We start from the raw sequence: 144,179 nt of genomic DNA, 5'->3' as shown, positions 1-144,179 counted from the left end.
TCATCTAGTTTATACTCCTTTGCGGGAGAATGATTTTTCTACTGCTTCACCAGGAGATGAACTTTATAGGTGCTGCTTGAAAATCTGTGCTGGGAATGCAGTGTTTTCCCAAATGACTCTTCATGATTAGGCAATGTTTGTTTCCAGAATGTTTTTCCTTGGACAGGTGTTAGATTCTTCCTTGAGAATAGGTTTGGATGGGTATAAGGAACTGAGTGCTGATTACAAAGGAGAGGTGAGAGGAGTTTTGAAAATATATGAAAGATATTTTGTCAAAATGACACTTCTGCCCAGGGCAAGTTTGGCCTGGACACCTGTGCCATTTAACAGTGTGAAACTTGTTACTGAGATAGACAGAAAGGTTCAGATTAAAGGCAGAGTTCATGTACTTTCAGGCTACAAGTTTATCTTTTAATTCTGCCAGTATATTTCATAACACACCATTGTTGATCTGGTGAAAACATTTTCCTGATCTCTTTTTCTACCTTTTAAAAATCCTATGGATACTATCAAAGCCCATATCTAATTGTATTCTCATCATATCTGTTATGCTTCTTTGTTTTTTGTTGTTATTATGTATATGCTTCTGTTCTACCACCTTATGACCCTGTATCTCAGTCTTACATGTATGAAGTTTAATTGTTAAGCAAACTATTGAACGTTGACTATGTGCCAAGCTCTGAATAAACAAAACATTTTGTCTTCTCATTTAATCCTCCCAAAGACCCTAGAAGGCAGATATTTCTAGCAGATAATTAACGGTCTGACACATGATAGATTGGAAATGAATTATTTGTGAGATTGAACTGATCGCTATGGTCCAAAGTCAATGTTTCAGTAGTGCATTTTGGGGCTGGAAGAGAGTCCTTGTCTCCCTGTCTCTATCTTTCCCAGTTTCTCAATCTATTCAAAGTGTTTTGAGCTGGACCAGCTTTACACAGGGCCTGGCTTTGTACACTGATTTCAAAATTGGTATGAAGAGGTCCTGTTCCTCATAACCTCTTCCACCTCTTAATTCTTACCAGAAATTCCACTTAGTGAGGTTTTTCTCCATAGCGTCAGCCTTCATCTTTGTTAAAATGGAAGTAGGGCTGGAAATGGTAACAGAGTAGCAGTTTCTAAATTAATATGAATAGATATATCTATCTATTGCCTGTGAGTGAATACCAATCACAGGCAAATGGGAATTCGGTTATATTCCAGTGGCAACATATGAAGGGCTCACATAAAATGGGATGCAAAATGACAGGAAGGAGAAATTGGGGCTTCCGAAAACGTAATTCAGAGTTTTCTTCAGGCTTATCTAGGACTGGCACTAATTTAAAAAGCTAAATAATATTAACAATATTAACATTTGCATTTGAGAGGTATGTAGTGTCAAAAGGAAACCTAACTAAAGGGAGAAATGTCCAAAAGAATGCAATGGTTGTTTCTGTCATTTATGCAGTGCCTTATTTTAGACTGAATCCAATTTCTGTATGTGTGTGCAGGTAATAAATATAAACTGTCTGCTTTTCTCTGGAATATAAGTGCTGAAGAATGGAAAAAGTATTGTTGAAAATAAAAAACAGTAGTTGTTGAAAATAAAAAGCAGTAGGTAAATGTTTATCATTTGTTTGCATTAGGGATTTCATATGTATATATTTGGATTGTAGGCTAATTATGACTTGGCTAATATAAAAATTTTTCCATAGAGACAGAGTGTCTGAAATATGCTGGTTTGTGTGATAAACCAGACTGGAAGAAACTACAAAAACTGGTAATAAGTGTTGATTACATGTTAAGAGGTTCACCAACGATAAAGGAAAATTATTCCACCACCTAATTTAACAAATCTGAGGCCAGATTTGACAAACTGCTTGCTGGCCATGCTATTTAGTACTGGTTCTCTTTTGTGCATTCAGCCTTTATTTGATTGCAGCAGCTGCCTGGGATAGAAATCACTTTGTTTGGAGGACATTCTCTTGGTTTCTTTGTGGTCTTACGGCATGATCGTCATTTTGCTCTTCCAGTAGTGCCTGACACACAAACATGAGGAATTATTCTTCCGTGACTGAGTTCGTCCTGTTGGGAATTCCTAATACTGAAGGACTAGAGAACATGCTCTTTGTCCTGTTTCTGACCTTCTACCTCTTCACCTTGCTGGGGAACCTGCTCATCTTCTTCACCATTCTAACTTTCTCTCATCTCCACACCCCCATGTATTTCTTCCTGGGAAACCTCTCAGTGTTTGACATATTTTTTCCTTCTGTGAGCTCCCCCAAAATGATATTCTACCTTGGGGGGCAAAGCCGCACCATCTCTTATGGGGGCTGTGCATCCCAGCTCTTCTTCTACCACACCCTGGGTGGCACCGAGTGCTTCCTGTACACGGTGATGGCCTATGACCACTTTGTGGCTATTCACCACCCTTTGCGATATACCGTTATCATGAGCCACAGGGTGTGTGCCGGCCTGACTTTGGGCACTTGGCTGGCGGGCTGTCTACACGGAAGCATCCTCGTGTTTCTTGTCTTTAAGTTGCCCTACTGTGGCCCCAGTGAGGTGGACAGTTTCTTCTGTGACATCCCGGTGGTGCTGCCCTTGGCTTGTGCAGACACTTCTCTGGCACAGACGGTGAGTTTCACGAATGTGGATGTTGTGACGCTGGCATGTTTCTTCCTCATCCTTTCTTCCTATAGTCACATCGTCTTTTCCATATTGAAAATCAGCTCATCAGAAGGCAGGCGTCGAGCCTTCGCCACCTGCAGCGCCCACCTGACTTCAATTCTCTTGTTCTACGGGCCAGTGATGCTCATCTATCTCCGGCCTGCCTCCAGCCCCTGGCTAGACTCTGTTATTCAGGTGTTAAATGACATCGTCACTCCTTCCCTTAATCCTTTGATTTACACCCTGAGAAACAAGGATGTGAAATTGGCTCTGAGGAAAGTGTTAGCACAAACGGTCCACTTCTCTGGAACCTAAGGTATAGGGACGGTGCCTCGCTCTCAGGTTCTTTGGGGAGTTGTTTCAGGTTTACAACAGGATCGTTGCCAAATAGAAAGCTGGGCAAAGTTACTAATGGGCATTTGTTGGGCATACTAACAGATGCACAAAGGATAATGAAATGGGTGCATGGAGCCATTGAAGGGGTGAATCCATTGCAGGGATAAATCCACCTGATTTACCCCTTCAAGAAAGCCTTTTCAGATTAACCTAGTCTTTTTTTTTTTTTCTTTTGGCACGGGCAGGTACCGGGAATTGAACCCAGGTCTCTAGGATGGCAGGTGAGAATTCTGCCTTCTGAGCCACCATGGCCTGCCCGCCCCCCTTTTTTTTCAATTTACCAAAATAATGTATCTTCTCTGCCTCACAAAGTCTGTGCTTGTTGGAACTCTTTTTTGATTGATTACCATTAAGCTGCAAGTTTTTAGAAACTGTGGACTATCCTCCTTCTTTCCTCCCTCCTTCTCTTCCTTCCTTCTCGTTTTGCTTCCCTCTCCCCTTCTTCCCCCTTTCCTTTATTCTTTCTTCCTCTCTATCTCTTTTCTTTTTTTCTCTTTCTTTAAAATTTTATGCCTTACTATCTCCTACTATAGTCTTTCTCTTGCCATTCAGACTAAGTTTTATAATTAACAGGGTCTAAAATCTAAAAGGATTGCACAGTTTGGCAAATTAAAAAATTTAAACTTATTTTCTAACATGTTTGGCTTTAACGTTATCTTCCCATTACAAAATAAAATCTTGAAACTTTTTTGCTTTGTACATCAAAGAAGTTTAATGTTGGACTTTACTCACGTTTCAAATGAAAAGCTGGCCATTCATCTATTAATGTGAAATGGGAGAGTTGATTTCTGAAAATTTGCAAAGGAAAGCCTTTTGAGCTAGAGCTCTGTATTCATTGCAGTTACAGCCTGTTGTAGAAAAACCTAGTATGTCTGTGATTAATTGAAATTAAAACACAAAAATAACTACTATTTGTTTTTGGAATTTTTTTTAATGCTTACATTCCATGTTTAACAGAATTTCAGGCTTATGAGCCATCTTTTTTTTATTCACTCAAAAAATAATAACTAATATTCCAGATCTGTTTACTGTAAGTATCATGGTGTCCTAAGCACTTTTCATGCACTGACAAGTTAATTCCCCCCCAACTAGGAGGTATTTATTATGAGATCCTCCCTCTTCTAGATGAAGAAAATAAGGATAGAGCAGTACTTATATCTAGGCAGTCTCACTCTAGAACCTTAGCCCACTCTATGGTATATTGCTTTATAAGAACTGAAGAATCATAAGTCTGTATAGTAAGAACTATACTTATCTTGCTTGCGATGTAGCACTCACTGTTCTTACTATTTTGCATATATTAACCAATGTAATCTGTGTAGCATCCCTGTGAAAGAGATATACTTATTAGCCTCAATTATGGATGAGGAAACAGAGGCACAGGGAGGTTAAGTACCTGCATATTAGAAACACAGTAGTGACACTGGGAATTGCCAGGTAAGTAATATGGGTCACATTTGTAGAAACAAGCACAGACAGGAAAATATTATCAGTTCTTTTCCACTCTGTAGCAATCACCATTCATTCATTCCATCAGTCATTGATTGATTGATTGATTAATTGATTCAGCCAATCAAAGCCCTTTATCTGACTTGTATTTAGGGGACAACATCTATGTGCCTAGTATGTAAATTAAAAATTTATGTACAATCACCTGTTTTAGTACCATAGTTACTAATATCACTACTTTGTTATTCAAGGGCAGCCTTATTTCCCTTATTTTAAAGTTCTTGCATCCTCTGAACTGTCTATGGTACTATATTAGCTGTCTATTATGGTATAGCAAATTACCCTAATATTTAGCAGTTAGAGCAAAATCATTTATTGTCTCACACAGTTTCTCACGGAGGGTCAGGAATCCGAGAGTTGTATAGTGGGGTGTTCCTAGCTCAAGATCTCTCAGGAGAGTTCAGTCAAGCTCTTGGCCAGGACTGTAGTCACTGAAGGCTTGACCGGGCCTGGAGAATCTACTTCCAAGATGGCGCCCTCCCATGAATATTATGGTTGGCTGTCGATGGAAGGTCTCATTTCCTTGTTACACAGGACCTCTCCACATAGCTACTTAAGTGTCCCCACAACCTGACAGCATGGCTTCTCCTAGATCTGATCCAAGAGAGACACTAAGCAGTAATCCACAGAGTCTTCTATTCACTTAATCTCCAAGGTTATTCTCATCCTCAGTTTCCCTTCAATTTCTGTCTGTTAGAAGTGCATCACTAAATCTAGCCCATACTCAATGGCAGAGGAATTAAGCACCATCTTTTGAAGATGAATTTGTTGATGTATTTCAAATTGCCACAAATATATGTTCACCTTGTTTTAAATTTTTTTCCCTTTTGGAACCCTCCTATTTAGGCTTATTTCATATGCTAAAGACATATCCTACTTTATATATGTCTTCCCATGGCTTTCTTGATTTAGACTGCCCACTATGATCTTCTCTGCCTTTAGGAGAACCACATATGTTTTGGTGTTTTGCTCATCCTTGACCATTTTTGTAATACCTTCTCTGAACATTGCATTCCACACTGAGCCATTTTTTTCTATCAGCAGATAGTTTTTACTTAAATGATTCAATTTTTCATTGTCATGGTGACAATTCTAATATTATTTTGGGTAGTTACATGATTAATAAGTTATTCAACATTTTTACATGTTCAACATTATTTGGTATTATTCAATAACTACACTAGTGCACAATTAAGTCAGAAAGACAGCTGTTAGGGTTAAAATATTTATTGGAAGTTTATGTTTGTAAGCCATAGTGTTAGCTGCAGGTGACATGGTTGTAAACAAGATAGATATGGTTCCTTTATGGAGTGTAAAACCTGTTGGAGATGACAGACACGAAACAAACATCCAACTCATGATTGGGATAAGGGCTTTGAATAAATATAGAGGGGACTGTGAAAATACAGGTTTAGATGAAAGCACTAATGCCAAGGAAAGAAGGAAGCTAGAAAATTGTGCAAAAGGGGAAACTCAAAGGACTTAGAAAAGGGATACCTGTGCCTGGAGACAAGAAGCCTCAAGAATATTATCCTATTTATCCTTTTATAACTCATATTTGGCTAATTTGAGCACTCTTACTCCTCCCAGCTGACACTGTGAAATGGAGGACTTTAAGAAATGAATTTTGATGAATATGTTCTAAATTTCTTAAGAATTCTTTATACATCAAGGTGACAAGTTGGTATTCCTATCTTCTAGATAGAAGTGGACTTTCTAGGGATAGAGACCTTTATTGCAATAAACACATTTATTTTAAAATACATCTAATTAAAGGAGTAAAATAACAAAAAAATTTAATGAATGGCCTGCTTTCTCATCTGGTCTGCAATCATTTTAAGTTAAAAAAATTATACGTAATATCTCTTCATAGCTCTAATGTACCTCTTGCAATGCTCTTTGCATTGTAGAAACCTGCCTCAACCTGCTCTAAACTTGAAAATTTCTATCCCTTTTCAAACCAGTGAAAGAACTAGTGACAATTGTCTCCAGGTCAAGTCTGGTAAAAGCATTTCTTTTATCCTAGGGCAAACTTTGCTCTACTAAACTATGAAGGCATGAATAAGTCATAGCTGCCTCTATAACTGTTGGACTCGAGACTTCCTTCAACTTTAGCCATCTTGACCCCATTCCTTGAAAGGGATCCACACATCTTCAGGCTCATTAAGTCAAATCTCTCCCACCCCAAAGCAATTACAAAATCTTTTTATAAATTATTTTATACTCTCATTGATATCTCCCTGACCTGTCCAGAATTTGACCCATTTCTTATACAATCACCAACTTGTGGCATTATCTCCTACATGTTAATGTTCAAGGGGACCAATAAACTGCACTCTTCTTTGTTTCTCTGAGTTCAGAAATAGTTGAGATAAAATATCAAGTTGCTGGTCTAGATCAAAATATCAACTTAATTACTGGTAATTTTTATTTAATTACTGAATTGAAGGATATGATTCAAATCTGTGGCCAAGTGTGCTTCTTAGTCATTTTTCCAGTGAATACATTTGATTTTCCTTCTTCCACCTCTGTAATTCTCCTCAAAATTTTTAGTTTAGATTTCCATTTTTGTTATAGAGTAATAGGTATAATATATTCCACTATAGCTGTAGCTGGCTTATCAGGTTCTAAACCTCACGATAGCATGGTAGTCCTACTGTTACCAAGCAAGTTAGACATTCAGGCTCCCCTATATATCTGCTGCTGTGATGTGGGGGAATAAGGAACTGAGTGGAGGGGACCCCAAATTTCAAAACAATGATACCTACAATTTTAAGGTGTGGTATTTCTGTTTCCAAAGAACTGTTGTGGCTTCATACTATTTTGAAATAATTTATCTCTGAAAGATATTATGAAAAGTCCACATAGGGGCAGTGTGTATATAAACTGTTAAACTAAGATGACCCAAAGGATTAGGGAAAGAGCACCCTTTGAAGCAGTAAGTAGTAAGAATAAATACTTAAGTGGTGAGATTAGACATCTACAGAAGTCATTCTATAATCATTCTACAATTTAGCTTGATTTTATGTGGCTTATTTCTGATATGAAGAGGAGATATCATCTTATCAAGGTTTTAAAGAAGAATTTAGTCTTTGATGATGGATGAAAAAGGAAATGGTTGCACACAAAGATTTGTATGCAAATGTCCACAGAAGCATTTTCCTTGAACTGGAAACATCTCAAATGTTCATTATCTGGTGAAAAGATAAACAAATGTGGTATATTCATGCAATAGAATGTTATTTGGCAATAAAAAGAAACTATTTTAAAATACTACAATATGGATGGACCCCAAAGATATTATGATAAGTGAAAGATTCAAAAGCTGCATATTGAGCTATTCCATTTTTTATGAAATGGGCAGAAAAGACAAATGTATAGAAACAGGAGGCAGACTAGAGGTTGTCTGGGCTGGAAGTAGGAGTGGAACTGATTGCAAATGAACTCTAGGGAAGTTTGGGGGTTGATGAATTTTGGCAAAGTTTGCGCAACTCTTAATTTTTAAAAATCATTAAATTGTACACTTACAGTTGGTGAATTTTATGATATGTAAATGAAATAAAGCTGTTGAAAAATAAAAAGGAAGTGGAGGCTGAACAAATGGATAATGTGCTTCAAGCATTCGGAGGAGAGGGAAAACTTGCTGACAGGACATTTTCAGCCTATTTGACAGGTATACTGATATGGTAAAGAAAAGTGTGCCAAATAATTGGCAGGAGCACACTTGATTATGATAATCCAGTTCTCTACATTAACTTTACACTAACTAAGGCGCCTCCACAGAGGGTATTTTGCTTTGAACATAAAAGTTTCCTATTTGCAAAAGAATATATTGACTCAGTAATACATGTACTCTAGTGGATTTGATCTCTTATTCCTCCTTGTAAATTTGTATATTGGTATTCATATATACCTCATGTGAGTCTTTTGAGAGTAAATATCTTGTGAAGCTGAAGTTATCTGGCTGGATGACAAATTCAAAATTTCTGCGAAAGATACATGTTAAATGAATGAAACAGAAAATTTAGAGATAATACTATGAAGAGGGTACAATTTTGGGCTCATTTTTAGAGATAATACTTACTCTGACGAGTATGTGGGAGTTAGTGTTTGCAAATTAAAAAATGCAATTTCCTGTATGTCATCCTCCAGAGATTCTCACTTATGAACCCTGAAAAGAGGACCAGAAATCCATACTTTTAACAAGCACACTCAGGAGATTAATTTGGATTTTCAAGTTTATTAGAATACGTAAATTAATTTTTTTTTCTTTTTATCTGCTATGTAGTCCCATTTTCACGGTACTTTTTTGGTGCATATTCCCCCTTTTTGCACAGGTTTTCCAAAAGTTTGCCTTTTATTTAGGTCTTGTCTGAAGGAAAAAAAGAACCTTTTGAATTTAATTATTAATTTTATTGGTGTATATTTGGTTGTATTTTTGCTATTCATTCCTTCCAATGTCTTTGATATCTACTTCCTTTTTCTCGGGACTTTTCTCTTGTTTTGTATCAAATAGAAAATACATTTATAATCTTTCCATCCAAATGGGAAATTATAATGAGTTTCAGACTGCAGTAATAACTTTGTTTTTAAATTATTATTTCATTCATTAGTTGTTAGAAAATGTAGAGAATATGTGTTACATTGTGGAATTTATTAAAAAATTTTGAGTCCTAATATGTGATCAAGTTGTGTCATTGTCCATTTATGCCTGAACTGAAAACATACTTGTTATATTCCAAAATTTTAAAATCAATTTAATCCTCTTAGTTGTATTTTTTAAAGTGTTACAACTTCTTTCTTGGCCATTGTTTTATCATTTATTTTAACTTCTTAAATTTTGATAAAATACAATTTGGAGCATAGAAATTATGAATGCATAATTTCACTGAAGAGGAAAAAACCTTTACTTCTTACTATTGAATTTCTGGATGTCCATTCTTTTATATCTTAACTACCTCCTTTTTGCTCCAAACCTATTTTTTCTACGACTCCTTTTGCCTGTTATTTGAAGATCCTTTCTTACTTTTATCACCTATTGTGTATCATTTGCAGGTATTTTCTTTTTATTTGTCCAATATGCCTAAGGAATCAACTTTCTCTCTCTTCTACGGCTATTCAGCTATATTTTGTCTCCAAAGAGCTGCAAAAATGAGCATTGCTGAAGAAATGTGTTTAGAGGAGGATGCATAGTCTAGGGGGGAAACTAGGTGTAGACAATGATGGAAAGAGATGGACTTTCTCTTCTTTACTCTTCCTTTCTCCTTAAACTTCATTCTTGAGCAGGGGCCAATTTGTGCTTAGATGACGATTCTCCCCATTCTCTCTCTCTCTTCCTTTCTCTGCTTTGTACTTATATTTGCAATATCTCCAATTGCATTCCTTTACTTGAAATTTTCCCCACATTTTGAGATATCTTTTGGAAATTTATTTTTATGTTATTGGTTCTGATGTGATCACAAGTTTTGGACATCCATTTTAATTAGGAGAGATTATACAATTGTGGCTAGTATGTCAACAGATCAACTGAACTTTCATATAAACTCAAAATATAAATATGTTATTAGAAAATATACTTCTTCTTCATAGAGTACCAATTTTTGACTTATACAATCTTGGCTTTGATGGGGAACTTGCCAGTTTTTTATACCACAGTGTAGAACACTTGTTATTGCTAATATATAAAGGGTAGCCTTTCTGAACTCACCAGCATATCCCCTATATATATACATTCCATGTACACTATTCACATAAAGAAAGTGAAAAAACTCTGTCTGGTTAATAGCATTTTTGTGTTATTCATGTTTAAGTTACACTTCAACATATCAGTGAATTAAATGCAATAAATGAAATTCAACTAAATGTAAATGGTCTGTCAATTTTGATTAAAATGACACTGGAGGAGCTATGATATAAGCTAGACTAGCTACTCGTTGGCAATGTATGAACATTAATTTGTGAGATAGATAAGAATCTAAGCCATTTGTCACTCTTTTTTTTTTAATTTTGGCACGGGCAGCCTCTGGGGCTTGAACCTGGGTCTCTGGCAATGGCAGGCGAGAATTCTGCCACTGAGCCACCATTACATTACCCTGTCACTCTCTTTTAACGGTATAAAAAGTTTCCTCTTATTTCTTCCTTTTTTATAATCATAAACCAAAAGGTTACGGACTATAAAAACAAATGTTTCCTTAAGCCACTAACATTCAAAAGGTCAAGACTGTGCTCTTTCCATAAATAATATTAAAGATAACTGATACTTTTAGCAATCTGAATAAAAGTTATTCTGCATGATCTTTATGCATGAAAGGGAGATTTCTGCCCTTCAGAATCACCTGGTCTTTGGCTCTCAGAGGCTTTAGCTTCTGTTAACTTCAGTAATTCAGAAACTTGACTATTTTCTCTTAGTTTTACCAAGTCTCCAATACCACTTGTTTGCACCTGCCTAAGGCCTTAGGTTACTTACTTGTATCATGCTTCTCATCTTGGAAAATTTCAATCACCACCATAAATGCAGATCCTCTTATAACTCCATACCTAAATTCTGTACTTTCTCCAACACTCACATGTTCTAACCACTCGATGCTTCCTCCAAGTGATTCCCCATGCTCTATTGGCCTCCCACCCACTCTTTCTATTGTCTTCTGCAAAACTCTTGGAGCTAATTATAAAACCGGTCAGAAAAATATGAATTCAATAAGAAGCTAAGTAGAGACAAGAAAGTGCTGGACAGAAGGAGAAAAATTGACGTGGTTAATGAGTTAGAGTTTCAATGAAGTCATTTAGTTCATTCTACAACACTTTAGCAGCAGCTACTGTGCAGTGCTAAGTCTGTGCCCCCAAAGAGGTTACAACTTGGTATGGGAAGAGAGACATTATTTTTTAAAAGTGTATATGTAAATTATAATGATAACTGTCTTTCAGTCACTTAAAAGATTAAGTGGTAAGTGCTAGGTAGAAAAATTCTGTGGATTCAAAATGCATAATGGGAGAATACTGGTATCCTAAATATTTCACTCATGTTTCCCCCTCCTGTCAGTAAATATGTATTTACATCATAATTTGTGTGGCTGGGCAATATTCCAAGGATGTCAAGCAGGGCTTCCTTGGAAATGGAATGTGAGCTGACAACTGAAGAGTAAGAGTGTACGCAAGGGAAGGTGAGAAACCTTCCAAGCAGGGCAGTCACATGTGCAAGGGGTTTATGGAATTGGGCACAGCATGTATGAAGCTCGAGGAAAGAGACAAAAAGAACTTTGATTTCAAAATGAGAGGCCCAACAGCAAAAGATAACTCAGAGCCCAGTTGCTGTGTGGAAGAGTATGGTCTCTGTATTAGGAATAATGGAACTTGAAAGGGGTTTTAAGCAGCATGATCTTTGAACATATGTGTGTGTGAGAAAGAGACTTTGAAGAGACCATTCTAGGTGCAGTGGGAAGAGAGGATGGAGGAACACAGCAGTATCAGGGAGCCCTAAGGAAGGTCAATGGACCACAGAATTTTATGATAATTAGTCATAAAAAAGGATAAATGGTAGCTACTAGGGCAGAGAAAAAAAGTATGAAAATAAATGTACATTAAGTTATTGTTTTAGCCAAATCTGATGATATCAGAGTAGATCTTCATTTTGTGCTTCTTAAGATTCTCTACCTGAACATACACTCAGCACCAGATTTTGATTCAAACACCTGGACAACTACAGCCCACACTATAGTAACCAGGTGAGAACGGGAGTAAGGGCCCTTAACACCATAGGATTAGAGCATTTTATTGCCACTTAGTTTAAGCATAATTTATACAGAGAAAAAACAAAAACTTCATATTTTAGGGTTTAAAAATGACTGTGCAGTTTATCCTACTAAGAAATTCCCCTGGATTTTTTTCCTTAAAACTTCCTAGTTCAGTTAATCTGCCTCATTTCATCCCATACAGAAATATCCTTCCTTTTTATTGAAAATGTCTTTGAAAAAACGGATGCTACAAGATCATTGTAAAATACGAATGTAATACAGAAAAACTTAATTAAGAATATGAAAAAATTACCTCAAATTTCATTACTCATTTTTTAACCTTTGGCAGAACATTTTTTTCAGTTGTTTCTAAATGAACACAGATGAACTTACAAGGTAACAAAAAACAAGATGTCAGTTTTCACAATCAGTTTCCTGTTTCCACCTGCTGTAGGATTCTGTCTTTGATTGCTGGGTTCTCAGGGCCTTTATTTTGTGGAGTCCGTGTTTTGGGTAAGGATACAACTGGAAAATCTGTGGAGGAAAGATTAATGTAAAGTAGAAAAGGCAGAGAGTGATTTGTGGTAAATAAACAGAAAAGTTACAAAAAGAAAGCTGATGAGGAAAAATTAGAATCAGTGTTGACTAAGAGGAGAGATTTTTGGAAGACTTGAAGACAGGAACAAGAAATAATATGGGATATTGAAAGGGAAAGAGCTGGGGTATATTTCTAAACATTTTTAAATTATTTTTAAAAAATATTTTCATTGATAAATCTTTACATACAAACAACCAAGCATTCTTAACATAAAAACATTCATACATGGTGTACAATCAGTGGCTCACAATATCATCACATAGTTGTGTATTCATCACCATGATCATTTTTTAGAACATCTACATCACTCCAGAAAACAGAAAGGGAAAAAAACTCATATGTACCATACCCTTTTCCCCTCCCTCTCATTGACCACTAGTATTTCCATCTATCCAATTTATTTTAACCTTTGTTCCCCTTATTATTTGCTTTTTTAATCTATATTTTTTACTCATCTGTCCATACCCTAGATAAAAGGAGCATTAAACACAAGGTTTTCAGAGCTGGGGTATATTTTAAGAAGTGGTATATGAGTGTGTATGTGAATGTTTTTAAGTAAAATCTTCTATCTTATTTTGGGTGCTTAACAAAATTTTTATGTATAGGAAAGATTCAGGTTTTAAAAACTATTTTATATGGCAATTAGTCAATTCAACAGTAATTTAGAAGAGCCAAAAGAGGCTTGGATTCATTCAAATTTTGGGTTTCATGTGTCTTCAAATTTACTGAAATGCAGAAACATATTTACATTAGGGTATGCTGTTGTTCTATACACTAAACACTTCACTCCTGTTCTCCTTTCAATGTCAATAAATGGGTATTTATATCATAATTTGCATGGATAGGTGGCATTCCATTCATTTAATCAGTCATTCATTCCACAAACATATCCTGGGCACTACCATGTCATTTAATACAACAGTGAGTTTGACTAACACGATCCCTGTTCTTATGGAACTTTCATATGCTAGCAAAAAAAATCAAACAATTATAAGTGTAGGAAATGTCTGTCTATAAATACTTTCTGGCTATTCCAAATATCATGACAAGTGTGTTCTGACAATATCTAGCATTAATGGGGCAGGAAACTAATACTGGAATTGTCTAGAACTTATATATCATCTAGGATAGGATTCCCAAAGTGTGGGAATAAGATTGTGTGGTCTGGATTCTGTCAGCCAGCTTTAGAGGGTTGTAGAACCCTCATGTTGTGCCTCATACCACTTATCTATGCTTGAAAGGGCTCCATTCTCTTCATTTTTATCTCATGTCTTTTGTTAGGTTACCGTTGTAGTTGGCTAGCTGCCAGAATGGAACACACCACAGACGGACTAGCTTTCAATAAAAGGGGATTTATTTGGTTGACGTATAGTTCTTTAGAGGAAAGGCAGCTAACTTTCAACTGAGGTTCTTTCTTACGTAGGATGGCACAGGGCGATCTCTGCTGGCCTTCTCTCCAGGTCTCTGGGTTCCAACAACTTTCCCCAGGGTGATTCCTTTATGGATCTCCAAAGGCCTGGGCTGAGCTGTGAGTGCTGAGATGAGGTATGCTGAGCTGCTTGGGCTGTGCTACATTGAGCTCTCTCATTTAAGCACCAGACAATTAAATTAAACATCATTCATTGTAGCAGGCATGCCTCCTAACTGACTGCAGATGTAATCAGGAACAGATGAGGTTTGCATGCCATAGGCTCATGTCCACAGCAATATAACTAGGCATCTTCACCTGGCCAAGTTGACAACTGAGTCTAACTACCACAGTTACTAATGGATTTTATTTGAGATTTTCCTTTTTATTTTTTTCATCTTTATGGTTTGGTTTCAAATGGAGTGGAAACCTTTGGGGGTAGTTTGGAATAAAATCAAATAAAGACTAAAATGTCTTGAAATCCAAGGGCTGGTATGCCTGTAAAATACCCAATACATAGTACCCTTATCTCACACTGGATTCTGGAGAAAATTTTAAAAATTAGTTATCATTTTTATTGTTTTTGAAGGCCAATTGGGAAACGAATTTGATGGAAGAACCAAATGGGCTTTTCAACTGAACCCTATAAAGAGCTGTCTTCTCTCCAAACCATAAGAGATGGTTTATAATTTGGGCTTTTGGCAACTTGGTATAGTAAGAAAACCATGACAGGAGGAGTTAAGAGGCTTTAGGTTCTAGCCAAGACTCGATCATAACTAGATGGTATTCCTTAATGCTATATCTCAGGACCTCTATCTGTGCAATGGGTAATGAAACAGAATAAATGCACATAATAGTAAGATCAATATACAAACATAACCTACACTGATGCTTCTTCTGCCAGTTATTTATGGAGTACCTTCTAAGTATCATGAATTATGCTAGGTATTGGAGAAAGGTAATGTGTTCTGGGGCCTTAAGCCCTGGCATACAGCTTAATGTAATCCATGTCCTGGGTACATTACTGAACATCCCTAATATTCAAACTCTAATCTGCAAAAATGGGCACCAATTTATGGGGAATGGTGAGAAGATGAAATAGAATAATGTATGTGAAAGGTTCATCATAGTTTCTGGAAGAAAGCTCATGCCATGTAAATGTTAGTTGATTCTATTCATAGCAACATACAGGAACTGAATCTTTATGGCAGAAAAGGGCAACAACTGCCTTTTAAGTGGAGCCAAAAAACGAATAGAAAGATGATTTAGCCTATGGAAGGCCTAGAGAAGGTTGCTTCTTAGACTGCCACAAAACCTCACCATCTGCACGTAGGCATCACTGGCTGCCCATTACTGGGATAAGAAATCTGTCTCGTGATTTTTGTTCTGCTGCTTGCGTACCTTACTCAGAAGACAGGAACCAAGAGTAATATTAGTTACAGACGTCTTTATGTATAAGGATACAGAAACATAGAATTTATTATTAGTAAAATGAAATATAACCATAAGAGAAAGAATTATCCTTTTTTTTTTTGCTTATTTGCTTTAAAGAGGAAACATTGGAGTATGATGATAAGATGTGATATTTCAAAATATCAATTTTAAATCCATAATTTATTCCAGGACAGAACTTACAACATTGTGGAACACCCTTTTCAGGGATCTTTTCACTTCCTTGTTCCTTAAGGAATAGATTAATGAGTTCAGCATGGGTGAGACCAGATTATTTAGTATTTGCACCACGGCACCAAGCAAAGGATTGGGTGTGGGCTGCAAGTAGATGATGATTACAGGTCCGTAGGCACAGAGAATTGCCGTGAGGTGGGCACTGCAGGTGGAGAAAGCTTTCTGCCGACCTTCTGCTGAACGGATTCTCAAAATGGCAATCCCAATGCCAGTGTAGAAGACACAAATACTGAGCAAAAGTGTTAAAGCCAGAAGGCTAACGTTGGTGGAACCCACCTTCTGGGCCAGTGAGCTGTCAGTACAAGCCAGGGGCAAGATAGCAGGGATGTCACAGAAGTAGTAGTTCACGTGATTGGGACCACAGTAGGCTAACTGAAAGGTAAAGGTGGTCAGCGTGGTGGCTTGAAGACAACCCACCAACCAGGTCCCTATGACTAAACCCACACAGACCCTGGGCTTCATGATGAGCACGTACCTCAGTGGGTGACAGATGGCAACAAAGCGATCACAGGCCATCACAGAATAGAGGCAGCCTTCAGTGGAACCAAGCAAATGATAGAAGAAGAGCTGTGCAGCGCATCCCTTATAAGAGATGGCTCGGCTCTGGCCAGAAAGGTAGAGTAGCATCTTGGGACAGGTTACAGAGGGGAACAGTATGTCAAAAATGGATAGGAGTCCCAGGAAGAAATACATGGGGGTGTGGAGAGTAGAGGAGGAATAAATGGCCAGGAGGATGAGGAAGTTGCCAAACAGGGTGAAGAAGTAGATGAGTGAGAAGATGACAAAGAGCACAGTCTCCAGTCCCTCCATCTGAGGTATTCCCAGCAGGCGGAACTCATTCAGCTCCGTCTGATTCCTCATGTTCTCCCATGGGTGGTCTGGGTGGAGAGAGAAGTCTTGAAAATGTGAACATTGAGGGAAGCGGGGGTAATAATAGTGGACACAACAGGAATACTAAAACTAAAGCTGATGACAACATTCTTCCAAAGGTACTTATGGGCTGGTAGAGGAAACGGGCCCTCTTGTATCTGGAGGTAATCCCTTAGGAAAAGTTACTGGATACGAAGTAAAACGAAACATTTACACGGTGAAACACTAGATTGGCTAAGAGAGCAAAGATCTCAATACTAAACAGGTGAACATAATCTTATTAACGTCAAAAAACCAATTACACAGCAAGGAATGCCCTGAAATAGACCAACCTGGCAGCCTGATCCACTGAATCCCTTTTCAGAGTATTTGTACATTATACAAGTGCGGTGGAACTAGACTATTGTTATTTTTCAACTTTCTCCGTGTTTTCATGATGGTGATATGCCACGTGAAACACAAGTCACGTTTTTGTTGGTTCCAAAGCAATAAAAGGATTATTTTATTTCAGAAAAGCTGTAAGAAATATGTCTTGAATACACCATTTAAGAATGTGATTTTCTTCAGTGTGATTGTTTTTTTCTTTTGAATTTTAGTTCTTGTAACCACATGATTAGTTTGTTTGTTTTAAATCTTATACCTCCAACCTCCTCACTACTTCCAGAACTCTTAACTATGCCAGTTCTTAGGTATGAAAGACACATGTAAAATTGAGAATAATAATTAAGATAGTAAATTGGGGTTGTACCCAGAACAGGAATGGAGAAAGCTTTACTTAAAGATTCAAATACACAAATAATTCAAACATTTGTCAACATGGCGTATTAGAAACAACTTGGATTAAAGGTTTAAAGCCCCAAATCAAGTTCTGATTTTTGGGGGTGTGATTTTTGGCAAATACTTCTCATTTTCTGAACCTCATTTTTTCATCTATGAAGTAGCAGAAAGCATTTCCTGCATCAGGAGCCTTGACCCTAATTAATCATTCCAACTAGGATGCTTTTGAGAGTGGTCATGGGGCATTATTAACAATCAAGGCAGGACAACAGGCATAAAACTAGAAAGTTCTTAGGTATATGCCCCTCATTTGTATCCCACAATCTATATTTTGACATCCACCACTATAATTATAGTATTTGAAAATGTGGGATGTTCTCATAATAGTGGTACATATATACTGAATAACCAATAAATGTTTGGTTTATATCAAGTAAGATAACATTTACCTCTCAGAATTGCTGTAAAGATGAAAAATTGAAATATGGTGACATTTATGAAACATGTTGAGACATAATAGGATTCTTTATAATGGTTCATTAATTTAATATTTGCTATAGGGAGTGCCATGCTCAATAACTAGGCAAGTTAAAGGTATGCATATTATGGTTGATGTTTTAAGCGTGAATAAGATAACTAGGAGAAATAGGGCAAAGGACTGAAGGAATATCTTTAGAAATGCATTTTAGAAAATGATGAAGAAGTATAAGAAGAGAACCAGGAAAATGACTTTAATATGTCTTCTCCTTACAGACCATATCTTTCTTCATGTCATAAGAATATATTTTTTCCAGATCGGAGAACATATACAACTAATTTTTGAATCCTAACAATTGTGTGGTTATTTGAAAAAGATGCTGAATTAATGGTTAATGAACAATTTAAAATACATAAATGAGTGACTCTTGCATGGTCTTTTACAGAATGAGTGCAAGAAATGAATCTGGAATTGTATAGATGAGAATAAAGCTCATGAGTGGGATATCTTCCGACAGTACCTGCAACCCAGGTCTGTAGAATGAGTGTAAAAGGTAAAAATTGAGAAAAAGGGGATAGATTCTGAGTAAGTATGTGGTCAAAGTGTTGGGACTGACTCCAGGAAAGCCACAAAACAAAAAACAAAAAACCATGTTTGTTCTACCTCCCTCCACACCTTTTGTCTTCAGTTTCTTCTATGGAGCTGTGGGCTCTCCATTCCAAATATTTCTCTTCCTTAGGTGCCTGAAATTGGGCTTAGGTTCTCTAAGCAAAGGACTATTTCTTTTTCACTCATAATCACACAAGGAAAATGCTGTATATCAGATGGTTGCCTTATGCCCTAGACTAACTTCTGCAGAGATAGCACAAGTAAACAGTTTTCTGCCCTTGTAGTTTTATAAATGGTCTCATATCCCTTTGGAGTCCCATCTATGATGAATCCCTGGAGTCAGAGAGGAAGAGCCCTTGAGCTTAGGGAGCAATTAAATGTTGACTATTGAGGGAATTTAAGACTTAGGAAAGAGGACTTGGTAGGAAAGGTAATTTTTAAAGGCATTGGGAATTAAAGAGCTCATGACTCCCGCTTGGACACCGCATTTTATTTACTGTATGGGGGAATTATGCCCTCAACTCCTTTTCTCTGTAGACCTCAGGGATTTGTCTTGGTTATCTTTCTTTTTTTTTATTTTTTATTTTCTGCTATCTCACTTATCTCTTATGATTGTGGAATATATTACAACATAATAAAAAGAGTACCCACCTGAGAACCAGAAGGTTCTGAGTATGAAGAAAAAGTCTGCTTCTTCTTAACATATGTCCTCAAGCTGGTAAATGATTCTCTCTGAGACTCAATGTTTTAAGTCGCAAAATAGAGTAACTATTTATTTCATGGAGTGATTTTGAGAATTAAATGAGATAATGCTTATAAACCTGGCACATATTATGTGCTTCTATGATTTTTATGATTTCTTGAAATTGGATGGAACATAAATTTTTCATCTTAACTTTGATGTTAGAATCTTTCCCTCTTTTTAAAAATTTTCCTTTTCACCTTCCCCTCCCAATTTAAGATTTTTATTTGTGGGGTTGGTTTTTTTCAGTGGCTGGTTTAGAATCATTTGTTTAAACAAATAAAATATTTGTCAGTAATTACAGAGAAGGAAATAGTAACACATCCGAATGAAAACTCATAGTTTATATTGCCTTTGATATTTCCTTGTATAGCAAAACATTAGGGATGTGAGCTGACATATTGCAAGGCAGGTTAATTGTTGATAATGGCTCTGATTTTTCAAATAAGTCAGAAATGCTGATGTTTATATAAAGACTCCAAAATTTAAATGTTTCAGATAAATTAATAGAACAATTAAATCTGTTATTCAAATCCTATTGGTCGAGTATCATGTTTGAAACTCCCTAGTTCATTTCTCCTTTTCCTCTCCATTAGAAGTCCATTCAGCTGTTCCATACTCATCCCTTATCATTAACTATTCTTTTAGTCATACCTTGACATTCGCTGAAGTCTTTGGTGGCAAAAGAACATTCTTCCTCCAACCCAAGCCCTCCTCTAATTTGGGGTGATGTTGAAATCTTCAGTGATGAGACATTCACCACCCTAGCCTCATCTCTCCCTTGAGTAATCTTACCTCTACTTTACTTTAATATCCCAACCTAAGGCTACTCTTTGGATCCTGTCATCACTCCTACCTGCTCTACTTCTGAAATATCAAACATGACGCGAGTCACTCCATTTCTGCCAGAGGCTTTTTCTTCTACCTCATTGAAATCTGTCTATAAGTTTTTCTTTTGCATTTTGTTTTCTTTTGATTTTACTTTCTTCTCTATTCCGCTTTGAATATTTAATTCCTCTGGTTCTTCTTCCTTTTATATTTGACATAAGCCTATTGGTACCTATTCCCATTTACTTTAAAGCCCTCAGCTTATTTTCTTTCTAAAGCATTTTCTCTAGTAAAACTACTCATAAACTAACCTTAAAGAAATCTCTGACTTAAGGAGAACTGCTTAAACTCTTTAGTAGATCAGACTCCTATCTTTTTGTCTGGACTCAGGTATGCTCACTTCTTCCTCACACTTCAGCCATCTCAAAATAGAAAATGTCTAAAAGAGCTATAGTGTGATTTGTATCTCTACGATTTTCCATAAGCAACTTTTCACTTCCCCTTTCAGGCTCCCACGTCATAAATAAGGTAGAATCGTCAGGACTTTGGGGACCAGCGATTGCCGCTTCAGTTTCTAGCCTATCACTCTCAGAATCTAAATTTCATCATCTGTTTTTTGTAAGAATTTAATATAATAAATATACAAAGTGTTTTATACACTATCAGGCCCATGTAAACTCTCAAAATGAGGTCAGTTTTTATCATTCCTATTCTTACTCCTACAACCCAACTATTTTCAATTCAGGGAAACTTTCCCCAACCGAACCTAACTGTATTAATTTCTCTTTGCTTTGGTCTAGCACTATTTCTAGTACATAATTATTATTGAATTTAAAATAGTAGTTTAAAATTTGTTGTTGTAACCTTCCCCAGCCTGCATTCACAGAAACACTATTACAACCTTCTTGTGGTGAGAAACCTTACAGTATTGACTCTACATCAGCCATCTACCATAGTACTTGGAACACAGAAGGAGCTAAGTACATATTTCAGCTAAATGGGTTTGCTTGTGTCAGTGAAAATGATACAACTGTGTTTCATTTTATCATTTCACGTTTTTCAGGTCTTGTAATCAGTATTAATGTTATCCTTAATAATGCAATTTGCTAATGAGCAGAAGCTACACAACACACACATTCACATATTTCTTTCACTGTACAGACCAACCTTTAGATCTTACACCCAACTATGGGAGCAGCCAATGCTTTTTCTGGCTACCCTCTCACAATTCCAGGGTTGTGTTTCCAGTGCTACAACACATTGGTCCCCACTCAAACATTTAGCTCTGTTCTTTGGCTGACATCTTGTTCCTTGTCCCAAGTTCAGCTCTTCTGGGTGGTGATGCTAAAGGAACCAGGTAAATTACAGGGAATCTACCTCACTATGGAGGTAAAGTAGAAGGGAATCATCCAATCTTCTGCAAGAAGGGACAGGGAATGTGGTTATGGATCATGGCACAAGGAATGAGCTATGGATCCCTAGCATGTGGGAGAGAAATAAGTAGTTAGCATGAAATAAGGGAAAAGATAAGAAACAGAAGGGAAGGAGGTATAAACAACTCAGCCTAGGTGTCTAATTTTCTGACATTCTTCCCAGGATAAACAAATTAGTTTTTAAGACTCTGCAAGACTCCTTCCCTTTCTAACCCATTTAGCTTTGGAAGAAAGAGACTCTTACCTAAGAGTGAAGAAATATGAAACGGAAGAGTGGGTAGATAAAAAAATAAAAAGTTGAATGACAGGATATTTTATTAAGCCACATAAAAAAGAGATTAAACTGGTCTTTGAGATTCTAACAGATTCATGTATCAAAACTCTTGAAAGACACTTGAAAAGTAGAAGAAAGACAAAAACATGGGAGCAGCAGGTCTAGGGCAAACCTAAAACACAGCTGAGTTTCAGAACCTGTTTTTTACAAGTCATTTGCACCAGAGTGCATTGAAAGTGGGTGCAGACTTTCTAGGTCAAGTTTTAATGGGCTAAATGTAGATTGGACAAACTCAATTTATGTTTAGTATCAGTTCATGTGGGCAAAGAAGAGATGTCTTTCACACCTTCCAAAATCCACCAGGCGTTGATTATATTCAGAAATTCCTTCAAGACCAAAGGTTTTCCTTTTGAAATTAGATTGCAAAATGCAACTTTCTAGGATTAGTAAGTAGTATATAACCCCATAATTCCCCAATTGGAGAAAATACATGATGGTTTTACTTAGAGTTTATTCCAACAGTTTTTAGCTGTGAGACATGAATAAGAAATATAATATCCAGGTCCCTGTTTTAGCATGGTATGAGTACCATCCCTAGAAGATTTCATTTGTCAGACACATTTATCATATTGAAATTCTCAATTTAGCTCCATAGCTTTTAGAATTAGGGCTTATACTCCTAAATATCATAATAATTTGGAATACCATTAGCATAATTTTAGTGATCCTATGCATATTCTGCTTTCCCATTTTTCACAGATATTTTAGGAAAAATCAGAAAAGGCTACTTTGGAAACTGCTCTCCAGAGATCATTTTAAATCCAAAGTCATTGTGACAATCAATATTAATACAAAGAAGAAGAATCTATTGGACATGTTTTCTAGTCAGGTATGAAGTATCTGCAGAGGAGGTAAGAGGCACAGAATATTTCCACATTGGGGCAGGGTGAATATACCTTCTTCATTTTTAATAACAAGAAAGAAGAAATGGATTATTATGTTGATGAACATCTTGCAGAAATGTCATCACATATTTCGGGGCATAGAAACCATTTTGGTACTATTTCATTCTACCTATTGTAACTTTGTTCCCATATAGCACTCTTTCCTCAGCCTCCCTACTTAATAAACTGATTTAAGTTATACCCATAGAAGATTATGCACCATGCAGGACAACTGAATTAAGACACTTAGAGTCACAAGGTCATTAAAGATTGTCTAGTTCATTGTCTGAATGCACCCTACTTCATCTCTGACGTCTACCAACCTGCTTTCAGTCAAGTAGGCAAGTAGACTCCTGATCTAGTTTGTGCCATGGTCAGCATGTTCATACACACATGCACAACTTTCCTTTTGTTTTTGAAAAAAAATGAAATCATAAATAAATTTAATTATACGAAAAATAGAGATTCTTTTCTTTTCTTTTTTTTTTTTTACTATTTAGTTGTTGAGATGCCTGTTTGCTGAAGGTTTTAGAGTGCCTTGTCAGAATGGAAAATGTTCAAAGCAAGGACATGAATTACATTTTCTTTTTTCATGGACAGGCACCGGGAATTGAACCCAGGTCTCTGGCATGGCAGTTGAAAACTCTGCCACTGAGCCACTATTGCCTGCTTGACATGAATTATTTTTAATAATTTTTATGTGCATAAGCTTTTTTATTTTCAGAATATTTAATTCTTTTTTTTTCTAGAGGATTTCTGATTATATGGTGAACACCCTTTCTTGGTGATGTGTGTCTGTGTATGCTGATATACCATTATAATTCTTACAGTGGAGGAGTGTCATAGGAATAGACTTCTTTCATATGGTCTGAGAAGAGGAAGTGAGCAGAAAAAGAAGTGTATTTTCCCCTATGGTATAATGCAAAGGGTGTAACATTGGGAATCCATGATAACACTTTGTGGGGCTCTGGAAAGTTATTTTGCCTATCTGCCTTGAATACAAACATTTATAAAATGAAGAGGTTGGACACTATCATCTTTAAGATTCTTTAAAGATTCTTTCATATCTAAAAATTGGGCACCATTCTAGGGTCTCTTATTTAGAAGGAGCTGGTCATGGCTTGGGAAGACAGAAAAAGCATTCAGGGATCTCCTAATTTCTGATTTGGGTGAGGCAATGACTTCCATTTCAAGTACTGCTGGATTTTGAATCTTGCTCTGGAAATCAGCATCTGTATCAAAATCAAATGTCCCATAATGGCCAGAAGATGGCACTGTTAAGGCAATGACAATCTAGATTCTCTTTACACTAAGTCGTGTGATAAAGACCATGCAATGGATAAGATAAAATGATTAGAACTGTGTGAGACAGGTCTGTGATGTCCATAGTTTTGGGTGGCACCACTGTGCCTGAATCTCTTTTAAGAGGAAAGGTATCAAATAGCTTGTCAATTACTGTCATTATTACACGTTGGCACTACTATATGCACTCCTGAGTATACCACAGCAGAGACAGGACATGAGAGATAATTTAGGAAAAGAGAAAGTGTCAAGGGGGTATGCTTGCATTACATTTTCAGCACACACCCTCTTATTATCCTCACAGCTACTAGAGAAGGGAATTTGACATTTTCTTCATCCCACTAAGGGACTTGATCAAGAACTCCCAGGCATTAACTTTAACCCCAGAAATTTTGTGCTGATAATTTGATACAAATTTTAGTTTCATTTGAAGGATATAAAATAAAGAGAATTTCCTAGGTACAAGATATTGTGACTGCTCTTTGAAGTAAGTGTGGAGAAAATTTACGCTAAATCTGACTGAAAGTTGTTTGATGGGGAAAGAAATAGAGAAGCATCTGCCTTTTTTTCTTATTTAGTTCGAGAACTGGAAACTAAATTGCTTCTAGCTTTTTCACTCCCTTTTCTTTTTTCTCCTTCTGGTTTCCCTTAACCTGGATTTGCGGTTTTCTTTTTAAACTTTTTATTTTCCCAAAGCATCTCTAGTATATATCTTTCCCTGCATTCTCCAAAGCCCCAAATGCTGAATGAACATAGAATTGATAGAGATAAGAAAGAACATAATATCGTTCTCCCCCATTTTAATCACTGGTTACAAATAAAAACAGACTGTTACATTCCCCATAATCCATTTGTTAAAGATGTTTTGCCCTTGTTGTTTCACATACTGAAAGTTTTAAGATTTTCTTTATCTTAACTTGTTAAATTCCACAGCTTAGCCTTGGAAAATTTGCCTCTACTGTTAGCTAGCACTAGTAAATGGCATCTCAAAAAATGAAAGTTTCCTTGTCCCTTGTAGCTGCAGAAAGAGATATCAGCCGGTATTATCAAGTCCCCTTTGATTAAATGAGAAATGGAAACATTCACGAAACTGAGTCTTGACAAAATGTACCATACTTCTGATTCTGAATTTTATAAATTGTTACTTAATATAATACAAAGAAGAACAATTTATTGGATATGTTTTGCTGTCAGATATGAAAGATTTGGAGAAGAGGTAAGGAATATTTCCTCATTGGGGCAGGATGAACATACCTCATGCTTTTATATAATCCTAGGGGCCCTATGTATTTCTTGTTTAAAGAAAGATTTCGCAAGTCTCGTCTCTTTTATTTCACTTGTACATCGTAATGGGTGGCTATTGGGACTTTCTCTTTTCTTTTTTGCTCTTAGGAGAACATTAAGAGTCTAAACCAAGAGACAGTGGTGACACTCTTTCCCTTCCTTTCCACGTTCTCTTCTTATGCGCATACCCCAAATATTGTGGAATTTTTTTAAAGTAATAATTTAGAGGTTTTTCTTTTATAATAATGAAGAGATATACTGGGAAAAGATGCCAGAGAATAGCCATATTAAAAGGAGAATACAGGAAAATTAAAAACATAAGACAAGAGTTGGTTTGATAAGGCGATGTGCAGCTTCTGTTGTTGTCCTGCTACCCAGGCAAACGGACACACAGATTCTGATTATACATGACAAGAGACAGATAGTAAAAGAGCCTCTGTCAGACATTGTCAGTCGCACAGCTGTTCAATAATCTGATGCATGTTTTAAAGAGATAAGAGAAAACTGACTCACATTTCAATCCAATGTCCAAGACCTGACAAGAGATCTCATTTCCCATCTTATTATTACTTATCTCTGAGGACATGTAGTGCCCCTCATGTCACTTATGATCAGATAAATTTCATTTCTGACCATCTCTGTAACTGTGGTGTAGTACTTTTATTTTGTCCCTATATAGATTTTGCTACTGTAGACCCAATAACTGTCATTAAGGATATCTGATTTCTTTATCCTCCCTTCAGTGGAGACAACTTTTTCCATTAAGAAACGACCGACAGTTTTGTTTTGTTTTTCCCCCTAGTTGGGCTGTAGTAAGAGAAAGAAAATAAAGGGTGCTGTAAGTCTGACGTGAAGTTCTTTCACTCTGCTGCAGCTGTGTTCCTCAGGGTACAGCCCAGCTAAAGCATCAAGCTTCCCTTTTGCCTTGGTGGGTTGTCTTCCTCAGGTTTATGTTGGGAAAAGGAAGGATGTATCTATTTTCTACTTGGTTAACCCTTCCGTATTGTACATACTTCCTGCTGCTACTGAACTCTGCACTGGCTGGCTGATCATTTCAACACCTGAAAATGGGGGTATGTGAGGATTCCTCAGCACCGAGGAACCGGCATCCTTTGCTAATCACATCGATCCTTCCTGGGTATGTGACCTGCCCCCATTTTCAGTGCAGCTGGATCGTGTTAAATATGTATCGTCCAATAAACAATCTCAACAACCAGATATGTGTAGATGGGGCACTCCAAAATCTGGGTTCGTCACTGGGTGCAGCTCAAATACACAGGCACAAGGACTAGGCTGAGGAGAGAAAAAACGTATATTTATGCCAGCAGGACAGGAGGAATTTCCTTCCTAAATCAGCCTCCTCGAAGGGATTTTTCAATTGACTTTTATATACGTCACTGACAACGAGAGATAATTATCATAGTTAAAAGGTAATAGAGGTCTGGAGAACGTCAGTGGTTTATCTTAGCTATTTATTACTTCCTTCAGGATTTATATCCTCTGTGACACCAGAAAAGGTGCCTCTCAACATAGGGAGATAGATGAAAAGCTTATTCAAATCTGGGTGCAAACTTTACATTTACAAATTACTCCTTTGTGAGACTAAGCACTCTCATTTACACCTTCCAGATTTAAAGTTACATTTAAAGGCCATTTTAAAGGTTAGATTTAAAGGCTACTATTGTATTTCCAGCTTGCTTACAGTTTTAAGAGTACATTTAAAAATTACGTGTAGTTGTTCTGAAAATCCTTGCAACATTGAACAGAATTTAGCATCCTTAGAAATAGGTCTTGTTTATCATCAATTCAATGAATTATTTGGGTAGCAAGTGTGATTCTTTTGGACAACTGGTAAACTCCCACCTTGCAGTGAGGCAGGGTACACTTCCCTTTCCTGTTTCTGAGGCAGTTTACAAGTTTAACCTCAGTATTTTTGTATAGCTTTATGAATTCATGTGCATCACCTCAGTATTATTGTTGTATAACTTTATGAATTTATGTGTATCCTGTGCGTATCACCTTATGAATTTATGTACGAAATTATGTACTCCTAAAGTATGTAAAAAGTAGGGAGAAAAACAAAACGTCTGCAGTGTCCCTCTGCCCCTGGTCATGTCAACAGAACAGGGGTCCATGTCCCATCTCACACAATGTTCACTGCGCGTTCCCATAGTGACTCCGGCCTTGCTTACTAGCCTTTATAATCTGGAAACCAAGAAGATTTGGAGCTCAGACTTTGGACAATGAGTCCTTTGGGTCTGCCGGCAATAGATTTGAAGTCACTTCTCTGTGGCTCAGGTGCTTTCTTGGGAAAACAGAGTTTTCACTACTTCATTTCTTTTCCTTTATTCTTTACAATATCACCCCTTAGACTGTGAAGGCGTATCAGATGCTGTAATAGTGGGATAAGGAGTCCATAACATGAGAAAGGTATTGTTCATAAAAGGTGTGCTTCCATGTTTTTGTTATGGGATAAAGGCAGTAGATTCTTTGCCCACTATGCTCAATGACCAATTCTTGAGACACCAGGGTTTCAAGGAGAGAAAGAATTTATTGTTCTTTAACCTATATATCAGTTTTTGGCTGACTTACGGGTTAAAGTCTAAGCTACTGCACATGTCAGGTAGGCCCATCTTGGTTAGGTCCAGCTTCATATATCAAGATAACTTTGGAATTGTGGTGCGTTAGTTCTGGGCTGACCCAAGGCCCTTCATTAATAAACATTAAGGACTGTCTTTAGTGATCACAAGACTCTAAAGTAGAAGAACCAGATAAAGTAGGTATAAGTGTGGGCCAGTCACATGGTTTTTACAACTACAAGAGCACAAAATGAAGGCTATACAATCATTATCAGAGATCAAGGTAGTTGGATTACAGTTCAAAGATTTTAGGTATTCCTCTGCCTACTCCAGTATACCAGAAATCAAAAAGAATTATTTATATAGTGATTCAGCAACCATAATCATCCCTAAATCCTAACTTCTTGGTAACATTTCTTCACAGTATAAGGAAAATTTATCCAGCAGGTTAAATCCTTTGCAGGAGAGTTTTTCTCCTTTTGGTTGTTTCCAGTTCTTAAACTTGCTTCACTCTCTACAGACTCATATAATTTTTCTGAAAATAATTCCTTTTTGTCATATGACTAATGATCAAATTTCCAGAAAGCACAGTTCCTGGAAGCTGTTAAGAATATCCATGTTTCTCCTAGAAGTACTAAACCTTCTCACTTTTTTTAATGAATAAAGTTGTTTCTTTAAATACTTTATTTGTAACTAGTTTCACATCTATGTTTCTCAGGCTATAGATTCAGAAGCTCAACAACAGGTCTGTGTGATTTTTCAGTATCCCAATCACAGAATCAAGGAAGGGTTTGAGTTGGAACTTCTGTCCTTGGTCACAAAGAATTGTATTCTGGGGGCAAGGCAGGTAGAGAAAGCTCCATGCATTCTCTCTGCTGTTGAGAAATTTGGGGGTGTTAATTCCATTGAAAATATAATAAATGGAAATAATGGAAAACTAAGAGAGAGAGAGAAGCCAATGTTTGGGCAAACTACCCACTGGTCTTAGGGTGTATTTGTACAGTTTATCTTCAGGGATGTGAGCACCATGATAGCCAACTCTGTCAGGTGAGAAGTCAGGAGACAGCAAGGCACCAGTCATCTATGCAGGTCCCTGTGGTTAACAATAAATGCAGCTGTGGAGTGCGGTGACAAGATAGGGCAGCAGGTAACCAATGGCAACAAGCTGATGACACAGCATCACTGCCTACAGCGAAATTTCAGTACAGTCCAAGCAATAAGAAAGGAAAACATGGGCAACAGAAACTTGAACATAGGTGGCCCTTCCCCATCTGCTTTGAAAGATGTTCTAGTTTGCTAGCTGCCAGAATACAACACACCAGAGATGGATTGGCTTTTAATAACAGGGGATTTATTTCATTAGTTCTTCAGAGGAAAGACAGCTAACTTTCAACTGAAGTTCTTTCTTACTTGGGAAAGCACAAGATGGTCTCTGCTGGCCTTCTCTCCAGGCCTCTGAATTCCAACAAGTTTCCTCGGGGTGATTTCTTTCTGCATCTCTAAAGGCCTGGGCTGAGCTGCTAGTGCTGAGATGAGGAATGCTGAGCTGCTTGGGCTGTGCTATGTTGAGCTCTCTCATTTAAGCAACAGCCAGTTAAGTCAAACATCATTCATTGCAGCAGCCACGCCTCCTAGCTGAGTGCAGATGGCATCAGCAACAGATGAGGTCCACACGCCATTGGCTCATGCCCCCAGCAATAGATCTAGGCACCTTCACCTGGCCAAGTTGACAACTGAATCTAAGTACCACAAAAGGCAAAGCAATCATGAAAGAGAAACTGATGTCAAACAGAGAAGTTTTTCAAGAATAAAAAATAATGCATGGGATGTGAAGTTCAAAGGAACAGGCAATAATCCCCAAAATAACATTTCCCAAGAGAGTACATAATTACAAAGGTAAGAACAAAAAATAAAATAGCATCTCCAAACCTTAATAATTTACAGCAAGGTAAATTCAGACATCATTGCGTGATTTCTCATTACAGAGGGAAGTCAAGAATGGAGTCAGTATCAGTAAAGGAACATAACAACAGTTTGACATAAACCCCTTGTAGGGCCAAGAGGTAGAAAAGCCATACAGAGTTCTACTAACTGATATTTTGCATCAACAGTTCATTCATCTTTACAGTATCTTTTTCTAAACTGAGGATTCCAATTTCAGGTAATCCTCATTAGCACTTTCCCTAAGGGAAAACTCTTTGAGTACAGTCTTAGTTCTTTTTTTTTCTTTTTGCCACTTGATTTAACCTTATAAACCTTCATAAAACCAACAAATGGCATTCTCCCTCACTTTACCGCCCTGAACAAGCATAACCCATATTCATTAGCTTCTGCCTTGACTCCCAGAATCACACTGGTCCCTGTGTTTATACCTGTTTTCATGTGATCTATAGACCCTTCTCTGAGACAAAAACTCATACTCACAGGAGGACAAAATGCTCATTTCTTCCTACTTCTAAATTCACCTCATTGCAAAGGAGCAGCAGGGATATTGGAGGACAAAAGTGTTGTGTCAGATAAAACATGTTAGGGCTAGTAAGTGTCATTATTTGGATCCACAAAATGGAAAAAGTCCCTCACAAAACACCTTGTGCAGGCTTTGATAGATATCCCAGCTTCTGATTATTTCTGCCTTAAAAAAAAAAAGAAATCTGTCCCCATAAAATAGAGCTTAAGTAAATTTGGTCTTCCCTTGGAGATTTTTTCTCTGTAGTCAGTCTCGTTATGGAAAGATTGATTATTTATTTTAGGAGTTTGGTAGTAATAAAACATTTAATTTTGGATGAAGCCTGATAATAATTTCCCAGAATATAAATTTTAATTGGAAACAGAGACTGTTGCTGTTAGAACGATTCAATTGGCATGTGTCATAATATGATAGCTATGATCGTTTTATTTGATTCCCATCTTGTTTCTCCAGTCAAATTTTTAAATGCAATTTTATTGAGATACATTCACAAACCATATAATCATCCAAAGTGTACAATCACTGGCTCTCAGTATATATTTGCGTATTCATTAACACAATAAATTTTGGAACAGTTTTATTACTCCAAAAAAAAAGAACAAAAATAAAAATAAAAAGAACACCCAAAACATCCCATACCCCCTTATCCTTCCCTTTTAATTACTCATTTATTGTCCTTAATTTTTTTTTTTACTTATCTGTCCATATTCTGGATAAAGGGAGTATCAGCCACAAGGTCTTCACAATCACATGGTCACACTATAAAAGCTAGATTGGTATACAACCATCTTCAGGAATCAGAGCTACTAGACTGCAGTTCAGCAGTTTCAGGCAGTTCCTTCTAGCCATTCTAAAACACTAGAAACAAAAAGGGAATATCTACATAATCCATAAGAATAACTTCCAGAATGACCTCTCAACTCTGTATGAAATCTCTTAGCTACCGAAACTTGATTCTGCTTCATTTCTCTTCCCCCTTCTGTTCAAGAAGGCTTCCTCAAACCCGCAATGCCAGGTCCAGGTTCTCCCTAGGAGTCATGTCCCATGTAGAGGGGAGGGCAGTGAGCTTACCTGTGGAGCTCTCTCCAGACACATTTTAAGTTTCTGTGTATTCTGAAAGCACATAGATTTCTGAATGCATTATTTATTGAATGTCCATTATGTGTAGGCATTGTGCTAGATACTGAAGATGTACAATCCCATCGAGGTTCTCCCAACCTAGCTGGGAAGGAGAGGAAAGGGAACAAATGATTAAATTCACTGGGCTAGTTTTGTGCTAGCATATAATAGGTACTTACTAAGTATTATCAAATTCTACTGACATTCACATGAGGGAGGTTATTATTTAGAATGAGTTCCAGGAAGTAATAGGCCCAATGTAACACTGAGGGGAAAGTAGTGCTTCTGAGAATTCACCTTGTATCTGTTTTTCTTACTCTCTAACATCTGCTGCTGAAGGAAGTCCACTGTTGAGAATATAAATAAGCTGCAGAGACACAGACAAGAAATCAGTGTCTCGAGGTTTGGAATTACGGAGGAGAAGCTGTATGGAAAGAGTTCTAGATTGAAGAATTTAGTAGTGCATGATCAAACATTCTTGCATCCACAGCACAGTGTGTTTGAGAGAACAGAACTCAGTTTCATGTATCTGGAGCTCAGAGCATGAGAGAAGGGCCTGCAGAGAGCAGACCATGAAGGCCTTCTAGGATATGCTATGAAGTTTGTGCTCGTACTGGAGGCAGCATAATTACATGGCGTTTTAAAAAATAAATAGGAATAAGTGTGGACAGAGAGCTAGAATCAGGAGAGAGCAGTTGCAAGGATTCCATTTAGGGGTTCATAAAATTGTGTTTAGGGTATGAAATGAAGAAGTGGTAATTTGGAGGGACAATGAATGATGCTGAAAAAAATTGTTAAGAAATAGAGTAGGTGATACTCAATGGCAGACTTGCTAAATGGGAGTGTGAGAAGATATAGATGTGGCCTTAGTTTCTGACTTGAGTATCCTGGTGTGGTGTGAATCTGGGAGTGGAGTGGAGGTGCTAATTTCTCTTGGGTAGTACCTTCTGTCCTTTAAGGTGACTCTGATGACTGAGGAGAATCACTTTCTCTGTTGTGTGTTCACTATCAAACTTAGCTTGACATGCACTTGGGGAGTATTTATGGTGTTTCTTTATATATATTAGGCTGGGGTTAGGAAGCATTTTTGATGAAGTGATTGATCTATATTTCATAAGTCCTTCCATTCACCCATAAGTAAATTTTCCTATGTGAAGTATCATAACCTTGAGGATAGTATAATGGAATAATGCATACTGAAGGAGCCTAATCAATCACCATTCTACCTGTTTCCTCATTTTAGAGTACTAACAATTGATGAATAAACATAAGTAATCAATGGATGATCAAATTATATGGATTTTATTACTGATAAAGCTGGATTAAGACTACGAGACAATATCCTGCTTCTCTCCCTTTAAAACATTGAAACCAGAAACTCCTAGAATTGCCTCCCTTTCTGCTGGGGGGAGAGGGCAAGACTGGCTTCACTCAGCTCATTGCCAGGCTACTGGAGGTGGCTGCCTGGACCACCAGGCAAGCAGTTCTGCTCATTTTTCTTTAGACCAGGACGTAAATGGATTTAATATCCAGGTCACAAAGCACTCAGCCAAAAATGCATTCTGTAGCCTATTTCTCTTCATGAATTATGTGGAGCCCTGGTATTCATTATAGCTCAGCAGAAGAAGCTGTAAAAGGAGCACCCCCAGTGCTGTTAAAATATGTCAAATAATATAATGTCAACAAAATGAAATTGTGTATGAATATCAACTCTGAATATGAATCTTTCTTATTATTACATTTTTGGAAGGATATTAAAATGAAAATTTAATATGCCCTCTTGTACATATATATATATGCATATATATATATGAATTACAGTTACAAGAAATTCTGGGGGGTAGAATTTCCCCCAGAATTTCATATCTCTCTTATTCTAAAGCTGAAGCATTATTCAGAGACATGTTTCCTTCTTTTGTGCCTAAATTCTGGGCTCTTTCCTGATGGAAGGGGGTGAGACTCCTCTGTTTCCTGTGAACTTGAATTACTCCTACAGGAAGGGTCTCAATGTCTACATTCCCAAGTGGAAGTATGTGATTTTCACAATACCAGCCTGTTATGTAAAAAAAAAAAATTAATAGCAAAAGCAAATCCCTAGCCATCTAACAATATTCCCAGCAGAAGAGTCTTCCTAAGACTCAATACATGTACAATTTCACCCCAACTGCTGACGCAGTCAGACACTATATGAAAGACTGAGTGGTTTCTGGAGGTAGTAGGATAGACAGAAAACATGAGAGAAGGGAGAAATCTTGACATCAACCCTGTCCGGATACCAGTCATTCAGGCTGTCAAGTCCACAAAACATGAATTTGAATGAAAAATTCAACAGTGAGAAATACTGCCGGAAGAGTTTTATTATGGTATCAGGCTGCCATATCCTGGAGAAGAATCCACAATTGATTCTTCTTCTCTTTGGTTGAGGAATTTCAGATATTTCTGTCTTTTGCAATATTCATATATTTGCAGTGTGACAATCCTAGTTTCCGGGTTTTACTTAAGGTTCCCCTCCTCCCTCTAAAATACATTTCTTAAAGGTAGGACCATGCTCATTTTATTGAATTCTGTACCCCTAGCATCTAGCCATTGTGCATGAGATTAATTAATGTGTTGAATAAAATACACAGTGTAAGTTTAATCTATTGATTTCGATTTCTTTTGAGCCTTGTGTTTCTGTCACACCAATTGTGAATGAAATATTATCTTTCTAACTTCCCTTCTAATCAGGGTATTCTACATATGTAACTCTCTAAATGCTTATGTCCTTGTATCACCCTCAGTCAAAATCTATACAGAAGTGATTTGCTCTATGGTTGCTTGTATAACACTGTTTCACACACTATTTGCTTTCCACCCCCTGCGACTGTTGCCAACCACTTAAGTGAGTTTTAGAAAGTTATTTCATATCATGTGCTCAAAGGTGATGACATAAGGAAAACTGTGAAGATTTAATATGAAGATGTTCATGGGAAAGCCACTAGGTTTAAGTCTCCCATAAATAGTCTGTGTTTTATTGTACCAGATCATTTGACTTCAGGACTTCTGGCTCATACAGAGTACAGGACAATTTTGTGTTGTAGAAAATGTAAAATTCTAAAACAGCACTGAGTAGTATAACAGTGTAGCTTGACACCAAGTGTTAAGCGATATTAATAAGGAATTCCTGTTGTGACTCCCCAAGAATTCTGAGGAACTAATTCCTTTGCTAATTCTATAGCAGCTAGTCCAGGAATGTACTCAGACCAGAAGCCATGGGCTGCAGAGTCTGAGAGCAATAGTTGAAGAGTTGTGTATGTAAGAGTTCAGTGTGTACTCTATCCTTGAATCATGCTGTGCATTTGTAAAATGCTGAGATGGACGAGGTAAATCTGGCCCAGGTTGAGGCATCAGTAGCACATTTATGCAGGAATAGCCTATGGGCTGCAGTAGTCTGAGTCTGAATGGAATTGATGAGGTTCTCAGAGGCTCTGATGCATAGTTACTCATTCCTATAGGATAAGAAAATCTCCATGTCCAATGGTGAAATTTAGGTCTGGGAACCTTATGCTTTCTATCTTTAAAAAAGTTTGCGGAACTATCTGGAACATATCCTGATTATGCTACTTTATTTCTTTCTTTCTTTTTTTTTTTTTTGGCATGGGCGGGCACTGGGAATCGAAACCGGGTCTCCAGCATGGCAGGCGAGAACTCTGCTTGCTGAGCCAACATGGCCCATGCTGTGCCACTTAATTTCTACATCCTTAAAATAAATACATCCTATAATTTGCTTTAATGGTGTCCTGCCCATCTTTTCTATCTAATATTGGCAACTGGCCAGCACCAAGCAAGTGGAAGGAAGAATTGTGTTTTTTAGTTTTTGGCTAATTCAAGCAATGGTTTCATGCCAAGAAAAAAAAGTGTTTCTCTCTGTCCCATTATTATCTCCCATTTGCCATTTCTTCCTGGGTTTGATAATTGCACCATTATTGTTGGACTGGGATTTCCTTGTTTTTAGGAAACACAGTGCAACACCCACTAAGTAAAGTTTCCAAGGAAAAGAGACATTATGTCTGAAGCTCATCATGACTAAAACTTAGTTTCAGAAAAAACATATATATATAAATGTTAGGTCAGGGGTATAAGGGAGGGCTCTATGTCTGGAATCATGAAGTCACTCCAGGACAAGAGGTGAACCCTTACAATCAAGGCCCTTTCATGTCATCACCTGACCCCTGCCCTTAAAAACTGCACTCGCCAAAGCCCGTGCTCAAACTCACCCCATCCCCTTTTGGGTTCAGTGAGCTCTGCCCTGGAAGCAGCCAATAAAGCGAGCTCATTTGCAATCCTTTCATCTACTTTCCTTTCTCTCCATTACCTCAAATCTTAAAACCTTTCAATAAATATACACACACTTACATGTGTACATAGAGAGTGAGAGGGAGAGAGAGGTAGAGGAAGGGAAGGGAAGGTAAAGCAAACATGATATGTCAACATTTTGGTAATCTGAGAAAGCTTATTCTTTATAATTACTTTTTGCAATGTTTCTGTAAGTCTGAAATTATGTCTAAACTGTTTTTTAAGTCAATTTCATGGGATAGAAGTAGGAAGGTGAAGACTCTGAGAAAGAGAAGGAAAATAGTATTAGGTGGATTTACATGTTAATACACATTAGGAAAAAGTGTTAGGGTAAAATTTGGAGAGGTTTTCTAAACCATAGGAGCTCTACAAGTGTTAATTATATTTTAGTGTGTTTAGTACGGCCATCAGTATCTTCTTAATGACGAGAGGTAAAATCTTCAAAACAAAAAGTGTGTGTGTGAGTGTGTGTGTGTGTTCAAAGAATAGAAGAAAGGAGGTTGTGAATATATGTCTATTCAGCAATAGCCTGTCTAGAAGGAGAGTATAGGGAAGAAAACATGGCTGTTTATATTTGGGCAGATGGGAGAGAAATTCGCACAGATCCTTTCAGTTCATTGGAAGGAAGAAAGAGGAGAATCTCGCCAAGTCAGGTGATAGTGAAATGACAGGACTTGAAAACGGGAGAGGATGTAGTGTTTCCTGGATAAAAGAACATTTATAATAACAATAACCTTGTTTCAATGGACACTTAATTTGATGAGTACATTAGAGAGAGAAGGGACAATGGAACCCTGATGTATTTTATCTTTAATATTTGACATGTTTAAATTTTCAGTCCAATTGTAGCTTATCAAGGAGGGCCATAAGGGCTTGAATTGGATTAGTATCCTTTGATTTCTAGCGAAAAATGACCACTTAGCTGCTCGTGTGAAGGTATCTCACATCAGAGATTCTCATATAGCAAGCCACACAGCACAGATGATTGGCATTTCTACTACTATTTAGTAGTTTCTAATACTACTTAGTGTGATGACTTATAGTTTCCACGGGCAGACTGGCTTTCAGTTACCTGCATTGTTAGATGGGAATTGAAGGTAAGAAGAGGAAGATAATAAGTCCTCCATTAAAAAGAATGTTTTTTTTTAACTTCTTTTGTTTTTATTTTTTTATTATTATTATTATTTTTACATGGGCAGGCATCGGAAATCGAACCCGGGTCCTCAAGCATTCTTGCCTGCTGAGCCACCGTGGCCCGCCCCTTTGTTTGTATTTGACCTTAGTGCATTATTTACTCTCTACTTCATTCCCTAATCGACTCAAGATTTATTAGCCTAACTAAACAACAGATTAGTAAAATATGAAACCAAAGTGCAAATGTTCAGAAGAATGAGAATGTTTGTATAAAATCACGTAATTTCTATAAATGCAAATGACCATTTTTTTCTCAGTATCCTGCAACATTGAATAGATAGGAAGCAAAATATAGATCTTATTATGAGAAAGGGAGAAATATATTCTTCCCTATGGGGACACAAATTTATTATTTCTACCTGAATTTAAATGATAATTCTGTTTTCCATGAGAGACACAGAGATTCATCAGTGTTCTCATCTGGTAAAAAAATGCAGTAATATATTTAAACTTGATTTCTTTGAACACCTTTTACAAAAATTGAGGCCATCACACTAAATGGAAGCTAATAATTTTAGGAGCTAATGAGAATTGATCCACATTCACATCCATCTATGATATAATCATGCAAGGTGAGATAACAGAGTGTCTCTGCAATTCATTCCCAATAGATGAAAAGGTCATATGCACACTAGAGAAACTTAACTTGAACATTAAGTCAGTTTGAATTTTATTATTTGTTGGCAGAAAACTGGAGGTATTCTCTCCAAAAAGAATCTGGGATTTCTATATTCTCTATTAAGCTAAGCTTAAATGAATTTTTTCTTTCCATTCACTCTTCCTTCCAGATATACATGAATACACTTTAACTGAGACTCTGAGAAAGCAAATGCACTCTCCTAATTTTTCAAGTATTTAAAAATCTAAGGAATATGTTTGGAGGATATGGTGCTGGGAGAGAATCCATACGCAAGAATCAATTCAATGCTTCCAAAACTGCTTTATGAATTTATTTGTTTATAAAATATAGGGAAATATAAAAACAGGAATGTATTTTAAAACTTAGCAAGTTTAAGCGGTAGTCTGATTCAGAGTACATTTCATTTCAGCATGCCTTGAAATCTGCAGATGAGATTTGTCCTAAGAGCTAGAGAAACAACTTTTGCCCATCAAAGCTTAAACTTTTTCATTTATTCTCCAGGGAGACCCCTCTCTTGGAAAACACATTCTTCAAGGCTGATTTTACATCCCTGTTCCTCAGGCTATAGATTAGGGAGTTCAACAGGGGGGTGACAAGCTTATTCAATATCTGAATTATAGCACCAAGCAAGGCACTGGGGTTAGGCTGTAGATAGATGACGATTATTGGTCCATAAGCACAAAGGATGGCAGTGATGTGGGCACTGCAGGTAGAGAATGCCCGTTGCCTGCCCGCTGCTGATTGAATTTTTGATATAGCGATCCCAATGCGAGTGTAGGAAACAAGGATGAGGGAAAAGCAAATGAGAGACAAAAGGCCAACGTTTGTAAAACCTACTCTCTGGGCTAGAGCTGTGTCTTCACAAGCTAGAGGTAAGACTGCAGGTATGTCACAGAAGTAATAGCCCACCTTGTTAGAGCCACAGTAGGGTAACTGGAAGGTGAGGGAGGCAAGGATAATAGCGTGGATGCAGCCACCCATCCAGGACCCAGTGGCCAGGGTGGAGCAGACTCTGTGATTCATGATGACCACGTATCGCAAAGGATAACATATGGCCACAAAGCGGTCATAGGCCATCACTGTGTACAGGAAACACTCTGTGCAGCCCAGGAAATGGTAGAAGACGAGCTGGGCCACACATCCCTGAAAAGAGATAACTCGACTCTGTCCTGAAAGGTATAAGAGCATCTTGGGAGCAGTTGTTGTAGAGAAACCCAGGTCAAACACGGAGAGGTTTCCCAAGAAAAAATACATAGGCGTATGAAGGCGAGAGGAAGAGATGATAGCTGTAAGGATGAGTGCATTTCCCAAGAGCGTACACAAATAAAATGAGGAAAACAGGGAAAAAAGGGCTGTCTCTAGTCCCTCTGTCTCAGGGATTCCCAGCAGGATGAATTCAGTCACCATTGTGCGGCTCCTCATTTTTTGTGGAAGCACCAACTCTCGGTTGTCTGTGAAAAGAAATGTGTGATTAAATTTAGCACGTATTTAAATTGTCTGTGTTTACATCAGTGAAACAGAATAGCAGCACATGATCTAGATATTCAAATATAAATACAAAAATCTGAGTCAGAGTAGTGCTTACTGATGGAAATGTCTTAGCTTCAGGTCTCCCATCCTGGACTTCCCTCTGCAGTGTGTTCTCTAATTGCAGCTGTCACTCATTAACATTCTCTCCAAGAAGGCTTACGTTGCCGAAGTATTTCAAATGTATGAATATTCGTTCTTGATCTCTTACCTTCCATTCTTCATATGTGCTATTAAATGGCATTATTCCAAACGCCACTTTGTGGTTCCAAATGGACAAATGTAATTACTTATGTATACAGTGAGGTCTCATTCCAAATTCTTAAGACAGTTTGGTTACATTAACACTCAAAAATACATTTATGATCATGTAAGTCACAAATACAAATTATACAATTCCTTTCCTGCATCTCTTCTTAGATGTTAACAATGAGAAACCAGCCAAAAGAGGCATCTTAGATAGCTCTGAATGAAAAAAAAAATTGCATTAACAGGGTGGTATGTTCCCAAGTCATTCGAATCTGGTGCACATGAGTAACTCATAGCCTCCATTTAAGTCAAACAGTGCCCTAATTTTATGGAAGCAGAATATACGAGTGTAGGGATTGAAGAGACTCCTCTCAATTCCTATATTTTGAAATGGCCTGCTATCTTTTTAAAAATTGTTTTAACTTTTCCAACATGAGATCCTTAAATTACAGGTAAACCTGGAATCCTACTGCCTAATGACTTATCTATATCTAATCTATATCAATGTTGTTCCTTCTTGCTATTGTCAGGGAAAGGAGAGAATTAAGAGCAAAATTGAAAATTAAAGGACAAAAGTTAGACACTTACATGTCACACAGGAAACATAATTGGCTAGTGCTGTTAAATGTTGCTTTGCTTTTCTTCCCTGACAGAAGGAAGGAACTCTTCTCCACCTAGATCCCCAACAATCTGCAGACTGCACGGAAGTGTCCTGAATTCTTCTTTTTCAATAACTTTTGAATAGAGTGTAACTAATCTAAATGTGCTTCAGCTCCCTTACAGTAATTTCCTCTCTGACTCCAGAATCACCACAATCCCTAAATAGGAGATTATAAATAACCTTGGTCTTCCTTTGGGTATTATTCCCCCTATTTGGGAATCTCATTGAGCAGGGGAACAATTAACTTGGTATAATTGGACCTTAGGTAAGTGTGTGTGTGTGTGTGTGTGTGTGTGTGTGTGTGTGTGTGTGTGTGTGTGTGTGTGTGAGAGAGAGAGAGAGAAAGAGACAGAGAGATAACCTGATTAAAGGTGAAATCTTTTATAATTTCCCTTATGAAAATATACTTCAATGGAATAGTCATTTGCAAAAAAATTCATTTTACACACATATCATACATATTTCTTGTGCGTTTTTATATGTATCAATTTTTCATGTGAATGTGTTGCCTTAATAAACAAATAAATTGTGTTATTTTACTATACTGTACCAGTTAGGGTTGATCTATCACGAACAATAGTAATTGGGGAGCTCAATGAATAAGAGAAACCGATGAAACACTGAGCCCAGGAAGGATGGGAGCTGACAGCTCCAGGGACCTCAGCCCTAAGGTATGGGGCAGCCCCAGAGCAGGGCGCTCAAATGACTCAGCCTCAACTGCCTTCTGTGTCTGTGCTCTCCCCTCCCCCAATCAAGATTCAAATCTCACTTCCTTGACTGAGTCACATGCCTACCCTTAGGACCAGAACACAGGGTACAGTAGACTGGAGATAGGCAGTTCCACAAAGAAGAAGGGAAAGGAATATTGCTGAAAGAGTGGGGGACATAATAGGGAAAGAGGCCATCATCTGAAATGTCTGTCTGTCTTATAAGACTTGGTATCTGTTAGAGCCCACAAGTTAAACATCCAGGTGCCCAGTGAATATTTTTTTCCTGGGGGAAGGATGACCAACTTCTTCAGTGAAGGCATTAATTCACCTGTTTTTTTTATGCATACATGCATTCATTTATTCAGCAAATAATGGAACACTTTTTTTAAATTACTCATTGCCACGACCAGCACAGCTCAGTGTCAGGACTGAAGGGAGGTGACAGGGAATTAAGAAAGAAAGAGAGAGACAAAGATAAAGCTGGGACCAGGTGGGCTCTGAGCTCTGATGGAGCCTCAAAGACCCCAAGAGGTTCAGCACTGTTTATTTTATAGGGCTGCTGAGGCAAAGACAGTAACAAACGTATAACTAAAGATTAGGGAAGGAGGAAGCAGGCTTAACCATCTACTTGGTTCCCAGATGAGTCAAAAGTTACACAAGTTTCCTAAGGCCTCCTTCTGCCCCAGACTCAAGCAGCTTTGCAACACTTTAGTCTTTTCAGGACAACAGGTGCCTATTCCCACAGAGACAGCTTTGCTTTATCTCTGCCATGAGCATGTGACCTCTGTCTCATCCCTGCCCGACAATTCACTATTGCTTATGCTCTAGGAACTACTGATTTGCCAGGAGAGAATAAAGAATGTGGGAGGCATTAGACATACTCCTTCTGCTCAGTCTTATTTTAATCTCATGAAACTCTGATGGAGTCTTCCACAAACGAAGAAAGTAGGGATCAAAGAAGTTCAACAACTTGCCTGAAGTCATGGAGTTCGCCCTGGAGGGAGCTAGGATTTGGCCTCATCCACAGAACTCTGAAGTCCTTGCTTTTGCAATACCACGTGACCTGGATAAAAGCATCTGGCTGTACAAGGCATAGTTGTATCAAAGAGGAGGGACTGATCAACCTTGCCTGCTCTAGGGGCATCATGGATAATTTTATAGACAGGCTATGTCACAACAGAGTCTTAAGAGTTTATAGAATATTCTCAATAGAAAAAAGAGACGAGCACAAGAGACTTATCAGATTCAGGAAGGGCAGGTTAAGATGTGGTAGGGCTGAATGGACACTGCTGTTTGGGCTGGGAGAGGCAGTGTGGTGGGAGCTGAGAGTTGAGAGAGTGGACTGGAATGCCAGCTTTTTTTATTCTTGGAGCATTGATAAGCTGGTGTGTGTGTGTGTGTGTGTGTGTGTGTGGTGATGGGGTTGGGGGATTATAGTTTCATTTAATCAAATCACACTATAAGTGGCATTGAGTTTATATTTGAGAACAAAGAAACTGAAAGCAGTTAGGAAACTAAGAAGTTCGGTTGTGACACTGAAAACAACGAAGCAGTAGGAAAGAGAGCAGAGAAGGAATTGCAAAGGGATGTTGGAAAACAAAATGTACTTGTCAGATGATTCCCAGATTTCTTCCTAGGATAACAGGCACCTGTTGTCCTGAAAAGGCTAAAGAGATAAAGAATAAAAGGTGGTGTGGGTTTACCAAGAAACTATTAAAGATTAAGCTTTAGAATCTTCACTGGAAGGCCTTGTGCAACATCCTGGGGTAGGCTTCTAGCCAATTTGTTCACATGACTGCATGACTCTGTCAAGTTTGGAAAATTAAGATGTCTTTATACTCTTTTTCTTCAAAAGACCCTCTCTTAAATTGAGTAAGCTTTCATGTTCCACAAAACTGGGGTCCATTATTGAGTTGCAGAAAAAAGAGAAGATTCAGTCTGGCTTCTCCCTGCATAAAAAGTCTCTCAAAAACAAATGCAAAACAAGCAATATCAGAGGTATCTTTTGTTCATACAGAATTTCAGGGCTTACGGTGTATTTAGGTAGTTTCATTACTCCAAATTTGCCTGGAATTTTGATTAAAAAAGAAACAGTGCTTGTGTTATCCATCTAACTAATGATGAAAGGTTGTGAAAAGTTTATAATCCCACTATCCTATTTATCCTTGATTGTCTTTAATGTTTTGAAAACCAATGACTGGCTTGAAAAAACGTTGTGTACAAATAAAAAGATGCTAAAGGCACTTTTGATTGGCAAAGACGATCTCATTAAATTTATCTTGGTTTGGTAAAAATTTACTCAGGGAAGGCAAATATCATGAACAATTTTATATGTACCAACCAGAACTTTTTAGATTCAAAGCAGCATGTTCACATTTAATCTGATGGTCACTGTGAAAACACTTGTGTTCTCCATTTCCAGTGGTCAAATGTTGTCAGTGATGACACCCTTTACAAAACAAATTAGTGATCAAATCACCTTGTACAGTTTAATACAAAAGTAGTTTCATATTTTCTGTTTATAGTTACTTCTCTGCAGAAAGAATGGGTTAAAATGTATGGTTTCTAGAATTATTATAAGCAACAAAAATAGAGTTACAGGTTACATATTTTTTTAACATGGACAGGCACCTGGAAACGAACCCAGGTCTCCAGCATGGCAGGCAAGAATTCTGCCACTGAGCCACCGTCACACTGCCCTACAAGTTACATTTTAACTGCATCTTTTTAGGCAAAGGTTTAACATGTGATTAGTTATTTGTGTTAAATGTAGATTCCATAGGTGTTGTGAATATATTAAATATTGATATTTAATAAAATTTGATTTTTTTAGGTAGCATCTTATTAACATTTTACTCAGAAAAACTGCATACCTAGGATTTTTATTCCCTTCAACAGAAGGAGGATGCATTAAAGAAATGCTCATGCTACAAAGCATTTTACCATTCAGAATATTTACTTTCCTAAAGATTAGTATTTATTTAAAAAGGTGGGGAAAAGTAAAAAAAGAATGGTACATTTGATCCAGGTTCTCAGTATGGGGCAGGAAAGAGTATGGAATAATGGACATAGTGAAGGGGGGACGCCTTTCTTTCTTTCTCTTCTTGTCTCGGGTTTTCCTCCTGTGACTGGGTGGATAAATCAGTGAAATTCTTTACTGTAAGTCCTGCCATCTCTAATGCATCCAGTAGAGGGAAATAGTCACCACTTGGTCTCGAGTTTACATTTTTCAATCAATGAGCAGAGAATCCCTGATGGGGAATATCGAGACCTTGCTGATCGTTTAGTCCTCAGTTTGCTGATGATTCCTGTGTTTGTTCTTCATGAGTCAGAGCCCAGGAGGTGAAAAGTCTTAGGGAGAGTCATGGAGATTTGACAGGATGCATAAGTAATCTGAAACTAACTATAATAATGGTCAGAGAATCTAAGCCAGATAAGAAGTAAGAAGGTAAGTAAAGACAAGAAAGTGCTGACTGAAGGAGAGAATGATGTGCTTACTGAGTTAGAGGTTTCAAAGTGGTCATTTATTCATTCTACAAAAATGTATCAGCAGGTACTAAAAAGAACCAAAATTGTGCCTAGTTCGGATGAACATGAATTAGCCATGGTTTGTACCTTCAAAGAGCTTACAGCTTGGTATGAGAAGAGGGCCCTTAGTTATATATATTTATATGAAAATTATATATACATATAATTGAGTGTGTTAAGTGCTGGAAAGAAAAGTACCATGGTTTAATAAGATATAATGGGAAGGTATGAAAGTATTTGTGTTCTAAATAGTCCACTTATGCTGCTCTTCCATGCCAATAAATAAGGATTTACATCATAATTTGTATAGCTGGGTGGTATTCCTTAGCAGTCTAGGAAGGCTTCTCTGAGAAAATAGCTAAAGATATCTTCAGCTCTCCCCTGAGATCTGAAGAGTGAGAAAGAGTGGAGGGAAAGGGCAGGTGAAAAACGTTCTAGACAGGAGCCTTCTATGTGCAAAGTCCCCATGGAAATGCATACAGAATGTTTGAAGAACTTGGGGAAAGAGAGAAATAGAGTTTTAATATCAATATTGAGAAGCAGAAAACCAAAAGACAAGTCAGAACCCAGTTACCCATTTTAAAAAGTATGGTCCGTATATTAGGAACAAAGGGAACTCAAGCAGCATTGTTTAAATGTGTGTGTGTGTGTGTGTGTGTGTTTGTGAGAGAGAGAGAGAGAGAGAGAGAGAGAGAGAGAGAATATGAAGCAACGACTCTAGCCCCAGTGGGAAGAGGGACCACGGAACACAACCACATCAGGGAGACATAGGAAGGTTGCTGGATATAGAATGTTGAGATAATTGATCAGAAAAAGGAGAAATGGTAGCCACTAGGTCAGAGAAAAGCTACGGGATGATACGTGAATGAAGGTTCTGCTTTAGCCTAATCTGATTACATTGGAATAGATCTTCATCTTATGCTTTCTAAGTTTCTCTGCCTGATGGTGCCCCCAGAAGCAGACTTTGAACCTCATACCCAGGTGAGGGTCTCCACATAGGTATGTTCCTGGAACACGCAGGGGATTAGAAACCACAGAGGAGAGCAACACGATGAGAATGAAAATAAGAACGTGTCACTCTGTGGTATTAGAATATTTTACTATGAATTAGTTTAGGTATAATTTATATTTATATATATATAAATGCATACTACTCCCTTGGGTTTAGCAAGGACTGTCATTTTTCCTCCTGAAGAATTGCCCTGGATTTTTTTTTCTTAAAATTCCTAGTTCAGATAATCAACTTCATTTGATGCCATATTAAATGCCATTTTTCTCTCTTAAAATGGCTTAAAAAATAAATATCACAAACTCATTGTAAAATGATGAAAACAACACAGAAAAATGAAAAAAAGTGAAAATTGCCCCAAATTATATCACTCATTTTTAACACTTAGCATAATCATTCATCTTTTTTACAAAAACACATTTGCACTGTAAGAAAAAAAGAAGTGAAAAAAAGGAAGGATTCACAATCTTTGTCCTGCCCTGTTCCCAGCCCTTTATTTTGTAGGATCACTGTGTGAGGTAAAGAGAGAAGTGGAGAAGCTAGGAAGGAAACAGAAAATGGAAAAGTCAGAGAAAAATAAAATAATGTGGAAACTAAAGTGAGGAAAATAAAAAGAAGAGATACAGAAAGAGTTCTGACAAGGAAAAACTAGGGTCCACATTAAGAGGAGGGCTTTTGGGGGGCTTAAAGAACATAATAAGAAATTACATGGGATTGCTGTCATGCATTGGAGGTATTGAAAGGAAAAAAGGTGTATTTTAAGAAGTGGCATGTGAGTGTGCATGTTGTACACATGTGTTTTAAGTAAAATCTAATTTATTTGGGGCACTTTACTAAAGTGTTAGTTATAGGAAAGACACAGAATCTTTGGAGAGTTTTTTAAAAAATATTTTTGCATATGAAACAGTCTATACAACATTGATTTAGAAGGTTCACTCCGGTTTTAGGCTTCATTTGTCTTTGATTTTACTCAAATTTGAGAATATACGTTTATACAGACATGTGGTTATTCTGTACTCTAATATTTCACTCATATTCCTTTTTCCATGCCAATAAATGTGCATTTACATTGTAACTTGTGTTCCTAGGTAGTATCCCATTCATTCATTCAGCACGTATATACTGGGTAGTACTGTGTTATTGGACACAGCAGTGAATCAGACACGCCTTAGCCCTTGGTTTATGGAACTTTGTTCTGCTAGGAAAGAAAACCACTGAAAAAATAATTATCGGTCTGACGAACGTGGATAAATAAACATGATCCAGGCTTTTCCAGACATCATGGCATGTGGGCTTTTTCTGCCAATATCTAGCTTTAATGGAAATCAAACTAATTTTGGAATTGCCTGGATCCTGCCTATCATCTAAGATAGAATTCTCAAAGTATGGGAATAGGATTATGTGATCAGCTTAAGGGGTGAATAGAACCCTTGTGTTGTACTTCACACTATATATCTGTGCTTAAAGGGCTCCATTCTCTTGTTTTTGTCTCCTGTCTTTTGTTAGGTTACCAATGATTTTAGTGGAGATTTTTGCTTTTATTTGTCGTTTTCATGGTTTCAAGTGGAATGGAAACTTTTGGGAGTAGATTGGAATAAAAAACTACTAATGACTAAAATGTCTTGAAATCTAAAGGCTGGTGGGTTGTGAGATCCCCAATAAATAGTACCCCTACTCTCCCACTGGGTTCTGGAGACCATTCAGAATTAGTTGTCAATTCCATTGATTTTGGAGACTTATTGGTAATTTGGTTGGAGGACAAAATGGGCCTTTTAACTGAACCACATAATGAAGCATCCTTTCTTCAAAACCTCTGAGAAGGGTGGGCTTTCCTACTCCTTTAGCTGTAAGGGGTAATTTGGTATATTGACAGCGTGGTGCAGGAGGTAAACCATGACAATAGAAATTAAGAAGCCCTGAGTCCAACCCTGGTTTGGCCATAATTAGATGTAATGCACAGGGCCAGACACTTAATGCCACTATCTGTATAATAGGTAGTGGAACTGAATAAATTCACATCATACTAAAGTCAATATAGAAACTTAAGTCAGTGCTTCTTTCACCAGTTATTTATGGACTACCTTCTATGTATCATGAAATGTCTGAGGTTCTGAGAGAGGTAACACACCTTGGGACATTTTGGGCCTGATGTGCTGCTTAATGTAATGTGTGATCTTGCATCCATTACTGAAATTATTTAACCCTAAAAACTCTCCTCTACAAAATGAGATCACTATCTTATAAGGGATATTGTTCAGGTGGAATAAGATGACTCATGTCAATGACTCATCAAGATGCCTGGAAGATATCAAGCTCTATAAATGTAAGTTATTACCATTAGTGTGGTAGATTCAATCAAGCCACCCACAAAGACATGTTCAAGTCCTAAACCCTGGTCCTTTGGATATGGACTCATTTGTAAATATGATCATCAAAGATCCTATTTAGATGACTCCTATTTGAATCATGGTGGCTCTAATTCCAACATGACTATAATCTATATAAACAAAGGCTATCTGGACAAGGAAGAAGAATGCAATTTGACCGATTACTGCTGACAAGCCATCAGCACGATACTATACACTTTGGAGAAGGCATCACTCGACAATACCTTGATTTTGGATTTCTGGCCTCCCAAATTTTACAAATAATTTCTTGTTTTTATGCCAACCAGTCTTTAATGTTTGTCTTAGCAGCCCTAGAAAACTAAGACATATAGCAACATGGAGGAAGTCAAATTTTTGTGGCAGAAAAGGGAAATAATTGCATCCTAAGTGAAGCTGAAAAATGAAGGGTGATTTGGTACACATTGGAAGAAATTAAGTCTGGTTCTTGGACCACCACAGAATTTTACAACCCAGACCAGACATCACGGACTTCCCATTACATGGATAAGAAATCTGTCTCCAGTTGGGCGCTCTGCTGCTTGGATACCTTACTCAGTAGAGAAACACCAAGAATAATATTAGTTACAAAGATCTTTTGAAATAACAAGTTACAGGGAACAGAAACATAGAATTTTTTATTAGGAATATAAAATATAACAATTTAAGAGAAATAATCATCATTTTTTTGCTTATTTGTTTTAAAGAGGAAACATTGGAGTATGATGATAAGATGTGATATTTCAAAATATCAATTTTAAATCCATAATTTATTCCAGGACAGAACTTACAACATTGTGGAACAACCTTTTCAGGGATCTTTTCACTTCCTTGTTCCTTAAGGAATAGATTAATGAGTTCAGCATGGGTGAGACCAGATTATTTAGTATTTGCACCATGGCATCAACCAAGGGTTTGGGTGTGGGCTGCAGGTAGATGATGATTACAGGTCCATAGGCACAGAGTACTGCCATGAGGTGGGCACTGCAGGTGGAGAAAGCTTTCTGCCGACTTTCTGCTGAACGGATTCTCAAAATGGCAATCCCAATGCCAGTGTAGAAGACACAAATACTGAGCAAAAGTGTTAAAGCCAGAAGGCTAACGTTGGTGGAACCCACCCTCTGGGCCAGTGAGCTGTCAGTACAAGCCAGGGGCAAGATAGCAGGGATGTCACAGAAGTAGTAGTTCACGTGATTAGGGCCACAGTAGGCTAACTGAAAGGTAAAAGTGATCAGCGTGGTGGCATGAAGACAACCCACCAACCAGGTCCCTATGACTAAACCCACACAGACCCTGGGCTTCATGATGAGCACATACCTCAGTGGGTGACAGATGGCAACAAAGCGATCACAGGCCATCACAGAATAGAGGCAGCCTTCAGTGGAACCAAGCAAATGATAGAAGAAGAGCTGTGCAGCGCATCCCTTATAAGAGATGGCTCGGCTCTGGCCAGAGAGGTAGAGTAGCATCTTGGGACAGGTTACAGAGGGGAACAGTATGTCAAAAATGGATAGGAGTCCCAGGAAGAAATACATCGGGGTGTGGAGAGTAGAGGAGGAATAAATGGCCAGGAGGATGAGGAAGTTGCCAAACAAGGTGAAGAAGTAGATGAGTGAGAAGATGACAAAGAGCACAGTCTCCAGTCCCTCCGTCTGAGGTATTCCCAGCAGGAGGAACTCATTCAGCTCCGTCTGATTCCTCATGTTCTCCCATGGGTGGTCTGGGTGGAGAGAGAAGTTATGAAAATGTGAATGTTTCAGGGTAGGGGGGCAATCATTACAGCCCTAAGAGGAATATATCAACCTAAGCATGATGATGAAATTAGGAATTAGAAACTTCTGTGAAAAACATTTACAGGTTGGTAAAGGAAATTTGTCCCTTTGTATCTGGAGATATTTGTTCCTTCAGGAATGTTCTTGGAGATGAAGCAAAATAAAATATTCACATGATGAACCACTGGTTTGGCTACAAAGACAAAGATCTCAATACTAAACAGATGAACATTATCTAATTAATGTCCAAAACCATTTATACAAAAAGGATTGCCCTAAAAATAGACCAGCCTGACAGCCTGATTCATGGGACTCCTTTTCATAGAATTTCACCAGTTATTGAAGAACATGGTCAAATACTCAAAACACTCATGAAAGGGCAATTCGGGCACCTAACTATGATCAGGTCCATGGATTATTACACAGTGCAATGAGCACCAGGATTAGGGTTGTAGTAATATCATTTGAATGGATATTTTCCTCAGTTGGTGCATTTTTTTTTTGTTTAGAGACATTCCTTTAAATGAAAAGAAACTATCAGTGAAAAATTTGGTTAGCATCCTGGGATTTTACGTTTTTTAAAGGTCAGAACCTAAGTTGTATTATGTAAGTTATAGGTTTTAGTAATAAAACCCCATGTACAAAGCTTAAAATACAAATAAAGGACGTTTAATCCTTAAGGCAATGGAATTAAAATAATGTTATTATGCTATTTGGTTGACATGTTCTCTCCTTTTGTTTTATTTTAAAACTTTTAAAGTTATTTATTTATTTTACAACTTTTAAAGAAAAGAAAATGACTGAAATTCTATGGAGTGCATATGCTGAGAATATATATGAAACTGCCACTAGGATACGTTGTGGAGCTTTTTGTTACAATGCTTGAGTTTAAAGACTTGTAAATGTTCCATCCAGAAGAGATGATGTTTTCACTTTTTCCTCATGATGTGTTTTTTTTTTTGAGATTCAAAGTATATGAAAATTGTCTAATTATAATTGCCCTGCTTTAATTATAATTCATGTTGAATTTCTGTGACTCTTTCTTTGATTTATATAGTTATTGATTGCTAATTTTACCTACTAAAAATTGGAAGTGGTGAAATAGGTTAAACTGTATCAATAAACATAAGAAATTCTGATGGAATTGAGCCAAGGTTCTATTAGACTATAAGTTCCCTGAGAGCAAATACTCTACAATTTTATCATTGAATCTGCAGCATTTATCAGAGTGCCTTTGAAGAGATGACAATTAAATATTTGCTGAATGAATGAATGAATGATATATGAAAACTTGGAGATTAAGTTGTGAATACACTTGGACTGGAAATTCCATGAGGAGAACATGTCTGGTTTTGTTCGCCAGCCTATCTGTAGAATTTAGGAAATAATGGTCCCTGACAAACGTATTTATTTGAATTGAATTTTGAATGCTGAAATGATTCCTTTTGCCCTTAAATTGTTTTAACTTATTTGATTTTTATACAGAAGTAATATCTGTAGTAAGGCTACTTTTAGCTAGCGATTCCATGCCTAATGAAAAAAATTTATATATTCACGGAAAGGTTAAGTAATTTTTGAAGTAGCAAAGACAGGATGAGCCTTAAACATCTTCATAACGGCTGATATCTGGAAATGCCTCTTGCTGGTGGGGAAGAAGTGAAATGGGAAGTGGGAGTAGAGGGCTATGGGAGAGGAATGTCGTAGGACATCACTGAGAAGGAAAGTTCCATAACAGTAACAAAAGGATGAGAAATGGGATTAGTGTAAATATGCTGGGCTAGCACAAACATTATTCTCTCAGTGATAGGTACTAGATTATATCACACATCTTTCGAAGATCATTGTCACAAAATTGTTTTCGGGTATCAAGTCTACAGAGATTCCATTTATTACATTGAGTTCTTTGAGTCTTTCTATCCTTTTGGGTAACTTTCTGGAGGAAAGTTAGTATTTTTCACTTTTTTCCCCCAAATTTCAGGGAGGAACACAGGGTCCTGGAGTCTCTAGAACCAGTTTATGATTGTGCTGAATTGTTGAAAATAGTGCATGGCCACCGGGTGGATAATCTACATTGGAAGAGAAAGATTCATATTTTACTGTTTTGATTAGTTTGGAAGGATGTTTGCATGAAGGGATAAAGTAAACACTTGTGCCATGGCTTTCAATCTTTTCCACGTGTTTTATTTGTATACCTCAGCATCATTCTGAGGAAACCTTCATAGGTATCCAGACATAGGCTCTAAACAATTTCCCCAAGTTTTGAATTATTTAGCATTAGCTATGTTCGTGCTGAATTAAGTCAGTATTTTTCTCTTGCCTAAAGTAATAAATAGTAGTTGCTGGCTACCTGCTATTTATGAGGCACCCATATTAGATGCCAAATATTACACCTTCTCATTTAATTCAACCCTTAGGAGATAATCATATAGTCTTTACTTTGCAGGTATGGCAACTGAAGCATAGCAAGGTAAAGCCTATGTCACGAAATTAGTAAGTAATAGAAACTGGATTTAAAGCCAAATCTGTCTGGTATAAAAATCTTGCCTTTCCTTTGTCCCTATCCCTCCATAGTCTTACTATTTCCTCCAGAGAGATAGCAGGAGAGCTCTCTAACTTTTCCAATGTTTCATTGCAGTAATATCTTCCATTCATTTGTTCATGATTTTCAATATCCAGTCCCTTTTCTACTTAACCCCTGCACTTTCATAGTTTAAAAGTCAAATGTTACATCCTATTTTTTCTTAGCTACTATGTTATTAACATTTTTTCCTAAGAATATGTTAAAATACCTTCATAGAGTTTACTGTATTAGCTTTCTCTGATCTTTGAGTCTAACTGCAATTGTTGAGAAAACTACAGGGATCCTATAAAAAACAATGTTGAGAAATACTGCAATTTAAGAAAAGAAGAAGTAAAAGGAGCTATTTAAGAAGATACATTTGTATCTATATGTATATTCTTCAGAAAATTAAAAAGAGAACCAGAAGAATGTATTTTACGTATCTTTCCCTTGTAGAGGTTATTATTTTCCCCATGCCATAGGACTATACGTCCTCCGTGTCAGGGAATATAACCTAGTTTTTTGTTTTTTGTTTTTTTTTGTATGGGCAGGCACCAGGATTCAAACCTGGGTCTCTGGCATGGCAGATGAGAACTCTGCCACTGTATCATCATCACCCGCCCTAACCAACTAGTTTTTAATCCTAAGCAACTATACGGTGCTTGGCACATGGTAGAATGCAGGAATGGACTGTGGTCATTACATAAGTGAGAAGGATGCTCTTAATTATGATGTTTCCCAACAATTATTGCTACCTTGGTCTCTAGAGTGAGTGTAAAAAGTAAAAATTGAGAAAGATGGGGATTAACTCTGAGCACTTACGTGTTCAAAAGGGTGATAACAGGCTCTGCTAAGGAAAGCAAATGTTGGCTTCCTCCTTTTTACCTTCACTTTGTCCTGTGGAGTTGTAGGCTCCTTATCTCAAACGTATGCCTTCCTCAGGGTCCATGCGATTGGGCTGGGCTTCTCTAGCCAAGTACCATGAATGGTTTTTTTCATGCAGATTCACACATGGAGAGGATGCTACTTATCAGATGGCTGCCTTATTACCCAAGGTGATTTCTGCAGAGTTAGCAGAAGTGAAAATATTTCCTACCCCTGTAGGATTTATAGTCTCTTAGTCCCTCTAGAGTCCTATCCATGAGGTATCCTGAGACTCGGCAGGAGACCTCTGAGCGGGGAGAGCAATTACGTGAAGATATTGAGGGAATTTAGCAGTTCGTAAATAGTACATAGTCGCAAAGATAATCTTCAATGGTTTTAAGAGTCAAAGAGCTTGGGACTCCCTCCTGGTCACCCAGTTTTTCTGTTTTGTATGGACGTGCCATCAACACCTTTTGTTAGACATCCTAAAGATCTTCATCTCGCTTCTTCTCTATTGACCTCAGAGATTTGGCCCGCTCATCTTTCATTTTTCTTGTTTCCACCTATTTCCTTTCCTGTTATGGTTATGGGATAAATTATAACATAAAGAAAAGAATACCTATCTTGAAAGCAGAAGGATCCGGGTCTGAAGAACAAGTCTATTTCTTGTTAGTCCATGTCCTTAAGCAGTTAAACAATCTGCTATAGAGATATTTAATATTGTAATTTATAAAATGGGGTAATAATAGTATTTCATAGGGTGCTTGTGAAGATTCAAGGAGAAAATGCTCATAAATGTCTAGTCACATACTGTGTGACCCTATAATTTGTGTATTTCTTGAGATTTTTTGAAATACAGATGTCTTATCTTCTTAAGTTTATTACTAGAATCTTTTCCTTTAGTTTTGTTTACTATAACGACTAGCAGTCACAGGGACATAGATAGTGATTAACAAAAATAACTAATATTATTAGAGTTAGAAAAATACATGAGATCGCAGGATCCCTTTAACAGCAGTAGCCTGTTCTATATAGAACTCTAAATAGCACATGGTGTTCTGGATTCTTGGGAGTCATCCAGGGGAACCCAACAAAGGGGAAAGGCACTAGCAAGTAGAGAGTGCCAAAATGCCACAGATACCTTGAACAATCTTATTTTATTGAGTTTGCATAAATGCATGTGAGGCAGTTTTTACCAGTCCCACAAATGATGACATGGACTCAGAAAATTAAATTGCTTTCCGTAAATTACGCAATTAGTACACAGTAGGGGTAGGAATCAAGCCCTAGCCTATCTGAATCTAAAGTTCTGAGACTTAAGTCTGAAGCAGAACCAAGTTGCTTCTAACACATTAAGACCTGCTTCCTGATTGCATCTCCAGATTTTTGATCGTCTGTTTGGACAAGGTGTGCCCTACACACAACATACTTGGAGCTTGTCTTTACCTTTCACCCTACGTATCCTCTGGACAATTCTTTATGCCTTTGAATTGCTCAAAGCATATTTGACTGTAAACTATGGACAAATGTTACTCTTAAGCAATGGTTAACATCTTCTACGGAATTTCCTACTAATAAATAAATGACCTTGTAATGACAGTCTTTATTCCTGTCTGAAATTAAAGTTGCTTGTAACTTTAAAATAACTTAACACTGGCTTATAATAGGGAGTCAAAAAGTAGTAGCCTGATATGTATGTTGTTTTTTTTCCATGCACCCATAGGATGAACCATCTACAATAAATTTCTGCTGGACTCAGTTTTCACGTGGTTTCCAACTACTAAATTTGCAGGTTTCCAGTAGTAAATGAAGACAATAACTATTGATTAGAACTATTATCACTAATTGATCAGGCTTTGGATACTTATAAGACTTGTGTAAACTTCTGAACATTTGTTCAATTTATGGAATCTGTCTTACGGTGGGTAGCATTCACTTAAAAAAAAATCTAACACAGGGTCTAAGCATGTTTATACAACCATCAGCATTCCTATGTATTCTTACATTATCAAAGAATCGAAGGCATTTCAGATATGTATCTACTTAAAGGTTTACAAATTGTGTGAATGCATAAATGATTCCAGTACCGATAAGAACAATAGGAAATCATTGATGAATTTCTAATAAAACATCAGTAAGGAGAGAGTAACAGAACAGGGAAATGAAATTAAGCTCCATGTTGATAAAGATAGAGGACATTGAAGAAACAGAACAAGAAGTGAGAGGATAAGCAAAATAGCTTATTGAGGCCTAAATCCTCTACACAGTAAGACATTTCTTAATTCTGATAGGGATAATGACTCTCTCAGAAGAACTGGATGAAAATAAGTAACACGCTATGATCAATACACACCAGCATAATTTAGGATGTGTTATGTTGCTGGGTGCTGGAATGAATCGGATACTGTTTTCGTAATTCACAGATACCTCTTTCATTTTGTGCAAATATCCTTTCTATATTCAAAAGGAGACAGCTTCCTTAAAAGTTAACACTTTGCACTAGTTATAAGCAAATATATTTCTAAGTTAGGATAGGGGTTCTCTGGCACGGAACCCCAGTAACTGTCCTAAACCATAGAGAAATTCATTACCCTTTCATGTAAAAGTCTGAGGTGATGTAGTTGTTCTGCTCTATAAATGCATCATGGATTTAAGACCCTTTTCTTCTGTTGATTCTCCATTCCTGTGAGTTTTCCCCTAGTCCTCATGGTTCAAGATGGCTCAGAATATATGTGCATCCCTACTAGAGAGCAAGAAGAGGAGAGAGCAAAGGGGCGGGCATACCCTTTCTTTCAAGAACCTGATCCTAATGTGGTACACAGCATTTCTTTTATCCATCAACCAGAATTTAAATATAAGGTCACACAGAGCTTTCAGGGAGGCTGGAGAATATCTATATTATGAATGGCCATAAACCTGGTTAATCTCAGGGTTCCTTTTACTCTGAAAAAGGTGAAAGTGGATATTGGGTGGACACTAGCAATAGTAATTTACAAAGGCAGACTTTCGGCAGGAAACTGCTAGTCTAAAATAGTCTCTATTCATCCCTTATCATACTACATATTTTGTTTTATTTACACACTTTCACCACTGCATAGTTTCTTGTTTACTTATTTGGTTGTTTGTTTATCAAATATTTCCTCCCCTTACAATGTAAGCTCCGTGGGGATAAGATTTTTTTCTGTCTTGTTTATTGCCATAATGTCAATGTCTAGAATAGTGCCTTTCACAGAGTAGAAACACAATAAGTATATGTTGAATAAAATAACGAATTACATATTTTTCTCTCAAAAGTTTCATCATTGGACTCATTAAATATTTTATACAAAAATAGTGAAGTTTTTAGTTGTGTTTAAGCAAAATGTAAACATAAAATATAGTCATATTTTTAAATGGTTATAAAGATCTGTTTAATTATGTATGTTGTATTGGGTTTGGGGAATTTTCATATAATTATCTTTTTCCAATAGCCATCACCATACATGTGTTTCCTGATTCATTTCCTTCCAACCAAGCTGCCACACCTGGCCCGGGGAAGACTTCTAGTTCTAAGCTCTTTAGACCAGCCTGGATCAAATGATGAACACTGCTCACTTTTCCAGCTTCTCCCTGTGGTTGCTCAAATACTAAGTCAATAGAAAGAAGATGCATCCAAGAGAAACAAAAATAGTCATGATTTCTGCCCAGAGTAAAGGATCATTCCTTCTCACAATTTCACATTTAGGCCAATGTATATAAAAGACATGGCCCTGATAGAATATAATTTGTGTTTTTTTATATAGTAGAAAGTTCTTTCACATCCACGATGATCCACGGGATTTTTACAGCGACCCAGGGAGGTAAGTATGTCATCATTCCCATCCTCTTATCTGTAGATAAGAGAAGAAACTCAGGGAGAGTAAATGTGTCATAGCAAACATGTCACAGCGACCAAGATCAAGCCTGAGCCTTTGATACCACGTTACGTATGCACTCTACACAGACACGCAACGGTGATATGCCTTTTTCTTTAAGCCTCAGATTTAATAGGTTCCTTTTGAAATAGAGAAAGCATAGGAATCTTGCCACTTCCACCTCTCTAAGCTAGGAACATGAGCCAGATATTCTTAGTTGATTAGACTGTCATGCCGTAGTTTTGATTTTATGACCGTAATGAAATGCCCACTAGTGACACCTGACTGGGAGATTTGGCCCTCAGTGACTTGATATTCTCTCATTAATGCAGACGTGTGCGCACTGCCTGGGTTGGATTCTTCATCTCTCCCATTTCCCCACCCACCACCCACCCTCCACCCTCCAACCCTATGCTGTGGGGAGGATAAAATCTTGGTACAAATGACTTGAATTGGAAAGTAAAATTCAGTGGTATAATGCCTATAAAGTTTATATTAGCAATGCTTGGTGAACAGCTTAGTAAGCTCTGTTTACAGAAATATGCAGTTTTGATGTCATTGTTGATTTGTTACTGTTACTGGTGCATCACTTCATTTGAGAACAAAACAAACAAAATTCTCTTCCCTTTGTCCATCCTTTCATTGCTCCTTAGCAGAAACCTCGCAAAGGGAGAAAGCAAATGTTCCAAGTTTTAAGAGATTTCCCTTGATATATAGAAAAGTGAATGGCTAAGAATTTTCCGTCGATCCCTTAGTCATGTGGTTCTTTATTTATTGTCGGTGCCTAAAAGGGGGCGTGCCTTCCTGGAAATTTTGTCTGCGGTTGTTTTCTTTCTTCCCTGACTCCAAGCGAATCCCGGCTGCTGGAGAAGGTAAGGGACCAGGCTGCCTGCACCAGGGCTGGATCCCACCTCCTGCCACGGAGATTCGCCCTTCTGCCTCCCCTTTCCCCTGGCCCCAAATCTCTTGGGGCTTGTTTTAGCTGTAAGCCAAGGGATGGGGAATTTATTCCTACTGTATGATCCCTGGAGAGTTTCTGCAGATTTGGCACTTTAGGGAAATCTTGTGGGGTTTGGAGGGGGTATTTAACCATTTTCTCCTTTCCTTCTTTTCCTCCCCCCCTCTTTCTTTTCTTTCTTTCTTTCTTTTTTTTTTTGATGTGGACAATTGGCTTTTTCTTAATTTTATATAATTTTGTCTTGTGGAAATGCAGCTTCAAATCCCACTCCCCCAACTCCCCCGGTTGGATCACAGTCCCTAAGCCCTTCTATATAGCGTGCCTGAAAAGTGAAATCTTAGATTGGGAATATTAACGATGAAATCACTCTCCGTTTCTGTGTAGTCCCTCTCCGCATCCAATCTCCAGCGTCTCCTTGGCTGGATCCGGGTTCCCTGCTCTCGGGCTGCCCTGGGCGGGAGGGTGTGGCCGCTGCCGCCCCGCTGGGCCAGCTTTCTCTCCAATTTATTGTCCTCTGCAGGGTCTGGCTCTGCGAGATGGCGTCTTTTCTCTCCAGCTGCCTCAGATTCAGGTCTATGACCCTGGTCAGCTCATGTGGCTCCTCTTTGCATTCCTGTCGTAGGTGCATTTCTGAAATGCCATCCTGAGAAAACCAATTCTGGCAGAGCAGTTTTTAGAGGGAAGGGTGGAAGCAGAGGAGTGCACTATAGCAAATTTCTCTCAATAAGAGAATTGATTTGGGGGATCCCAGAATATGAATAAGAATCAGGAAATAAGATAGTTTCTTTGTAGGAGACGCCTGCTTGCTTCTTTCTATTCCTCTGGCACCCACTTTGGTGCGTCAGGCAAAGCCTGAGGGCTTTGGCTGCCTAACACAACTCTCCCAGCTGTTTTGCCTTGTGTGAGTCTCTGCCTTACTCCACTTCCTTCTGGTGTTATGAGAAAACAGGCCCAGCTTAATTTCCCAGAGGACTTACCCCAGTCAAGGAATCTGCATGGAAGCCCTTCTCCTAACCATCCTCTCCTCCCTCCACAACCGCATCTGCCCTCTGTTTCTGTCAAATTATGAGCCAATTTACCACACTCAATTCATATCGAACTGCTCAACATAAAAGCAGATGGGTGAAAAGTCTGATTTTATGGTACTGATTTGTGGGAGTGGGGCATAGTGTATAGGAAATACTGTTATCAGTTGAGTAATGGAGGTGGAAATTTCCAGGAATGGGGTAAAAGTGATGTATTACATAGTGGATGAGTACTGAGGGCTTAGAAATAGTGCATGTGTAAGCCTTCAGAATCCTTGAGGTGAGGATCTTTCCAGGCAATTGCCTTTCCCAAGATCCCTAAGGGAGCACTGGCCCCTAAATTCCGTCCTGTGGGTTGGGATTCTCCTTGTTTCTGCGCATATGAACAAGCAACTTGGCTTAATTTGTCTTCAGCCTTCTCTACACACAAAGCAGTTCCATTTTGGCTCTTAAGGCATATTTTCACTGGTTGGTGCTGGAGATGGCAGCTTAGGTCACACTTTGACAGGGCAGGAAGGGACCAGCGTCAAAGGATCTGGTTCAGAATGGCCAGAGACCGGATTCCAGGAGTCCGTAAGGCCCTAAGGCCAAAGACTCAGCCCAGATTCACCTGTTGACTCTCTGGGTAAAAGAATCAATGTAATACATAAGCTAGATGTGGAGACTTTATCTCTTTGTTTATTACCAGATCCCATAAAATGGTGTCTAGCCTATAATAATATTTGTAAGCTGTGTTTAGAAGGGTCTACTTTAAAATACAGCACCTGTTGCATATATGATATTTGTATATATCAGAATATCTTGGGCAAAGAAATCAAGCAGTGGTTTCAATTATGAACCCCACATGAAAAACCACAACAATCTAAAGTTGCAGGGGTTCATTGTAGATCATGCAGATCCACAGATTTCTGAATAACCTGATCCAAAGTGAATAGCAGCAGAGTTTTATTTAACATTAATGACAATAACGAGAACCATACTCAGGGTTGTCATCACTGATTAATTGCCTTCTAAGGGCCGGGCACTGTTGTAGGGACTACATATATTTTAAATCAGTGGGAAGCATAGATCTTGTGGCTATCATGTTGGAAAGAGAATCCCATGTTTCAGCGAGGTGTAGTATGCAATACACTTAAGGAGTAGTATATTAAATTTCCCTTTGCAAAAAGTTGATCCAGTATTTCAACCAGCTTTAGGGTGTCTCAGAGTTGTCTTGCTTAGTGAGTACTTCAGAATATTGCAGCTTCCCTATGTGAGCTGGCGTTTAGAGGAAACCTTACCCCTACTATCAGAATCTTTGTCTTCTTCTTTCCAGATTTCCATCTCCTTCCTAGCTCCAACATTAACTCCCTGAATCTATTCTTAATGCCAGAGAGAAACGCAGAAGAAAAGGGTGTTTGAGTAGTTATCACCCAAAACGTCACTGTGTTCTTGATGTGTCTTTTCACAGAAACCCTGTGCCGCCATGGTGCATCCTTGTGGCCTGCTTACCGGCCTACAGGAACCAGGTAAGCCTGGTTATGGGGTTACACCTGCCAGTGTAGCTCTGGCACCTAGCACAATGCATGGCATGCAGGAAGCATTCTGTTAAGATTTGTTGGACTCTTGAACTCTGGTCTATCCCTAGTGCCACTGAAGAGCATCTCTGTGAACTTGTCCATCTGTGAGTTTGTGGCCGGTGTGTCTGCAACTTTAAACTACGAGAATGAGGGTAAAGTTCCTGTGGAGGCCTTCTTTGTGTTTCCGATGGATGAGGACTCAGCTGTCTATAACTTTGAAGCCTTGGTGGATGGGAAGAAAATTGTGGCTGAATTACAGGATAAGATGAAGGTACCTCCTCCTGGCTTGTTTCCTTACCGCATACTCATCAGGACCACTGTCAAAGGAAACTTCACTGAAAATGCTGATGTTAAAAGTTCTTCCATTCCTTTCTAGCTGCTAGTTTCCTAAAACAATTTCAGGAAGGAACTCATTCAGAGGTACTCAGAGTATAGCTGTGACCTTGCCAAGAACAATTCCAGTCCCTCCCACCAGTCTTTCTTTCCTGCACTGCTCATCTCTTCATCACCCATTAGCTTTGATGTCACCTTTCCTTCTTGTCCCTTTCTCTGTTCTCTTTAGGCTCATACTGACTATGAGGATGCCATTTCCCAGGGCCACCAGGCCTTCCTACTGGAGGAGGACATCAGCTCCAGGGATGTCTTCTGTTGCAATGTGGGAAACCTCTACCCAGGGTCCAAGGTGGCACTCACCCTGCACTACGTGCAGGAGCTGCCCCTGCAAGCAGACGGGGCCCTGCGCTACATACTCCCTGCTATCCTGAATCCTCGGTATAGCCTCTTTGGTGAGGAATCTCCCCCTTGGAATACTAATAATGGGTGAATTATAATTGGGGCAATCTGCTTGAGCTTGTGGGGGTGCTATAAATTTGGGAAGGGAAACTAGAACTAAGGTGACTTCTTTCAGGACGATCTCGGAGAAGTTGCCTTCACATGAAGACTCCTGTAGTTCCTTTGAAAGACTTGCCCTACACACTAAGCATGGTTGCCACCATCAGTTCCCAGCACGGCATCGAGAAGGTGCAATCCAACTGCTCCTTGAGTCCTCTTGAGTACCTTGGAGATAAGAAGACTGATGCTAAGGTGATTAAAAAAGAGAACACTGTTACTGCTGGTGCCACCTTCCCATCCTTTCCCAATTGTTCTTTAATTTTTCCTTTTGACTCAGAAGAAGTCATACTGCACCCTGTTTATCCCCGCTTAATGTCCAGAGCCTTCTCTCCATTTTAACTCCTGCTTCTGACCACGCTTACTCATGGAAGAGGCCTGTTGCCCTCTGTTCTGACTTCAGTTAAGGCAGCAAACAGGGAAGGTTCTAACCTGTGTCCTTTGCTCAGGTTTCCCTGGCTGATGGGCACAAGTTTGATTGTGATGTGGAGCTCCTGATCTACTATTGTGAAGTGCACATGCCCAGTGTGGCCGTGGAGATGGGGAAACCAAAAACGAGACCAGGTACTCAACTTCCCCTCTGGTAGTCATCTGGGAGGTAATTCCAAGGTTTCTCTTCAAATTACTTTTCTTTCCCCCATGTAGAAGTAGAGAAAGCATATCAGTGTGAAACATTGAAATCACTTACACTAGGGCTTGCAGAAATGGTTAGGTTTAATGAACAACATGTGGTTATAAAGTAGAAGCAAATTTAAGTGCATCAGTGGATAACTGGGAAAAGGATATAAGCAAAGAAGTCATGAGAGGATACACAATTTACAAGTATATGCAACAATGATTAGTCTTGACAGAAATGGGAAAATCAAATTGTCAACGATTTTCAATGTGATTTTGCTCATATTTTAAATGGTGAGTTTGGCACTATAATAGATTGCTTGAGGAAAAATAATTTGATATCCTTCTGAGAAGAAATGTGGCTCTGTATGTCAAGTAGAAATGTTTGTGTTGGTAATTCCAATTTTGGGAATCTTACCTAAGGAAAGAAACCTAAATATATAGAAAAATATCTATGAAGATGTTCCGTACCACATACCATTTCTTGTTATCAAGGATTAGAAAATAATCAAAATGCCTTACAGTGGCAAAATTCACTATGTTAGCTATACTTATGCATAAGTTATTAAATAATGTATGTTCAAAAATAATATGGAAGAAAGCCTTCGAGAGAGTGTTAAGTAAAAGAAAACTAAATTACACAAACTGGTTACTACTATAAAATAACCTAGCCATTGGGAGAAAAGAAAGACTTCAAAACACAGGAAGTGTGCAAGCAGTAATTGTTATTAGATCAAAACTAAGTTTAATTTTTTTAAAAGTATTTCCTTTATTTTCTGAGTCTTCCTTAATACATATATACTTTTTCTTGTCACTATAACTCGTATGACCCATGTCAGCCTATTGCTATCTTCTGGCCTTGCTGGGCTTTGATGTGACCGGATTGCAGAGCCTGTGATACATGCTTGAGGAATACTGCCACTTCCAGAGTATTGTCTGCATTGGTGAAATGGAAGCACCTTTGTGTCAGTCATGTTCAAAGTTACATGGCTTGGGTTAGGCTTGTCTATAACTACAACTGCTGCAAAGACAGTTCCCTATAGTTGGTCTTTGATAGGAGGCCAGCTCGCTCCCTCTTAATATTTGGTCAAATTATCTTCATATTTCAGCTCCCAAATTGGAACTCTTAGGTTTGCCCTCACATGTTCAATGCTCTTTCCTCAGGGCAAGGGACCCATGCTCAGGTTGTTAGAGGGACTTCCAGTTTCTACCACAGGTTTGCCATAACCAACTCTGCTTCCATGAAGGGCCCCATGCAGATTTTTCTCTTTTATTCTTCATGACCAAAGAGGATCAGCAGGGGCAGCCTTTACAGCATCTTGTGAATCCCTTCTGGCATTGCCTCTAAGAGAGGCCACACAGGTCTAGTTTCCTAGAAGATCTGTTCAGTTGCAATGACTTGCCATACCCATTTGCACAGAGAAGCAACTGATGGCTCTAAGCAACAGCTTCGCACACTAAAACCATATATGCTTCTGCCAAATGAAGTCTACCACTCCATGATGAAAGGCAAAATATTATTTTTTTAAAAACTTGGAAAGTACTTATTGTATTAAGAACCTGATGTTTAATTTTTAAAAATTAAAATTATATTTTAATATAATAATGTTATACAAATTAAATTTTATTAATCATTTTAAAAAATTATTATTGAGACTTTCACCTCCTTCAAGCCCTAGACTGAGTTCTTTATGTGCATGAGATCGCTTGATCTGTTAAACCCTTGATTTAACAGATGAGAAAACTGAAGCTGTGAAGCAGAACTGCTTGGATTTGAAATACTTTCTGTTACAAACGAGGAAGCTGAGACTCATGGAGGTGAAAATAATTTGAGTCAGGTCTAAAGAATAATAGTGGATATTATATATAGTATATAGTATATATACTATAGTATATACTTACAGATTTGGTGTAAGGATTAAACAGTGTTTTAGATTTGAGCTCTTTCTTAGCTCCCCATTCAACTCTATCAATACTATTGATTCTATCAATCAATACTATTGATTCTTGAGGGCCTTTAGGATTTTTGAATTATTTTTGTCTTATAATGTCATTATCATTTCTGAGTAGAGTCCTTGATGGGAGATCCATCTGCGATGGTGAGTTTCTATCCCAATATCCCGGAAGCCCAGCCACCAATTACCAATGGAGAATTTATCTTCCTCATGGACCGGTCAGGAAGTATGCAGTGTGCCATGAGTAAACGGGAAAAAGGCCGGTCACGCATGGATGTTGCCAAGGTACAACTAACTTCCTTCTTCCGGGTAACATACTCAAGTTATGAATGGATCTCAGGGGTTAAGTTAGTGTCTATCAGAAGCTGTGGGCTGTGCCCCATCTGAGCTACACTTAACGTAGTCAGTCTCAGGTTGGCCTTGGAATATGCGGGCCCCAAGGCACAAAGGAGGAAGGTCAAGGTCTGTACCATCAAAAGTTTGATTTGATAGTGTCTGTATGTGCAAGAGAATCTTCTCTCATTCTGTCTCCTCATAATCTCTCAACTTTAGGAAACGCTGGTCTTGCTGCTGAAGAGTTTGCCTTTAGGCTGTTATTTCAACGTCTTTGGATTTGGATCTACCTATGAAGCATTCTTTCAGTGAGTTTCTAGAAAGGCCATAGAGAGTCCAAGAAAATAATTTTAAGACAGGGACTAGATTGTTCAAGGGTTGACTGCAGACTTGACTTTGGCATTGGGGAATTCAGATAAGGTTGTTTACAATAAAAATATTTGCAGAAATGCAGCTTACTACTCGGAATGGTAGAATTGAGGAGCCATCATGTAATTGGATGTGTGTGCTTTTCTCAGGGACAGTGTGAGATACACGCAACATACGATGGAGGAAGCCTTGAGAAAAGTGAAGGTTATGCAGGCAAACCTAGGGGGCACTGAAATCTTGACCCCGCTCCATACCATTTTCAATGGACCCTCCATCTCAGGCCACCCTCTGCAGGTAAGAACTGGAACAGAAATATAGAAGGAGACAGATCTCTGCATAAGAATCTGTGGCCCTGGACTTCAATGCAAGAATATTAAGACATGGTATTTACTTCAGAGAATCTTCTGTCAGATAGTAAAGAAAAAGGATGAGAGGTATTTAATGGAATTCTACTTCCTGGTGCCATAGGAGACTCAGAGTAAGTTTAAAGGAAGGATGGTTCCGGACAGAACATGTAGAACACGGTCCAAGTGACAGTGGCACATTAGGGGCATTGCTGCCTGTCGGGAGAGGCATCAAAGCCCCTGGAACGAGTTAGTTGGGTGTCTTTTGAGAGCAAACCCTGGCTTCTTAAAAACGAACTTGACAAACTCTTGATGAACGTCTTCTTTCTTCCCGTAGCTCTTTGTCTTCACAGATGGCGAAGTTACTGATACATTTACAGTCATTAAAGAAGTGAGGAACAACAGAGACAGGCACAGGTATGAAGAGAATCTTTTCCGGGTGACTGGACCCAAGAGAGAGATCTGATGCCACTTGCATTCTTTATTCCAGTGTTGACATTCTTTGCAGAGGATACAATGATTCAAGAATTTTTATTTTTTACTAGCTGACAAATTTTTATACCATTTTTTTCTCACTACTAAAATATAAAAGCAATTTTCTAGATAACATCAACAACACAATGCAAAATCATTGTTCTTTTATACTCTCTAAACCACAAGGGAAACAAAAATTGAATAGTAAGTACTTAAATATATTTATTTTTTTACTACAAATATTTTAATCAAAGTAAAACAAATCAGAACTAAGCAAACCATAAGTATACAGTTCAAGGAATTATCACGCAATGAACACACATTTGAAACCACCATACACTTCAAGAAATAGAGTATTACTAACATCCCTCCATCTCTGACTCTTTCCAGCATGCCCCTTTCCAATCATCACCCACTTCTTTCTCTTCCCTGCTTTGACTTCCTGTATATTTTTGCTTATTTTTGAACTTAAATAAATGAATTATAGAGTACTTTTTTCTGCATATTTTCTTTCCTTTGATAATATCTTCAGAATCATACATATTTGCATGTGGGCATTGTCAGTCTTCATTGTTGTATAGTATTCCATTACAGGGCTGTATGATAATTTATCCACTCTGTTGTACATTTGGTTTGGCTGTTAAGAATAATGCTCCTATGAACAGTCTTATACATGTATTTTTGGCATATATATAAATTTATTTTATGTTGAAATAATTGGTAGTTGTGGAATTTGGGGGGATGTTAGTTTTCCAAGTTATTGCACTAATTTAATTCATATCAGCATTTCTGAGGGTTCCAGTTGCCTCATTTCTTATGCAAAACTTGGTATTATTTGTCTTTTAAAATTGTAATCAATCTCGTGGTTATGTAGTAGTATCTCATGGTTTTAATCTGTATTTTCCTGAATCCTAATGAAGTTGATCATCTTTTGATATTTACTGGCAATTTGGAGGTCCTCTTTTGTAATACACCTTTCAGTCTCTTTCCTATATATTTTTTTTCTGTTAGACTGATTTTTTTTCTTACTGATCTGTAATTCATTCTATGGTCTGGATATAAGCACTTTGTTGACTATATGTGTTAGAAATATATTTTCCTACTCTATGAATGCCTTGTTACCTTCAAAAATGGTACCTTTTGTACCATTAAAATGCTTAATTTTAATTTAGTCGGAAAATCTTTTCCTTTATTGTCAGTGTTTTTTTTATATTTTGCAAACAAACCTTTCCCTACACAAGGTCATGAAGATAGCTTCTTTTGTTATGTTCTAAAAGTTTTGTTATTTTTTTCTTTTACATTGTGATATACAGTGTATTTCAAATTGATTTTTGTGCATCATTTGTGGTAAGGGTCAGGTTTCAGTTATTTTTTTCCTTGTGAATATCAAATTGATCCAGTGCCAGTTATTGATAACTTTGTTCTTTCTTCAGTAATGTGCAGCATCACCTTTGTCACAAATAAGCATCTGTACTTGTGTAGATTGTTTCTGGGTCTTCTGTCCATTTCATTGGTTTCTTTATCTAGACTTCTGCCAGTACAATACCATCTAAATTAGTGTAGCTTGATGATAAATCTTGATTTCCAATAGCGTAAGTCTTCAACTTTATTCTTTTGCAAGATTGCCTTAGTTGTTCTTGGTTCTTGGTATTTGTATTTCAGAAATAACTTGTCAGTTTTTATCAACAAAATCCTGTTGAGATTTTGATTAGAATTGCATTGACTTTATAGATTAATTTTGGGAGAATTCAGTATTTACTGTATTGAAGAATCCGATCTATTTATGTGGTATACTTTCCATTTATTTAGGTCTTTATTAGTTTCCTTAAATAATGTTTGTTCCAAGGATTTTATTTTAAAATTTTAAACCTATAGAGAAGTTTCAAGAATATAACAATTAATACTCAAGTAGTCTTCACCCAGGTCTACCAGTTGATTTTATAACTATTACTTCATCTCTTTTTGTTTTGTCTGAAACTTTTGAGAGCAAGCCACAGCTATCATAACCCTTCATATAACGATACATACGCATTTATTTTCTAAGACAAAGACCTTCTGCTAAATAACCACAACAAAACCACTAAATTTAAGAATTTTCCATATTCAGTCATCTGTTTTGTACTTGGCACTTGCTTCAAGGGGAAAAGGGACACCAAATGCCAGCCTTACCTCTCTTAGCTTCCCTCCTTTTCCAGGTCTTAAGCCACAGATTCTTATTATCTTGGTAGCCCCTTGCTAATTTTAAACAGACTATTAGAAGATTGTGTACAGCTTTTCTAGTTCTCAACTGATTTGGAATAATTTACTCTACCGCTGCTGTGAACAAAAATCCCCTAGGGTTTTCTGTTTTAAGTAAGAAGGCATACATTTAAGTCCCAGTTCTTATGCTTGCTGACTATTTCAGTAAACCACCTGAACTCTCTAAACCTCGAGTTCTCATTTGAAAATGGATGTCATAGTAGTACTTACCTTATGGATTTACTGTGAGGTTGAAAGAGCATATCTACATAAAGCATTAGGAAATATGCTTGATGCAACATAAATGCTATATAAATTTTTGTTGTTATTGTCTTTCTTATCTTTATTATCAGCATCCACAGGAAGTATTTAAGTGAGTGCAAAGCATATAGTTAGTTAATTAATAAATATTGTTTCATTTTGTCTTTATACATAAAACATTTATAAATGTGCAAAAAAATGCCCTTTGTAAGCTATAAAGAACATAGGCTATAATTCTGGGATATTGTTGGAAATTTAAAGATAGTGGTATCAAGTTGCTGGCAGACTGGGGTCTTTAGTAAGCATTAATGGCAGTTCAGTTACTGTAGTTGAAAGTCTGGTCTTTAGCCCTACAAGTTTAAAGCGTCAATCCTAATGCAGATATCACTAGACTTGGGTAGGTGACTCAAACCCACCAAATCTAAAGAGGCTGATGCATTGGCCAGAATTTTAGCATATTAATTAGCAGTGAGAAAGTATAGATTTCCCTGTAACACACTCTGAAAATGCTGGTGTTAGTTTTACAACACATTCTCTGTTTTTATACAGTCCTATTTGAGAAGCCAACTTGTGATCAAAAAGCTATTGCAAATGTAATTAATGCCACTGAATTGTACACTTGAAATTGGTTAAAATGGGAACATTTGAATTATAGATATGTTACCACAATAATGCTTTAAAAAAAAAAAAAACTATTTGACACCCACAGTCCTGGGCAAGGAGAGAAGAGCTCTTCAGGTAGAAGAGCAGGAGGCATCCTTTCCCACCTAAGAAATGTCTTTGCCAGGACAGATAATGGTGCCAGATTAGTGCTAATAAACAAGCTCTGATTATAGTTTCTATCTTTTCCTGACTTTCCTGTTTTCTCATTAGCCCTTTCTTTCAACTGGTTATTGAAATCACTGATGAGGATACAGTCCTATTCTTATTTCTTTTTTTCTTGCTTCTAGAATGAGTATAGTACAGTGGTTTTCCACGAGGGTCTTGTATTCAGACAGACCTGTGCTCACACGCTTGCTGTGACTAGGTGTGTGATGTTGGACAGATTGTTTCAGTTCTCCAGGCTTCCCTTTGTTTATAAAATGGCATTTGTAAAATGAGTTTTACAAATGCCATTTTATAGTCTTTTAGGAGTCTTGTGATAAATTAGATCATTAAGGTGGTTAGCATAGTTCCTGGAAGGTAGGAGCTGCTCAGTAAATGGTAGTTATTACACCTTTGGTCAAGAAAGTAGACTACCTGTTCATGTATTTTGGAGTGTTATGCATTTTTGAACGTTACGTGTTACTTTTATAACTTCACTCTTCAGTGCCTATCTCTAACCTCTAACCTCTTTTTAACGATTGCAGATGTTTCTCATTTGGGATTGGAGAAGGTGCCTCCACCAGCCTGATAAAAGGCATTGCTCGGGTCGCCGGGGGCACTTCAGAATTTATCAATAGTAGGAGCAGGATGCAGACCAAGGTGAGGGACAGGCTGTGTCCAGGGGCGTCTGTCCAGATAGTCTGTGGGGAGGGTGGCAAGGACACGAGCAGCAGAGTGCCTCCAAGTTTTATTTTTGTCTATCTCTACGATCTTAGACCCTATGCCTAGTGAAGTTATTGTTGCCCTTATGTGAAAGGGCCTGGTGTGGTTTGTGGAGAAATGGTATCTGGTCCTAGTAAGTGGGAATCCAGAGATGAAGAGCTAAGAGACATAGGGGGCTTTGTGTTTTAGACCAGAGACAGAAAATCTAAGAGGATTGAATGTCACAACTGAGCTTCTAGGGCTGAGATTTAGGACCCCTTTTAGTGCCATATCCTATATTCCATGCCAATGATATGGAGAAAAAGAGAAGGAACAATTGTAATAGGTTCCAATAGATTGGAAGAGGTGGCAAATCGATGTACCATTTGATCAGTAAGCACAAGGGGAAAGCCCCTTCCACCTCTGGTTATGTTTCTAAGTTCCTCTTCCTAGTTAATGCATTTCTTAATTGTTCCCTACTTCTCCAGGGGTCTCAGACATTTCCTCCATTCACATTTATGTCAGTAAATCATTAGGCCTTAGTATTCTCATACATAAAGTAAGAATAATGATGATATCTTCTAGATTAGTGCTAAGAGTTAAGCATTATATATATGGTGTCACTTAGCACCTGGTTCATAAAAAAAGTCAATTAATAGCAGTTATCTTTGCTATTATTGTTTATGTGGTTATTCTGTCCATTCTCCCTGTCAGGCTCTTTTGGCCCTGAAGCGTTCTCTGCAGCCTGTGGTGGAGAATGTGTCTTTGAGCTGGGCTTTGCCTCCAGGTCTGTCTGCTAAAATGCTTTCCCCACAACAGACTGTCATCTTTAAGGGTCAGCGGTTAATCATCTATGCTCAGTTGACTGGGAGAATGCCGGTGAGTTCCCAACCAGGTTTGTCTCTCTAGTCAGAGTAACTACTGCCCACAGACGCTACCCCAGACAATACAAGTAGATTTGATAAGGAGATTTGGATCTCATCAAGGGATCATACTTTCCAGGAAAAGCCAGCTTGTCCCCATTCCCATCATTTCAGATCTCTGATTTCCTGGGCTATTGGATACCTAGCTAGAAATTTTAATGGGTGGAGCTGGGGAGCTGTTTCAGTCTGATGCTTCTCTTGGAGACCTCTCCCTTCTGTCACTTCTACTCTTCCTTAATTCATAGCCTGAAGAGATGACAGGACAAGTATGTCTCAGATATACACTCCAGGGCAAGAGTTATGAGAATAAGGTGACATTTTATTTACATCCCAAGCATGATGCCAAGTAAGAATTTACAGTTTCCCTTTGCCATTTTCTTTCTTTTTTGACCCTCTGCCATCCTAGTAGCTTGGTTTCTTTTTCTTAATTCTGGGCTCATTTGTTTCCCCACGGTCACACCTCCTTCTAACCCACCCAATTCTTCTCTCTCCCCTTCTCTGGCTTTTTTTCCCCTTCTGCCATCCTTAACTTTTGAGGAACTTGGAGTGAATGGCACATGGGTATTTTTCCATAAGTCACAGGATTTTTTTTTTAATTTCAGCTTCACCATTCACCGCCTTGCTGCCAAATCCTTGCTCCAAGTCAAGGACATGGGTTTCAGGGAGACTCCAGCAAATGACAAAAAAGAAGTACTGAAGATCAGCACTGAGTGTGGAGTCATAAGTTCACACACAGCTTTCATTGCCATCAACAAGAACCTCAACAAGCCAGTTCAGGGGCCCCTGGCCCGTAGGGACATTCCAAGGCCAATTCTGTTGGGTTCTGCCAGTGTAATGCCAAGATTTTATGGAAGTGGTGAGTTTTGTGCCATTCAGACTCATGTAGCATGGATTGTGAAGCACATTATTTAAAGGAAAAGGTTATAAAAGGTCTTTAAGTTGTTTTTTTCTCCCTTGCTCTTCCACATCTAAGATTTCTGCTGGTATTAATAAAATGTTCTGTCCTGGGGAGCTAGATTATATCCCACTCGCAGAAGATTTAAATTAATACAAGGAAGAGACAAGAAAACATTAAAATGTAGAAAGCGAATATTAACACTGACTAGCCAAATGTTGAGTCTGAATCTGATATACCCTTCTGATGCAGATAGTTAAGGTTCACGCAGTTGCCTTTGAAGAACCTGGGAGTGGTAGAGAATGGTACAGATGGCCAGGACAGTCTCAGGCATAAGCCAAGCGGGCTTAATAATATATAAGATTAAGGTCTTGAGGTTTGTGGTCAAGAGAGGAAATTCTCTAGACAAGATTCTAGAGGAAATAGATAATGGTACTTCTGGGGGCAGGCTTCAGGAGAGTCCCATTATCATTCATGCAATGTTCATTTCATTACACATTTAACTACATTAGCACCAATTATATATGAGTTATTGTTCTTATCATTGGAGAAGCATGGTGAAAAAAATACAGTTCCTGTCCCCAAGAAGATTATAATCTGAGGGTGGAAGAGGAAGGGAGAGGACTGCAAACAGAGGAACAGATTTTCGAGGAAGTATAAAAAGTACTACAATATAGGCAAGACTAGGATATGTGAGAGCATGTAGGAGAGTATCAAAGACTTTAGGGAGGGGAGTGGATAGCAAAGAATTCTTCCCCAAATAGGTGACAGCTATACTGAAACTTGAAGGCTTAGAAAGGTTATCCTGGCAAGGAGCAGGGAAAAAAGAATTTTAAATATCAGAATCAGCATGTGCAAAAACCCAGATATAAGAACAAATAAAGAGTGATATAAGTGATATAGGTGTTTTAGTTTGGCTGGTGCTTAGTTTTAATTTGCCTTTATAATGCAGAATTAATATGAGAATTAAGGAAGTCAAGGGTCATTGAGTTAGGCTATTGACATGTTACATTCCTTTAGAAGCCCCATGAACCAGATCTTCAACAATCTTAAGTGAATCATGAGAAAAGACCAAGAAGTTGGTAAATGAGGCTGATGAAGATCATGATAGTTAACACTTGCGTTGACTTATTACTTTGTACCAGGCCTTGTTCTAAGAACTTTATATATTTTAGATAATTACACTTCACAATGATACTCTGATTTAGTTAATGTCATTATCTCTATTTTACACTTAACTGTACTAAAGGGTTGGGCCATATTTGGGGAGAGATTGAAAGAATTTCAATAGGGATTTGATGTCATCAACATTGTGTTTCATAAGCATCACCCCTCTGCCAATTGGAAGAATGGTTTGAAGAGAAGCAGAACTTCTAGGGAAACTAGATAGCAAGTTACTATATTAAACTGGGGAAAAGAAGAAGTAATCTAAACCAAGGCACTATCAGTGAATATACAAAGAAAGGACCACATGTGACAGATTATCAAGTGGTCAATTTAGTTACTGATGGAATGTGGAGATGGAAGTCATCGAGGATGATACCCCAATTTATGGTTTGGACAACTGGGTGAATGATGATACCATTTATCTCAAAGGAGAACAAGAGAATAAGAGCTAGTTTAAGAAGGAGAACATTGAGTTCTTTTAAAAGCATTTTGTACTTTGGCTTAAAAGGGGAAAGGCTAGAGGGTGATATCTACAGAGGAGATTGTGGAGTTGAGATGGGTTTTTGCATGTTCTCTCTTTAAAAACAAAAAAATCAGAATGGGAGAGATACGTGTAAGTTGCAACACTAATTGGAAAGTACCAGTAGAGAGAGCTGAAAATATTGGGAAAAAATAAGAGTTGATTGATAAGGATGTGTTAAAGTAGAGAGAATGAACTCTCAAACAGTAGTGGAGGGATTAGCCTTCAGTCGGACCAGTGACATTCTTCCACTTTTACCAGGAAATGAAAGAAAGGTATGGGATTAGATTTAGCCTTGAGATCACTTAAGACAATGGCAGGATTTACACTGGAGCTTTTAGATATTTCAGTGCGTGATGGGAAATAACAGAGACTGAAGATGACAGCAGTGAAGATGTGTGGGATGTAACCCAAGTGAGGGTTGGAAAGCAATGTTCTGAATGTTTGATTAGGTATTGAAGAGGTTGCTAACCCCAACTCCCAGTCCTGAGAATTTGGAATGTGGTAAATTGGGCAAAAAGAATTTGAGAGGGATTTAGGGAGAATAGTTCTTTGGAGTACTAATTATATTTAAGACAGATAGTTGTAAGAAGAATCCTATGATGAGATGGAAGATACAGGGAAGCTGGTTTACTGTATATCAGTGCTTCCAGAAGAAAGGAACTCAGAAGAAAGGGTTCAGAGGGCAAGTTCATTATGTGGGATGTTGGTTCATGGGAGAAGAGGAATGACACAATATAGGTGGTGATGAAACTGATATGGATGGGAGAGTATGTGTCTCAGATTAAAGTAGGGCCCATTCCCTACTCTAGAGAATAAAGGTGCTTCAGTATCAAATGTCTGTTTTGGCATCTTTCAGTTTATGCAAAAGCCTCATCCACCTATTTTATGCCTGCAGGACAGCCCATGAGGTACACTCCTTTTTACCCAGACATTTATCAGAAGAGTGGCGGCGAAGACTCAAATAATCGCTATAGGTTGATGAGTAACAGGGAACTATACACTCTAGGTGAGCATCTTTCCAATAGCTTTTTCTCACCAGTGTTTGTCTGTCACACGTATAGGACTAGGCAAACCCCGTGCTCTTGGTGTCAGGCAAAAGAAGAAATGCATGTCTCCCAAAGAGACCTCCCCAGAGATGGGAAGGACTCATACTTCCATGGATGAGACCAACTTGGAAACTCACCATACAGGTGAGGGAGTCCTCAATTTGCTTTTCTGACCTATGGCCACTGAAGAACGAATCTGTAGCACTCTGCTATCTTGTGGCTTTCTCTACCTAGCAGGTAATTCATTTGAAAACCATCTGACAGAGGGTGAGGTTTGTCCAGCTCTTGATTTGCCAGGGACAGCCCAACTTATTTAGTCTACAGTATCAGACACTGAAACCTGTGATTCCAGGGGAATCTGGTTTGAGAACTAGTTAAACAAACTACCTTTGCTGTCTCACTTCACACGGTTTGCCTCCAGACTGGGGCCCTTCCCCTGCAGGACGTTGTTGTTACCTTATTAGCCCCCTGTTGTACTGGCTCTGCTTTTACAGCTTGAGTTAGAAAGTGGATTTTCATGATGCTGTCTGATGACTTTCTCTTGGTCACCAATGGGTATTCCTTAGTCATTGCCTTGTATTCTAAGCAGCTGGGCTTCTTAGATGCACACTAAATTGAGTCAAAGTACATTTTGCTGCTAATGGGGGCCTTGTCTATTAAAATGGGCTTAAATTTAGGCAAATTCTGGTATCTCTGATCATTATAGCAAGAGTTTGTAGTGTACAATTGTTACTTGTTTAAAAATTCTCTTTGCTTCTTAATCTTGATTTACTCATTTTTTTCATTTCTTAGGCTGCTAGTTAAGGAGAGAACTTCAAGGTATAAGGAACATTCACTTCTATGTGCTACCACTTACTTTGTGAATGCAAGCAATTCAATTCACTTCTCAGAGCCTGAGTTCCCTCAACTGGACCCCTCCTCACCTCCTAGGGTTGTCATGAGGAGCTTCATACTCTTGTCCATAGAGCAGTTTCTTAGTTTCTGTTGGTTTTCTACCTTGTAACTTGCAACTCAGAAGACTTCTGCTCTGAGCCTTCTCACTTATGAAACCTCTCATTTCTTTTGAGAGTATAAAGAAAAACTGCCATTGGTATTATTCTGCTGGTTTTTGTGAATTGATGATAGCAGCTACTATTCGTAGAGAGATATTTAGGAGCCAACCTCTCTTCTCGGTACTTTACATGCTTTCATATGCATTAGCCATTTTTGTCTCTAATTTATAGTGAAGAGACTGAGGTTTTCGTTGGTTAGATATTTTTTGCACTTCAAGTAAGTTGACACAACTGACATTCATATTGAGATTTTTGAAATTCAAAGCCTTAGTTTTTTGTTGTTTGTTTTTTGCTGTTATTTCCTATTAAGGTAAACCTGTTTCTCTAGTTATAATTTCTCTTATCTATCAATTTCTTAGTTGTTCTAAGTTCATCATCCCATGTGATAAGTGGTCAAGCACAAAGTACTTCCTGAGAGAATTATGTGATCTTTAAGCAAATTTCATACCACTAATATTAGATACTAGACTATTTGCTAAGGAAGACTACTTCTTTTATATCTGCTTTCTTTTGAAATTTTTAATAATTTGGATTCAAGCTCTATTTGACTAGAATTTTTAAATATAACCCAAGTTTTAAAATCCACATAAACTGGACTGGATATGCCTTTTTAACCTCATCATTCTGTGAGTCCTTCAGTGTCCCTAGTATACCGTATCTTTCCCTTGTTGCTTTGTTTTGACGTCCAGCTCTGCTGGAGTCAGTATATCACTTGGATTACCTACTTCATGACAGAGAAAATGCATATCTACTAGGGGAAAGAATGAGGGAGATCTTGGTAGGACAGGCTTAGCGCTGCTCTCTTGCTTGGCTCTCAATTCTGCAGCCTTTCTCACATATGCTAAGGGAGCAGTAGATTCATGATTTTCTGTCCTCTCTCTCTTTTTTTTTCTACCCAAAGTTTTTGAAGAGAATCATCTTGTGCAGTTGATTGCCCTCCAAAAGGCAGATGGTTCCTGGGATCTGAATGAAGGTCTGGCTGTGGTCCTGGGTATGAGTGTGGAAGACCTACTGGCAGCACTTCCATTCAAGGTGGGATTCCAAGGAGACAAAGGAGTGTGCATGCTTTTAAGAGGTGGGGTCAGTGATGGGAATTGGAGGAATCAAAACCCACTTGAGGAAAGAGAATTTAGGGGGTCATAGACTATTTCCTAATAATTGGAGGTTGAAAGTTTTTCTAGTTCTGTTAGAGCAGAAAGAACCAGGACTTAGGGAGCAACCACTATGAGTTGATGGTTTAGGGTTGATGGATGACAAAGAGAAAGCAAAAATCCTCTTCCACTTTAATTATATCCCCTGTTAATCTTTGTTACAAGAACTAATATTTACTGAGCACTTACTCTGTGCTAGTCACTGTGCCAAGCCATTGACATTCATTATCATAGTTAACCCTTATAGCAATTAAGTAAGTAGATCCTATTAGTGTGACTAAGCTGTATTCAAATCTAGAACTCTCTTTGGAGTTTATGTTATTGTTCCTCTTCATACTAAAGAATGTGATCTAGGCATCAGCAAAATTAATTGACGCCACATGAGGGTAAGTGTTAATAGGGACCTCTTAATTATTTTAAATAGTTGAAGTTGCTGATAAGGAAACATTACATTCCAGAATTTCCAGGTAACTTGCTAAAACATTTACTAATCATTGAGAAATTATTAACTATGGGACAGGTACCCAAAATCTTAAAGGCAAGTGTCATTCTGAATTTTTCAAATATGGAAGGTGATTAAATAAATTCCAGATATTCTAAAACTGTGTTGTCCCACACAGTAGTCACTAATCACACTTGACTGCTGAGTACTTGAAATGTGGCTTATGCTTGCAAGCAGTAGATGGAGGTGAAGAGAAGCCAGGTAATTTCATTTACCAGCAATTGCGGGGCAGTGAGTGAGAAGGGAGTGAAGCATTTGCATCTGCCCTGAGGTGCTTCTGACCCAACTTGGAGGTTTCAGGGAATTCTCTCTCCATTGTACAGGATTACGATTCCTCAAGCTGGGCCACCATCCTGGCTGTGCTCTGGCTGAATGCCAATGGTCAGGACCTGAAGTGTGAGTGGGAGCTGCTGGAAAATAAGGCTGTGAACTGGATTCGCACCCATGCTGGTAGGTCCTAAGACCCTTATGCTTTCCCTCTTAGGAATCCAGCCACCCTCCTAGTCACTGAGCCTCAAGGCCTGGGGAGGGTGACTAAGAGAAAGCATCCCCATGGATTCTGAAAACCCTGGAAGGGAGCTTTTTGGGTCCCTGAGCTACTTCGTTCCTTGAAAAGCATGGATGTGAGAGTGAAACTTTAGAATTGGGGGAGAGTAAAGATGGAGATCCCCATTCATCATAAAGATGGAGAGGGGCTTGGATGGGGGCCATGAAGTGTGAGAAGGACAAGTGGAATTTATTTCTTACCGTCTCAATGTTAGACTGGACTTGGAGCACTCACTCCTGGGTGTTAATTAACTCATTGCTGCTGAGTATTTTTGAGCCAGAGAAGCCTAATGGAGAATCTGGGCAGTAGGAAGAGAAAAATCAGCAGTATTGAGGAAAGAGAGAGACAGGACAGGGGGGAAATAGTCGGGGGTGTGATGGAGACAGGAAGAATGGTATCTCCTCTCACTGCTGTCCCTTGCTTCCTAATTCACTCCTTCCTCATTACAGGTACCCTCCTGAGGGAGCTTGTGAGGGCAGGTATTGGCCTCCTGAAGACAAAAATGGATCTTTCCATCCTTCGACTCTGAGGATATCATCCAGAAACACAAGTGCCTCTTCTGGGCTTCTGCCTCTTCCTTTACTCTCTTCTGTTGCAGTGTGCTTTTGTGTTTCTTACCCATGCTATCCATTTTCTGTCATAAAAGTAAAGGATTTCCACCTACATTCCCTCTCTCTTCAAGCGTGTCCCCTCAGGCAAGTGTTGTTGGCCCCAGAACATGCTCCCTTTCTTGGAGAAGTCCAAAGCATTCATCGATAGCAATGTTCCTTCCAGGGTTTTCAGAGTGACAACAGACATAGCAGGTGACATGGACTCCAGAGTAAAGGTTACAGCATCTGTATTAGGGAGGGCCTGAGTTGGAGAACTCTCTATATCATATTTGTTTATTCATTGTTTATATTAAATACTTACCAAGACCAGACTGGTTTGCCCTGAAGTTTTCCATTTTTAAATAAGGGGAGGATTTGGAGGAGAGGTTGAAAGCAAATATCAGGATCAATGTAACCACAAGATCACACTCAAGGGGTCCACGTGGGAGCTGGCACTTTTTGGGATCTTCTTGACTGTATTTACATGAAGCTTTGGTAGGCTTTTCTACATGATTTTCCTCATGTTGAGTTGACTTATAGCTGTTGGTGACAGATGCTTCTTCTTAATCATTAAAGACCTTAGTAAGAGGGCTAAAATGTAATCCTCAGGCCTACGCTGAGCCCCTGAGTCCTCTAAGCCTGACTCTGATCTAATGTAATAAAGAGAAGAATGAGTTTAAAGGCAGTTTTGCCTGAGAACTGTACCTGAATTACACACCTGATATGGAAAAATGGAGAGCCCTATTCATGAACTTTTTGATTTCTATGTACCATATCCCTATTCTAATGGAAATTACCCCATTTGATGTGCTGTCCCCTAGAATACTGATATATCAATATAAGAATACTACTCCTACTGCACTTTGTTGAATCTGACTTTATATAAATTCATTCTCTCAGCCTGCGTTGGTTTTATTATCCTTCATTTACCATGATAACTTTCCTAATGACCCCATTGCTCACACTATATCCTGACCCCAAATCTTCTCTTGTAGGCTGGTTTCCTTCCTTCTATGAGGCGTGAAAATGTTCCTGATCATAAAAACCACCATTAGAATCCTGGCCCTAAGCCTAAATAATTATATGATGTTGGACAAGTGGTTTAACCCATGTGTAAAACTGAAGGGTTGGACTAGAGCTCTGTTAACCCTTTTCAACTTAAATCCTCAGGAAGACACACTCAAGTACAGGATGGCCTGGGTCTGAGTTCCTTCAGACTGCTGAGCTTTCAGGCCTCCTCTAGGAGGATTTGTTCCTCGCGGTGGCTCTTAACCTCTCTGGACTCCAGTTTCTTCTTTCTGAGTTTGTTTATGGCTGAGTGTTACCTATGGAACAGGCTTTGGCATCACCTGGAAGCTTGTTAGAAATGTGGAATTTCAGGCCACACCAGGAACTGCATCAGAATATGCACTGTAACAAGATCCCCAGGTGGCTGGGATTCACATTAAAGTTTGAGAAGCGGGGACTTAGTCTTTTTATGACATAGGCGTATATCTGGTCTCTGCCAGCTAGATTGACTCCGTCATTGCACATGACAACATGAACGAGCCTTGAAGACATCATGTTAAGTGAAATAAGCCAGACACAAAAGAACAAATTTTGTGGGATCTCACTGATATGAGATACTTAGAACAAGCCAACTCATAGAGTCAAAAACTAGAATACAGATCACCAAGGGCTGCGGTGGGAACAGGAAATGGGGAATGAATGCTTAATTAGTGCAGTTTCTATCTGGGGTGTGTAAGTTCTAGTAATGTATAGAGATGATGGTAACACAGCATTGTGAATGTAATTAAAACCACTAAGTTATATGTCTGAAAGGTGTTTAAAGGGGAAATTTTCAGGGGTGTATGTGGTGCTAGAACAACAAACAGTGAACCCCAGTGTAAACTATGGACTATAGGTAATAGTACGTTACAATAACATTCTCTCTTCAATTGCAACAAAGTTTCCATAGTAAAGCAAAATGTTAAAGCTGGGGCTTGGTACATGGGAACTCTATTATGTGGGTGATCTCTCTGTAAATCTACAACTTCTCTAATAGTTATTTTTTAAATAAAATAAAGTAGTGGTTCTCAAAGCATAGTTCCAGGACCAGCAGCATTACCTTGTATCCCTGGGAACATATTAGAAATGCAAATTTCCAGGCTGTACCCTGAACTTACTGGATCTGGAACTGGGAAGACAGCAAGGTATGTTTTAGTAAGTCCTCCAGGTGATTCTAAGAATGCCAAAATTTGGTCTTTATTGTTGAAAGGAAAATTCCTAGGCCCTTTTCTCTCTCTTTTTTAAAGCAAACATTTATTTATTATGTCAGGCACTGTTAATCATTTTACACATAATTTTACATGCGACAGATCACAGTTTTGAATTAGGTACCATCATTAACCCCGCTTTGTAAATGTGAAGCTTGGTAGGCTCAGAGGAACTAACTTCTTCCAACAGGTCACGGAGCTGCGTAAGACACGGACCTGGAGTTTCATCTCTGGTGGATTCTGATTCCAGACCTTGGTTTTTTGTTTGTTTGTTTGTTTGCATACTGTATGGTAGGGTCACATTTCAGTATTTTTGCATGTGAGTATCCTGTTATTGCAGCACCATTTGTTGAATGTTTGTTTTGCTTGTTTGTTTCTTTGGGAAGTGTATGGACGGGAAATTGAAACTGGGCCTCCCGCATTGCATGTGAGAATTCTACCATTGAAGTACCCTTACTTCCCCTTCCAGAGCTTATGCTTTTAAACTCCTAATAATGTATTTTTGAAGTTAAGTGATATATAACTTGAGAATTCGCGTTTAGCAATCCTTAACTAATGTCTAGCCTCTTTTTTTTGTTGGTTAATTTAAAAAATTTTTTTAAAGGTATAATACCAAACAAATGGAAACATTAACTTTTGATCATTCTGTATTACATATATAATCAGTAATTCACAGTATCATCACATAGTTGCATATTCATCATCATGATCATTTCTTGGAACATTTGCATATATTCAGAAAAAGAAATAAAAAGAAAACAAAAAAATTCATCCATACCATACCCTTTACCCCTCCCTTTCATTGATCACTCGCATTTCAATCTAAATTTATTTTAACTTTTGTTCCCCTTATTATTTTTATTTCATATGTTTTATTTGTCTTTTGATAAGGTAGATAAAAGGAGCATCAGACACAAAGTTTTCACAATCACATAGTCATATTGTGAAAGCTCTATCATTATACAATCATCTTCAAGAAACATGGTTACTGGAACACAGCTCTACATTTTCAGACAGTTTCCTCCAGCCTGAATAAGTTCTAGTAATGTATAGAGATGATGGTGCTATTACATCTTGGCTACAAGGTGCTATCTATTTAATGCATAAGAATAACCTCCAGGATAACCTCTTGACTCTATTTCAAATCTCTCAGCTGTTGACACTTTATTTTGTCTCATTTTACTCTTCCCCCTTTTGGTTGAGAAGATTTTCTCAATCCCTTGATGCTGAGGCTCAGCCCATTCTAGGATTTCTGTCCCATGTTGCTAGGAATGTTCACACCCCTGGGAGTCATGTCCCATGTAGACAGGGGAGAATGAGTTTGCTTTTGTGTTGGCTAGGCCCTTTTTTCTTAACTTTAAACTTGTCCTTGGGATTCTATGTCTCTGACCCCACTGCTGCCATCACACCGTTTCCCCTTAAACTCTGATTAACGCAAAGGAAGGAGGGATGGATATTTTCTTGATATCCAGTAGTTTAGCTGAAATGGAGCACGATTTTCAAAGACTTCCCTAAATTCAAAGAACAAAGGTTTTTAAATACAATATATTTAAAATGAAGTACAGTAAAATTTGCAGAGTATCTGATTATCCTGTAGCAAATTTTAGCCAAGGAGAAGTACTGTCATACTCCACATCTTATTTTGAGAAAGGATCCATTCTGATATCCTAGAATACCATTAAAAAAAAAAAAAAGAAAAACAGAACAGGAAGAGACAGCTTCCTAAAAGTCATGAAACTTTTAAAATTCCCCACTCCCCCAAGCAGATGCCCATTTATGTTTATTACACAGAGGATTAATTCTTACATTTATTATTCCATTTCTTTTCTCTTACCCTTTAGCTTCCAGACTAGGCTAGGGCTTAGAGGCTTCAGTGCAGAGCCTTCTAAAACAAAAGAGCAGCCTTACTTTTGTTTCCTACCTTAAAATGCAGGAACAGATACAGTTTTAAACTAGCACGGCTTTATTTTTCCATTTGAGCTTTCACACGTTGAAATGTTGTGCCAGACTGTAAATTTCTCAAATCTAAACAAGTGTCATTTTTCATAATCAACATTGTCGTGTAGTCGTGTTTTCACACATTCATTCACCCTTTTCAAGGCTGGTGCTCAGTGTTTTAGTAAAATATAAAGCACCATCTGTGTTCCATCCAAGGGCAAGGAGCCCATGAAAAAACTTCGCATGGATTGTCCTCCCTGTGCAGTTGTTTCGTGGTTGTTGCAGACTTGCCCACAGAGAGCATGAAAGATCCCTACTTCAATATTCTCCCACTCGAACTGAGCCCAGGACCTCCTGGAGAGGGGGTTCAGGTAGACTTAGTCACAAAGCTCATTTCCTAATGTTCCCAGCAGTCAGCGGGGGACACGTAGCAATGCAGCACCTGTGGTTACTCTCCCAACTCAACAGTCACCACTTCCCAACAGTCCAGCTGCTTGAAGCATCTGAGTGATGAGAGGAAAACCAAGGAGAGTGCCAGGCACTGTTCCTTCTTCAGTTCTGTCCATTTTTACCTTATGCTCAGTTGATGTTCTCCTGTTAGCTGCGTACGTATTTAGTATTATGTCTTGGAGAATTGATCCCTTTATCATTATGTAATGCCCATCTTTTTCCATGATAATATTCCTTGTTTTTCAGTCTTCTTTGTCTGGGGTTAGTATAGCTACTCTAGCTTTCTTTTGATTACTGTTAGCAAGGTCCATCTTTCTCTACCTTTCTCTTTTAACCTATGTTAACCTATGTTTATGCCTTTATGTTCCAAGTAAATTTCTTCCAAATGACATATAACTGTGTCTTGTTCTGCCCATACAAAATCTCTTTTACTTGGCATACTTAGACCATGCACATTTAAAGTAATTATTGATATAACTGAATTAATATCTACTGAGTTTGTTAATGCATTTTCTATTTATAATCATTTGCTTTTTGCTTCTTTATTTTCCCTCTTTTTTTCCTTTATCTTCCCTGGTTTTGATTGAACATTTTATATGATCTGTACATTATTGTTCAGGAGAATTGGCTTTATCTAGAGGATAGATACAAACACTCTTCCATGATCTTTTATTAGAATGCATTATTAGAGCAAACTGTCTTATTGCTATAAAGACCCAGATTCTGATTTTTGCTTCCAAAATAAAAATCTTTGACACTTTAAGGGCTAATTGGTTCCCAAATCACTTTAATAAGTTCACATTTCCATTGGGAGATGACGAATAGTGACTTCCTTTAGATATTGAACTGTTGTTAGAATCTTTATTGTGACTGATTTTAGGGTCATATTTTTTTTTTGAGTAAGCTGTTAGAAAATGTATTGAATACACTTGTGAGAGAGAACATGCTAGGATCATATTTGAAACCACTATTTATTTTCCCTGCTTATGGCATCTTTGTCTCTTCTGACATTAGACGTCTATGACCTGATGCTTTTGATCAGTAGTGACACAGGACTCCTTCAACATCAGTTGCCCTGCAGGATGAGTGTCTCGTGTGGGTCTGCACAATATCCCTATGTCATACAATGGCTCATGTGCCCTTTAGATGGCATGTCTCTCCCATAAGGCAGACGTACTCTTATAGTTGGATGTCATCTGTCCCCCAAAGAGTTTCTCTCTTCTGAGTAGACCCCAGGTGGACATCCCTTTCCCACCAACGTTTTAGTTCTCTCAAAATTCTGTTTTCTAGATCTTGCTGATTAAGTCAAATATTTTCATCTCCAGGATCATATTTCACCTGGGATAAGAGACATATTCCAAGACAAAAATGCAACCAAATTCTCTACTTAGAAAATTACTAATGATTTGGATCCATAACAGTACAGGAAACTTTATAATGCAAATTTCGGAACTCAACTACCCGGAATCTTTAAAAGTATGTTCATCCAAATTGTGATGAAAGATATAAAAATTGACATCCCAATACAACTTCCAAAGTGAATTTGGGGTACCTAACTTTGCTTATATTTTAAGTCAACAAGTTGTAAACTTTTAGGTACTTGACATTGCTTATATTTTAAGCCAATAAATTCTAAGTAAATTTTGACTAAAATTCTTGAAGCTGTATGTGCATGACCAGGTATCAAAGAGATATACATACTGGCAAACATTGAATTTTATTTCTATTAGTGAAATATATACTATCATGTAAGTACATTTCATTTCAATAGCATATACCGTTCAATCTGTTTGCCAGTTACCCATGAGGAAAACTTTCTGAAATGCAGATCTGATTATTTCAGTCCCCTTGAAGTTAAATCGTCAGTGCTTCCCTTTAGTGCTTAAAAAATGTCCAAAGAGAAATTCTTAACCTGCTTTACAAGGTGCTTCTTGTTTTAGCTTCTGCTTTTTTTCTTGGCTTTGTAAATGCCATTCAGGCCTTATGCTCTCTTCTCTAGCTGTTCAGAGCTAACGTAAGTTCCTAGAAGGAAATTTAGTTTTCTTTTCCTCCAAACCTTTGGATAATGTCCCTGAGAAAACTATGTAGTCCATCCCATTTGAATTAATTACATAATTAATTAATTAAACAATTTTAATGAATTAATTTACTTCACTAAACAAAGTTAGATGCTTTTGAGCATCTACCATGTACTTGGCATTGCTCTAAGAAGTAGAAGAAGTTACAGTGAACTAAACAAACAAAACTTCCTTTCCTCCTGTAGTTCCTTCACTAGTTGGGGGAGACAAACAAAAACAAGTAAAAGCTAAATAGATACTATGCAAGATTATGATAAGATCTCTAAAGAAAATTATATAGGGAAAAGTAGTTAAGGCATGTGACCATGGGTGTAGATCAGCTTGATTTTTATAAGTCGAACTTTGGTGAAATTAGTCATGTCAACTTTAAAGAGTCAATATAGTTGAGTACACAAGTTGGAGGGGCAGGCCTTGGAGAAGAGCATGCATAATTTATTACCAGTAGCAAGAATAAAACCACCGTGCATGGCTGCAGATATGGGCAGGTCAGAAGATGTGGAGGTTAAGAGTTTCTTTTCTGATTGCTACCATTTTCCCAGTGGAGTAGAAGCAAGGCAAGGGAAGGAGGAGACGTTGGAGCCATAAGGTACAAACAGAAAAGGCAAAGTGGTTGTTAAGGAAAGTGAATGTGTGATTGGACACGGAAGAATGAGTTTGGTGGGCAGTGCCAAGGGCTCCCTTGACCTAGTGGTTGCAAATTTAAAGTAAGACCAATAACCACAGTTGGGTGCTTTTCCAACTGTGTTCAGTTGTTAGAATGCAGGAGGAAAGTAGGAAGAAATGTATTTATTTATTTATTTATTTGAGGAAATTTATTTTAACCAGTGTTGGATGTATTTAACCCTGGCAAATATCCTTTGGTTTTCTGCTTAAAGTTTTTCTTTTACTCCACACAGTCTTCTGTAAACAGCATGATGCACATATGTTAAAACTGATCACGCTAAATTTTAAATTTCCTATAAATTAGTCCCTGTTTTCCATCCTGATTTTAATATTTATGAGTATAGGGACTTTATTTTGTTTGCCTGAATATCTTTAGCACCTAACTCTGAGCACTATGTATTAGGGTAACCTGGGTTATGGTGCAATTTAAACAACCATTGCCACCACCACAAAACACCTCAAAGGTTAATGTGCAAAGAATTATTTCTCACTCCCACAATGTTCCTTGTAGGCCTTGGTGATGGTTAGCATGGCAGGCTGCTTCACAATTAATGGCATCTCCAATATCACACATGCACCAAGGTGACCAAGGCAGGGGAAGAGAGACCATCATGTCACTCTGGTTCTTAAATGCCTTCATCTAGAAATGAACATAGGCCATTTTATTACATCATCAGCCAAAGCATAGCCACACCCAACATCAAGGGACAAGAAGTGCAATTGTCCCTTGTGCTTATAGAAAGTGTAGCACCAGAAATATTGAGAAACAGTATTTATATCTAGCAACTCATTTGCTACTGTTATTGAACACTTCTTTGTAGAATGCATGGTGTAAGGTGTTAAAGATAAGTAATTAACAGGAAAGATGTGGTTCTATTTTTCATGGAAATTATTTGCTTCATTTATGAACAGAATGGTAACACAACACTAAAAACATTATTTAGCCTTCCCAATCCATTTGGGGAGAAAAAGATTTAAAGACAAAATTATACCTGAATTAGTGGATGAGAATCATGTATTTTATGGATGATTGTTCTGTTAACCTACAATTTCTTTAGTAAAAATTATTTTAAAGAATTATGCCTGAATGAGACTTAAATAATCCAAGCAAAGACGTGGGAGGCAAACATTTCCACAGAGGAGAAAAGATGAGCAATGACAAGGAGGAATGAGACAGTATGAGGAATTCTGGAATTATAACTAGTTTGGAACTTCACAAACTTACAGTGAAATGGTAGAGTGATAAAAGATCTCAGAAAACTAAAAGGAAGTCCTTGCCCAATCTCGTTCCTATTTTATCTATTTGTATAAAGTAATTTCAAAACATACTATTCATCAAAATCATAATTATTGATTAATAAGTAGATATTATATATTAATATAACTACTACTCAAGATGTCTCATATTTGGATAAAAATATTTTATCTTGTTATATATTTATAAATAATGATTAGCTACCATTATAATTATAAATATAACCATTTTTAATTTTATAGTTTCCAGAAGTATGCTCTTTCAAAGATGAATTTACTATTCGGTTCAATGGAGTAAAATGGAGCAGGAAAGGCTCTACTTGGAGCTTCAGCATATTTTTGGTACTGACTCTGGCTGATTTTCAAGCTGCTTACCTCTTCTTCCCCCTGAGGGGTATCTTGGAGCAGTCTTGGTAGGGCCAGCCCTGCCTCCGTTTTGAGGACCAATCCTGTCTTTGGAGAAAACATTTACGCAGCTTTAACTGGGCCTCAAATCTCCTTTTTCTGGGCTTCAGTTCAAGTCCCCATTGACGCTATATTACTTTCTCCTTGTGTTTGCAGTTCTGATAATAGAGCCCTACCCTTTTTGTCTGGGCCTGAGTCTCTCTTTGGGTCACCTGGTCATAAGATGGTTCCCCTAGACTGAGGTTCTTTTTATCCTTTTCAGTTCTTCTTTGTGGGTTCCTGCATTTGTCCCTAGATTTAAGTTCAGAGGTGGCATTCCTGTGTTCTGTCTATGGTGATTTATAAAAATATTTATATATAACGCGTGGCTTTTACTTTCCATGTAAAATGCTCTAATTGCATATTCTAGAATATATGTGCTCAGTAAAAGTTTTATTTTTCCTAGACCTTGATCTGCTTGTTCTATAGAAATTGGAGACTGTAATTTGCTCGACAGACTGAACTGTGTATGAGACCTGCTTTGTTGGTGCTGTCGCCCTAGGACCTGGTCTGCTCTACCGGGTAGAGCAGATTCCAGGGGCTGGTGCTCCCAGTCCTCTAGTCTGCTGTGGGTACCTGAGCCATATCCCAGCAGAGTGTAGGCTTGGGTAGTGGAGGTGGAGACCAGATGACAGATCACATAGGAATTGGTGTTGATGGAGGCTACCGGGTCACCCAAGAGAGTTTCCAGGTGTTTAAGCTTCTAATATTTCTTTTGTTCCATCTCACCTCAGGAAAAATGCAGAAAATACATGTTTCCTAGGTTTTGTTCCTATATTTATTACTTTAACTCTGTACATGGAGCGCACATCTTCTAAAAAAACCATCAAACTGACAGGGAGCAAAATAACTAAGAACTTTTCTTACAAGAAAAAAAAGAAAGAAGAGAGTAAGAAAAAAGAAACAAAGAAAAGAAAAGAAAGAAGGAAGAAGAGAGGGAAGGAGGAAGTGAGAGAGGGAAGGAAGCAAGGAAGGAAGGAATGAAAGGAGGAATGAAGGAAGAAAACAGTAGCTTTTGTCACCCAGAAAATAATACCCTACCATCTCCAATTTTGGACTCAGAGTCCATTTCTTCACCTACCAAGTTACTGCAGATAAAGGAAGAAATTTATGTTTGGTGGTTTGACCCAGACACCAACCCTGCCATCAAACATAAAGCACCTGACACTAAATCAAGATTGCCTAGACTCAGCTCTGTTATTTATAATAAAAGGTCCTGCTGAAAAGTTAATTAAGAAATCACCTTTTGCTGCTGGAAAATGCCAGTGACTTGAACACTTAGAAGAGGGAAAAATGAATGAAATGAGATAGGGTGTTTCATCTAATTGAAACAAGGATGATGCAAATATAAGGCAAATTTCCCTTAAATTATATGCAGAAGAAAGCTCTCTTGAGAATTATCTACATAACTTTATTTGTAGCTGTGTGATTCCTTCCCTCTGAAGCAGAACAGAAGCTGAACTGAAAACATCTCTCTCGAGCTCTGTGTCTCTGTCTCTCTGTCCCTCTCTCTCTCCCTAACCACACATATACAACCTCTACTTTGTACTTGAGGTCATGATCTAATCATGGAATATGAGACACAGGCAGTAAGGACTGTAAGGGTGTAAAGGGCAATTCTCCAGATCTCTAAAACGAATCTATTAATAATCCTCCCCTCACACAGGACAGCTGCTTTCTCTATGCCATCTTTTTGGGAAGCGGTTACGATGCAGTGGAAAGAGAGTTACATTTGAGAATGCCTGGCTATTCGGTTGTCTAATTTTAAGAATGTCACAATTGCTCTGAGGTCCAATGTCCTTATTGGTAAAATGGTGTTAAACAGAGCTCTTGTGGGAATTAAAGAATAAAAAAGTGCATCAGAAAACCAAAGCAACCACAAGAGTGAGATGAAATTAATGATGAATGAATATTTGAGTCAGAATTAGTAATAAGTTTCTGCTTCTTTGTAACTCAGAGAGGAGTCATAACATCCTGGGTTTGAGACACAGCTCTACCTTTTGCTGAATGTATTACCTTGGTTATGTTGCTCTAATTCTCTGAGTTTAAATTTTCTAGTGAAAAAGGGGGCAACATAATGGTACCTGCCTCAGATTTTGTGACCACTCAACACAAGTTCAGTATATGATTCCAGTGGTAAATGCCAGCTATTATTAAAACTGTGGCCTATTCATTAGCACACCCCAGCAGTCTACTGAGATCTTGTCTGAAGAGCATTTGGACTACCACCATGTCATGTTCCTCTCCTCTTTTAAAATGCTTTGTCAATTGCTTGATAGTACAATAATAAATTTTATAACTACAAAGTCCATATTCATAATTGTTTTGGCTATAGCAGTTAGTAGAATTATCATCGCTGAATTATAGTTCTGCTTGTATTTGGTCAGAATCACTGAAAAGTTTTAGGGCATACGTATGATCATAGAATTTCAGAGATAGAAAGAATGTTAATAAGAAGCAACTCATTCAAATTAAGGTTCTCCTTCATGGCATACCTGAAATATGGTCTTCTTTGTATCTCCTTGAGTACTTTCACTGACAAGGAATTAACTACCTCATCAGGTTGCTTATTTCATTCGTGCATGTTTTCTAATCATTAAGCAGTCCCTTTTTCATTGAAACTATAGCTGTATTTCTATCACATCTACCTATGATTCTTGGGTCTCCTGCATGGAATAAGTCTACCTACCAGCCCTATAAGCATTGGAAGACAACAGGATGTCCCTGTTTCTCTACTTTAGGTGTAAAACCCAAATCTCTGATAGTCATATCACAGCAGTTAATAAGCATTAGCTTTGCAATTAAAGAGTACCAGCTCAGTCTCTTTCTAGTTGTGTGATTTTCTTCAAGTTATTTTAGCTGTTTCAGTTTCTGTGTCTGTAAAATAATATCACCTAGCTTATAAAGTTCTTTTGGGGATTAAACGTAATAATGAATTTTAGAATTTAGTATAACCCTTAGCATAGGGAATTTTCAATGAATTTTTCTCTATTTTACTAGCTATTATTTTAGTCACTTTTCTTTTGAGACAGTTTTCAGTTCTTTTATTTATACTGGTCACTCTCCTATGAAGGTACCCAGCATATAAATGTTTCTCTTTGGAAATACTGACCTGAAGAATGCATAACGATAGGATATACATAATAAATATTTACCAACTGTTTAGTTCATTAAAGTTGATGAAATGCAATATACCAGAAATGGTATGGTTTTCAGAGTGAATTTATTAATTTACAACTTACAGTTCTGAGGTTGTGAAACTGTCCAAATCAAGACATCAACAGGTGATGTTTCTCCCCAAAGACTGGCTACTGGGGGCCTCAGCTCCTCGGCCACACGTACATGGTGACATCTGCTGGTCTCTCCCTTCTCTCCTGGGTTTTTTATTTCTGACTTCAGGGGCTTCCTCTCTGTTTTCTGACTTTTCTCTCTGAGTTTCTCTGGGGCTTTTTTCTCTGTCTTCTCTCTGTCATCTTCTATTACGAAGGATACCAGTGAGAGGATTAATACCCACCCCAAATGGGACGGGTCACAATTCAATTTAAGTTAAGATCTTAATCACCAAAAGATCCTACTTATAATGGATTCACCCCCATGGGGATGGATTAGCTCTAAGAACTTGATCTTTTGGGGTACACACCAAGACACCAAATGTTTAGGTGTCTTTCTTGAATGGTGGTGTTTATTAGAAAAAACTACATAATTACAAGAATGCATGGATAACTCAAAAATTGACAAGACAAACAATATCACAAGCAGAGGCTTGAAGTTTGTTTGAAAGGCAACCAGACAAAGGAGCAACATGGCACACAATGTTAGGGCCAGAATTGGAGCCTTTTCTGCATTGATGAGGTCTTGGTCTTGGAAGAATGTAGTTGTTTCCCACTTCAAAGCAGTCCTTTCCAATGATCTCATTACCATTATTTCATTTTGGATGATGAAAAAGTGAAAACTAATTGCTCCCTCAGAGCTATCTCTGAGTCTCAGTCAGGGCTTTGGGGGTTGGAAGAAAGTTGGAAGGAAGCAATCAAGGAAAGTGAGTGTGTGCAGGCCTTATTTTTCAAACCCTATGAGATTCATTTCTTTATAAGTAAGAGTTCAATCAAGAATCTTCTGGTTGGAGATCACCATGTTCTGGCCTCAACAGCACATGTGAAGTCCTGTTTTAATGCTTTGGAAAACCCGACCATGCTCTCAGCGGGACTGTGTGGGTATTTGAACTTCTGATCATGTCTTACTCTTAGCTCTGCCCTTTATAGTCATTAACAACTTTCCCTTTGGAGACATCTTTATCCCGTAACAAAGTTGAAAATGCAACATGATTGCAGAATCACAGAATAGGATGATGTCTGACAGAGGCAAGATGCAGAGGCCTCTCGGAATCTTTGCTGACAAGAGCAGGAGATCCAGAGCTCACAGAAATGTGAATTGCTCAGAGAGACTCTCCAGGTATGGTTAGAATTGCAATCAGGAGTGGACTATTAGCAGCATTCTCTCTGCCAGAATGCTGCTGTTTTTTCTTTTTGCTATCTTCAGTTTTACACATCTCTAGGGTGGTATGAAGGTGACTCATTCTGGCTTGGTCAGTCTCTTTAGAGATGTTTTACAACACTTGCCATAGACTGTAATTAGAATCTACCTGTTGCATGTGACTGTACAATTTGAAAGTTCCTGTGTTAGAGATGATGCCGAAGTTTAGTGTCAAGTGGAAGGAAAAAGTCAGTTACGGGATCTCTGAAACTAACTGAGATATTAAGTAGGTTTGATGCTAAAGTTAAGACTGGAAATGACCAGGAAGAAGTAAGACAAGAAGACTTACTTACTTTTTTCCACTTTCTTACAAAATAATGATGCATGTCCATCTGGAGTGATTTTTGTTGTTTGCCATTGCCAGCAGTGGAACAAGCAATCTAAAAAAGCAGAAGTAAACAAAAGTTGATTTTGCTAATATTTAAGGGCATGAACCATGAAATTAAATGCTTCTGCATATTGGCTCTGTCATAAACTAGCTTTGAAATCTTTGTGCAAATCATGTGCAAATGAGAACAGTAATGATAGTGGCTCCTCATAAATTTATTTAAAAAAATAGATAAGATATCAAAAGTGCTAAGCCTAGTCCTTGGAACACAGTGAATAGTCATAGAGTGGTCTGTGTCATTACTATCGGTGGTGGTGGTTAGTTGTTATTATTGCATGACTAATGAGAGGGTGAGTTCCCTGAGCCTTCCAGGTGTCCAACCCTGTTCTGGTATTGCACAGCCCACCTAATTCGTCTTGTTCTTTCTCTTCTACGTGGGCCACTGCGTTCTTTGCCTCAGCACAATAATATGAATTTGATGCTTTCCTTGTGTTTCCTTTTGCTTAATATTTCTGAGTCATGTCAAGTCCACTTAGGAAATATTTAAAGAACTAGAAGGACCGGAGCAGCATCTCCTGATAGAACTGGGTGTGTTAAATCTCCCCAGTCTGGAAGGATGTAATCTGAAGAGGACATGGTCTAAGTCTATTCAATAAAGAATTAATAAAATGCTTCTTTGTTTGTAATGATATTATTCCAGCATTAAAAGAAGGCACTCAAAGAACTAAGTTTCAAATACATAGAATGAAGAGACACTTATCATGGTGATTTATAGTTCTGCCAGACATTTTTTAGACAGCTATTACATACACTCACCATGAAAATTGGAAGACATGTTTGTGGTTGCTGTTGTTAATATTATAAGCATAACGTTTTGCATTTTGTAGATGATGAACCTATGTCTATGAAAGACATTGTATAAATGGTTCTAACTCACATAACTAATAAATGGCAAGACTAGGATTCAAATCAGGAGTTTCTTTTAATTTCTAAAACTTTTTTTCCTGTTATTTTCAGAGGACAATGAATAGACAGTGTTGTTATTTGAAGAGATGGTGAGAGTTCAAAATATAAACATGAGCAAACACATAAATCTATGAATTAAACAATGATATAAAGGTCTTTAACTTGGCACAAGAATGTTTTGGACTTGTCTGTTACCTTCTGATATTGTCATAGATGTGAAAAATCCATTTCTACAAAATATTCCTTCCAGAAGTTGGATATATTGTGGCTCTGTACAAGTCACTTCATATCATCTTAGGTATTTGTATAGTTTTAGTCCTGCATAAGAAGACTGGGTTTGCTGGTTAAACACATAGCCAATGTACTCATTGACAAGAAGCTTGATAATTTGATATAGGGGTCCACTTTGATGACTTGGGTCCCTTTTCAAGGTCTGACTTTTTCACAAAATGAGGAATGTCTCCATGGTGACTGAGTTTATCCTGCTGGGCATCCCGCACACAGACGGTCTGGAGAACATGCTCCTTGTCCTGTTCTTGTCCTTCTACATCTTCACCCTGATGGGGAACCTGCTCATCCTACTGGCAATTGCCTGCTCCAGTCGCCTGCACACTCCCATGTACTTCTTCCTGTGCAAGCTGTCTGTGTGTGACATATTTTTCCCTTCCGTGAGCTCCCCCAAGATGCTGTTCTACCTCTCAGGGAATAGCCGAGCCATCTCCTATGCAGGCTGCGTGTCCCAGCTCTTCTTCTACCATTTCCTGGGCTGCACTGAGTGTTTTCTATACACGGTGATGGCCTATGACCGCTTTGTTGCCATATGTTACCCTCTGCGCTACACGATTATTATAAGCCATAGAGTGTGTGCTGTCTTAGCTATGGGAACCTCGTTTTTTGGCTGTATTCAGGCCACCTTCCTAGCCACTCTCACTTTCCAATTGCCCTACTGTGGCCCCAATGAAGTGGACTACTTTTTCTGTGATATCCCAGTGATGCTGAAGCTCGCCTGTGCAGATACCTCAGCCCTGGAGATGGTGGGGTTCATCAGTGTGGGCCTCATGCCCCTCAGCTGCTTCCTTCTTATCCTTACCTCTTACAGTCGCATTATCTACTCTATCCTGCAGATCCGCTCTGCTGAGGGCCGCCGGCGTGCCTTCTCTACTTGCAGTGCCCACCTGACAGCCATCCTCCTTTTCTATATGCCTGTTGTCCTCATCTACCTAAGGCCAACCTCCAGCCCCTGGCTTGATGCAACTGTCCAGATTCTCAACAACCTGGTCACCCCCATGTTGAACCCGTTGATCTACAGCCTCAGAAATAAGGAGGTGAAATCATCCTTGAGGAAGGTCCTACGTTGCCTGGGTCCTACGTTGCCTGGGCTTCCAGAGCAACTCTAGAGTGATCAGTAGCCAACTCTTTAGCTGCATGTCATAGCATATAAACCACTTTCATTTGGTTGCATTTCAAAACTCATTTGATTATAAGCACCATTTTACAATGTGTGTTCTAATACTCTGAGAGTTAAAATGACATGTCCAAGGACTCATAAGAAGTTAATGGAAAATGAAGAGGTGAGCACTCATCTTCTGACCCAGGACCAGTGTTCTCTTGGAGACATCATACTGCTGTACTGGAGGAGAACGGGCTCTTCCCAGTAATCAGAATGACCTGGACCTTATGCCTCTTAATATTTATTTTATTTCACTTCCTGCATCCCCTCCTCCTCTTTTCCCCTTTGCCCTGGCACTCTTCATCTTGAGTGCTGTATCTCCTCACATGCCTGCACTGGATAAGCCATCACATGATTGGTCTAGGACTTACTGAAAAAATGCAAGAAGTGCATTCCCATCGCTGCAAGTAATATGCTATGACTTATGGAACATATAGAAGCTGTATAAGGGATAATCTTCTGACTGGGTCCTGCAGTAAATCTCTTTAAGTTGAAACAGAGGTACCCGTGTACTGTATCACCACAAATTTTTTCTCCTGGAAGAGGTCGTGGCTATGAAATGGCTGCATGTGAAGGAGAATGTGCAGAGGGAAGATAGGACAAATCCATGGAGGGTGACGGCGCCGTGTGAATTTGTGCTGGAAAATACGGACTTGGCTCAAATTGCTTAGTTCAACCTGGGGGCAATATACTTTCATTATGATACATATGCAAATTGTATTGTGTCTGTTACTCAAATGGTTTGACATTGTTCATTTCCACTGTTCTCTAGTCATTTGAATGAAATATGTTAAGAATGAGTAAAATGCTATTTCAATACAGTGGGCTGTACTTTTCATGGGTGAATTTATAACATTTGGGGAATTTAGTTCCAGTGAAATTTGTTCCCACATGGATGGAGGGAAAGAAGGACACTGGGAAGAGAGTGATGGATGAGGAGAGGAGAGGCAGAGACACTTTTTTTTCTCCTATCTGACCTTTCATATCATAGAGCAGTTGGGATCTGACAGACCAAAACAGCCACAGTGTCCCTGAACCTGCACCTCTGACCAGCAGGTAAGTAGGCACAAGCTCCTGGAAGGGAGGCACTTCTCTTTAGCTCCTAAAGACATTGCTAGTGCTGTTTCTGTAATGACCTCTGGGAAACCAGAGTCAAAGGGGAATCTGGAATTATATCTAAAATTATTTAAAATTTGGTATAACTCAACCCTTTCCCAATCCAATCTGAGTCCATACTGAAGGTCTCTTCCCATCTCTCAGTTTTCTGATTGTAACTACATAGAGGGTCAAAACAGAATAATTGAAAGAGTAAAAGGTGGCATCAGATTTTCTTCCATTTCACTTGTTCAGCTATCATTTGATCAATAATTATACTAGGTATGGGGAATGTGAGAACAAAGAAGATGGTATCCCACCTGAAAGGAAATTATAGTCTTCTGCAGGAAATAGATATACAACTAACCAGAATACCCATGAAAAATACTATAATCAAGGTACGAAATAAAGCAGAAATAATGGAGAATATTTTGTTGGGGCAGGGGATGAACCTTACAGAGGAGGTATTGAAGGTTGGAGATTATTTTCCAGATAAAGAAGGGATGAGAACTATTTTCCAGGAAGAATCAACCTAATCCTCAATCATTTGTTTTGGGGGTGAGAGACAATTCTTTGGGCAGGTATCTCTCAACTCTGCCATCTATGAGTGATTGTCTTTGCAGGAAAAACAAAATTCACCTGTCCCTGTGTCATTTAGTGTTTTCTTCCTTCTGCTCTTCCCATTGTCCCTGGATTGGGGGATTTCCATGTCCAAAAGGACTCAGTGTTGATATTCCTGAAAATTTGATCTGTCTGCTTGTAGCAGCAGTTTTGAAAGGTGCCTGAAGCTCCCATGTCTCTAGAGAGTATCTGGGCTCAATGTGGAAGACAAGGTTTGATTTGCTAGTGGAAAGAGACTTTTCTGGGTCCTGTAATTTGGAGGACAGTGTAAGAAGATTTGAGAGAACGTGTCGATGGGGGAAAAGACCATTTAGGAGAATAGGAACAAGGCAAAAACAGAGAATCGAGGTCAATGTTCAGGGAGGCAAGAAAAGAACAAGACTATTAAAGCTGAGGTTCAGCGCATGTTTTGAGCAGAGTGAGCTGGAGCAGAGACATTTTCAGAGACACTGGTTTCAAGCGTGGTGGAGGAGGACATTCTAATTCTCACTCCAGGTGGATTCTAGTTTCTTTTAAAGGCTTCTAGTTCACTCCCATGCTTTCTGTAAGTACTATCATAGTCTCCAGTCACTGTGCCTTCTTGCCCTTCAGAAAATTTGTTATGTAACTAATGCCTGTTTGACTATCACCCATGGATATTGTTTTAACTACAGCTCCAGAGATGAAATTGATGTGGGCATCCAAAGCAGATACCTAGGACATGGACACCACAGGTGAAGCTGAAGATGATGACTGCTGACTTGCCCTTAGGGAAACCGGGAGAGAGGTTTCCAAACGAGTGTCCATAGGGGTAGAGGCATATGCTGCTTATTGTCTGCTCAACCTCTAACCTTATGCATTTGTTCTAAAGCAAATTGACTGAGATGAGTTCATGTCTTCTGTCATTTGATTTGCATTTTTTCAGGAATACTGAAAAATTACTGAAAAAAATTCAGTATACTGAAAAAAGTATACTTTTTATACTTTAAAAAGATAATTATCCAAGCTAAAGAATGATGACATTATTATATGGTGTGCTAGTTCAGCTAGCGTAAGAGGGGTTATGCCTGTGATTATTGGAATGCTAAATTGGTGAGAAATAATCTAGCCCATTATTTATCATCTCCTTATCTTACATTCCATTGTTTAAAAATATTATTTTAATGCTTGTTCCATTAACATCTTAAAATAATGACAACATCAGTAATCCATCCTTCAGTGTTCCAGTTGGATGTCTTTTTAAAACTTTGTTTTATTAAATGCTAAATAGGGAGAAAATCATATTTTTGAATAAAATAATAATGCATAAAGAACTATGTTACAATGAATACCTGTATCCCACAGTTTATGAAATTCCCTGTAAGTTCCCATCAGCCTGTAAGTTCCCATGAAAAGTGACCATCGCCCTGAATTTTATTTCATGCACTGATATCCTTAAGAAACATACAGCAAGTTTTTGAAGTTTGTGTGATTATAATAATATTGAAATTTGTTTCTTTCATTTAAATGTCATTTTTCTGATTGTCCTGTTACCACATATATCTGAACTTAATTCACTCTCATCAAAGTGTATTAGTATTCCATGGTGTGAAAATATCAATATTTATTTGCTATTGTTGTTTTCATTTATAAATACATAAGTATAAATTTCCAAAATGTAAGAAATATATTTTTTTAAACTGTGATATTTGTTTAGTGGGTTCTTTATAGCTATCAATATGTACAGATAGAACCCAAAAATATTGCCAGCTTTGCCTCAAGACTTCCTTCTACTAGGAAAATGAGGAAACGAAGAATTTTATATTAGTTTGCATTTACCCAACAGCAGACCCTGAGACAGAAGTTTGGTTATGAGCAATGAATATGGGAGAAAATCCAGGAAGGGTGGTAAGGAAGTGGGGATTTGAAAAAGTCATGGACAGTTAATTAAATGTCAACCAATGAATTACCACTGTGAGAAACTGGGGCTTGGTCTTGTTAGTGGTTGGTTCTTGAGAGACAATGTATCACAATCTCCAAGTTGCCCAAGTGGGGTGCAAAGGAAGCTGGGGTACTTTTCTACCAATTCCTGTCCCTCATTTGGTAGTGGATGATCTTGGGGACGTTAATTATCAGGCATTTTGGCCCAGCCCTGTTCATGCAGGCTGAGCCACCATCCTTGGCCAGAGACTGCACTCAGGCAGAGGCCATGGGAGGCCACAAAACATAAGGTCATTGTCTGCTGGTGGCCACTGGAGTGGGCTAAGGGAATGTGGAGGGTGCCCTGAGAAATATTATGTCATAAACCATACATCTCCTTAGTTGTTAATTTTCCAACATGCAAACAATATAATATTACTCTGTTTCTTTACTATCTTTGAAAATTGTTCCTAGTTTGAACTAAAATAACTTAGTAACTTATATAGTATCTGTTGAATTATTAATCAGACTCAACTTACATCTTTAGTCTTTGCAAAGCCATATGCTCACTCAGAAACACCCATATCTCTCTCACACATACTCTACTATCTAGGTGCATCGATCTTGTCATTGCCTAAAGGTACCAATTAGCAAGTTATATTCAGCCACTAACTTTTTCTTTCAACAAATAGCTATTTATTGAGTGCTTACCCTGTGTAAGGTGCTATGCTAAGTACTGGGGTTATAAAGATCTATAAATACTATTCTTAAGAAATTCATGGCTAAATATAAATTGTAGATAGATATAGAAATGATTAAAATAAGAGGTGTTTTAGTTTCCTTGGCTACTCAAGCAAATACCAGGCCATAGGTCAGTTTAAACAATGAAATTGCTTAGCTCATGGCTTTGAGGCTAAGATAGAAGTCAAAATGAAGACATCATTAAGGCAATGCTTTCTCCTAGAAACTGTGGATTTCCTGGACTGGTTCATGGAGAACCTTGGTGCTTAGCCTGTCACATAGTAAGACACATGGTGGTGTCTCCTGGTGTCTCCATTCCCTTCTGTTATTGGTCAGCGTCTAGCTGCTACCTCCGGTTTTCTCTCTCTGAATTGCATTCTTCTTTAAAAATATTTTTACTGAGACGTCCTCACACACATATATTCCATACATGATGTACAATCAATGGCTCACAATATCACCACACAGCTGTGTACTCATCACCAAGATCATTTTTTTAGAATGTTTGCATCATTCCATAAAAAGAAAGAAAAAGAAAAATGAAGGAACTCAAACACCCCATACCCCTCACCTCTCCAGTATTTCCATCTACTCAATTTGTTTTACCCCTTTCCCCCTATTATTTATTCATTTTTTATCCATATTTTTTACTCATTTGTTTATATCCTCAATAAAAGGAGCATCAGACACAGGGTTTTCACAATCACACAGTCACACTCTAAAAGTTATATCTTTATACAATTCTCTTCAAGAAGCAAGGCCACTGGAACACAGCTCAACAGTTTCAGGTACTTCCCTCCAGCCACTCCACCACACCATAAACTAAAAAGGAGTATCTATATAATGTATTAGAATAATCTTCAGGACAACCTCTTAACCCTATTTGAAATCTCTCAGCCACTGACACTTTATTTTGTCTCCTTTCTTTCTTCCCCCTTTAGAATGCTCTCTCAATCCTATGATATCAAATTCCAGCTCATTCGGAAAGTTCTGTCCCACATTACCAGGGAGGTTTATACCCCTGGGAGTCATGTCCCACTTAGGGGGGAAGGCAGTGAGTTCACCTGCCGAGTTAGCTTAGGGAGAGAGGCCACATCTGAGCAACAAAAGAGGTTGTCTGGGGGTGACACTTAGGCATAATTTTAAGTAAGCATAGCCCATCCTTTTGAATTGCATTCTTTATATAGGACTTCAGTAACAGTATTAAGACCCATTCCGATTGAAGTGAGCTACACGTTAACTGAAATAACTTCGTCAAAGGTCCTACTACAATCAGTTCCCTCTTGCAGGAATGGATTAATTTTAAGAACATGCTTTTCTGGGGTACATGCAGCTCCAAAGCACCACACAATGTAATAAATACTTAATGGAAATATATAAAATATAGAGTAGTAAAATGAAGGCAGAAATGAATAATTCTATACAGACATTGGAAAAGTTTAAAAAAACTTTAAAATAGAATCATTTACAATGCTGTGCATTTATAAATTTTATTCTTTCTTCCTGTCCTCCTTCCTCTGCTGGATGAACTTCTAATCATTCTTCAATATCCAAATTGAACATCATTTTCTGGATGAACTTCTAATCATTCTTCAATATCCAAATTGAACATCATTTTCTTAGTGAAATTTCTCTATTTAAGGCTGAATCAAGTTCTTATTTCTCTGTTTCAACTTTACACTGTAGCATACAGCATCATTTCATTATGTCAAAAGAAGAGTGGCAAAGGAACCCCAAAGAGTAACAATCAACTGGGTTTGGGAATGTAAAGAAAAAGGGAGGAGACTGATGAGTGCTTACACCTGTTATTTGTTGCATTAATTAATAACATTTGTCAGATGTTATTAAGAATCTACTAGCAACAGAATTAGGTTCTACTTTGTGAAGAACAGCAATAGATTACATTGAGAAATGCAAAAAAAAAAATCAGACAGACATGGTGTGAATTTAACTTAATATATGACTGTTATTACTTTAAACAAGTTACTTAACAAATTTAAATTATTATATACTTAATTGCTAAAATAGAGAAATTTAATCTTACTTCACTTCTTTTGTCTTATTTTTTGATAAAGATTGATTGAGATAATTCCTTTAAAGTACCTTACTCTGTGTCTTGAACGCAATGGGGACTTGATAAATACGTTCACTTCACTTCCCTTTTTCTTAAGGAACACATTTTCTCTCAGTACAAAAAAAAATACATTTTAAACATTGCATAGCTATGTGATTATACCAAGAGCCATTATTTGTACTTAAGATGGATTGTAGGCATTGTGAATAAAGCTGCTTAAAAAATACATACATATATATATATATAATGATATAAAAATACAACACTTCAAATTTTAAAAAAACTCCATCATTGAAAAGTATAGCAATCAGTAATCCTACGTGAGAAGATTATAAATGAGCACATTCTTCTGAACACAAGAGACCCTGTCTCTCCAACCAAATTTTTAATCAGAAAAAAATTTACAAGGGCAGAAGCAAAGGTGGCACAGTGGCAGAATTCTCACCTGCCATGCCGGAGACTCAGTTCGATTCCCAGAGCTTGCCCATGACAGAAAAAAAAAATTGCAGGAGAGAGTTCATTGAAATATTCTAGCTGTCCTATGTTTGACAGTGACTACTAGAAGAGCTTACTGAGGAATTTATAATGTCGTAGGCATTGTCTTCTACACCAATAAATTATGATGGGAGTCCTATACAAGGGTCAATAATTTAGAATCTAGTCTATTGTATTATAAGATTAACTATATAAATCTTAGCATTAATTACTCCTGCCCAGTCTTCATGAACTCATTTATAAAACAGACATAAAAATCCTTCATAGAATTGTGAGCATGGACTTAGGTGAAATATGTGAACATCTTTAGAACATTGCCTTCTATTGAATAAAAAAAAACAGACAAAAATTTAGCTAATATGTTGAGCAACAGTTCGCAGATGACAAAAAATGTTCTTTTTACTTATTACAGAATTATTAACCTTTTCTATTATTGTTAGTTGATTTTGAATATTTTGGAACAGTAAATTTTTCTAAACAAGGAAAAAGAACAGTGGTGGCAGAAAGCAGCACTTAAAATGTGCTGGATTTTATAGTCAGAAAGACAGGAGGGTCTGGGATGTGTTCCCACTTGGTCACTTGCCATCGGTGTGGCCTTGGGCAAGTTCTCTCAGTCTAGTTTCTTCACATGTATTATGTGGAGGTAAAAAGAACCTAATACTTAGGTCACCATGGAGATTAAATGCAGTAATCTATGTAAAGAGTTTAGCACATGGCTTGAGTTAATAACTATAACCCAATATTATAGATAATGAAACATTTTGACATATTCATTTTAAAAATGTATTTACAGTTTTGTAAAAGATTAGATTAAAGCAAAATTGGACAAGGCTATGTGTGCAAAGTATTCACTGCTTTTTCATCATGTGATGATGTCTTACAATCCTTGAAATGATGAGCCCTTGAACAAATAAACCCACAAAAGTGGTAGATATTCAAATTGACAGTCATTTCAGTATCCATTTGTGTTTTAGCTATAATTAACAAACTATGGGCAGATACAACTAAAGATTTAGTAAGGAGGACAAGCAGAACAAAAGACCTTGTGATCAATTTGCCCAAATGAAGTAAATACATTGCAAAATCTCAGGAATATCAGCGATCACGATGCTGACGGTTATAAATACTACCAGTCATGGAGAATTTGTCAAATCAATTTAAAGAAGCAAAAATATAAGATCACAGTTTATATTAGATCAAATAGAAATTAGATAAGAGAAACAAATTGACAGACTTTTTGACATTATAACTCTATCTGGAAAAGGAATTACTAAAGCTACCATCAGGAAATGTTTGAGGTGAAAAAAAAGTAAAATTTTGTTGAGAATAGCTAAGATTACAAAGCACTTGCCATAAGCTAAGCACTGTGATAAATTCATTGTGTTCTTATCTCAACTAATTGGCATAAAAATATGATGAGGCTTTTATTATTATTTCTGTTTTACAGAGTAGAAAAAAGAGATTGAGAGTAAGCGCAAGTTGTTCAAAGTAACCCATGTAACGCATGATCCAGTGAGCACGTAGCCCTATATTTGCCTTATTCCCAAGCCCCAGTTCTGCTGCAATGCTTCTCATGAACAATATTTGATGTGTCTATTGACAATAGCACATACTTTCTAGGTTCATTCCTATTAAGACTATTTGTTGAAACTGAGAAAACGGTCCTTGTTTCTTTAAGTAGGTAATGGAAATCTCCAGATAAGAAATACATTTACAGAAACTTTTCTTACCACTTACATCAATCTATAAGATGTCTCTAAGGGAGCCATTAAGAAAAGAACTTTTTTGATTAATTAATCTCAAAGCTGTTTGTTCCTATGAGATGTCTTTCATGCTCATCATAACTTTAGCTTTTTTCCCCCTTGAATTTTGGTCTCTACTCGTGAGCTGTATCATGAGGCAAAGGGAATTGTTAATATTGGGAATTGGGTTAAACAATTCAAGAAGGCTTTTAAAAATGTTTATGGTCTTGCGTTTTCTCTGCAGTTGCTATTTTTTATTGTGAAATATAACAGATACATAAAAAAGCAATACATTTCAATGTACATTGTAACGAGCTGTTATAGGACAGATTGCTAAGTTTGGTATGGATTACAGTTCCACAATTTCAGCTTTTCTCTTCAAGCTGCTTTAAGACTCTGGAGACTAAAAGAAATATCAGTATAATAATTCAGCAGTCATACTCATTTGTTAAATCTTATCTTTCATGTTATAACTCCTCCTTTTCCTTTGATTCTTTTCCAAATCGTTAGGGGTATTTGGGCTAAGCCCATTCTAACTTTTTCATGTTGGAAAAGGATGTTGATGATGTGGAATAGTGAGACTGAACTAGTTGATGTTCTTGGAGAAGCTGGCCTCTCTGGGTTTCAGAATTTGTCTATCTTAGAAACCAATGGAGGTAGGTTGGTTCAATCATTAATACATGAAACTTTTGTAGAATCTCAGATAGAGCCCTAGGTGTTCTTTAGGGCTAACAGGAGCGATGTTCCTTGGAGTTTGGCAGTCCGAGGCAATTAGAAATATCTAGCTGAAGCTTGCATAAGAGAAACCCCCAGAATAGACTCACGATTCTATTTGAGGTTTCTTACCCACTAGTACCTTATTTTGTTACATTTCTTTTCACCTTTTCGTTAGCATGGCATTGCCAATCTCAAGGTGCCAAGATCAGGCTCATCCCTGGGAGTCATGACACAAGTTTTCAGGGAGACTCACACCCCTGGATGACATTTCACATGTAAGGGTGAGTGTGATGATTCTGCAATTGCTATTCCAAGGCAAAACTAAGACGGGTGCCACACAAAGAAACATAGAGTCTCCTTGCCACATACATATTTAGGTACATTTTCATTCAGATCGATTTTCCCTTTTTCCAAAATAATGCTGATTCCTCCTATATCACTACAGAAAAAAACAAAACAAAACATGAGGTCTGATACTATTACCTGATTTTGGGGGAAGTTAGTGATAAAATGCTATTCATTAGCTACAGGGAAATTAAAGAGCCTTGACTGGAATTGACAGGAGAGACGGTGACAGTAGGGAGTACTTGATGTTAAGGCTTCAAATGGCTACATATTCTGAGGGTGGACATTTCTCACCTTCAAAGGAGCATCAGTGGAATCTGTCAATCATATTTCTGTACTCACAGCTGGCTTAGCCCTGCACACGGGAGGAGGAGGATTAAATCCAGGCAGTTAGACTGTGCAGCAGAGCCAGGCTGAGCAATTGGAGGCTCATTGAATTTCAGGGGGAAATGAATGCAGAGGGCTTAATTTATCACTCATGACAGTCCTCTTGGTTTAAATTAACTTGATACCTACTGATTATTTCCATCAGTGCATGTTGTGAAGACTTATCATAACTCATATCATTTTCCCCTCTGAAACCCAAAATTTAGAAGCAATAAATACTTAGTTATTTTCAGGGAACTAAGGAATTTTTAATTACCTCACACACACACACACACACACACACACACACAGGTGCATATGCACAACATAATGAAAAGGAAGAATGATGATTTTAACATTATAGCAATTGAATGAAATTTGTTGTGTTTAATTCAATGTCATAGCAGTCTTTTAGGGTCAACAATGAATAAACCATCTCTGTTAAAATGAAGAGATAAATGATACGTCCTCTTAAATGTAAGAGTTTAGCAGTGAGTGGGGCCTTAAATAATATGTAAAGCAATTCTCTTATTTTATATGAACAAACAGCACATAAAGAAGCCAAATTATGAATGTAAGATAACACAGAGGACAAAGTGAAGCACACTAACTACTATTCAAAAGAATGGATTGGTACCTGATTCGGGATTTAAAGCTTCATTTGATCTTGTCTGCTTTTGAGTAAGGTTTTATATCTTACTTTTCTTATCTGTTTCATAGATCAAAAATTCCCTGAATATAGGTGTTGCATGCCCCATATATTTTCTACTACTGCTTTCATCTTTATATCCCTTGCAGTTGTTAGCACAGGCCATGAACGTTGTTGAAAGTCTATAACAATTTGTAAGATTGGCTTGGATAGCTCCTTGTAAATAATATCCTCATATGTGTGGCCCTCAGTCCTCTACTGACATTATTTATAGAGTTGAGCCTAAGCACTTGGATGCCAATGAAAAGAACTAAAGGGGAAACTTAGAACAGGCCACAACAGAAGCTAATCTAAATGCACCATAATCATATTTTATTATTATTATTTTTTTAAATGTACTTACTTTATTTGATATTAAATATAGTGATATTTAAAACGATATCAAAATAAAATTATATTTCAATAATCAATGATAAATTACAAGATGACTTTATAAGTATATAGTGTAAACATAAGAAAAGCATGGAGAGCTTCCTGAATTAGGTGTCTGAATAAAAATATGATGGGTGGAGAAAAGAAAAAACGTTTTAAGAAGAGAAAATGTGAGAAAATAGGCCCAAGTGCATGGATTTGCAGAACATTAATTTTTTTTTTTTTATTAACACAACATTTAGAAATCATACCGTTCTACATATGCACTCAGTAATTCTTAACATCATCATATAGATGCATGATCATTGTTTCTTAGTACATTTGCATCGGTTTAGAGGAACTAACAACACAACAGAAAAAGATATAAAATGTTAATATAAAGAAAAGAAATAAAAGTAGTAATAATAGTAAAAAACAACAACAACAAACAAACCAACAAGCAAACAAAAACAAAAAAAACCCTATAGCTCAGATGCAGCTTCATTCAGTGTTTTAACATGATTACTTTACAATTAGGTATTATTGTGCTGTTCATTTTTGAGTTTTTGTATCTAGTCCTGTTGCACAGTCTGTATCCCTTCAGCTTCAATTACCCATTGTCTTACCCTGTTTCTAACTCCTGCTGAACTCTGTTACCAATGACATATTTCAAGTTTATTCTCGAGTGTCCGTTCACATCAGTGGGACCATACAGTATTTGTCCTTTAGTTTTTGGCTGGATTCACTCAGCATAATATTCTCTAGGTCCATCCATGTTATTACATGGTTCATAAGTTTATCTTGTCTTAAAGCTGCATAATATTCCATCGTATGTATATACCACAGTTTGTTTAGCCACTCTTCTGCTGATGGACATTTTGGCTGTTTCCATCTCTTTGCAATTGTAAATAATGCTGCTATAAACATTGGTGTGCAAATGTCCGTTTGTGTCTTTGCCCTTAAGTCCTTTGAGTAGATACCTAGCAATGGTATTGCTGGGTCGTATGGCAATTCTATATTCAGCTTTTTGAGGAACCGCCAAACTGCCTTCCACAGTGGTTGCACCCTTTGACATTCCCACCAACAGTGGATAAGTGTGCCTCTTTCTCCGCATCCTCTCCAGCACTTGTCATTTTCTGTTTTGTTGATAATGGCCATTCTGGTGGGTGTGAGATGATATCTCATTGTGGTTTTGATTTGCATTTCTCTAATGGCCAGGGACATTGAGCATCTCTTCATGTGCCTCTTGGCCATCCGTATTTCTTCTTCTGGTAGGTGTCTGTTCAAGTCTTTTTCCCATTTTGTAATTGGGTTGGCTGTCTTTTTGTTGTTGAGTTGAACGAATCTCTTTATAAATTCTGGATACTAGACCTTTATCTGATATGTCGTTTCCAAATATTGTCTCCCATTATGTAGGCTGTCTTTCTACTTTCTTGATGAAGTTCTTTGATGCACAAAAGTGTTTAATTTTGAGGAGCTCCCATTTATTTCTTTCTTTCTTCAGTGCTCTTGCTTTAGGTTTAAGGTCCATAAAACCGCCTCCAGCTGTAAGATTTGTAAGATATCTCCCTACATTTTCCTCTAACTGTTTTATGGTCTTAGACCTAATGTTTAGATCTTTGATCCATTTTGAGTTAATTTTTGTATAAGGTGTGAGATACGGGTCTTCTTTCATTCTTTTACTTATGGATATCCAGTTCTCTAGGCACCATTTATTGAAGAGACTGTTCTGTCCCAGGTGAGTTGGCTTGACTGCCTTATCAAAGATCAAATGTCCATAGATGAGAGGGTCTATATCTGAGCACTCTATTCGATTCCATTGGTCGATATATCTATCTTTATGCCAATACCATGCTGTTTTGACCACTGTGGCTTCATAATATGCCTTAAAGTCCGGCATCGCTAGACCTCCAGCTTCGTTTTTTATCCTCAAGATGTTTTTAGCAATTCGGGGCAACCTGCCCTTCCAGATAAATTTGCTTATTGGTTTTTCTAATTCTGAAAAATAAGTTGTTGGGATTTTGATTGGTATTGCATTGAATCTGTAGATGAGTTTAGGTAGGATTGACATCTTAATTATATTTAGTCTTCCAATCCATGAACACGGTATGCCCTTCCATCTATTTAGGTCTTCTGTGATTTCTTTTAGCAGTTTTTTGTAGTTTTCTTTATATAGGTTTTTTGTCTCTTTAGTTAAATTTATTCCTAGGTATTTTATTCTTTTAGTTGCGATTGTAAATGGGATTTGTATCTTGATTTCCGCCTCAGCTTGTTCATTACTAGTGTATAGAAAAGCTACAGATTTTTGAATGTTGATCTTGTAGCCTGCTACTTTGCTGTACTCATTTATTAGCTCTAGTAATTTTGTTGTGGATTTTTCTGGGTTTTCTACGTATAGTATCATATCGTCTGCAAACAGTGATAGTTTTACTTCTTCCTTTCCAATTTTGATGCCTTGTATTTCTTTTTCTTGCCTAATTACTCTGGCTAGAACTTCCAACACACTGTTGAATAATAGTGGTGATAGTGGACATCCTTGTCTTGTTCCTGATTTTAGGGGGAAAGTTTTCTATTTTTCCCCATTGAGGATGATATTAGCTGTGGGTTTTTCATATATTCCCTCTATCATTTTAAGGAAATTCCCTTGTATTCCTATCTTTTGAAGTGTTTTCAGCAGGAAAGGATGTTGAATCTTGTCAAATGCCTTCTCTGTATCAATTGAGATGATCATGTGATTTTTCTGCTTTGATTTGTTGATACGGTGTATTACATTAATTGATTTTCTTATGTTGAACCATCCTTGCATACCTGGGATGAATCCTACTTGGTCATGATGTATAATTCTTTTAATGTGTTGTTGGATACGATTTGCTAGAATTTTATTGAGGATTTTTGCATCTGTATTCATTAGAGAGATTGGTCTGTAGTTTTCTTTTTTTGTAATATCTTTGCCTGGTTTTGGTATGAGGGTGATGTTGGCTTCATAGAATGAATTAGGTAGTTTTCCCTCCACTTCGATTATGTTGAAGAGTTTGAGGAGAGTAGGTACTAATTCTTTCTGGAATGTTTGATAGAATTCACATGTGAAGCCGTCTGGTCCTGGACTTTTCTTTTTAGGGAGCTTTTGAATAACTAATTCAATCTCTTTACTTGTGATTGGTTTGTTGAGGTCGTCTATTTCTTCTTGAGTCAAAGTTGGTTGTTCATGTCTTTCCAGGAACCTGTCCATTTCTTCTAAATTGTTGTATTTATTAGCGTAAAGTTGTTCATAGTATCCTGTTATTACCTCCTTTATTTCTGTGAGGTCAGTAGTTATGTCTCCTCTTCCATTTCTGATCTTATTTATTTGCATCCTCTCTCTTCTTCTTTTTGTCAGTCTTGCTAAGGGCCCATCAATCTTATTGATTTTCTCATAGAACCAACTTCTGATCTTATTGATTTTCTCTATTGTTTTCATGTTTTCAGTTTCATTTATTTCTGCTCTAATCTTTGTTATTTCTTTCCTTTTGCTTGCTTTGGGATTAGTTTCCTGTTCTTTCTCCAGTTCTTCCAAGTGGACAGTTAATTCCTGCATTTTTGCCTTTTCCTCTTTTCTGATAAAGGCATTTAGGGCAATAAATTTCCCTCTTAGCACTGCCTTTGCTGCGTCCCATAAGTTTTGATATGTTGTGTCTTCATTTTCATTTGCCTCGAGGTATTTACTAATTTCTCTTGCAATTTCTTCTTTGACCCACTTGTTGTTTAAGAGTGTGTTGTTGAGCCTCCATGTATTTATGAATTTTCTGGCACTCCACCTATTATTGATTTCCAACTTCATTCCTTTATGATCCGAGAAAGTGTTGTGTATGATTTCAATCTTTTTAAATTTGTTAAGACTTGCTTTGTGACCCAGCATATGGTCTATCTTTGAGAATGATCCATGAGCACTTGAAAAAAAGGTGTATCCTGCTGTTGTGGGATGTAATATCCTATAAATGTCTGTTAAGTCAAGCTCATTTATAGTAATATTCAGGTTCTCTATTTCTTTATTGATCCTCTGTCTAGATGTTCTGTCCATTGATGAGAGTGGTGAATTGAAGTCTCCAACTATTATGGTATATGTGTCTATTTCCCTTTTCAGTGTTTGCAGTGTATTCCTCACGTATTTTGGGGCATTCTGGTTCGGTGCGTAAATATTTATGATTGTTATGTCTTCTTGCTTAATTGTTCCTTTTAATAGTATATAGTGTCCTTCTTTGTCTCTTTTAACTGTTTTACATATGAAGTCTAATTTGATGGATATTAGTATAGCCACTCCTGCTCTTTTCTGGTTGTTATTTGCATGAAATATCTTTTCCCAACCTTTCACTTTCAACCTATATTTATCTTTGGGTCTAAGATGTGTTTCCTGTAGACAGCATATAGAAGGATCCTGTTTTTTAATCCATTCTGCCAGTCTATGTCTTTTGATTGGGGAATTCAGTCCATTAACATTTAGAGTTATTACTGTTTGGATAATATTTTCCTCTACCATTTTGCCTTTTGTATTATATATATCATATCTGACTTTCCTTCTTTCTACACTTTTCTCCATGCCTCTCTCTTCTGTCTCTTTGTATCTGACTCTAGTGCTTCCTTTAGTATTTCTTGCCGAGCTGGTCTCTTGGTCACAAATTCTCTCAGTGACTTTTTGTCTGAGAATGTTTTAATTTTTCCCTCATTTTTGAAGGACAATTTTGCTGGATATAGGAGTCTTGGCTGGCAGTTTTTCTCTTTTAGTAACTTAAGTATATCATCCCACTGTCTTCTAGCTTCCATGGTTTCTGCTGAGAAATCTACACATAGTCTTATTGGGTTTCCCTTGTATGTGATGGATTGTTTTTCTCTCGCTGCTTTCAAGATCCTCTCTTTCTCTTTGACCTCTGACATTCTAACTAGTAAGTGTCTTGGGGAATGCCTATTTGTGTCTAATCTCTTTGGGGTGTGCTGCACTTCTTGGATCTGTAATTTTAGGTCTTTCATAAGAGTTGGGAAATTTTCAGTGATAATTTCTTCCATTAGTTTTTCTCCTCCTTTTCCCTTCTCTTCTCCTTCTGGGACACCCACTACACGTATATTTGTACGGTTCACATTGTCCTTGAGTTCCCTGATACCTTGTTCAAATTTTTCCATTCTTTTCCAGATAGTTTCTGTTTCTTTTTGGAATTCAGATGTTTCATCCTCCAAATCACTAATTCTATCTTCTGTCTCTTTAAATCTGTCATTGTAGGTATCTATTGTTTTTTCCATCTTTTCTACTTTATCTTTCACTTCCATAAGTTCTGTGATTTGTTTTTTCAGTTTTTCTATTTCTTCTTTATGTTCAGCCCATGTCTTCTTCATGTCCTCCCTCAATTTATCAATTTCATTTTTGAAGAGGTTTTCCATTTCTGTTCGTATATTCAGCATTAGTTGTTTCAGCTCCTGTATCTCATTTGAACTATTGGTTTCTTCGTTTAACTGGGCCATATGTTCAATTTTCTGAGCGTGATCTGTTATCTTCTGCTGGCGTCTGGGCATTTAGTCAGATTTCCTTGGGTGTTCGACCCCACAGGTTGAAAGATTTTTCTGTGCAGTCTCTGGGTTCTGTTTTTCTTATCCTGCCCAGTAGGTGGCGCTCGTGGCACACATTTGTCTACGGGTTCCACCAGTGAAAGTTGCTGTAGGTCCTTTAACTCTGGAAAATTCTCGCCGTAGGGGAGGTTCGGCAGCCGAAGCGTCTTGGAAGATTGCCAGCCGGCCTGGGGTTCTGAATGCGGGGAGGGTCGCCGGCCACCGCAGCACGGGAGAGCGTCCGGCCGAATTAGCCAGTCGGCCCAGGGCGCCAAGCGTGGCAGGAGGGCACCAGCTGTCGCAACCCGGGAGAATGCACTGTTCCCAGCCAGACGGGGGAGTCACGTGTTTGGAAGGGATCCCCCGGTCACTGTTCTCCGCAGCCTGGGGATTTCTGACCCAACGATCTCAGTTGGTCCGGGGGGCCTCGCGTGGTGGGGGCACCAGCCGCCGCGGCCTAAGGGGACCACCTGTCCAATTCTACCAGCTGGCCTGGGAAGGTGGAAGGGAGGGGCTCCGGTCGCTTGCCGTCCCACCCAGGAAAGCCCGTGCCCCTTGGTGATCTCACCGGAGCTGGTTCTCCCAGATAGTCAGCCGTTCCAGGATGGGGTACGCCATCCCTTTGATCTCCCTCGTGGCTCCGGGAGCTGCTGTGTATTATCTCCACTCCCCCAGTAGCTGTTCTGGAGGAGGAAAGGTGAGGGCGGCAAGGCTGTCGAGGCTGGTAGTGGAGGAGCTGGTGAAGGCGGGGGAAGAGGGCACCGTGGTGATTGGAGAGCCGCTGGAGCAGGAGGGGAAAGAGGGGGGAGAAGGAGGGCGGGCGGGTCGGCTGCTGCGGGGCATGGGCGCCGCGCAGCGGGCCGGCGGAGAAAGAGGGGGGAGAAGGAGGGCGGGCGGGTCGGCTGCTGTGGGGCGTGGGCGCCGCGCGGTGGGCCGGCAGAGCCATATTTAATTTTTATAGCATCATTATTAAATAGACTCTTCTATCTAGAAAAGACCTCAGAGATCACTCATATGCAAACCAACCTATAAAATGAGTAAAGAGGCCTCTATAGCTCAATGAGGGCATGGAATTGAGAGTTGATATTAGAAGTTCTGTTCTCCATTGAGGTACCTGAGACCTAATAGTTTTCCTCTTATCCTAATTAACAAAAATATTAATGTAGCAAGCATTCATTGAGAATCTGCAAAGCCACTTATCTAGCTGGTGTGGAAAATGAAAAAATAACTTAGACAGAGTTCTTTATGCAAGTATAAAATACATTATATATTCCTGTTGTGAGAAATGTACAGTTAAAATGTGAAATGGGATATGAACAGAGTTTTATTGACTACTAGGACTTGAAAGCTTGGTAATGTGGGTGGGTATTAGAGGAAAAATCCAGGAGATGGTAATATAAAGAAATGGCAAGAAAATGGAAAAAAAATACCATTAGTTGTAATTTCTTTTTTCTTCTTTAGTTTTTTATAATTCAGTTATAAATACTGTAGGTTATATATTTATATTTGATTTGCATAAGCTATGCTAAAAGCATTGTCTCTACTATAAAGAAAAGGAACCTCAGTCTTAAAATTAACTGTTGGGTCATTTCTCTGTCCTCTTCTTTCTCTCTGCATCCAGTTTCCATGGAGATATTTCTAGAGAGGACTCTGTGAGTCAGCAACAGGCCAAAGCGGGTTAGTTGATCCATGTGAAATGAAGTTGATAAGCTTCATGTTCAGGAAAAATGTTGCAAAGGAAATAACACAAGGTTAAATAATTTTAAAAGTCCATTAAATGTAATTAGGACTATTATTTTTCACCCACAATTCCACTCCTACCCATTTTGTTCTCAGTTCCTGACACACACCCAGGTACGTGTGTATAACTGATGTCCCTGTTGTAACTTTGGGGAGCCTCAATTTAAGATAATTTCAAACAGAAGAGGATTCATAAGGATAAACTGCTCTTCAAAAGCCACAAACTCAGATGTCCAAAATGTAACTTCCCTTATTTTTCCATAATTGAACTTTTTTTCACCTTATCTTGAGCTTCCATTTCTGCCAAATGGTTGGAAACACTGACATGGTCACGCTTAAGTAAACCCAGTCACCTGTGAGATTTTTACCCTCATCATCTATCTCCCTAGATTTGATCTGAGCTCCGGAACTTCTTTAATACAGCACTGGTGCGAGGAATGCCCACTTCTCCACTTTGCTATGCCTTCCTTTCTCTCTGGCATGTACAATGTCCTGTGTTCCCATTTCATTATCTAGTCCTATGTCTGCATCTGCTGGGATTAACCCATTCCTGCCATGGTCTCCAAGTTGTCACCCATCCACCAATCTCCCCTGGAGAATCACTTAATCATAACCCTGAGACCCTTTTGGATTGATTCTTTCTCAGGAACTCTTGTGCCTTGTTTAAGACACAAAAACATTTCTGCTGCTTTCCCACATCAGTCCAGGTAATGAAACTCTGGGAAGGCTGCCTGAGGGCCTCAGGGACTTCTTTTTTGTGTTGGTGTTTGTTCTAGTTTGCTAGTTGCTGGAATGCAATATATCAGAAATGGAATGACTTTTAAAAAGGGGAATTTAATAAGTTGCTAGTTTACAGTTCTAAGGCCAAGAAAATGTTCCAATTACAACAAGTCTATAGAAATGTCCAATCAAAGGCTTCCAGGGAAAAATACCTTGGTTCAAGAAGGCTGATGAAGTTCAGCGTTTCTCTCTCAAGTGAGAAGGCACATGGTAAACACAGTCACAGTTTCTCTCTCATCTGGAAGGGCACATGGCGAACATGGCATCATCTGCTAGCTTCTTCTCCTGATTTCTCGTTTCATGAAGCTCCCTGGGAGGCATTTTCCTTCTTCATCTCCAAAGGTCGCTGGCTCATGGACTCTGCTTCATGGTGCTGCAGCATCCTCTGCTCTCTCCGAATCTCCTTCAGTCTCCAAAATGTTTCCTCTTTTATAGGACTCCAGAAACTAATCAAGACTCATCCAAATGGGTGGAGACATGCCTCTACCTAATCCAGTTTAACAACCACTCTTGATTAAATCACATCTCCAGGGAGATTATCTAATTACAGATTCAAACATATAGTATTGAATAGGGATTATTCTGCCTTTACAAAATGGGATTTAGATTAAAGCACAGCTTTTCTAGGGGACATACATCCTTTCAAACCAGCAGTGTTTCAAAAAGGATTTTACCAAATTCAATAGTTCTCTTGTTAATTTCCTCATGAAAGGCCCTGGGAAAGTTCAGTCTGGTTATATATTTCATGTCTGCTGCTACCAACAACACTGGGCTGGGGACACATCAGGGAGGCTTCTGATTCCCAGGGTTTCAGATGGAAAAAGTGCCACAAGTTTCCTCTTAGATCCCTAAATGTAGAGGACGGCTCTATCACTTTCTTTTCACACATGTAGACTCACTTGAGGTGTAGTGTATACTCAGTCTTCTCCAGCAAATCAGAATTGGCAGGCTATATACATGGAGTCCTGTATATATATGGATTTTATATAAAATATTTTATATATACATTAGCATGGCAATTTTAAGAGAATTATTTTAAGAATTAGCTTAATAATTGAGACCATGGAGATTGGCAAGTCTGAATTTCTTAGGGCAGTCACAATTACAGAATTCAATGAAGTTGAATTCCTTAGGAGAAGCTGGCTGGCTGGAGTAGAGATAGAAATACTTCTTTCTGCTTGCTGAAATTCTCAGTTCTTGCTTTAAAATCTCTAAATGATTGAATGAGGCCATTCCTCTCACTGCTGAGGGCAGTCTCCTTTGTTAGCTGTAGTAGTGACTAATCACACATGCAATAAACTTACTAATAATTTATATCCATGAAATACCCTACAGTAACAATCAGGACAGTGCTTGTAAATTGACTGGGTTTCCATGCTCGACCCTCCTCTTTCTTCCTTCCTTCTCTCCTTGTATCTCATCCCATCACTCAACTACGAGACTTTTACTTAATCCATGGAAGGAACGAAAATTTACCCAGTTAGTATTTTTAGTACACCTTTCCTTTCCTCTATCTAGACATGTTTATAAATTAAAATGTCCAGAATTTTGATGTATGTGTTCTAACACTACTCATGAATTCCTTATTCATTCCTTGGAAATGAGGACTTCATAATTTCCAAAGAGGAGTTGGGGTGCTGGGCATTCAAATAGAATTTTACCGAATCAAATCTTTTTCTTCTTAATCAGCACATGAAAGTTCTTGGGAATATTTGGTCTTGTTATGTAAAAAACATAAATATCTTCCACTTTCTTCTTATGTCTGAATTAGAATGAGAGTGAATTTATGATCTTACTGTATTTATTTTCATTCAGAGTATAAGAAAGGGTTTAAAAACAACATAAGAAATGTTAACAATTTTTAATATGGAAGATTGACTATACAATTTAGATAACACTCCACCATAATGTATGAATTACAATGTGTGTATATATATATATATATATATATTATCTTTTTAGGTTTTCCTTTTTGTTTTTCCTTTTTCCAAGTATTCCAGACACATGATTTTTTTATTATTGTTTTGAAATCCTTTAGTTTGTTTATTAACTTTCAGTTCTCTAGTCTTTAAGGTTAGATAAGTTCTTATGCTTGTTTTGGCTAATGAAATGGGGGCAGAAATTATTGTCAATTCTGGCAAAACTCCTTAGGAAGCCATTGCACAATCTCTCAATATTCCATCCCTCTGCCGTAGTGACTATAGCAACACATGTTGCTATGGGACCCAGTCAATCTAGGTATCTAAGTGACCCCACCCCTACACCCCACTCAACAGCACTGCACATGAGGGATGAGTTGGGAAAAATATCTTTGTGGGTTTAAGACACTACAATTTTTGACTTGTTCATTACTACATAATAATAGTCCATCCTGATTAATTTGCAACTCAACATAATATAGTTTCAAAAATTCATAAGATATAGGTATTAAACTCTTTTGGAATTTTTTTTTTTATTAAGGGAAACTAACTCATGAGAGGTCATGCCAAAGAAAGAAAATTGGGGTCCACATTTGCTTTGAAAACTTTGAAATTTCATTTTGATGGTAAACTAAGGAATAACACAATGATAGTATAAACTACATAGAAGGTCACTTTCTAATTGAAATAACTTCTTAAATTTAGTATCTATATCTGGTCAAACTAGGAAATGCTAAGTGGTTGTCAGAAGATGATATGTAAAGAGCATTTTCTAAGTAATAAAATAGAGAAAATTGGTAGAAAAAATAGCTTGTCATGTGGCTCGTAATCCGGGCTTAGGAAATTTGAAAGAATCTATGAAAGAATGTTCAGTCAGTATGCATAATTAGTTCATATGCACATCTGATATTAATGACATCTAAAGTTCATTAGCTTTAATATTGTAGTAAATATTTTAAAAAATCATCTGTGGTTATTATCATTGTAATTGCTGCTCAGATTACTTAGTCAGTAAAAATGACATTAGTTACTTATTTTTAAAATAAATAGGATGGAAATAATGAATACATTTTAAATTTAAATCATGTCTACAATTAAAAACATAGGACTCACAAATATAAATATATGTCTCTGAGTAATCTCAGTATCAGTTACTTGGTTTCTGAAAAACTGTGCAATTCAAGAGATCAAATTAATGTTTATTAAAATTTTATTGGTTCTATACTATTTTTTGCATTTAATTTTTGTTTTATTATTGTAGAAAAACTAGAACGTACATGTAACCCTATACTGTAAAGAAAAGTAACCTATATAAAAATGTATAAGTCAATATGAATATCTTTCCTTTAAAATAGTTTCATATTTAACTCAAGTTGAAATAACAATAGTCTATATTAAGCAATTTCACTCAAGGTATAAAATGCAAGGGAATAAACGACATACTCTCACACAACAACTTGGAAAAATGTAGGTATTAGAATTATTTGTAATAACCTGAAAGTGGAAACAACCCAAATGTCCATCATATGGTGAATGAATAAACAGAATATAGTATATCCATACAACAGAATATTATTTGATACATTATCTGATAAATGCCACAAGACATTAAACCTTCAAGACATTATGCTTAGTGAAAGAAGCCAGATCCAAATGTCACATAATATATGATTCCATTTATATGAAATGTCCAGAAAAGACAAATCTGTAAAGACAGAGGGAGATTTGTAGATTGCTGGGCCCAGAACCGGGAACAAGGGTGATTACAGATGGGGGTTGAGGGATTCTTTTTAAGTGATGGAACTGTTCTAAAATTATGTTGCAGTTCTATGGAGTTATGTGCACAAATCAGAAAATTTACTAACGTATTGAATTGTGCAATTTAAAAGGGAGGGCAGTTTTTTTTTTTTTGTTTCATATGCTGTATAAGGGACAGGTCACATGTCATTCTTTTTTCATGTGAATATCATGTTATTGCAGCACCATTCATTGAATTTTTTTTTGTTTGTCCTGTTCTTCTTTCTTCATTTGTTTGTTTGTTTGGGAAGTGCACGGGCCAGGAACCAAACCCAGGTCTCCCACATGGCAGGTGAGAATTCTGCCACTGAATTATCCTTGCACTCCCCAAGGGTGAATTTTATGGTATGTGAATTATACTACAATATGCCTGTATTATAAAATACCAATTGTCGTGGTCTCTTCAAGATAGTCTAGTAACCATTTTTAAATTGATAATAGCTTATATAAAAATTATTAAATAATATTAATTATTCATATTTACAGAGATTTATACTTCAAAAAATTCTTTACATGCACAGTGTCTAGTATGAAATTCATAAAAACATTATGTGAAAGGTATCATCATCTCAAATTTATAGATATATTGAAATTTGATGTTCTCAGATAGTTTAAGAAACTTGCTCACTCTCATACATCAGTAATTGCATGGCTGGAATTTGAAACCAAATTGTATGACTCAAAATTTATCCTCTCATAATGGATTCTTAGAAATGACACTAAAAGCACAAGTAAAAGAAAATAAAAGAATAAGTAAATTCAATTTCATCAAAATTTAAAACTTTTGTATATCAAAGAACATTATCAAGAAAGTTAAAACAACCTACAGAATGGGACAAAATAATTGCAAGCCATATATTGGATAAAGGCTTAATATCCAGAATATATAAATAGCTTTTACAATGCAACAACAAAGAGAAACAACTTAATTCAAAAACTGGGCAAAAGACTTTAAGTAGACATGTTTCCAGAGAAGATATACAAATGGCCAATAAACATATGAAAAGATGCTCAATATTGGTAGTGAGTAAGTAAGTGCAAATCAAAACCACACAGAGATACCACTTCACATCCACAAGAATGAATATTATTTAAAAAAAGGAAAAACAAAGAAAAAGGAAAATAAGTATTGCAGAGAATGAGGAGAAACTGGAGCTACAATGCTTTGTTGGTGGAAATGTAAATTAGTGTAGTCATTGTGGAAAGCAATATGGTGGTTCCTCAAAAAGTTAATTATAGGGGATGCAAGGGTAGTTCAGTGGCAGAATTCTTGCCTCCCATGGAGGAGGCTGGAGTTTGATTCCTGGCCCATGCACTTCCCAAACAAACAAGCGAACAAGCAAATAAACAAAACCAACTAAACAAAACTCCAACAAATGGTGCTGCAATAACGGGATACTCACATGCAGAAAGAAAGAAATGTGACCACCGCCACACAGCATACAAAAAAAGTTAATTATAGAAATACTTTATAACCCAGCAATCTCACTTCTAGGTATGGCTCCCAAGAAGGTGAAAACAGGGTCACACATAGATACTCATGTGCCAATACTTACAGCAGCCTTATTCAGAATAGCCAAATGTCAAAAACAACCCAAGTCTCTATCAATAAATGAATGCATAAGCAAAATGTGTTACATACACACGATGGAATATTATTCAGCCATAAGAGAGAATGAAGTTCTGAGACATGCTGCAACATAGAAGAAGCTTGAAAAAATTATTCTCAGTGAAATAAGCAAGACACTGAAAGACAGATTTCATATAATGTCACTTAATAAGATGTCTACAAATAGTAAATCCTCAAGAGAGAACAGAGTAGAAGTTACCAGGGGAAAGGGAGAAGAGGGTAGAGGAGTGTATATTTTGTGGTTATGGTATGTGTGTAAACAAAATTAAAAAAAAAAACTTATACTTCAGTGTTAAATGTAGCAATCCTGAACCCTCTGATTGGATTTGAGAGGGATTAATCATTGTGAGTTTCGATATCAGTAATGAAGTTTTACCAAGCAGCACTACCTATTTTCAGTCAAGATAATCAATAAACTGTTCCTCATAGCATCTGTTTGCTTCTCCAGAATAGTCTTAGGCAAAAGTTTCATCATTTTGTGTACAAGGACTGATTGGTTATGTCCCATTATTTTATTTATCATTCATTTCCCCAACTAGTGAGAACTTGATGTAACCTCTAAGCCTTAGGGACTCAAGGCTGACTGCAGGGGATATGGTCCCTTAGACACACCAGCTCTCTTCAAACCTCTGAAACTCACTCTTGGGGGAGGCTTTAGAGCCTGCAGAAAGGATCGAAGGATCAATGGGGTCCAGTTGGGGGGTTTATTTGCACAGAGCCTGACTGGCTTGAGGATAGAGACATAGAAACACCAAAAGCTTAAAGGTTCCAGCATCAAGCTAGTCTGTAGAATCTTTTCTAATAAGGTGACCCAGAAAATCATCTGGAAGTGATACCCCAAAGAATAGAGGAGAATAAGGTTCCGTTTGACTTGGACCAGAATACTGTATACATTAAGGGTGTGAGCATGCACTTTTTATTACATACTTTGCTTTTGTCTCTCTTTCCCTTTGTATTTTCCCATCCCTCTTGCTCCTCTTCGCACACTGTACATCGCTTATTTACTGTTTCATAATTTGCATTAACTAGACTAGTTATAATGTTTTTTCACTGTTTCTTTATGGAAAATGAACACAATTTTATTTTATTTTTTTGTTTTTCTTTAATCTGCTCCACCATGGAGGACATGTCTTATTTTGTTTAGTAATGTACATTCAATAATTGTTCTTGGCCATTTTGAATGTTGGGCACTCTTTTAAGATCAATGATTACTATTGGAACTTTTCTCCAGAAAATGTTTGGTGTGTGTTTGTGTGTATATCCATATAATGTTTATTATAATGTCAAGGCATTAGGTGGAATGGATGCAGAATCATACTAATGGAGTTTGTACTACAGCATATCATCATATATTAGACCTAAATTTTGATCCTGTATTTGTGATATTAGGCATATTTTCTCTCTAATGGTCTCCAGCCCTTCATCAAATATTTGAAAGAGAAAATGAGATTGTTGTTTTATTTTTGCATGTTTAATCACCTAATATGTCTTCTACATTAGCCCCAATACACAAATTATATGGCTCTTTTTTATTAGGGGATGATAAATGCATGTCTATAGTAAGGAATTGTGTCATAAGATTACCCATTGGAATATTAAAATTTGGTCTCATTGATGCAAATGTTTCCTGGAATAACTAATCATTCAATCATAGAACTTGCTGAAGAGAATAAATACAAAATTACTATCCAAACACACATGCAGAGTTTTGTCCCTGGATTCTCTCAGATATCAAATGACTAACAATACTCGATGAGTCATTTTCAGGAATTAACATCAAAACCATCATGCATCAAATAAATACTCATTCTGATATTTTCCTCTATGTCCAGCTAAGTGTTTGACTCACCTTATGAAACATCGCCCATACAGTTACGTGAAGTTTCTTTTTCTCCCCCATGCAAAGATTGTTAGGATCTGGAATGAGGCTCTAAATATCAGAAATAATCATAATTTAAAAAGAACCAACTGCAATCATGTGACTCATCCTTATCCCCAAGCTTCACCAGTATCTCTGTTTTCACTTGGCTCCATTGATTGCTGTCTGGTAACCTTGTCTTGCTATGACTCTTTTTCAAGTTGGAAATAATAATAGTAAATGCTACTGATGGTTTCTTGGAAGATTAAATAAGTTAATGTACATAAAGGGTTTAGAATAGTCTTGCTAGCTCAGAGTGAGTGTTAAATAAATATTATCTATCTTTGCTTGTTTATTTATATTCACTGATTTTATAAGTGTATCTGAGCCATAGACTCACCTGAGGAGTGGTAAAGGGGTTAAGGGAAGGAGGGACTCTGAACTCCCCAGATTTCTCAAGGGCTCTCAGCTCTTCCCTCATGGTCTTTCTTCAGTAGTCTTCTATTTTCTCATGCACTGTTGGGGTACTGCTAATCTTATTTATTTCCATATTTTTAGTTAAATGTCTAGTTCTGCATTCTCTCTTTAGTTTCAGAATCATGCAATCAATTGGCTTTTGGTCATCACTAATCAGTTGGTCCATAAGCTCCTGAAAGTCAACAGGTACAAAAATATCCGATTTTTTGCTTCGAAAAAAACAGATTTTCACTTTCAAACTCATTGATTTCTACTTGTATTGTATTATCGTATTCACTAGCAGCGTGCTATTCTTTCTTCACTCTCACCTCCTGCCATTACATCCAATTATTTACTAAAACTTATCAATTCTACTTCATAAGTGTATGTAAATTCAACATTCCTTCCTCCCTGGTCTGATGTTTGCTATAGATTCCTAGCATGTCTCCCTAGCTCCAAGCTTACCCTGAAAATATCCCACATATTTTTAACAAATCCATTTATCTAAAATATGAAGCTCATCATTTTACTAAAAACTCTTCTCTGTTCATCTAGAGTCAGTATAGACCCTGAACATTTTCCACCTCTGTGAAGACTTTCCTCAAAACATCAGTGGAAAATATTAATAATTTCCTAACTATTACATGGACATCATACAAGGAATGCAATCTATACTAGATAACAGGGTCAAAATCCACATGCTTGGTTTGACATGGTTAAATGATGGGTAAATACCAGAAAGATGAAATTGGATTATGAAAATCTATACTTTTATAGAAACAAAACAAAATATACAAAAAGAATGATTCTGACACTGAATAGTGGAAAGTAGTGTGAAAACCTTAAATTTCACTTATGAGAACATTCAGTTTCAGGAGCTAATGTTGCTTTGAAGGCTGATGAAATACTTGAGTGCAGTAATAGAAACATAGTAAGGAAGCAGCGGTACTTTTCTTCATTGCATAACTCAGTCTAAACTGTTCAATAAATATAAACAAAGGAAAGGAGGGTGGGAGGAGGAGGGAACACAAAGAACATCTGGGAGGAACTCAATTCCAACCACTCAGTATTTGAGAAACATGACATGCAACAAAAGCAGAAAAGATGAAGCAGAAAATTCGTCTCCAAATTTGTGAGAATGTTTCACAAGTCCAGCTTATGATGTCCCCAAGGAGTAAATTTAAGACCAATGTGTAAGATTTAAGGAAGTAGAATTTACCTTAAAGTGATACAAAAGGAAGAGATAAATAAGGTTTTGTAAAAAAAAAAGGAATGATATGTTATGGGAATTATGACATTCTCCAATATTTGAAGTATTTGTGTATAGCCACTTCTCAGGGTCATGGTTGAAGAAGTTCACATTAAAAACAATAAAAAAAGAAGAGATTGATTAAACTAAATAATCTTGAAAATCCTTTCAGTTCAGAGAATATATTAATTTCCATTTTATTTGTATTTCCATAGTTATTTTTCTTCTCTACCAATTATAGTAAAATGAATTTAGCATTCTTTGGTTTGAATTCAGGATTTATCACCTGCTGTATATGAGAAGTTGGACAAATTATTTAACTTTCCTGAATTATTATTTCTTTATCACTTATGAAAAGGAAATAATAATACTTTTTACAGGATTATATTAGGGCATAATTAGAAAATGTTTATGAAAGTTCTGTACAGAATATTAATATCTCTTTTCCTCTTATTTCTTGATTTCCTTTTCTTGTCTTTTTCTTCCTATCTTAATCCTTAATGCTTCTACTCCTTTTGTCATTTGCTCTTCCTTATCCGATGACAGTAAAATAAAATCTGCTCATTAACTTGTCAAATTTCCTGGGGGAAATGTGCGGGTCCTTTCAGTAATAGGAGCTATCACTGCCTTTTTCTTTATGAATCTATTGATTTTGCCATTTCTTCCAATCCTGCATGAACCAGGGGGAGGGTATCAAGTAATCGAAACTAATACCTTAAGTCATTATCTTATTTTGCTTTTTCTCCTCTATCCAGGATAAAGTCTAACTTCTATGGCGATACAGAATCACACTCTGGTAACGGAGTTCATCCTCTTGGGTATCCCAAACACAGAGGGGCAAGAAACCCTGCTCTTTGCTGTTTTCTTGATCTTCTACCTCTGCACTCTGCTGGGAAATCTGCTCATCCCTTGTGAGGTCTGATTCCCGCCTCCATACCCCTATGTATTTCTTTCTCTGTAACCTCTCAGTGCTGGACATTAGTTTCTCTTCTGTAAGCATCCCAAAGTTGTTAGCCATCCTGCTAGTGAGGAACTGCGTCATCTCACTGGGTGGTTGCATGGCCCAGGTCTTTTTTTACCACTTCCTAGGCAGCACCGAGTGCCTGCTGTACACGGTGATGGCCTACGACCGGTTTGCGGCCATCTGCCACCCCCTGCGCTACACCATCATCATGAACCGCAGGGTGTGTGCCCTCCTGGCCGCTGGAACCTGGTTTACCAGCTCCTTTCACGCCACAATTCTCACTTCCCTGACCTTCCAACTACCGTACTGTGGGTCTAACGAGGTGGACTATTTCTTTTGTGACATCTTCCCTGTGGTCAAATTGGCCTGTGGCGACACTTTCATCATTGAGACCGTGAGCTTCACCAACATCGGCGTGGTGCCCATGACCTGCTTCCTCCTCATCCTCGCCTCCTATGTCCGCATTGTCATTGCGATTGTGAAGATGAACTCTGCCGAGGGGAGGCGCAAGGCGGCCTCGACCTGCGTTTCCCACCTCACCGTGGTCACGCTGTTCTTTGGGCCCTGTGCCCTTGTCTACACCCAGCCTTCCTTGAGCGAGGTGCTGGTAACCCCAGTGCAGCTCTTTGGCTATATAGTCACACCCCTGCTGAACCCCACAATCTACACTCTGAGAAACAAAGATGTTAAAGGAGCCCTGAGGAAACTGGTGGGGGGCCAGATTACTTCAGAAGGAGGTCACTAGCCCACTGTCAAGTTGGTTTTCTCCCCAACTGGGTAAAAGAAATTTTAAAAAACTCTATGCATGCCAATTGTAAGGACTTTTTTCCTATCATAAACATGCCTGAAAAGCGATTCAAATTGATATGCACCTGTGACCTTTTCCCCATTCTCAGGGACCAGAGACTAGCAAAACTTTCCTCTAAGGGTCGTGATAGTAAATCCTTTTAGGTTTTGTGGGCTTTGTGGTCTCTGTTGCCAATACTCAAATCTACTCTTTTTTTTTTTTTTTTTTTGCATCAGCAAACTCGGGAAATCCAACCCAGGTCTCCAGCATGTCAGCTGAGACCTCTGCCTGCTGAGCCACTGTGCCCCACCCCCACCCCCTTAAATCAGTACTTTCAGGCTGACTGCAGCCACAGAAAATATGTTTACAAGTGAGCACGGTTGGGTTCCAATAAAACTTTCTTTCCAAAAATAGGCAGTAGGATAGATTTGCCCCAAAGGTCATGGTTTGCTGATACATATTATAGAGGCCAGCTGAATTTGAAAACTCTCTTTTCAGGACTGTGTTGGCAATCTCTATGAGTTGATTTGAATGATATCACCAGGGACCAGGTGAATTACTGACCAGGGCTGGGCTGCGGAGGAATGGACATTAAGGAACACAGCTAGTGCCCATGAAGGGGAACTCTGCAGCACCTCAAACACACACAGCAGGAATTGTGCCTTACAGCAGGCCCCTGGGGGTGGAATCCACACCAATGCCTTGAATATTCTAGTTTCTCTGGTCTTTGTACCAGAGATGACTTTCTGGACAATTCTCCTGGGCATGAGGTAAATGGCCACTGCCAATTAACTCATATAAACAACCCCTTTCACCTCAGAAGTTAAAGAAAACAAATGCATCCACCTCAGAAGTCACTCAGCTTCTCTCTCTCAGTACCAATCAGTCATTAGCACTCAACCAATAAAACACCAAGATGATAATGTGGGCACTTCGGAATATTCTTTGGACAAAATTACCAAATACTGTTATAGGACTGATTCTTTCATTTTGGCTTCGAGAAGCCCTACACACAGAGAATCTCCTCCTTATGCTCCAGTCTGAGCTTTCTGAGATACAGGATTTAAGACACGGTCTTTGTGTGCAAATGTGCACTGGGGCTTAACCAGAAGTGGGATCAGGCCTCTGAGAGGGCTGGGATGACAAAAGGTAATGCCAAAGTCACAGAGCTTTATGTCCCCTCATCTTCACAGAGAAACAACCTCTGGTAGTTCTCTAAGAGGCACTGTCCATTTGCATATTTAATCATGCAGATAGTTCTACCCATGCCATACCCCTGCTTCATCCTTATGTAACAAATGTTCTTCTGGGTTGGTACTGCTCTTTTCTCAATATAAGTAAACTATTAGGATAGCACTGGCAACTATGGTTGACCTGCCTGGCTAGTTGGATAGACAGATAGATGACAGAGAGATAAAGAGATGAATAGTGACATAGTTACATAGAAATATAGTTACATAGAAATATAGATAGATGATAGACAGATACAGCGACAAATGGATAAGCATACATAGATATAGATATATATGTGGCCTTTGTTCGAGTTATATTGGGATAGTTTCTCCTAGTTTCCCAAAAAATGTCATCATGCCAAAACCCCAGAACTTTCTAAGAACTCAGGATATTGCAGTGTCCCCGTTGTCATTTCTAATTCTCTGGAATAATATAAAATTCACTATTACTCCGAAGTCTAGAAGCCAAATATTATAGAACACATTTGCATGATCACACAAATAATTTATTTTGACCTTTCCTAGAAACATGGTTACTAATCATGGCTGTTTCTGGTTTGGATAGAAGTTTGTATGTTATCATTAAGTAATATTATTTTTCTTTACTGGCCCTATTGTATATTCCTTACTTTCTATTTTTGCATTTAGACAATAGAGGTTTGTAAAATATTTAGTCTAAAATTTTGGGATCCAGTCTAGAGAAGTAAAAGAAAAGAAGATCTGATAGAATGACTCAAGAAAAATGGTTTATAAGAGGGGGAGGGCTACAGAGAGGAACAAAGGACACCTGGCAATTGTCAGACTTCAGTCCTTCATTTGCTCTACAGTCCATTTTAGCTTTTTATTGCTAGAAATCTCTTTCCTCTGTTACTCTCATCTCTAGAGGGAGCTCATCTCCTTACAAGTTCCAAGGGACATGGTCTCTTGGATGAACTGACTAATGGAGAAATCTTAAAACACCCTCTCCAATTCTTCCTAACATGTTCTTTTATGTCACCTCTTTTGTTAAAGTTTGAAAACTCCTTCTTAGTGCATCTGCATATTTCCCTAACACTCTGCCCTGCTCATCTTCTTAATAGGAGATGCTATTTAACCCATAGGGTATCTAGGTAATGCAATAGGTAGCACTGAGGAAAGGATAACATCCAAGATCTACAGTCATGGGATTGAAAGAGATTAATGTGTCCTATTAAAATGAAAGTTTAACTCATCTGGAAGAAAATCCCCATTTAAGCAGCAGTTATACAAAATTGTCTCAAATCTGTCCCCAGGAATATCACTTTATCCTGGTGACTCTCATACATCTCTGCCAACACCCTGGTTGCTACTGCCAGTTAACTCTGAACCTGATTTTAACAAAACATTTTCCCTATGATTTCTGTTAGTAGATCTGTAACAGTCTGAACATGTAAAATATGGTGTTATTAAGTGAATACTAAAGGAAAGCAAAAAAGACACGAATAGAGTCTAAACATATAAACAGACTCACTTACGGAGTTTGATATCATCTTCTCTGTAGGAACTGTCTTCTTTATGAAAGAATTTCTCATGGGGAAAGAAAAATACCAGTTTAAGATGTAAACATATGGTAGCAAATTGATTTGTCCTGAAAAAATAAACCTGTAAGAAATGAAGTACTGGGAGTAGGTTAAAAGCTGCCACTTTTCTACTTTTTCAATTAAAGAAGGAAAAATGAGCTCCCAGCTGTCAGGAAAAAATGACTGCAACACGAATAAATCCAAAAAGGGAAAGAGGAAGTCATTCATTCATTCATTCAATAGTCATTTGCTGAGCACTCCTGTTTCCCCTTCCAAATCTAAATGCTGCTGTACCTGGAATGCTGCCTTCCTGCCTGAGCATCACATTATAGGTGGAACACTGCCCAAATAGGAAGATGAAATATCAGGAATTCAAAAAAGCATGAGCTAAGAGAAATGGTTTTTGTAAATTGGATTATTAGGTACAGAGAAGACAGATAAGACCGATTACCTCAAATTTGGGAACGAATGCTGAATTGAAAAAGGGATTAGATTCATTAAGCAGAGTGTAAAGAGCAAAACGAGAACATCAGCTAGAAAACTCAAGAAGGTAGACTTTAACTAAAGAGATTATAAGCAGTTGTATGATTTGCCTTGAAAGGAAAATGCCTGTATCTGGAAGTGTGGGAGTGGATGCTGAGTATTTTACAGCATGTTCTGAGCTGTGGAGAGCATAATTTTCATATTAGGTTTACTACCCACCAAGGATTAATAAATAGTATTCATTCCACTACATTCTTATATTTAAAGATAATGTTAAAACATATATTGATGATGATATCAAAGTTATTATATTTTTACTAAGAAATATAGACTGGTTTTTTTTCACTGCATCTTTCAGTTTTAACATTGCTGTTTAAACTCAAAAGATGAACTCTAATAAACTATTTTTTAAAGAATGAAATGTTAGAATCCTAAATAGCAGGTTTCAAAAACTCATTTTTTCCATTCTTACCCTAATACGTGTAATAATTTAAATCTATGTTTTAGCACATTTATGTGGTGAAAAAACAAATACAGCATAATATTAAATTTTAAAACATGTATGAATAAATCATGCATTGCTGTTGTTTTTATTTTTCTATTTGGCATAAGCAGGTCTGGGAATCGAACCCAGGTCTCTGGCATGGCAGGTGAGAACTCTGCTACTGAGACACCATGGCCCACCCTGCCAATATTTTTTGATTATTTGCTTTACATACTCTAGGATGTATCCAGGCATTACAATAATCTATGCAGTATTAAAGGACCTCTTTCTTGTTCTGTGCTCCCCTGTGTTTCAATTGTTCAAATGAGCTATACAGATAGAGTGAATTAAATTATGCCCTACTGAATATTTCAGTTCCAGACAAAATAAACCTTTCTCCCATTGGTCTCAAAGAGTATGTGTGGTTCTAAAATATAGACACTGTCTTCCTTACTCCTATGTTATGAATTACTTTAATCCCAACCTGTTCTGCTTTGTTCTTATTTCTAAATATCGGGTTATGTATATAAAACGGCCTCTCAAAATCCAAAAATAATAATCACCATTCCAGTCTTAATGTGTCTTCTCTAAAACCTTACAATTTAGACCCCCATTTTCTTATAAGCATTTTGTGAAGGTGACCATATCATTCTTGTTCTTTTGTTTCTGGCTTATTTTGTCTCACCAAATGCCCCACATGTTTGTTCACATTGTTGCATGCCTCACGACTTTGTTCCTTTTTGTAGCAGCACAACTTTTGTACATAAGTATACACCATCGTTCGCCAGTCTACTTCTCTGTCAGTGCATCCTTCAGCCACCTGTATTCATTGGGGATTGTGTATAGGGCCCAAAGTCCACAGTCCACCAACATTCTCAATTTTAGATCATTTTATTGTTCCACAGAGAAAGAAAACCAATAAACACAACCTCACCAATAGAAAATCTAAACCTCCTCTTAATTCTTGTCCCACCCCTCATTATTTTATTGTACATTTTTTAAAATGTCACAAAATTTAAGTAGCATTCATAAACTTGCATGTACCAGGCAGCGGTTATAAGAAATGGGATATAACGTAGAAGAGTATAAATTAGCATGGCTTTCAGAGAACAGAACGTGGCAGAGGTGATGGAGAGTCCCTTCTGAGATTAGGTTATCAAAGACTGTGTCTTCCATTTTGGGTTCAGCTGCTCTGTCTTGTTATCTCTTTGATTGATGGTCATTGCAGAAGTCAGCTGCCATGTTGCGAAGCAGTTCTGTTTAGAGGTTCCAGGTCTTTCAATAAACATGTCAATAAGCTTGGAAGTGGGTCCTTCCCCACTCAAGCCTTCAGAGGAGAATGCAACCCCAACTGATGGCTTGGTTAAGTTTGCGAAAAACTCTGAGCCAGAGGGCTCCAGCTAAGCTGTCTGGATTCCTTAATCACAGAAACTGAGATGATAAATGTCTGTTTTTAAACCATTACAAGTTGAACTAATCTTGTAATGCTGCAGTAGAAACTAATAAACATGATAATTTATATTCTCTATTTATTTTTTGACGTCTTTTTTTTCTGCGATTTTTCCAGTTTATCATGGTTTCAAAATTTATTGATAGATATTTTAATACCTCTTATCTGCTTAGTCCATAAGCTTCTGTCCTCATTTTCATTCCTTATATTGTTTTTATGTGTCTTCTCTCTTTTTGCCAGTAATCATCTTTACAGAGATATATCTATTTTCTTCTTTTATTTGAGTGAGACTGATTTTTATTGCAATTTTTGAGATACATTCATACACCGTACAATCCTTTCAAAGTATACAATCCATGGCTCACAGTGCCATCACATATTTGTGCACATCACCACAACGTATTTTAGAATGTTTTCATTACTCCAAAGAGAAAAGTAAAAAATAATACAAAAGAAAACCCAAACCATCTGATACCACTTTTCCCCCTTCTATTCTCTCTCTTTCTCTCTTTGTTTTACTTTATTACTCATCTTCCCATACACTGGATAAAGGGCGTATCAATCACACTCTTTTACAATCACACAGTCAGAAAATGAAAAATATTTATACAGTCATTATCAAAGGTTAAAGTTACTGGGTTACAGTTAAACAATTTCAGGTATTTCCTTCTAGCTGTTTTAATACACTAGTAACTAAAAATAAATATCCATATAATGAATTAGTTAGTAGTCATATCATTAGTTAAATCCTAATTTCTCCGTTACCCTGTCTCTTTCTCAATTGATTATTCTAACACTCTTCAAGGATATTTGGGCAAGGACCATTTTAACATCATGCTAGATAGGGCTGTCGACCTTATGGAACAGAGGAATGAAACTGGTTGATGTTCTTGGAGAACTGGTAGCTCTGGGTCTCAGTGCTTATCTGGCATAGAAACAATCTTGAGACCTTAAGTTCTGTGAAAAATAAACTTACTAAGAAGATCCTTTATAGAGTCCTAGGAATACTGTTGGTTGGAGCTTTGCATAACTGTGGCAATTTGCAATATCTGGCTGAAGTTCACATAAGAATAATTTCTAGAATGCTGTCGTTTTTTGCCTTAAAATTTTTTTTATTAATTTTTAAAGTAAAAAAATATGACAAAAAAGAAACATAAACATTCTTAACATATGATCATTCCATTCTACATATATAATCAGTAATTCACAATATCATCACATAGTTGCGTATTCATCATCATGATATAATACCCTCTTGACTCTATTTGAAATATTTATAGCCACCGAAACTTTATGTTTCCTTTCTCTCCCCTCTTTTGGTCAAGAAGGAATTCTCAATCCCACAATGCCAGGACTAGGCTAATCACTGGGAGTCACGTCCCATGTTGCCAAGGATATTTACCCCCCTCGGAGTCATGTCCCATGTAATGGAAGATGGTACTAAGTTCATTTGCAGAGGCAGCTTAACAAGAGAGGCCATATGTGAGCAACAAAAGAGATTCTTTGGGGGTGACTATTAGGCATCATTATAAGTAGGCTTAGTTTTACTATTGCAGAAATGTTTCATAAGGACAAGCCTTAAGATTGAGGGCTTGACTTATTAAATCGGAAGTTCCTAACGCTTGAGAGAATATCAGAAACTCTCCAGGTAGTGAAGTTGAATAGTTCCACACTTTTCTAGCTTCCCTCAAGCGAACTTTGCAAATATATTTTTTTCAATTTTGCACAAAATTCTTTAGATGTATTGGGGCATTGCCTTAACCTTTACAGAATAACAAGATCTCATTCACTGTTCTAGGTTCTGTGTAATTATGTTGTTTGAATAAACTGAGGAGACAGGTTAAATTAGATAGTGTGTTACATAATATTTAAATTTTGAACCAAATAATCATCTGTTCCTTTGGTCTCACACAGAAGTTGAAGTTTTAAAGTACAGACAATGTAATTTTTTGCCTTGTATTCTGATTTATCTTAGTCCTAACCAGTTCTGTTTCATCATATCTTTAATTGAGGTCTGATCTCCTTTTCAGCTTTATTAACACTGCTGAATGGAATAATAATGATTTTCAGAGCTGTGGAACCCTAACTCTGAGTATTAGATATCACACAGATACCCAAAGCTCCAGGGAAATACCAGGTTATCCACAAAGAACAGGGAATATTAGAATTTAGAAATAGCAGTTATTCTTAACTCAAGAATAGATGTGGCTGGTATAGGATCTTACTTTCCTAAGGGCCTTTGTAATGAGCCTTATTGAACATTCTGTACTCCTTAATCATCAACTTCCTAATCTCTGTCCATTTTCTATCCCCTGATAGCCTTTACACTCAAATTAAATTCTCAGAGTTTGATCATTAGAGTTAGTTTATACTAGTGAGGTCACACCATATTTGTCCTTTTTTTCTGTCTTATTGATCTCCAAGCTCCATTTGTTGAAGAGGCTTCTCTTTCCCAGTTGAGTTGACTAGACCACCTTATCAAAGATCAATTGGCCTTATATGAGAGATCCATCTCTGAACACTCGATTTAATTCTATTGGTCAGCACATCTATCTTTATGCCAGCACCGTGCTGTTTTGACCATTGTACCAGTGTAACATCCTTCAAAGTCAGGTACTGTGAGAGCGTCCACTTCATTCTTCTTTTTCAAGTTAATTTTAGCTATTCAGGGCATCTTGCTCTTGCAAATATATTTGATTATTGCTTTTTATATTTCTGCAATGTAAATTGTTGGGATTTTGATTTGCACTGCATTGAATCTATAAATCAATTTGGGGAGAAGTGACATTTTAACTATATTTAGCCTTCTAATCCACAAACACAGTATAGTCTTCCATTTATTTGGGTCTACCTTGGTTCCTTTTAACAATGTTTTGTATGTTTCTGCGTATAGGTCTTTTATGCACTTAGTTAAATTTATTCTTGAATATTTTATTCTTTTGGTTGCTTTTGTAAATGGAAATTTTTTTCTTGGTCTCCATCTAAGATTACACATTCCTTGTGCATAGAAATACTACTGATTTTTCTGTGGTAATCTTGTATTCTTCTACATTGCTGTATTCATTTATTTGCTCTAGTAGCTTGGCTGTATATTTTTCAGGATTTTCTACATACAGGATCATGTCATCTGAAAACAGTAAAAGTTTTACTTTTTCCTTTCCATTTGGATGCCTTTTATTTCTTTTTCTTGCTTAATTGCTCTGGCTAGAACTTCTAGCACAATGTTGCATAACAATGGTAAGAGTGAGGACTTTTAGTCTTTCCCTATTGAGTATGATGTTAGCTGTGGGTTCTTCATATATTTCCTTTACCATGTAGTGGAAGTTTCTTTCTATTTCTATTCTTTAAAGTGTTTAGATCAGGAGAGGATATTGCATTTTGTCAAATTCTTTTCTGCATCAGTCAAGATAATCACGTGGTTTCTCCCCTTCGATTTATTGATGTGGTGTATTACATTGTTTTTCTTACATTGAACTACGCTTGCATACCTGGAATAAAGCCCACTTAATCATTGTGTACTATTGTTTTAATTCACTCCTAGATTCACTTCGCAAATATTTTGTTGAGAATTTTTCTCCATCTATATTCATTAAAGAGATTGGTCTGTAATTTTCTTTTCTTGTAGCATCTTTGCTTGGCTTTGGACAAGCTAGGATTGGAGTTGGAGTTATCCAGAAAGGATTTGTGGAAAACCTGTTGTCTAATGGATATGATCCTGTTATACTGCATAGAAAACCAACAAGAGTGCCCTGATGTCTGCATAAACAGGACCACTGCCAATCTGAATTAAAAGATAAAGGGATAAATTGAAGGAAAAAAATAACTTCAAAGGTAGAACCCGGAAGCTAAGGTCTGAAACCAAGAATTCTTGAGCTAGGAGACCAAACTCACCTACCCATGTGGAAAGTTGAGGTTTCACAGAAGGCAGATGGTGGGCCTTCTACTTCATTTCTCAGGAAGAATTTTGTTACCTCAGGCCTCAGAGTGAGTGGAACAAACATTCCATGGATTGAGAAGAGTCTGGTGATTGCCCCATTCTTTTAAGGAGGTTCAGCATTTTCCCCAGAGATGGCAGAAAGCCTGGGTGCTATCTCAATGCTGGGAGATGGTGGAGCCAAAAACCAGTGGTTGGTCCCCCAATGATCCCCAGTGTTGTAACCTACATTGAAGCATGTTCATAAAACATGGTCATTGCATAAGCCCTTGAAAAGGTGGAGCAGCCACTTTCTAGAGCCCTGAGGATGATAAATTACTTCAGATTTTGAAATCTAATGGAGTTTGCTCTGCAAGTGCTTGGAACTGTTTTAACTGTCATTTCTAAATTCTGAGATGCTGAGCTGTTTTTACAACCTAGTCGTTTACTGGAACTTCAGATATTTGTTAAATACCTGAGACTCAGAACTAGAGTTCTGGAGCCACAAAAGACAGCATTACCCCATATAGCAGCTGTTAATGAAGCTGAAAGAAGAGATCAGACTCCATTTAGAAATATGAATGAAATGGACATGGTGAGAAATAAGGTAAATCAGAATACAGGGTAAAGAATGATATTGCCTATATTTCAAAACCTCAACTTTTGTGTGAGTCCAAAAGAAGAGATGCTTGTTTGGCTCAAATCTAAATTTAATGTAGCACACTATCTAATTGAACCTCTCTTTTCTGTTCATTTAAACAACCCATTTTCATGGAACCTAGAATAGGGAATGATATTGTGTTATTCTGTACAATTTAATGTAAAACCCAGACACATTCCAGAGTATGTGGGGCAGAAAATAAAAGAGTATTTACAAAACAAGTCTTTGAGAGAAATTGTGGTGATATTAACTTCCCCCTCCTGGGGAATCCCTGATATTCTCTCTGGCATTAGGGACTCCCAATTGAATAATCTAAGCCTCAATCTTCAGGCTTACTCTTTTTTTTTTTTTTTTTTTTTACTTTTTTATTGTATAGTATAACATATATACAAAGCAAAGAAATAAAAAAGCAATAGTTTTCAAAGCACTTCTCAAGAAGTAGTTCCCAGAGTTTGCCACGGGCTACTATACAATCCTCTTATATTTTTCCTTCTAACTGCTCCAGAATATAGGAAGCTAGAGGGCTTAAATATTTTTTATCATCACAATCAACTTTTTTTCCTTTGTGAAAAAATAACATATACATACACACACACAAAAAAAACCTATAAATTTCAAAGCACAGCACCACAATTAGTTGTAGAACATATTTCCGGTTTTCACATGTGTTGCAATTCCACAATTTGGGGCTTTTACTTCTAGCTGCTCTAAAATACTGGAGACTAAAGGGATATCAATTTAATGATTTAGCATTCATATCCATTTATTAAATCCTATCTTCTCTGTATAACTCCACCATCCTTATCTTTAGGGGTGTTTGGGCAATGGCAATTCTAAATTTTTGATATTGAAAGGGTCTGTCATTAATATGGGGTAAATAGACAGAAATATCTGATGTTCTGGAGAGGCTAGGCCAGGTTTCAGGTCTTATCTGGACCAGAGACCTATCTGGAGGTTGTAGGATTCTGGAAATTTACTCTAGTGCATGGAACCCTTGTAGAATCTTACATATTGCCCTAGGTGTTCCTAGGATAGGCTGGAATGGTCCTGATTGGGGTTAGCAGGTTATTATAGGTATCAAGGTCTAACTGAAGCTTTCATAAGAGCAACCTCCAGAGTAGCCTCTTGACTCTATTTGAACTCTCTCTGCCACTGATACTTAATCAGTTACACTTATTTTCCCCCTTTTGGTTAGGATGGAGTGGTTGATTCCATGGTGTCAAGTCTGGATTCATTCCTAAGAGTCATCTCCCACATCACCAGGGAGACTTTCACCCCTGGATGTCATGTCCCATGTTGGGGGGAGGGTAATGATTTCACTTGTAGAGTTGGGGTTAGAGAGCGTGAGGCCATATCTGAGCAATGAAAGAGGTCCTCCAGAGGTGACTCTTAGGCATGCCTATAGGTAGTTTAAGCTTCTCTGCTACCCACATGATCTTCTAAAAAGTGAGCCTTTTGATCGAGAACATGGCCTATTGATGTGGGCGTCCCTACAGTTTGACACAGTATCAGGGGATTCTCTGATGGTAAGGTTTAGTAGTTACAAATTCTTTCTCCAATCCCTCTTGAGATTTTGCTAATACTTTTTTATTATCTGCTTGATATACTTCAAGATGTATCCAGGCTTTACAATAACCTATACAAGATTATAGGACCTCTTTTTTATTCTGTGTTTCCTGTGTTTCAATTATTCAAATGAAATATACAGATTGGTTGAACTAGATTATGCACTATCAAAAATTTCAGTTCCAGACCAAATGAAACTTTCTTCCTTTGGTCTCAAAGAATGCATGTGGTTCTAAAACATAGACACCATTTTTCTTACCCCTATGCTCTGAATTACTTTAACCCCAACCTGTTCAGTTTTGTACTTATCCCTAAATATCAGATATACTTATAAAAAGACTCTTAAAATTCAGAAATAATAATCACCACTCTGGACTTAATGTGTCTGTGTCTAAAATCTTACAATCCTGGGCCCTGTTGTCCTGTAAGCATTTTCTAAAGTGACCATACCATTTTTGTTCTTTTGTTTCCAGTTTATTTTCCTCTCCAAATATCCCACATGTTCATTCACATCGTTGCATGTCTCATGACTTTGCTCCTTTTCGTAGCAGGACAACGTTTGTTCATAAGTATACACCATCGTTTGCCAATCTACTTCTCCATCAGTGCATCCTTAAGCCATCTGCATTCATTGGGTGCCATGTATAGGGCCCAAAGTTCACTGACCATCAACATTTTCACTTTTAGATAATTTTCTTGTTCCCCAGAGAAATAAAACCAATAAACACAACCTTGCATAATAGGAAATCTAAACCTCCTCTTAACTCTTGTTCCTCCCTCCATTATTTACTTATGCTGTTGGTGTGGCAGTGCTTTCTGATGGTTTCCTTTGGAACACAGCTCATAGCATAGCAAGAGCAGATTCCCCATGTACCCTGGACTTAAACACTGCTTGTACAAGAATCATATCTTTGATGCAATTCTTATGAGAACTAATTCATATTTCTAGTGTTAATCAGTGGGACACACAGCTCTATACAACCCTTTCAATCGTGTTCATTTTCAGTATGGTAATATTACTTACAGACACACTGGAGAACCACCTTCACTCCTACCTGTTCCCTTACATTGATATTCAACCTCATTAGCTAATGGTTCACCTATCTCTTGCTTCTATGTATCTTATGTTCCCTATATTCTGTAATTTAAGCCTTTGATTATACCTTTATGCTGGTCATAAAAGTGGAATATACACAGCATCTATCCTTTTGTGTCTGGCTAGTTTCACTCAGTATTACGTGCACAAAGCTCATCCATCTTATCATGTGCTTCAAGACATCATTTTGTCTTACTGATGCATAATATTCCATCGTATGCATATATCACATTTTGTTGGTCCACTCGTCTGTTCATGGCATTTGATTTGTTTCCATCTTTTGGTAATTGTGAAAAACATAGCTATGAAAATCAGTGTGCAAATCAGTGTGCAAATGAAAATAATGTGCAAAAGCAAATTATTGCTTTCAGTTCTTCTGGGTATATACCAAGAAGTGCTATTGCTCAGTCACAGGGCAACTCAATATTTAGTTTCCCAAGGAACTGCCAAGCAGTCTTCCATAGTGGCTGCACCATTATGCATTCCCACCAGCAATACATAAGTGTCCCCCGTTTCTCCACATCCTCTCCAACATTTATAGCTTCCTGTTTGTTTAATAACAGCTATTCTTATAGGTGTGAGGTGGCATCTCATTGTGGTTTTGATCTGTATTTCCCTTAAAGCCAATGAAAATGAGCATTTCTTCATGTGCGTTTGAGCCATCTGTATTTGCTCTTCAGAAAAATGCCTATTCACATCTTTAGCCCATTTTATAATTTGGTTGTTTGTTCTTTTGTTGTTGAGTTTTATGATTTCTTTGTATATGCAGGAAATCAAAACTCTGTCCAATATGTGATTTTCAAATATTTTCTCCCATAGAATTTACTGCCTCTTCACCTTTTTGGAAAAATCTTTTAAGGTACAGAAGCATTTGATTTTGAGGAGTTCCCATTATCTAATTTTTCTTTTGTTGCTTGTTTGTTTGGGGTGTAAGGTTTAGGAAGCTCCCTCTTATTACTAGGTCTTGAAGAGGTTTCCCTACATTTTCTTCTAGAAGCTTTATGATGTAAGTCCTTAAATGTAGGTGTTTCATCCACTTTGGGTTAATTTTTGTGTAGGGTGTAAAATAGGGGTCCTCTTTCATTCTTTTGGCTATTGGTATCCAATTCTTTCATGCCCAATTATTGAAAAGAAAATTTTGTCCCAGTTCAGGAGATTTGGAGGCTTTGTCAAAAATCAGTTGACCATAGATTGGTGGTCTACTTCTGCACTCCCGATTTGATTCCACTCGTCAGTGGTTCTATCTTTGTGCCAGTACCATGCTGTTTTGACTACTGTGGCTTTATAATAAGCTTTAAAGTCAGGGAGTGTTAATCCTTCCACTTCATTCTTCTTTTTAAGGATGCTTTTAACTATTTGGGCTCTCTTTCCCTTCCAGGTGAGTTTGGTAGTTAGCTCTTTCAAATTTTCAAAGTAGGCTGTTGGATTTCATCAGTACTCCATTGAATGTACTCATTGAATGTGTAGATCTCCCCATGTGAATGGGGAGAATTAACATCTTAAGTATATTTAACCTTCCTATACATAAACAGAGAATATATTTCCATCTATTTAGATCTTCTTTGATTCCTTTTAGCAATGTGTTCTAGTTTGCTAGCTGCTGGAATGCAACACACCGGAGATGGATTGGCATTCAATAAAAGGGGATTTATTTAATTAACACAGAGTTCTTCAGAGAAAAGGCAGCTAACTTTCAACTGAGGTTCTTTCTTATGTGGGAGGGCACAGGACAATCTCTGCTGGCCTACTCTCCAGGCCTCTGGGTTCCAACAACTTTTCCCAGGGTGATTCCTTACCACATCTGCAAGGGCCTGGGCTGAGCTGCGAGTGCTGAAATGAGGTATGCTGGGCTGCTTGGGCTGTGCTATGTTGAGCTCTCCTATTTAAGCATAGGTCAGTTAAATTAAACATCATTCATTGCAGTAGGCATGGCTCCTAGCCAACTGCACATATGTTCTAGTTTGCTAGCTGCCGGAATGCAACACACCAGAGATGGATTGGCTTTTAATAAATGGGGATTTATTTTGTTGGTTCTTCAGAGGAAAGGCAGCTAACTTTCCACTGAGGTTTTTTCTTATGTGGAAGGCACAGGATGGTCTCTGCTGGTCTTCTCTCCAGGCCTCTGGGTTCCAACAACTTTCCCCGGGGTAATTTCTTTCTCCATCTCCAAGGGCCCGGGCTGAGCTGCAAATGCTGAGATGAGGAATGCCAAGCTGCTAGCAGTGCTACATTGCAATCTCCCATTTAAGCACCAGCCAATTAAGTCAGACATCACTCATTGCAGCAGACACGCCTCCTAGCTGACTGCAGATGTAATTGGCAACAGATGAGGTTCACTCACCATTGGCTTATGGCCTCAGCAACAAGACTAGGTGTGCTCACCTGGCCAAGTTGACAACTGAATCTAACTAACACAACATGTAATCAGCAACAAATGAGGTTCGCACACCATTGGCTCATGTCCAGAGCAATAGAACTAGACACCTTCACCTGGCCAAGTTGACACTTGAATCTAAATACCACACAATGTTATGTAGTTTCCTGTGTACAAGTCCTTTACATCCCTAGTTAAGTTCATTCTTAAGTACTTGATTCTTTTAGTTGCTATTTTGAATAGAATTTTTCCCTTAACTGACTCCTCAGCTTGGTCATTTCTTGTGTATAGAAATGTTACAGATTTTTGCTCATTAATTTTATATCCCATCACCTTGCTGAATTTGTTTATTAGCTCAAGTAACTTTGTTGTAGATTTCTCAGGATTTTCCAAACAAGCATAGTATCATATCATCTGCAAATAATGAGAGTTTTACTTCTTCTTTTCCAATTTGGATGTCTTTTATTCTTTGCCCTACCTGATTGCTCTAGCTAGAACTTCTAGAACTGTGTTAAATAATAGTGATGACAGTGGTCATCTTTGTCTTGTTCCTAATCTTAGGGGAACACTTTCGGTCTCTCTCCATTGAGTATGATGCTGGCTATTGTTTTATCATATATTCCCTTTATCATGCTGAGGTTGTTATTTTTCATTCCTACCTTTGGAGTGTTTTTATCAGAAAAAGATGCCGAATTTTGTCGAATGCTTTTTCAGCATCAATCGAGATGATCATGCAATTTTTTCCCTTTCAGTCTGTTAGTGGGCTGTATTATATTAATTGTTTTTCTTGTGTTGAACCATCCTTGCATTCCTTGTATAAATCCCACTTGTTCATGGTGTATAATTATTTTATATGTAGTTACATTCAATTCGCTAATATTTTATTGAGAATTTTTGCATCTATGTTTATTAGAGAGATTGGCCTGTAGTTTTCTTTTCTTATGGCATCTTTACCTGGTTTTGGCATTAAAATCATATTAGCTTCATAAAATGAGTTAGGTAGATTTCCTCAATTTTTTAGTAAAGTTTGCACAGGATTGGTGTTAGTTCTTTTTGGAATGTTTGAAAAAATTCCTCTGTGAAGCCTTCTGGCCCTGGGTTTTTCTTTGTAGGAGAATTTTTGATGACTGATTGAATTTCTTTACTTGTGATTGGTTTGTTGAGATATTCTATTTCTTTCTGAGTCTGTGTAACTTGTTTTTGTGTCTCCAGAAATTCATCCATTTCATCCATCAAAGTCTTGTCTCTTGTGGTGCTTTAATTTGGTCATTAGGCAGGGCTATATCTGTTTCAATGTGATATGCTTAGTGATCTTCTGCTGTCTTTGTGGCATTTAAATAACTTTGTTGTTTTACTTGGGGAGTTGACTTCTTTCAGTAGTGTAAGGCCTGCATTTGTGAGATGTTTATACAGCAGGGAGCATGGTCGGGGTTGGGCACTCGGTGTGGTGATTTGTTTCAGGGCAGTTATAGGCATGGGTTGGGTATCTTGTACTGATGCTTGTGAATGTGGGTGCCCAGTGTCAGGGAGCATGTAGCTGTGTGGGCCCACCGGTCTGGGGGGCATAAACTTGGTGTGTACTGGTCTAAGTCATGAGGGCCTTTGTATGCATGTGTAGAGCTGTGGCAACAGGTCAGATTTATGCCTTCATAGGTTGGTGGCCAATGTGTCTCAGCTGCTTAGTTCAGCATTTTCTCAGACCTGGGAAGTATGGCTGAATGCCGTGCACATGCATGGTCTAAGACTGCTGTAATCTGAGGTTCCCAGAGCTGAATGATAGGATTGGGGGCCTATGTGCATGTGTGGCTCTAGGAGTGCCATCAAATGATGCACAGAACTCAGTGGTGGTGGGGTGAGGCTTTGCAACACTGTAGGCAGGGACCAGGGGTAGCCTGGGTGTGGAGGTTAGTGCCCGCAGCTCTTATGCACTGGCAACAGCCTGTAGGGAACAGGGAACTGGAGGTAGTGCTCAGGAGGTGTTCAGGAGAGGTGGGTTGGGCTGTACTTGGGGTAGGGGCATAGGGAAGGCATGTTAACTGGGGGCTGGTGGGTTGGGGGTAACTGGAGCAAAGGGAATGGGAGCAGATGATGGGGTGCAGCTGCGTGGGGTGTGGGGTGCATCACTGGTCATGTGGCTGCACTGGTGAGAGTAGTGCACCCATGGAACACAACCTGGCTTACTTCCTAGTCCCTGGCTCCTGTCTGTTCACTCTTGTTGACTCTGCCTCCGTGTCATGCTCCAGCTTTCTGCTTCTCAGTTCCTCAGACTGTGCAACAAGGGCCACCTTATGTGGTGCAGAAGGCTCTCCAAGGTCAGCCACACTCCTGAATCACTGCCTCAGTCACCCTCCTGTCCCTTCTTTAACTCTTCTGTGGACCAGGGCTGATCTCAAGCTACTCTATTTGGCCTTCTTCTTGGAAGAAAGGCTCACTCTTATGAAAATTATTTCTGCAAAGCTGAAGCTACACCTCCATACATTTATACCTAAGAGTAACCCTCAGAAAGCTTCTTTTGTTGCTCAGATGTGGCCTCTTTCTTTAAGTCAACTCTGTGAATAAACTCACTACCCTCCCCTCTAGGTGGGACATGTTTTCAAAGATTAGGCCTGGCTCTGGCATCATAGGAATGAGAATGCCTTCTTCACCAAAAGGGGGAAAAGAGTTGGAGCAAAATAAACCCCCCAAAATAGATTTCACATAAACTCAGAATTTCATTCTGGAAGTTACACTTATACAGATTTAGTCAGTAGTTGTAGATTATCATGATATGCCAAGGCCAACCAAAAGTATTCCTAAAAACCCTGAATAGTACCCTGTGCTCTATCTAAGTCTCTATATAAGATTTTCTCAGTAAATTATTTTTTCAGAAACTTAAGGCCTCCAGACTGATCCTATCCCAGGTAAGTGCTGAATCCCAGAAGTACTAGTCTCTCCAAGACTATCAACCAGTTTCATTCTCCTACCTCATAAAGTCAACACCCATATCCAGCATGAAGAAATTAAAAATGATCATTGCCTACATTCTCTGAAGATTGAAAGATCAAGTGAGGCGGGGAAGTGTGTCTGAGAAATTATTATTTAACAAATGACTGTGATGCTGATTCATTAAATAGACATTGCCTTTTAATGTCTAGTGTTTTAGAATAGCTGAAGGGAATACTTGAAGCTGTTGAACTGTAATCTAGTAGCCCTTGATTGTATGACAATATTGCAAAAAAAAGTCAGTTTCCCATGTTTGTATGAATAAACTTCTGGATTCTGGAAGCTTTGTTCTGACCTACTGATATATATATGATATGTATATATGGCTGTCAATATTATATTATCTTAGTCAATCTGCCTCTTAAAATTAAGTAGAGTGCAATATTAGTGGTCAACAAGAGGGAGGGGTGAGGGGTAAGGGAAGTTTGGAGGGTTTCTTTTCTTTTTTTTGGAGTGATGCAAATGATCTAACAATGGTCATAACAATGAATGTACAAGTTTGTGATGATACAGTGAACCACTGACACATACTTTGGATGAATTACATGGTGTGTGAATATATCTCAATAAAATCACATTAAGAAATGTATTCCCCCGAAAAATGTATTCCATAATGCTCTGTGCTAAGCACCATTCTGAGCACTGAAAATATAGCAGTAAACACCACAGACAAATTATTTGCTCTCTTGGACTTTATATTTTAATGGAGATGGGGGAGGAGGGATACAAGCCAATCTATCCAGGACCATTTTCAGATGCCTGGTGATATTAAAAGGCAAACTATGGGCCACAAATTGGCACGATTTTACAATGTCAGTGAAGCCAGAATTTATCACAGATGCAGGACAGTGGAAAGACTGATGCTACAAAAAAGAGATTTAGACCTTTGGTTCTACCATTTACCAGTGACCTCAACTTAGAAGAATTGCTTAGCCTTTCTAATGCTTGGATGCTTTATTTTCTATAGCTTTACCCCGAAGATTATCATGATGATTAAATGAGCTGAGATCATGTTATATAACCCTTTTAAACATTAAAACATTGATGATTAAGCCTTTATGACTCACTGAAAAATAGAGAGATAAAATGTAATGTGGTTAGTAGAAGTGGTTCAGAAATGTAGTGATTCTCAGGCTACAGTTCCATATGTCTAGAGGTATGAAAGAGTCCTGACCTGATTCCAAGGCTTTTGATATTCCTAGACCATGGTGGAGGGTTACAAAGGATTTTGTGAACCCTGTCCTTGCCTTTGAAAATCCTTACTCTAGCATGTTTTCTAACTGCCTGAATATGAAACTTTTGTTATTCAAATATATAATGACAATATTTTGTACAGAAACTGTTAGGGTGGCCATAACAGCTAAATTCTGATTACAGTGCGCTATAATTTGGATCATAAGCTCTCTTTTCAAACTTGAAAACCAAAACATAGTCATTTAAATTATAAATTTCTGACTTCCAGAAAGATGGTGGAATAAGAAAGGCTGAGTTCAACTTGGCATGTGCAACAACTAGAGAGAGTAAAGAAAAAATGACCAGGCCAGTGGTTCTAAGGAGTGAGTGACCAAAGAGGGTCTTCTAACCTATATGGTCTTGAGTGAAAAAAAATAGAGAAAATTGGGATGGAGAGAATAGGGTAAGTGTGCTAGGTCACAATTCCAGCAAATCCCTGTAGCTGCTTTTGGAGCTCTTCCCTCACAGCTCTGCAGCCAAGAACTCCTGTGGGGAACTTGGAAGTCACCAGACTTGCTCTCCTTGCACACAGAGACCATTTGGCCAAGGCAAAGTGCCTGCTGTTTACTGCTGAGTCAGGCTGCTGTAGGCACCTGGCCCAGGGAAGAGGGGGAGACACAAAGTGGTGAATCAAATGGCCAGTGAAAGAGACTAATTTGGTCATGATATCATTACCCTTCCCGCACAGAGGCCCAGAGACCTCAGGTGTGCAAGGATGGAATGTCAAAGCTAAGGAAACCAGCCAAACTGAACATTATGACTAGCTACCAGACATGTCTGGATTGGCTGGAGACAGAGGAAGCTTAAATACACACTCCCACAGACCAAGATCATCTCCCATGGGAGTCTGGGGGCCATCAGATCTATTGAGCACACAAATGATATCTATACTGAGGTGCACACTGCCCATTGTTCAACCATGGGATTGGTCGCTTTCAATAAGCAGTGAGACCCACATTCCTGGCTGGAAATGCATCAGGTCTCCATTCAGCTCAGT

The 144,179-nt window shown here is 37.9% G+C and overlaps 5 protein-coding genes and 2 pseudogenes across 7 annotated transcripts; 4 read left to right on the top strand and 3 right to left on the bottom strand.

Annotated features, from left to right (window-relative positions):
- Positions 1-2,971, top strand: part of LOC143645028 (olfactory receptor 10D1B-like) — an 8,708-nt pseudogene extending 5,737 nt beyond the window's left edge.
- Positions 2,972-15,904: 12,933 nt separating this feature from the next.
- On the bottom strand, positions 15,905-16,837 carry LOC143645027 (olfactory receptor 10N1-like). Its single transcript, XM_077114687.1, has one exon. The coding sequence runs from the start codon at positions 16,835-16,837 to the stop codon at positions 15,905-15,907; it is 933 nt and encodes a 310-aa protein (XP_076970802.1).
- Positions 16,838-38,337: 21,500 nt separating this feature from the next.
- Positions 38,338-39,273, bottom strand: LOC143643261 (putative olfactory receptor 10D4 pseudogene; annotated as a pseudogene).
- A 9,416-nt stretch (positions 39,274-48,689) lies between these two features.
- Positions 48,690-49,622, bottom strand: LOC143643827 (olfactory receptor 10N1-like). Its single transcript, XM_077112323.1, has one exon. The coding sequence runs from the start codon at positions 49,620-49,622 to the stop codon at positions 48,690-48,692; it is 933 nt and encodes a 310-aa protein (XP_076968438.1).
- Positions 49,623-57,806: 8,184 nt separating this feature from the next.
- LOC143644084 (von Willebrand factor A domain-containing protein 5A-like) lies at positions 57,807-78,828 on the top strand. 3 transcript variants are annotated; one of them, XM_077112602.1, is made up of 18 exons: positions 57,807-57,880; positions 60,442-60,499; positions 60,619-60,821; positions 61,113-61,335; positions 61,458-61,633; positions 61,888-62,002; positions 64,124-64,293; positions 64,561-64,649; positions 64,860-65,004; positions 65,392-65,471; positions 69,377-69,491; positions 70,248-70,412; positions 70,702-70,802; positions 71,059-71,312; positions 73,937-74,047; positions 76,041-76,171; positions 77,116-77,242; positions 77,789-78,828. In XM_077112602.1, exons 2-18 carry the CDS (start codon positions 60,457-60,459, stop codon positions 77,866-77,868), a joined length of 2,328 nt encoding a protein of 775 aa, XP_076968717.1. In that variant the 5' UTR covers positions 57,807-57,880; positions 60,442-60,456; the 3' UTR covers positions 77,869-78,828. The 3 variants fall into 3 exon arrangements, with proteins under 3 accessions (XP_076968717.1, XP_076968718.1, XP_076968716.1); XM_077112603.1 differs by lacking the exon at positions 73,937-74,047 and adding an exon at positions 74,103-74,231 and having other exon boundaries at positions 57,825-57,880; XM_077112601.1 differs by lacking the exons at positions 57,807-57,880; positions 73,937-74,047 and adding exons at positions 57,887-57,992; positions 74,103-74,231.
- A 14,456-nt stretch (positions 78,829-93,284) lies between these two features.
- Positions 93,285-101,543, top strand: LOC143645026 (olfactory receptor 10D1B-like). Its single transcript, XM_077114686.1, has 2 exons — positions 93,285-94,188; positions 101,500-101,543. The coding sequence occupies exons 1-2, from the start codon at positions 93,285-93,287 to the stop codon at positions 101,541-101,543; spliced, it is 948 nt and encodes a 315-aa protein (XP_076970801.1).
- A 21,648-nt stretch (positions 101,544-123,191) lies between these two features.
- LOC143645025 (olfactory receptor 10D3-like) lies at positions 123,192-124,128 on the top strand. The gene is given in 2 exon segments (XM_077114685.1): positions 123,192-123,325; positions 123,327-124,128. Coding segments are annotated over 2 exon segments (936 nt in total).
- The last annotated feature ends 20,051 nt before the right edge of the window (positions 124,129-144,179 follow it).

Source organism: Tamandua tetradactyla, chromosome 8 (genome assembly GCF_023851605.1).
Source record: "Tamandua tetradactyla isolate mTamTet1 chromosome 8, mTamTet1.pri, whole genome shotgun sequence".
Lineage (NCBI taxonomy): Eukaryota > Metazoa > Chordata > Mammalia > Pilosa > Myrmecophagidae > Tamandua > Tamandua tetradactyla.
The sequence above is the reverse complement of the archived record's forward strand: the minus strand, read 5'-3'. Positions and strand labels throughout refer to the sequence as shown.

Excerpts from the sequence above, each read along its gene's own strand:
- LOC143645027 (XM_077114687.1), bottom strand. The coding sequence starts at position 16,837 with ATGAGGAATCAGACGGAGCTGAATGAGTTCCGCCTGCTGGGAATACCT.
- LOC143643827 (XM_077112323.1), bottom strand. The coding sequence starts at position 49,622 with ATGAGGAATCAGACGGAGCTGAATGAGTTCCTCCTGCTGGGAATACCT.
- LOC143644084 (XM_077112603.1), top strand. The coding sequence starts at position 60,457 with ATGGTGCATCCTTGTGGCCTGCTTACCGGCCTACAGGAACCAG. Across the intron at positions 60,822-61,112 it reads AATTACAGGATAAGATGAAG|GCTCATACTGACTATGAGGA; the intron begins GTACCTCCTCCT and ends TGTTCTCTTTAG. Across the intron at positions 77,243-77,788 it reads CTGGATTCGCACCCATGCTG|GTACCCTCCTGAGGGAGCTT; the intron begins GTAGGTCCTAAG and ends TCCTCATTACAG.
- LOC143645026 (XM_077114686.1), top strand. The coding sequence starts at position 93,285 with ATGAGGAATGTCTCCATGGTGACTGAGTTTATCCTGCTGGGCATCCCG. Across the intron at positions 94,189-101,499 it reads ATCCTTGAGGAAGGTCCTAC|AACATTGCCTTCTATTGAAT; the intron begins GTTGCCTGGGTC and ends GAACATCTTTAG.